Raw genomic sequence first — 144,179 nt, forward strand, 5'->3', positions numbered from 1 at the left:
TGGACAAGAGGAAGATGGATGCACTTTGACACAATTGAAATATCAAATGGGCTTCACTGTGGAGACTGTTCTCACCAAAATTCAATCAATTTAAATGTAATTTATGTAACTTTAAATCCCAACTGCAGTTATCTCATGACACTTTACATTTAGAGCTGGTCTAAACCTGACTCTTCATTCCTCTGAAGAACCAACTATAAATTCTTTGTAATGGTTTAACAGATTGATCTCAAGAAATCGCAGTGTACGTCACACCAGTTCTTATGACATTTGGCGTGCTATTCTCTTGCGTGTTGCTCAACGCTGTTTGATGTCGTGTCAATTTACACCCAGATTTCCAGTCCACATAACCCTAACCCTCAGTGCGTGGTATCTGACGCAGCATCAACATACACGCAGAAAGCCGAAATGCGTACGGATAACACGACATTCATTCATTCATTATCCTCCGCTTTATCCGGGGCCGGGTCGCAGGGGTAACAGTCTAAGCAGGGATGCCCAGACTTCCCTCTCCTCAGACTCCTCCTCCAGCTCTTCCAGGAGGACCCCGAGGCGTTCCCAGGCCAGCCGAGAGACATAGTCTCTCCAGCATGTCCTGGGTCTTCCCCGAGGTCTCCTCCCGGCGGGACATGCCCGGAACACCTCCCCAGGGAGGCGTCCAGGAAGCATCCGAAACAGATGCCCGAGCCACCTCAGCTGGCCCCTCTCAATGTGGAGATAACACAACAAATAATGCCAATTAAAAGTGTTGTGTATATTTACACGAGTCATAATGTCTAATGTCTAATGAAAGTTTAATTACATTCATTTTTTACAGTCACACTGTATTTCAAAAGTCCCAAAGTCTCAAAAACAGGTATAGATGAATAGGTATAATTTTATAGGTGTTTAGGATTAAAAACTTTATTTTCTGAAAATACATGAGTATTCCAGTCTGTGACCAGACGACCGCAGCCCAGTAGATTCACCATCGACTTCACATGGACCAACACACCTGCACAACTGTGGAAATCAAGAGGTCAAAGCATTTTCTGTTACCAGTTAACATGGGAACTGGATTGGAGCCACTGAACTGCTTTTTGATGTTCTTTTTTTTGACAGTAACCAAATAGAATCTAAATCCTTTCATGTGTCAATACCACCACCTACTGTTCATACAGTCATTGGAAAGTATATACGTCTCCTCATTTCCTGTCGTCATGTCCTCCCCCCAGAGCCGTGGGAGGAGTCACGTCGGTGGACACTGAAGACACTGAGACGTCCTCACATTGGACAGATCAATTTAAGAAAATGGTAGTGAAATATGAGATTGTCTTCTTGCTGTATTACATGTGTCAGTCAAGTACATCACTGATCATCACAAACATATAGATTAATGTTGAAGTCATAATAATGATGTAGGATCATAGAGAGTACATAACATTTACATTACAAAGAAATGAAAAGAAACAACCTTTGATATTAAACTGTGGCCACTTATTTAACTTTATATACTGTTTGATTTGTCCCAAACTTTTCTATCGTGTCCACACAGATGAAGAGTAGATATTATGTGTGGCGGTGGCTCAGGAGGTAGAACGGGTGGTCCAATAACTGAAAGGTTGGCGGTTCAAATCCCACTCTGACCTAGTCATGTGCTGTTGTGTCCTTGGTCTTGTGTAAGACACTTCACGCTCTGCTACTGTGGTATGTGTGAAGTGTGATGGGCAGCCCCACTTCAGTCAGCCTGCCCCAGGGCAGTAATAGTTTACCTCTACCAGAGTGTGAATGAATAATGGATCCACTGTATGTGCTTTGAGTATGCATTCATAGAAAAGCACGATATACTCCATGATTATGTATAATATATACACTGCTGCAGTGTGTATTGTTCATACAATTCCTCCCAAAATCAGTTTGATCCAGTTTGGTTTGTGAATGTGATAGAACTGGAAGTAAATTTGGACCCAGATAATGGTTCCTATCAGTCCATCAGGTACAAACAGTAAAACCTGGTGGAACCTGTTCTGTCTGTTCTGACTCCTCCTCCTCTCATCCACTTCATGTTGGTTTCATTTCTACTTACTCTTCAAACAGCAGCAGCTGTGAGTCTCTGTGTCTCTCCATGAAGGTAATGTTGGACCTGTTTGACTCTCACCTCCTTCACTGTGGGTTCTTTACTTCAGTAGAAACAGTAGAAACTGGATGAGCTTTAATCCATGTGTTGGAGTCCGTCTGAAGTGACTGTAATGAGACCAAGCCTCAGAGTAGATGCTGATGTGAAGCTCAGTGGTTAGATTTGACTGGACCATGTGTTGAACTGGTAACTTTACCATCAATAAGTTTCAGTTATAATAATAATAATAATAATAATAATAACAACAATAATAATAATAATGATAATAATAATAAATCACACTTATATAGCACTTTTTTGGACACTCAAAGATGCTTCACAAACAAAACAAAAAGAACAGAGAAAAAAAAAGAGGCTCAAGAAAATGCAAGTTTGAACAGGTGAGTTTTCAGTAGTGATTTGAAGTTTTGTTTTGAGTCTGAGTTCCTGATGTTTTGTTGGAGTGAGTTCCATTGGGAGGGGACGGCTGCAGCGAAGGCTCGGTCCCCAAGGTCCGGTGCTGTGTCCTAGTGGTGGGCGTAAGGAGGTTAGTGTTGGCTGATCTGAGGCAGCAGGTGGGGGGGGGCAGTGCTGCTGAAGGAGATCAGTGAGATAGGGAGGGGCCAGGTTATGGAGGGACTGGTAGGTGAGGAGGAGGAGCTTGTATTGGATACGGTATGATACGGGGAGCCAGTGAAGTTGTTTGAGAATGGGGATGATGTGGTCTCTGGAGCGGGTAACGATCAAAGCAACATGACATCACTGCTCATAAACATATACAAACCACTTTGAACTGGCATTAATTGGCGTGTTTTCTGTTCGCATTCTAAGCTTTCCACGTGTATGTTCACCCTGTGTCAAATACCATACACTGAGGGTTAGGGTTATGTGAACCGCAGATCTGGGTGTAAACTGACATTCGATCAAATGGTGTTGAATAACACGCAAAATGATGAAAATGCATATGTATAGCAGCCAAATGACATAAGAACTGGTGTGACATACAGTGTTGGGCAGTTGCGTCGCTACTTGTAGCGAAGCTAGTAACTTACTACAATTTTCAGTAGCTTGGCGGTCATGTCACTATTTCCTAAATGAAGTAACATTTCAGAAGCTTATCTCTTTTATTGATCAAGTACCGTGGTAACGACCACAGACACTATTTTTATATGGCTTAACAGAGTGGAGAAGCAGTTTGTAGACTATAAAATGTAATTATATAATGCACAACACAAGCACTCAAGATTGTTTGGAACGGGGCCCACACACTGTCTGCACAGGACTCACTATGAACCAAGCATTTTGGCTGGAGTGGGCATGTCTTACTGGAACGTCGTCGTACACATTCTTGGAAGCGCCATGCCCGCGCTTGTGGACAGCTTAGCAAACTCTGGGCAGTGATGGAGCTTTTCCCGTCTTCCTGTTCTCCAGCATCCTTCTGCGTTGTTGCTGGCGGTACCAGTGAACGGACAGCAGACAGGGTATGGAGCAGACCAAGCGCGTCATGCGGGGCTGAGTTATCATGGCGGAGTTGGAAATGAGACTCGTAATGCACACCTGTCAAATGACGGCGTTCACTTCAATGCTGAGGGAACCGGTGTTCTGCAGAACATCCGATGGTTGTTGGCTGAGGTGTGTGGACGATGATCACCACAAAGGCTCTTTTCAGAGACGCCAAACCCACTGTAAAGAGCATTACAGCCAGTTCCCCTCTTAAAAATAACTTAGATTTTTGCTAAATAAACTCAGCCAAACTGCTCACTGAGACAATATTTATTGAAATAAAAATAGGAAATGCGCAATTATCTTACAACTATGAAATAAGTTACTTTTTTAGAACAACAAACAAATTTTGGGATCAAAGATAAGCATGTGACCAATATCAGTGGGTCAGTGAGCCCGTTTCCATCGGACATCTGAGAACATTAAAGTCCAAACTGTTCAAACTGGTCCAAAACACAAACATGTCCCATGTGTCTTTTCCAGTCCAGTCCTTGTCCATTGTCCAAACCTAAACTCTGTCTAGTCTAGTGACAGATCACCATGGCAGTAGATTGGTTTGGTGTACATCCATAAAATGAGTCCTGGGTGCTCCAGTGCTAAACATTAGTTCCCCCTGATCAAAATCTTAAGACCATTTGAAAAATAGCTAGAATTTACCTTTTGTACATTTGGATCTTAATGAGGTTTTAAGTAGAGCTACAATATACAAAAGCAAGAAGGGGGAGTGAGACAAAAAGCACTATGAAAAAGTAATTTATTGAAAACAACAAGTAAACTGAAATAGGCTGTTTATCAGCTGATCAAAAGTTTAAGACCATCGCTCAAAAAATTACAAAAAACTCTCCAAACCAAAACAAAAAATTTTCTCAGTAGGACTCAGTAATGAGTAGCTCCACCGTTCTTGTTAATCACTTCAAAAATTCGTTTGGGCATGCTTGATGCGAGTGTTTCCAGGAGGCTGGTGGGAACATTGCTCCAAGTGGTGAAGATGGCTTCACGAAGGGCATCAACCGTCTGGAACTGATGGCCATTTTTATAAACTTCCCTTGCCATCCATCCCCAAATGTTCTTTATGGGATTTAAATCAGGGGAACATGTGGGATGGTCCAAAAGAGTGATGTTATTCTCCCTGAAGAAGTCCTTCGTCAAGCGAGCATTGTGAACTGCAGCGTTGTCCTGTTGAAAAACCCAGCTGTTACCACACAGACGAGGGCCCTCAGTCATGAGGGATGCCCGCTGCAACATCTGCACGTAACCAGCCGCCGTTTGACGACCCTGCACCACCTGAAGCTCCAGTGTTCCACTGAATGAAAAAGCACCCCAGATCACGATGGACCCCCCTCCACTGTGCCGGGTAGAAAACATCTCAGGTGGGATCTCCTTGTCATGCCAGTAACGTTGGAAGCCATCTGGACCGTCAAGATTAAATTTTTTATCAGAGAATAAAACTTTTTTCCACCTTTCAATGTCCCATGTTTGATGCTCCCTGGCAAAGTCTAAACGGGCAGTTTTGTGGCGTTGTAGGAGACGAGGTCTTTGAATTCGTTTTTTGTTTTTGAAACCCTTTTCCCGCAGATGCCGTCTGATGGTTATTGCGCTGCAGTCGGCACCAGTAAGGGCCTTAATTTGGGTCGAGGACCGCCCTGTGTCTTGACGGACAGTCAATCGGATCCTCCGGCTCAGCGCAGGTGTAATTTTTTTGGGTCTACCACTTGACTTTTTTGTTCCATAATGCTCAGGATCTGTCAAAAAATTTAGAATGACTGTCTTACTGCGTCCAACCTCAGCAGCAATGGCATGCTGCGAGAGGCCTCGCTTATGCAGCTTGACGATCCGACCACGTTCAAGAAGAGAAAGCTTCTTAGCTTTAGCCATCAGGAGGGCATGACCGTGTGAATGCCCGACAGAAAATGAGAATTTTGAGCAGATTTTGGCCTTTATAGCCTGCGGTCTTAAACTTTTGATCAGCTGATAAACAGCCTATTTCAGTTTACTTGTTGTTTTCAATAAATTACTTTTTCAAAGTGTTTTTTTGTCTCACTCCCCCTTCTTGCTTTTGTATATTGTAGCTCTACTTAAAACCTCATTAAGATCCAAAAGTGCAAAAGGTAAATTCTAGCTATTGCTCAACTGGTCTTAAGATTTTGATCAGGTCTGCACATGTTCTAACCTGATGAAAAAAAAAAAACATCCAGGACTGATCCCATGACCCCCCTGAAAGACTTCATAACCCCAGTTTGACAAACGCTGCACTAAAGGAACCAGTTTGTCAGTGGTGTAGTGATCCCTGGAGAAATGGGTATACTCTCAATTTTTGCTTTTTTTTTTTTTTTTTTTTTTTTAGTCCAGAAAAACACGTTTTAGAAACAGTGACATATCAGACTACTCTATTTAGTTTACCCAAGCATCCATCAGTAGTATTTCCTCACTATTATAAAATGATCCTGACTTAATCAGGAGTAGTTTGTAGGTTTTACTGGTCTCATAAACAGCTGCATGAATCTAAATCTATTCAACATGAGGCAAACATAGGGTTACAGTTATTTTTGAACATTTGTTTAAATAAAATTAAGTCTTAAGTTGACAATGCATCCTTGTTCATATTTCACCTGAAATAAATTATTCTCTTCCACACATCAAAGCTAATCAGATAAACTCAAAAGTATACTGTCCACGATGTACACAATGTGGGTGATGCAGGACGTAGAGCCCCACCCCTGGGTGAAAAGCCTGGTTTTGGTGAGTCCCCTGTCTGCACGCCCATCCAAAGTATTCTGTTTACTGCCCACGACTTCCACGTGACTTTGAACTCCAATGGACTCTATACACAGCCCCACTACTTCCTGAACTTAAGGCAGCTCCTTTATTTCCTGTCTTTCATTATTAGACACACTGATTAATCCAGGTGTGTCTGCTACTTCTTGTTGTGACTACTGTGGTCAGACACACCTGGATTAATCAGTGTGCCCAATGATGAAAGACAGGAAATAAACGAGCTACCTGAAGCTCAGGAAGTAGTGGGGCTGTGCATAGAGCCCATTGGATTGTAGGGAGCACTGTTAACTACATCCTGGTCTGCAGATGTCAGTATTTGGCCAGTAATTTTTGGTCTTTATAGTTTCTCTGGCATAGTGATAACCCAATGGAATTGATTTTGCATGTATTTGGTAATTTAAACATGTAGTTACCCATGTTTATCGCCATGTAAGTTGGTGCAACATAAAGTAGCTTCATATGTAGTGAGCTACTTCTGCAGGGTTTGTGTAACAGCTTGCTACATTCGACTGGGTGGTAGATTCAGTGTAGTCAAGCTTCATTCATGGCAGAGTAACTGGTAGCTTAGCTCCCTATATTTTCCAAGTAGCTTGCCCAACACTGGTGACATACAACAGGATTTCATGAGATCAGTGTGGACCAGATCCGCTTTGAATGAACCGCACAGACTCAACAGTTTGAGCATCAATGTGACCAAAACACCCCAAAATGTGGTATTTGACAGACACACTGTCCTGGTTTTGTGTTCCTCTGAACAGCTGAGTTATTTCACAGATATGAGGACTCCTGTTGGAGGATTAAACACACTGACCTTTGATCTCTGACATCATCCTCAGGCGTCAAATCTAAACCAATCAACTGTTGCATCCAAATAAACCACATGTTCATATTTGAGTCCAGACCCTTAAACCTACAGAACATTAGTGTCATTAAGGTTCTAGGCAGGTTTCCAGTGGAGAACATGAGCAGTGAACAGTTCAGAATCACAACCTGATGTTTATGTTTTGTAGGTGATTGAACGTCTCCTCTGGTCATGTGACCTCTGATCATGTGACTTCTGGTCTGGGCTGGTTTAGCCCTTCAGGTTTGAATGGAAATCTGAGAAACCATCATCACATGGTGCTGGTCAGACTGTAAACCAGTAGACTAAACCAGTTCACCTTCAACATTTCCTGATGGATTTTCTTCCTACACTTTGAGGATCAGCTGTTCTTCTCCTTCCCTTCAGGTCCCATCATTAGCTCCAGGAGGCCATCTAGTGATCTGACAGTACAACTACAGCAGAACCAACACACACACGCACGCACACACACACACATATATACATACACACACACACACACACACACACATATACATACACACACAGGTAAGCCATTACACTTCAACTCACACTCACCACAAACACCTTCATGAAGTCCCTTCTACATTAAACACACACCATATGAGATATGGGATACAGGTCTTGGTCCAAAACTCTGAGTCTGGTTTATCTCTGAACCGCTGGTCCACATCTGACTCTTCTCCATCATAGAACCACATCTCAAACTCTGCTGTTTTCAGGGTTTGTTGTGTGACTGATGTGGATTCAGAATGGATCAGTGTGAGGACAGAAAGGAGGAGAGCCCCACCCCCAAGACCACCGATAGGACCCCCTCAGGAACCTGGACCGCACAGACCCCTTAAACCTGAGAGGTGAGACCACCATCTGGACCTGTCTCACACTGTTCTCCATGTCAGAGCTCAGCACTAAAACCACTGACATCACTATCACAGACCTGGACAAGGACCCAGCTCTGTGTCCATGAAGAGTACTGACTCCAAGGACTTATTTCTTTTCTTCCACAGGATCGTTCATCAGAGTCAGTGTAGGTGGTCCTCATTCAGACCTTTAGAACCCCAGTGCGACATTAAACCACTTGTATGTAAATGTTGATCCGACCACAGACTCTATGGATGAACGGATCCTCCAGGACTCAGCAGGAAACTGGGTTTGGGCTCCCTCATGTGATGTAGAGTTGTGTGTGTTCCGCTTCAGTTTTCAGTGCCATGTTTCCACACAGTAGTAGGTCTATCCATCAGCTGGGTGGAAATCTGATGGTTGGCTGTGGACACACGGGTCCAAATAGTCTGTCATTAGATTCACCTGGTTGGACTGAAGAACATCTGACCAACAACTACAGGAACTACATTATTGATTTATACTTAATCATTATTCATCACCTGATTAACCTAGAATGAACTCAATGATCATGATCGAACAGATCTCTGATCTGTGAGTTTTCTGATCAGATTCAGACTTTATTTATCTTCAGTGTATTGATCACTTTCTTATTGTCACTGTTTTCCTGATGATCAGGATCCATCAGAGACCACAGGCCTCGGGACCTGATCCTGGACTGAGTTGTGTGTCCTTCAGGAGTGACCGGTCCAGGAACGAACCGCCAGCCTTTTCCACCGAGACGTAAGTTTGATGTAAATGTTCGATGTGTCGACTGTTTATTAAATCTATATTAAATATTGACTTAAGTTTGAAGGTTTATAACGGGTTCATTTTCAGATTCTTCACATCATTTATTGTCTAAAGGTTTCATGAGTAGAAAATAAATAGACGTTAGAACTGCTAACCAAACTGATGTTCCCTCCTGACACAGAGGCGTCTCCATGGTTACTGACCATTCTGCTTTCTGATTGGCTGACAGGTGTCCCTTTGTTTAGTCTTAATGTGACTGTTCAGTAAATGTTCTTCAGTGTCTGAAATGACATTTCTGTGACTAAACTCAGTTCAGTCCTGCTGCCAAGATGTGTCTGATGGGGATCCTGATCAACTGAACTCAACTAAACCTGTTGATCAACTCAAACAGTGAGTGTGAAGCTCTGGAACGACAAACCACCGTTAACATGTTCAGCATGGGGCTAATTGGATTGCATTGTTGAAGGACAAAGTAAGATGTTTAAAGACAACTGGTTTAGTCTGGACATAAGGGGGAAAGGAACAACACATGTTTCATTTAGGGACAACAATTTGCTAAAGTACTTCTAAAATGATTCAACTGTTGGTCGGTGTACGTCTATGATTAGGGATTTGTGCCCAGCCATGGGAGCCGGGTTTCTGCGCTGTCTCCGAGCTATAAAGAGAAGCCGTATATGAAGGAAATACTGAAAATAGCAGGAGTTTGGACATGTACCGACAGAAAAGGATTCATATAAAACTGATAAATGCACGGTAGACACAAACTGACCTGTGTGGTGTTCCTGGGGGAATGGTCTGTGGGCCCAAACAGTCCCCGGGGGCTTGATGGACCAGTTCTAGTTCCACCCAGGTGATGCACACACAGGTGAGTTTGAGCAAGGCTTTGAGCTGATGGTTCCATGGAAATATTCATTTCTATATTTGGGTCTGGTATTTTAGTGTTGGATAGTCGTGCTGTGTATGTATATATATTTATGTAGAGTATAGTCTGGGTTTTGGTCATGTATCATTCACTGTTTTATAGCTTGTGTGTAAATGGTTGTATAGTTGATCTATCTCCTTCCACTGGAGGCAGCACTGTGTACAAAAGCCTCAGTTATCTTCAGTTTTTCTTGGGTTGGTTGAGTATGGTGTGGAGTGGGTTTGAGTTGATGATGGATGGCCTGTTTTGGTTCATGTTTGCTGATGATTTATTGAAATTAAAGCTGAAGGGTAAAAACCTTCAAGTGCTTTGGACTGAATTCAGTTTTCCACTGTTTTTGACGCCTTGACCAGCTCCAAACTCACTCAGATGTTGATTCTCAGTGGGATCAGCAGGACCAGGACGCCTTTCCCACTACAGGGGGTCATGTGACTCATGTTGACATCCAGATGTGTCCACCTGTCATGGTCAGTGTGGTCAGACATAACGTGAGCTCATTGTTGATGTTTGATCCACAGAGTGGAGCAGCAGAACTCAGAGGTTCCCACTGGTCCACAGGATCAGACTCAGCTGGACTCCATATTTAAGGTGTGTACATGTCTAACATCTACTGATCCATCTGTTCTGTCCAGTCATCTCCTGCTGCTGGTTTCAGACCAGTGGATGTCACTGTGTCCAACATGGACCTGAGCTTTGGTCCATGGGTGGACTTTGGGTCTTTCCCCATGTTTTGTTTTCCAGCTGCTGGAGGAGAACATCTGCACTTTTGTCAAGAACGAACTGAAGAAGTTCCATCAGGTTCTGAGTACAGATTACCCAGAATGCTTAGAGAGTCTGAAGGATGAGGATGAAGAGCAGAGGAGGAGCTCAGAGGCTTTTCTGAAGATCACACTGAACTTCCTGAGGAGACTGAAGCAGGAGGAGCTGGCTGAGCGTCTGCACGGCAGTAAGACCATTCTGTACAGATTGAACAGATGAAAATACTTGGATTTACTGTGAGACTGATGGTTTTATCTGGGTCTACATTCAGGAAGTCGGTCTGGAGTTCAGCGGAAACTGAAACGTAACCTGCAGCAGAAGTTTGAGTGTGTGTGTGAGGGCATCGCTAAAGCAGGAAACCCCAAAACCCTCCTGAACCAGATCTACACAGAGCTCTACATCACAGAGGGAAGGGCTACAGAGGTCAACCAGGACCATGAGGTAAGACAGATTGAAACAGCATCCAGGAACCTGCACAGACCACTGACAACCATCTCATGTGAAGACATCTTTAAAACACCAGCTGACAGAGATCAACCAATCAGAACAGTGCTGACAAAGGGCGTGGCCGGCATCGGGAAAACAGTGTCCACACAGAAGTTCAGTCTGGACTGGGCTGAAGACAAAGCCAACCAGGACATCCACTTCATATTTCCATTCACCTTCAGAGAGCTGAATGTGCTGAAACAGAACAAGTTCAGCTTGGTGGAACTGGTTCATCACTTCTTCACTGAAACCAACCAAGCAGGAATCTGGATCTTTGCAGACCTCCAGGTGGTGTTCATCTTGGACGGTCTGGATGAGTGTCGACCTCCTCTGGACTTCAACAACACTCAGATCCTGACTGATGTGACAGAGTCCAGCTCAGTGGATGTGTTGTTGATGAACCTCATCAGGGGGAACCTGCTTCCCTCTGCTCGCCTCTGGATAACCACACGACCTGCAGCAGCCAATCAGATCCCTGCTCAGTGTGTTGACATGGTGACAGAGGTCAGAGGGTTCACTGACACACAGAAGGAGGAGTACTTCAGGAAGAGGTTCACCAATGAAGAACAGACCAACATAATCATCTCCCACATCAAGAGGTCACGAAGCCTCCACATCATGTGTCACATCCCAGTCTTCTGCTGGATCACTGCTACAGTTCTGGAGGACGTGTTGAAGACCACAGACAGAAGGCAACTGCCCAAGACCCTGACTGAGATGTACATCCACTTCCTGGTGGTTCAGGTCAAACTGAAGAACATTAAGTATGATGGAAGATCTGAGACAGATCCACACTGGAGTCCAGAAACCAGGAAGATGATTGAGTCTCTGGGAAAACTGGCCTTTGAGCAGCTGGAGAAAGGAAACCTGATCTTCTATGAATCTGACCTGACAGAGTGTGGTATCGATATCAGCTCAGCCTCAGTGTACTCAGGAGTGTTCACAGAGGTCTTCAAAGAGGAGAGAGGACTGTACCAGGACAAGAGGTTCTGCTTCATCCATCTGAGTGTCCAGGAGTTTCTGGCTGCTCTTCATGTCCATCAGACCTTCACCAACACTGGAGTTAATCTGCTGTCAGAAGAACAAACATCTGTTTGGTCTAAACTATACAAGGTCAAACCTGTCCAGTTGTACCAGACCGCTGTGGACCAGGCCTTACAGAGTCCAAATGGACACCTGGACCTGTTCCTCCGCTTCCTCCTGGGTCTATCACTGCAGACCAATCAGAGTCTCCTACAAAGTCTGGTGAAACCAACAGGAAGCAGCTCAAAGACCAACCAGAAAACTGCTGAGTACATCAAGGAGAAGATCAGTGAGAATGTGTCTGCAGAGAGAAGCATCAACCTGTTCCACTGTCTGAATGAACTGGAGGATGGATCTCTGGTGGATCAGATCCAACAGTACCTGAGATCAGGACGTCTGTCCACAGAACTGTCTCCTGCTCAGTGGTCAGCTCTGGCCTTCATCTTACTGTCATCAGAAAAAGACCTGGATGTGTTTGACCTGAAGGAATACTCTGGTTCAGAGGAGGTTCTTCTGAGGCTGCTGCCAGTGGTCAAAGCCTCCAACAAAGCTCTGTGAGAACAAACAGTTTGATCAAACATTTCAAATATGGATCTATCATTTCAACCAGATCAATACCTTTATACTCATCCCTTTTGTTTTGTCCAGACTCAGTGGCTGCAACCTCTCAGAGACAAGCTGTGAAGCTCTGTCCTCAGTTCTCAGATCCCAGTCTTCTAGTCTGACACATCTGGATCTAAGCAACAATGACCTGAAGGATTCAGGAGCAAAGTTCCTGTCAGATGGACTGAAGAGTCCAGGATGCAGATTGGACACTCTCAGGTCAGGGTTCAACAAAGAACACAACACATCATTTCAATGTTTGTCTCCAGTTGTTGGATGGATTGAACTTGTCAGTGGTTGTTTGTGTTGAACTCCAGACCAGTTCTACTGATCTTCAACTGTGTTCAGAGTCTGGAACTCATAGGCTTTACACATTGAAGTCATGTTGGTGAAGTCCCATGCATTCACAGACTCTGTTCAATGACTAACTCCACTCATCTCCATCCTCAGTTTATGGATGTGATGTTTTGTTTTGCAGATTGTCAGGATGTCTGATCACAGAGGAAGGATGTTCTTCTCTGGTCTCAGCCCTAAAGTCCAATCCGTCCCATCTCAGACTGCTAGATCTGAGCTACAACCATCCAGGAGCCTCAGGACAGGAGCTGTCTGCTCTAGTGGAGGATTCACACTGGAGACTGGACGCTGTCAGGTATGGACTGAGCTGATGCACACACAGATAATGGCAGATAGAACAGGTAGAGCTGACAGGAACCATCTGTCAGGGCTGGGATCCATCCTGTATGAAGGTCCAGCCCATGTTCAAAGACAAACAGACTCAGTCAGTGATTCAGAAGGAACCATTTAGTGGATGTGAACAGAAAAGCTTCAGTAGATCAGAGGATAGAATGTCCATGTTTCCAGCTGACCTCTGACCCTCCTCCTCCTTTCAGGTTGGATCCTGCTGGAGTCCGATGGTTGAAACCAGGTCCATGGAGACGTAAGTGTGATTTCATTAGATTGATTCAAACCAACTTGAACCCAAACTGGGACCTGGTTCCACATTATAAACATCTGAAGTGTTCATGAAAACAGTCGGTTTAGTGGAAGGATGAGCTGATAGCTGATTGGTCAGGACTGGCACCACATGGACCCACATACCCTGAGCAGTGAGTCCTGAGGTCCAGTCCCAGACTATTTAGTGCAGATCAGAGCTCTAGTGTCTTTATGAACATTTACAGTCTGTACTGTCACTGTGTGACAAAGAATTAAATGTACAAACAATAATTCAGGGGCCATTCTACATCTGAACATGGATGGGTTTCATTATGAACGTCTGTCTGACCCACTGCATCAACACAAAACCATTAAACCTACAAAAATAACAACAATTCAACCAAACACAAAATACTGCGACTCCTAAACCAAACTAATCAAAGTCCGTGGTTGGGTCCATGGTTCAGTCTGTGGTTGGGTCCAGTCTCTTCTATATGGATTCATCAACACAATCCAACATGTCACATCTGTGTTTTTAGTCAATTTCCACATTTCAGTCCTGTGGTGGATCCATTAAACCAGTTGGTTCCAGTGGGCCGTCCTTCACTGGACCATTTGTGTTTGTTGGTTTTTTTTCCTGCTGTCAACATGATTGTAAACACACACATTTGATCAGAGCCCTGAAGCTGCTGGGACATGTGAGCCCAGTCCAAACCATGACACAAACATTCAACCTTCATGTTGAACACTGGTCCATCCTCTGATTGTCTTCAATGCAGATTCATGGTCATAAACCTCAGAATGGTTTTGGCCGTCAGCTCCATCCAGCCTCTCTCTGGACTGTTTGGATGGTGCTCTGATCAAATCCATGCACACATTTGGACACTTCCACTCACTTGTTCTTTTCAACACTTCCTTTAATGGTTCACATATTGAATTGATCCAAACCTGGGGCTCAAATCCATCATTTGTCCCATTCTTTGTGTTTCTGTCAATAACTGAAAATATGTTCAATACCATTTAATTTTCTGTTTGACAAAGAAGGAAAATCCAGTCCTTTAGAAATGTTGAATCTGCTGTTTCTGATCAGGAAAATCCAACAGGAAAATCAAATCTATTCTGTTTTTATTGAACGTCTGTTGGTGAAAATGTGCTCAGAAACAACAGATCTGTCTATAAAACACTGGATTTATCTGTTATTGATCAGTATTGATCAGAGTCAGACTCACACATGATCCATCCATCAGTAACAGTTGAATTGATCCCAGTGATGTGATCAGACTGTCAGTCAATCAGCTGATCACTGATCAATAACTGCAGCTGGATTGTGTTTTCTTCTGTCCATCAGATTTCTGTGAACTCACCCTGGATCCAAACACAGCGAATGATTGGCTCAGACTGTCTGAGAACAACAAGAAGGTGGAACGAGTGAAGGAGCTTCAGTCATATCCTGATCATCAGGACAGATTTGAGGTCTTTCCTCAGGTGATGTGTTCAACTGGTCTGACTGGTCGCTGTTACTGGGAGGTCCAGTGGAGTGGATTGGTTTATATATCAGTGACTTACAGAGGAGTCAGAAGGAAAGGAGACGGTGATGATGGTGTGTTTGGAGGAAATCATCAGTCCTGGAGTCTGGTCTGTTGTGGAGATGAATACAGTGTCTGTCATGAAAACAAATGCACAGACCTCCCTCCGTCCTCCTCCTCTCTCTCCCTCCTCTTCTCCTCCTCCTCCTCCTCTGGTACAGTCTCAGTGTATGTGGACTGTCCTGCTGGATCTGTGTCCTTCTATAGAGTCTTCTCTGACAAACTGATCCACCTCCACACCTTCAAAACCACATTCACTGAACCACTGTTTGCTGGATTTGGACTCTATGGTCCTGGATCCTCAGTGTGTTTGTGTGATGTGTAGATCTGTTGTGTTGTTGTGTTCATGGACATGTGGTTGTGTAGATGTGAACACAAACATCTGGACTTTCTACTGCTCACATTTCATAAACAGCCTTTAGTTTTAATGTGTGAGAGGTGTTGGTCCATAAATGTGAATGTGAGCCTTACTGCCACCACCTGGTCTGGAGTGGGAACTACAACTGTACGTCCAAACTGACCAAACAACTCATTTATGTCATTATTCAATGATTTGAATCTAATTAAAGCCTCAACTTCACCATTAGTAAATATGTGTGTGACAGGATCTGATCCATAAACTATGAACATAAATATATGACCCATTAAATGATCATGTGTAAAGGCTGATCAATGTTTACATGCAGGATTTTTACCACAATGTGGAACTGTTCAACTACACAAACTGATGATACATTGGATTATTTCACTTTAGCCCTTGTTGTAATTATGCCTTTTATTTTAAGTCACTTTTAGGAACAGATTTCTTCTTCCAGGTCCAAGTGGTTTCTATGGTGATGTCACTTCATGGAACCAAGTGATATTAAACACAGGAATCAAAATCATGTGATCCAGAGACAACGACAGCAAAAGGTCATTTTATCAACAACATGTATAAAAACTTTATTAATTCAATTCTATGTCCATATATATAGATGTAGGTGTGAGTATCTGCCCTATCCATTCTGTGGCATGTTCAGCATGTGCACAGCTGGAAACAGTATTTATAGGTTTTGTTTTGTTTTTTTTTTTTATTTGTTGGCCACGTTTTTACATTTCCTCTTGTGTATATGTTCGTTGTACTAACTGAATGCTATTTTTTGCTCTCGAGTGCTTTGTTTGAGCTCCACTCTTGCTGTAAATCTGGAATTTCCTCTTGTGGGACTAATAAAGGAATATCTTATCTACCACAACAGTCAGTTCCAGGGTGTATTTACTGTCCATAATCAATACAAATTTAATCTGTGACACAGTTCACATTATTGGAACCAAAGAGGCCGGACTCTTTAATGCCATTTGTTCGGTTCATTGAATTAGTTCTACTCCTGGTTTTGATGCTTGTAGCTGCGATTGTGTCGTTACTATGGAGAAGGTGGTTCTCCACAGCTGATGCATTTGAAGACGTTACTGTGGAAGAAGGACACAGTGTGGTGTTTGAAACCCTGACACTAACCTGCTTGGACTGGTTGACACACAGTGGATTTGCCAGATGTGGACAGGATGGAGCTTCAACCCCTCGCTGAACGACAGTCCCATCTGAAGAGCATCAGAGGACAAGTCTGCACGTACCATCAGCTCCACAACACCATCATATATGCCTGGGGTTCCAGTCCCTGGATCAACACAAAACACCAACACAACTCTAAAACAGTTCTGGGATGATTCAGCAAACAGGAGTTCACAACCACACATACATTCTTCTGTAGGTTAGCTGTGGTAATTACCAATGCTGTTCATTTAGGGCAGCTGTGACATAAACCCTACATTGGATGGTGGTCTAATAAATGTATTCATCACTGTAAATAAATGTATATTTATCCATGTTTACTGTAGTAGATCATTTGGACTTGGTCATGTTAGTAGTAGTTGTCCAACTGTAAAGGTGTGTCCAGCCCTGCCCTGGTCCATCTAATCTAATATCAATATGGACTGAAATCCACAGGACGGAACCTTTACCTCAACAAACACTGTGGACACTCTCTCAATAATCCTCCTGTCAGTCTGCACTTCTGAGCCTCTGTCAGTGTGGGCTGATGGACCACCACCAACAGTTGGGTTTGGATCTGATCTGGGTTCCTGATGGTTCTGTGGACCTTCTGGATGCACTGTCTTTTGTTCATGTCCTGGATGAGGCAAGAAAAAAAACAACAACATTTGATGGAAACAAATGTAGAAAATCAGTCTATTCCTTCAACTACTACCTGGTGGATGGGTTTGTGGTTACCTGACTGTCTGTTAGCATGTTGTGTATTTGTGACAGAAGCTGTGGTCAGGTTCTTCACATGCACAGAAAACCACACATGTATTGCTTCAGGTGTGAATGGCATCAAGTCCATTCCTTTGTTCAGGGTGAGAGTACAAAATACATCTGCACACCAAACATTCACTGGACACGACAGCCCTAAAACCCTTTAGCCCAGTGTTTTTCAACCTTGGGGTCAGGACCCAATGTGGCGTCCCCTGGAATTCAAATGGGGTTGCCTGAAATTTCTAGTAATTGATTAAAAAAAAAAAAAAAAAAAAAAAAAAAAAAAAAAAAAAAACTTTCCAATAAAAAATATATGGTGAGTTGACAGAGACAATCACATACATAAAAGACATGATAAACTGTGAGTCTGAAACTGAAGCACTGTGGTTCTGTTCATCTGTCAAATGTTCATTATGGTCAGTTTCAGATGCTGCAGCTCTTTCATAATTCATAGTTTGAGTTCTTGTTTGTTCAGTATTAATTGTCAGCCTTGTAATTCCAAGCTGGACTGACTGTACATATCATGACCAAGGAAAATCAAACTCTCCCTTTGTGCAGTAATCTACACCTGGATTTACTGTCTCCGTCCAAAATAACATACATTATATAGACTAAATGTCCTCTAAAATTAACCTGTATTTGAAACATAGAATAGAAAACTACTACATGATCAAAAACACATTCATTTTAACAAAAAAAAAAAGTCTCAGTTTTGAATGTCTGGGGTCGCTGGAAATGTGTGATGTTAAAATGGGGTCACAAGACAAAAAAGGTTGGAAACCACTGCTTTAGCCCTTCCAGGTGAACACACATGATGTCATAGGTGACGCGACCTGCCTTTACACCCAGAGCCTCAACACAGAGCAGCAGTGACACCTAGAGGACAAACAGTTCAACCCTCTGATTTGGCTCCCATAATGTGCAGAGGCTTTCACATCCCAGTATCATACATCAACAGTTGGACTTCAACTGTGTCCAAGTGTGTTTTCACTCCAGCAGCCTTTGTTTGACCCTTGAGCAGCTTTATTTGGGCAGGTGTGAACACAGTCACTGCATTTGGGTGACGATCAAAACAACCACACCAAGAAAACTCTGGAAGGGTTGATTTATGATGAGAAAGTGATGCGACTCCACAAGTTAGAGCTCAATAACTCCTGTATCCTATATGTACGACCAACAATGAGCTGAGTTTAATATTCACCAACAGTGGACAAAGGTTTACCATCAACCTCAGTGAAATAGCTGACTGAGCTGCTGAGGATTGGACAACACACATAGAAACACCGTGACGGTGTTTCTATGTGTGTCAACAGTTTCTATGTTTCTATATGTTTCTATGTTTCTATGTGTGTCAACAGCATAAGGCGTGTGACACGCCTTATGCTGTTGACATGATGTTATGAGCTGATATTAGAAAACTGAATAGGTCACTTTCACATTATTTTACAATAGCATCAGTGACTGCACTATAAAAAACTAATGGATATTATTGGATAAAACAGGAACCAAAACTAAATAACACTGGTGAAAGGATTTGATGTGTGATTTTGTCCTGGTCAGGGTAAAGCCACTGTAAGAATGTCCAGGTGGGTTTAGTATCTGATACAGACTCTTAAAGCTCACAACTGAACAACTGGACCACATTGACCAAACCATTTTAACTTTGTTTTATCATTCCTTTATTGAATCTGTTTTATCTTGTTGCCTGGTGGCATGGTTCATTCAGACCTCAGTTGCAGAGAGGAAACTCACTGAATCAAATCGTTAGATGGTCCAGTCGCCTGATTGGTGAGTCCCAGTGTTGTCCCGCCTCCCTGTACACTAAACAGGTACAGAGGATGGTTTAATCAATTGTTAAAAATGACTTCCATCCTTTACGGGGGAATTTCAGCTCCTTTCCTCTGGATGGAGGTTTTTAGTCCCAACGTGCAGGACACAGCGTTATAAAAACAGCTTTGTTCCTGTCGCCATCACTGAGCTCAATAAGAAATAGTGACATTCCACTTTATTTACTTATTTTAATTATTTATCCTATTTCTTTGCTCTATTTATTATTGTGACTTCTAATTTTTAAATTTTATGTTCTTATCCTGGTTTTTATCCCAGAGACTATTTTTTTATCTCCTTGAAGTTTTTTATTATGTTTTATTGCATCTTGTTTTTATTTATTTGATCTTATTTATTTATTTATTTTATTCTTTTACTTATCCATGCTGCTATACTGTTGAATGGTGGAACACTGAGCACTTTTTGTCTTTACACACGATCAAGTACCTGCCAAACAGGTATGTATGTTTTGTTGTAATGCCAAAAGCCATCACTATGTCTGCAAAACAAATCTACCCACGGGCAGAAATAAAGTAACCTTGAACAGGTTTGATTTGTTTAAAGTATACATTCAGAGCATACTTATAATGGATGTATATTTCAAATGACTACATACTACAACTAAACTAAGTCAAGTTTCTACACTCACAACAGTCACATTCCCAACAGTACAGTGACTTTCCAGTGTGGATGACATGTCAGTGGAAACAAATGTCAAATGTGAGTCAAGTCAGTAGTATTAGTGGTGTCTAAACACTGAGGTACTGTAGATGAGCAGTTCCTCACATATCAGTCAGCTCCTCCCTGTGTCCTTTCTCTGGGTTTGTGTGTGTGCAGGTGAGGCTGACACACAGTCCAGTCTCCGTCCATTGGCCTGTTTCCACATTTGTGCTCAACAGGCTGTAAACACACAGCTTTAAAGCAGCTCAGACTGCAGCTCCAAGTGGCTTTTCTGTCAACAGCCTGCAGCGGTTGGCCTTCACACAATCCTGCTGGAAATGGGACTGAGTGGACTGGACACAGACTAGAGGACACCATACCTTCACTGGTCCGGTTCAGTCCGGCTCCACCGGCCCCTCTGCCTCCTCAGCTGGGTCTGTCAGCCGACTCCCCCCTCCCTCCTGGGACAAACGGGGAAGACAAGAAAAGAGACACAATGAATGACAGCTCCACAGTGCACACTTTTCTGTCCGTTTCATTGGATAAAGCTGTGAAAAACACAAAGGATTCAACTGATTGAACGGACCCAAAGCTCCCAAATGTTACCCAGACGGCAGCTAACAATAGATTAGCATTAGCGGACAAGCTAACCGCGCTAACGGAACCAGCGGTGAACAGTCAAATATCACTGACCTTGTCCTCATAAAAAATACTTGGAAAGTGTGGACAGTAAAATACAACACAAATAAAATACAAATCTGTCTCTCACCACTGTTGTGAATCCGTCTGTTTGTCCCCGCCGGTGATTCAGACAGGTACAAATCCCACAATGCATCTGTACATTTCGTTCATTTCCCGGGCTCCTAAATGTTACCAAGACGTCAGCTAACAATAGATTAGCATTAGCGGACAAGCTAACGGCGCTAACGTCCATTTTGTCAGTTTCCCGGGCTCTGCTGTACAGTAGTGACCCCATGTATCCCACAATGCATCAGTGTGAGTTGTGGTTGGTGCCACAGTGCTGTTGTGGGCTCAGTAACTGTGGTTTGAGCGTAAATCCAGTGGTCTGGAGCTAAATGTGTGTTGGATTAGTGGAGCTGGAGCCTGGTTGGAAATGTTGTGGTTTGTGTTGGAGGCAGAAACACTCACCCATCCATGGACACACACACACAGGAGCAGCTGTCAGCCCTCACAAACTGATCTGAGAACAGCCTGAAACTGATCTGAGAACAGCCATAAACTGAGCTGCGAACAGCCTGAAACTGATCTGAGAACAGCCGTAAACTGTGCTGAGAACAGCCTTAAACTGATCTGAGAACAGCCATAAACTGTGCTGAGAACAGCCTTAAACTGATCTGAGAACAGCCATAAACTGAGCTGAGAACAGCCTGAAACTGATCTGAGAACAGCCATAAACTGATCTGAGAACAGCCTTAAACTGAGCTGACAACAGCCTGAAACTGATCTGAGAACAGCCATAAACTGAGCTGAGAACAGCCTTAAACTGATCTGAGAACAGCCATAAACTGATCTGAGAACAGCCATAAACTGATCTGAGAACAGCCTTAAACTGATCTGAGAACAGCCTTAAACCCACTAACACCATGGGACACATCTGGACTCATTCTCTCGTACACAGACACTAGATCTGCTCTGAAGGCTCATTCTGTGGTCCACTTCACACTGATTCTCTGGACAGGGGTCATTGACAGATCAGTCTGGTTTAACTTCATCACTTTATACTCTTATTTCATTTACAAACAAAAAATTGAGGAAGAGAGCTTTACGCAAAAACCTAATAAAAATGAACCCCACTGCTCCAACAGTTCAAAAACACAAAATAAACGGTGTCCTCCTGAATATTAGATCTGTATCTTCTACAGCTGTATTAATCACTGACATTAGATCCGATTATAGATTTATTGTGTTTGAAATAAACCTGGCTTTGTGAGGAGTATGTCCTTAAATGAAGCTCCTCCTCCTCCTCCTCATCACTGTAGTAATCAGATTCCTCCAGACTCCAGTCACAGACAGTTTGAATTCATGTCGACAACTGAACCCTAAACCTAAGACTAATTTAACTCATTGTCAAATCTTAGTCTGAGCCTATCCAACCCAACCAATAAACTAGTCTGGCCTATGCTGTTTATGACAGTGGACGCTCCTCCTGGTCCATCCCATAATGAGTCCAGATCCAGTCTGCTCCTTCAGACAGATCCAGTCATGTTCCTATAGCAGATGTCAGTCAGCCTCATTCATGCACTTCTGTCATTATTCGACTCCACAGGCTTTAGTCAGTGTGGACTTAAACCCACTCATGGCTTTAATCCCAGCCTTGATTTAGTCCTGACTTATGGTCTGGAACTGTTCGACTTCAGAGTCTTTCCACTAAATCCTCTCCTCTCCAACCACTGCTCAATAACTGTTGAATTTGTGTTATCCAATGATTCCCTCCCTGCATGAAGTTGGCCCCCCACCCAACGAAAATCTCTGGATAAATAGTCTCATTCATTTGTGCTTCGTTTGTGCCGTTTAAAGTTTCGTTTGTGCTATTGTGGTTATTGAGTTATAACCAATTCTTTAATAGGCCATTCTGAGGTCAGCCAGCCCCCCACTTGCTCCAAATTTAACTGAAATAGTTGCATTCGTTTGTGGTTCGTTTGTGCTGGTTAGTGCCATTAAAATTTTCATTTGTGCTATTATGGTTTTATAGATATTACAAGATTTATTTTCAGCTGATGACATCACACACCCCCACTTCCTCTAAATTGAATGGAAATGGTTGCATTTGTTTGTGCTTTGTTTGTGCCGTTCAAAGTTTCATTTGTGCTGTTATGGTTTTATAGATGTTACATTTATTTTCAACCGATGACATTAGCCCCCCCACCCCCCACTACAAATTCACCTGAAATAGTCTTTAATGTATTTTTACAGGAGCTCCATTTGCACTGGTGCATATGCACTCGTTCTTCCTCTGTTCATCACAGCTGATGAACTGGTGGTGGTCTGACCTGACCAGAACTTCTTGATGCCTCTCCCTTGTTTACCTGGTAAAGTTGTCCTGTCAACAATGTTAGAAATGTCAATAAAAAAGCAATGCAAAGTAAGTGTTTTGTTCAGTAGTTTTGTTCCTGATTTATGTAAATGGAGCATCATGAGACTTCACAATTGTCCCACTAGTGGGGGGTGGACAGGTTTGAACATGAAGTACACCTGTGGAAAAAAAGTTAGAGCTGCAGGAAATTCACATCTAATATTGAACGTTTTTACAAGTTTGAGCTTCTCAGCAGAGGATTTACAAACTTCTGCAAAATCTGATTTCTGGCCAATGGAAATGAAATGTTTTCAAACTAAGTTAACAGAATATTGACTCAAAAATTGCTCATGTATTAAAGTAACCCTTTTGACAAATGGAGAGAATTTACTCCAGAAAAGGCTGAGAACGACAAATGTTCTAAAGCTAAAAAAAACAAAAAAAAAATAATATCCCATTTGAAGCCTGGCACCTGGACTCATGTCATAAATGAGCAGATTTGGAAAGCAGTCCAAAGTTCTGTCACATTTATTTCTAAAAGAGCCCAGGTCTGGTCATCAGTCACAATTCCACTGAAGTCAGGAGCTACTGGAAAGAGCACCATGGTCATGTGGACAGAACATGTGAGATAGAAGCAGCAGTTAACAGCCCAGTGGTGTTCAGATGGTGCATCAACAGCACTGGGGACTCCTGCACACTGGCTGTTCAAAGTGTTTCATGTCTGGAAACATGTGTGCAGATGAACACAGAACTATGTGAAGGCAGATGGAAGCCCACGGACGGCAGGCATCACAGGTGAAGAAGCTGATGGACTTTGGAGATCCCCAACCAAGACATCGACCTAATTTGGCCACGCTACACAAAGCAAAACAAGAGAGAAGTGATTAGGAATTAGGTGACAAAGATCTCATTTTGTCTTTGCTGTAGTTCAAATCCAGGTCAGCTCATAGTGGGAGCATTAAAGACACTGGACTGCAGTTCTTCTGTCACTACTGGAGTCAAACACAAATGCATGTGTACAGACCTGATCACAGAAAACGGACTCAACAGTCTGTTCTGATGATGGTTTAGAGCTGCAGACACAATTCCCTTTGAGTGAATTTCCCTCCACTCTGGTGCTCCAAGGAAACACATTGACTTGGGGGGGGGGGGCAGTCGTTTCTCTCCAGGGAGGTTTGACCCAGGATGCTCTTGGACATTCTGTATCTGTGAGATGTTTGAAGACCTAGGAAGTGGAGTGAAAACAGCACCAGAAAACACCAAAATATGTCCTCATGCTGTGTTCTATACAAAACACTGATCACTTCACTGCTTCATTTAATTCGTTTGCAGTATTATTTTGTCATTTCTTACTTTTTGGTCCAATTCATGCTTGTGAATATCCTCATAAAATCCTTACTTCAGTTCATAGTTGGTGTTCATAGTTTGTGTATTCCTGTTTCAAACACAGCTATTTTTATGTTTTATTTTGCACATAGTCAGTGCTCCAAACCTTGGTCATTTTTATTCATGCAGTCATCCACTTCAAATGCATGTCTGTATCCATCTATAGCCCTGCTCCTCCACATCTGCTATCCTGCATGTTTTAGATGGATCCCTCTTCCAGCACACCTGATTTGTGCAAAAGCTACTAAGGTGATGGGTGGAGAGTTGCATGTGGGCCTGTCTTCATCTATCCAGTGATTTGCAACATGATCACCAGCACCCTCCCTGTCCAAGGATCAGACCTGGTTGCTTTCTTTTGCTCTCAAATCTCTTTTTTAGTTGCAAATCCATTCTTTTAATTGATGAATAAAGAAACAAATGTCTCCCCATACTTCTGTAAAAAAAACCTGAAACATCATCAACATGTCTGATGTGTTTGAATACCGTTCTGTGGAAAACAACCAAAGACAAACAGCAACTTACAACATGTGTAAACTGGAGGAGGAGGAGGAGGAGGAGGAGGAGGAGGAAGAGGAGGAGGAAGAGGAGCAGGAGGAGGAGGAGGAGGAAGAGGAGGAAGAAGAGGAGGAGGAAAGAGAAGGAGGAGGAAGAGGAGCAGGAGGAAGAAGAGGAGGAGGAAGAGGAGCAGGAGGAGGAAGAAGAGGAGGAGCAGGAGGAAGAGGAGGAGGAGGAGGAGGAGGAGGAGCAGGAGGAGGAAGATGATCTGTTCTGACTTTCATCCAACAGACTGGATTGCTGCTCAGTTCTAAAAGTATCACATGACTGAGTTTGAGAACGACCACTCTGACCTTCATGCTGTTTTATTTTCACACCAGTTCTTCTGACAGTTGTCGTGCTGTTCGTACATATTGTTGAACTTTCCTGTGTCATTCAACGCCATTTAAACGTGTGTAAATTTAGCCAAACTCTCCTGTTCACATAAGCCGAACTCTCGGTCCGTGGTATTTGATGCATCTCTTAGTTTTGTGTATTTTTATGCAGGTCAGGATTTGACGTTGGAACTCCACAGTGAAGCTGAATGAGGAGCCCACAGAAACAGTTTCAGTTCTTACCTGATTTTTATGTGTAAAATCTAAGTTACCCAATTGCTAGATTATTTATTTTTTTATATTTAAAACCTTATTTACATTAAAAAAAACAAAAAAAAAACAGGTTTAATATACCACAAATCCTGGATCTGATTGGACCTGTTTCTTTATTTGATCTGACTGAAGCTCCGTTCACTGCAGGTCTACAGCACAAGTCAGATTTTTGGGTGAAATTTGATTTTTTTTTTTGGTATGTGTGTGCTTGTTCATATTCCACATTAAATGCGACTTCTATCAGTTTTGAGTCTGAACTCAAAGTGTCTGAACTGAATGTGACCCTGAAGTGACCCACATGCACTAAAGAGGTCCTGAAGTGACCCACATGCACTAAAGAGGTCCTGACGGAATACCAGACCACGCAGACACACACTGTTTACAGAAGGAAATATGGAGGACGAAGAAACTGTGAAAACCTATTATAGACTGATAATATAATATAATATAATATAATACAATATAAAATAATATAATATAATACAATATAAAATAATATAATATAATATAATAAATACTAAAAGTCCAGATGACCACAGGTACCAGGGTTTATGGGAGTTTATTTCCTCGGTCCACATTCACCACCAGTCTGAACACATGCGAGTCTATAAGTGTGAGGAGCTTTGATGTGATTAATGATCTATTTACAGTCCAATAAAAGTCACATGATACAAATTTATACATGCACTTTACATTTATATACAAAATCAAATCAGTTTTTCCCACAATGCATTACTCAGCAGATGTCATCCATCACTGACCACATGTCCCACATCCTAAACCCTGCTCATAGACCACCTTGGACCTCTATGGTGATAATTTAGTGCCAGAGTTCATGCACAGATTCCATCATCAGCTTCAATCCCACTCTGAACACTTGATTCCACCGTCTATGCGCTTGCTGTCCTTTTTTGCACGCTCGCTGTCAGTCCCTGTGCCTTCTAAACATTGGCTGAATTTTGTCGTCTGGGGGAGGGCACTGAATAGAACCTCTCTCCCTGTGATTGGTCAGTTTATAAACCTCCTGTCTCCAGGTCAGAACCAATCATTGGCCGTGCCACTGCTTCTAGGCCGTCACAGGTTTGTATTTGTGTGTGCTCCTCAAAAAACCGTCTGGTTAAAATGGCCGACTTCAGGGCAAAGCCACGTAGATTAACCTCAGTGTGCCCCGGATGACCCGCCCTGGTCTGCTTTGGATTGGTTCTGACCTGGAGACAGCAGGTTTCTAAACTGACCAATCAGAGGGAGAGATGTTCTATTCAATGCCCGCCTCCAGACGACAAAATTCAGCAACCGTGAGCATTTAGATGAAACAAGAGAATGACAGAGTATGCAAAAAAGGAGAGCGAGCGCCCAGACCAGGGGTGTCAAACTCATTTTCTTTCAGGGGCCACATTCAGCCCAGTTTTATCTGAAGTGGGCCGAACCAGTACAATAATAGCATGATAGCCAATAAATAATGACAACTCCAAATTGTTTTGGTGCAAAAAATAACATTCAATTATAACAATATTTACATTTACAAACCATCCAAACAAAAAGGATAATCTGAAAAAAATGAAATTTTCTAAGAAATATAAGTACAATTTTATCAGTATTCTGCCTCAACTTCTGATTTCTCCATGTGCATTCTGGATCAGATCTACAAAGACACTAAACACTGAGGAACAGGCAGAAAAGAGTTCAAAATGGGCTGAATTTTCTTTAGACATTTCAGGTTGTTCATATTTGTTCAGAATATTCATATTTTACTGTTAAAGGATAGTTTGTTGATGTAAATATTTTCATGATTTAATGTTATTTTTTGCACTAAAACAAAGAAAAATTTGATGTTGTCATTATTTATAGACATAATGTAATATTATTTTCACATCAAACCCAGAAGAAAATCTGCAGTCATTCTTTTTTGTGGGTTCTTCTGCTGTTACTATTTGACTGGAGATCACACTGGTCTGTATGTGGAACCGACACTAAAATGAGTTCCACAGCCTGGACTGTGGAATTTTTGCACTTTGTAAATTCATCCCACGGGTCAGATTGGAACCTTTGGCGGGATACATTTGGCCCCTGGCACACATGTTTGAGACCCCTGTCATAGACGGTGGCATCAAGTGTTCAGAGAGTGGGATTAATGTGCACTGATGATGTTTTCTATGCACACAAATTTTGGCACTAAAACTTCTTTAAACACACACACACACACACACACACACACAAACAAACAAACAAACACACACACACACACACACACACACACACACACACCCTTCAAGCAGAGCAGCTTTAGTTCATGTGGTCTAACAGTCCATCAGTCGGTGTCACAGACCTGTATGACGCTGCACAGAACCCAAACAGAAAAAGAAACAAAAGCATCTATTTAAACAGAGCAGCCGTTAAAAAAACGGTCCGAAAAACTCCATATGAGCTGGAACTGTTTACACCTGAGATCAGATTTCAGAGCAGAAATGAAACCAAACGGCACTTGGAGGCTTCGACAGGCTGAGTATCTGTACAGACACATGGACGGACGGACAACCAGCCCCTACATATGAACACTGGACCTGTTTACATGACAATAAAATCTGATAAGTAAGAGTAATTTGATAATTGTCGTAAACAGATGTGACACGTTAACATTCACTCCAGAAATACGATAATGGGAAAACCCTGGTTTACATGTTTACGTCCATTATTGGATTTCTTTCGGAGTACGTACGTACGTTATGATGTAAGACATACACTTCCTGTCATTTTCTAAACATCCAGCACCTGCGTCAGCTGTCCTAATGTGGGAGGAGCTAATAAGACGACAAAACAGGTCACATGTTGCTGCTATCCTTCATTTCATTGTTTGTTTACTTTTTCCTTCAGCTCACGGTGTCACTGTGTAACTTCAGTTCACATAGTTTTGTTTTGTTTTTTTTTTTACACATGCGCAGATGTAAAAAAAAAAATAATAAAAAAAATAAAATAAAAAAAAACTAAATCCGATGAACCTGTTTACATGTGTGAGGACATACAAGTATTGGGAACAAATCCAGGTGTGTTAATCTGATTTCTCTGAATCAGATTACTGCTGTTATCAGATAAAGCTGATCAGATGATCCTGTTTACATGATCAATAATAATCTGATACTGATGGAGTACTGGTGTGGATCTAAACAGGTTCACTGACTCGTTTCTCCAAAGAATCCACAAACTAATGTGATGTAAACGCTCTAATGTCCGACTGTGTCCAGTGGAAGGCAAATACCACAGACCACAGAATCTACCCGGTCCATCCAGGTCCAGGTCCAGGTCGTCAACACAAAAAGGCCACATTGTCATCGCAGGCAAAACAAAAAAACAAATCTCCAATAATCCATACGGAGCCCAGACTGTTCCAGGTGTCACTAGGGTTTGGACCGAACCAAAAAAGTTCAGATCATTTTTGTGTCAAACTAAAACCGCTGGTTTAAGGGACGTCGCAGAAAAGGCCAGAAATAAAAGCCTTTTATTTAGGCTTTAAGGCAAATTCCATTAGTGGAACACATACTGATTCTCCTGATAAAGCCTTTCTATCACAGTCATCTGTTCCACCTGCTCCATGTTTAAAGTAGAGATGCTCCAATCCGCATTTTTGGCCCCCCGATACAGAAACATGGGGTTCAGTTTGTGCCAATACCGATCCGATACAAACAATAACTATACCAGTGTTACCAGAATTACCAATTCAAAGAAAATGTGAAATGGATAGATTACGGAATTGAATTATTAATATGCTGGATAATCGAATAACCGAAAAAGTATTTGGCTGGAGGACAAGGTGGAGGTCAGAGCTGTCTGTGAAAGCACAACTTTAATATATGTTCCACAACAGCCTTTCATGTGGCTTTATGAGGATCAGAGCTAAGCTAAAGTCTGCTTCTGAAGACAAACGACTGAATGGGATCCTGGTTAAACTGAAGCTGCAGACAAACATTTGGTCTGGTTTATATTTTTGGAGTCTCATAAGCCCATGTAAGGGCTGGACATGTTCTTATGCAGGACGCAATAATAAAAATTCATTCATTCATTTCTTCATAATAAACTCTACGGCTCACTCTGACATCTTTTATTTCATTTATAATCTATTTGCAGACTTGCTGGTACTGTTTGGGTAGAGCCGTCTCAGATAAATCTTTTGGTTTGACCACATGGTATGGTGGCTCTAAGTGGTTCTAGGTGGTTCTAGGTGGTTTCAGGTGGTTCATAGGAGCCTGAAGCCCTTGTTCCCACAGACAGCTGTTGTTCATCCATGTTGATAAAATCCAGAACCATTTCAGTCGTTTGTGTTACCTTCATCCTGTTGTGTGGAAACTGTTTTGTTCCTTGGTCTCTGCCAAAGTTTGCTGTTTTCGTACCGTCTCCTTTTTGCTTTTTTAGTTTGATAAACTCTGTATGCTCTGCACCCTAAAATCGTTGGAGGTGTTTGATGAAGTTTGTCATTTTATAACTGGAGGCTTTCTCCCCACCCTGGGAACGTTGGCCTTGCAGATATTACAGTAGCTTTGGATTTTGTTGGTGACGTTCAGCTGTAATCCCGCCCCTCAGCTGTAATCCCGCCCCTCAGATGAACCTTCCTCTGGCTCCAGAGCTGATCTGTGTGTCGGGCACGTCGCTGCTGCAGGACGTCACATGCACCGCTCACAGAGCAGAATTAGATCCAATCAGAGCCGTTTACATAAACAGTTCTACGGCTCTGGATGGAATAATGGGCCACTGTGGATCTGTCCACTGTCACGATACTAGATCCAGCTTTGAATTCGGTATCGGGGCCAATCCCCGATGCAAATATTTGATCGGAGCATCTCTAGTTTAAAGACTAATGAAGCACATGGTGTTAACATTGAACAGCTGACGGCGTCGGTGCAAACACATGCTCTGGTTCAGTGGAGGTGGAACTGTGGAATAGTGTCTTGTACCAGGTCAACACGAGCACAGGAACGTGAACAATAATACCAGAACTATCAACACGTACAGAGTCGACCTGCAGCTCCAACTGGTCTGGGACGCAACAGATGAGCTTCAACTGTCGGCTGCCGAGTTTCCACTGGACGTGTTGAAGAAAACTGATCCATCATCAGGGTCAATTATATATCTACCTTCATACCAAGACCATGTTGATTAAATTCAATAAGTTAGTAAACTCAGATTAAATAATTCCGTTAGCAACATCTGTTCTCACTTTCTCTATAACGGAAATAAAACGGCACAATATGATATAAACACAAAACCGTATGTGTTACCAAACAATAAAACACTCGCAGTAAAAACAATGTGCAACTGTGCATGGACGCCTCCACCCGGCCCTGCAGAGTGGAGAACAAGGCATTCACACATTTATCTGAACATTTACACCAGTCAGCAGTCGCTTTTCCATTGAATATAACTTGTGCATAAAAATTTGTCCAATGGAAAAACAACAATTTTGCCAAAACTCTTGTTTTTCAATTAAAGGTTTTGGCGCTGGCAAGAGGTGGTTTTTCAGTTATAGCTAAATTGTTATAGTGTGCAAAACTGCAGCGGAAAGACGTTTTAGTCAGACTAGAGTCACATGAATAAAAAAAAAAAAAAAAAAAAAACAGATGTTGATGGATGTTAGAACAAGAGAAGAAGAGTTTAAACCAAACGTGTGTGTATGTGTGGACACACCAGGAAACCACATCATTTTGGAATTTAGTAGGAGACAGAGGGAGAACGAGCATTCTAGATTCAAAACACAGATTTATGTTCCTGTTTATGGAATGACTTCTACTGACTTCTACCAGAAGAAAGAAACTAATGAGCACATTTTGGATTGAATGGAAAAACTGACGCACTTCTGTTTTTATGACATTTAGTAAATATTGATAAAGTTTTGTGCAGATGTCCAACGGAAAAGCGACTAGTGAAAATGCAGATAAAAAAGCACAGGCAGAAGAAAGTCACATAACGGTGCAGGTGATAGATGTACACATGGGCAGATGGAATGAGGATGTGAAGATGAAGTCCAACACTAAGGCTCCGTTCAGATGCAGGTAAATGTGGCCCAAATCCGATTTTTTTGTCCATATGTGACCTGTATCAGATTTGTTACAGACAATTTGAACAGCACTAATCCAATTTTTTTCAAATCTGACCCAGACCACTTTCATATGTGGTCCTAAATCCGATACGTATCTGATATTTTTCAATTTTACTTCAGTCTGAACAGCCAGGTCGCATTTATCCGACCTTTACGTCATTGAAATGCAAACATCACAATTCTGCGTCCCAGGAGTGATACTTCTGTAAACACAGTGTGTGTCTACGTGGTCATGTATTCCATCAGGACCTCTTTAGTGCATGAGGGTCACTTCAGGGTCACATTCAGTTCAGACTCAAAACTGATAGAAGTCGCATTTAATGTGGAATATGAACCAATGCACAAAAAAATCGGATTTCACCCAAAAATCTGAAGGAGCCTCAATCAGTGTTCACAGGGACATGAACGCCCACAGACGATGCCACGCCCACCGATGTGGACCCCTGCGTTGTAACCGTTCCACCGTCCGCCTTCAGCACCAACACCGTCTGACTGAAAAAGGAGGGGGTTCGTTGAATTCTGCACAGGGGCGTGAACGGCCTGAGCAGCAGAAAGTAGAACTGAGGCAGGAAGTGGGCGTGTCCACAGAGGCATCCTGGGCACTCGTATTCCACCGTCCTCAGTTTCCTGTTCCTGGTAAAAGGTGCAATATGTCCACATGTGCTCAGGACTTTACATGACGTTGGTGTCAGAGCTACATTTACATGCACAAAATATTCCAGTATTTGGCCTTAAATTCTGCTATAAAACAGTTTCCACTATTTTCCTTAAAGCTGTGATTTTGTATTATTACAACGTTTGGAAACAAGAGCTTTAAGTTCAACCATTAACTATTAACTACAAACCAACTTGACTGTTTGTGCATCAGCAGCGTCTGAACTCAAACAAACCGAGTTTAGGAGAAGTTTACGTTGGTGAGGAAACTGATGAAATATAACCTGGGACAGAAACCAGACGGACAAACGTGGCTTTAAAAGGGGGATGAAAAATCTGATTATTGAAGAGGTTCAACATTCTGTCCTAGTTTTATAATTTATACATCTTATATTATTAAAGGGAAGTGGACTCTGTGTGTGTGTGTGTGTCTTGGGTATCACACTAAATCCATACAGAGCTGACTGCTGCAGTTTGTCATACTTCTGTAGTTTTGGTCATTGAACAGACTAGTGAAAACAGTAAGTTGATAGGACCAATATTTTGGAAGATATTAGTCATTTTACAATCACGTTGCTATACTCATGACAGATAACAGGAAACACAGTACCACACTGCATGATGGGAAATGAAGTTAAAAACAGGAACAACACATTTACTAACTCCAGTCCCTAGATATCGGTATTAATATATTAACTGTCCTTTAAATTTTAAAGATTGATTTACCAAACAGTTTTTATGTCAGTACTTATAAAATATAGACTTACATCTTGTCCCTAAAGTCAGCTCTGCATCATCCAGCTGTTGATCCAGTATATTCTTGCGTTTGTTCTGTGTAAAAACCCTTCAGTTCAGTGGTGGGTTCTAATCTCATGTCCACTCCATCCTTTCCTTTCACCTCCTTCTTAAGGAGCTCAGCCAGTGCAGTACTTGTTTCTATCCAAAAAACCTTGTCATATACTTTGTCATAATACTCAAAAATAACCGTGTCTGTCCTTCTGATGAGAAACATGTGACTGTGCATCACAACTGGTTATCCAAAGTCCGACTGGTCCACGTACTGGTCATGCATTAGAAACACTGAAAAAAACACCCAATAGTCCACATCCTACATGTCACAACAGTCCCTTCAGAGTAGGGATGCACAATAACTGTGGGTGCCGATAATTATCGGGCAGATATCTTAAAAATGATGTCATTCAGATAATTCAGATAATTAAACATTTCACTGATAAATACAGCCCATAATAATAATATAAATTACTTAAATTTGGTAAATTTCACCAATACAGTACAAGTTGTCGCCTTGGCAACTGCCATAAAAACTAAGAAGAGGAAGATCCAGTGGTTGTTTTGTCTGTTTTGTTCAGACAGCAGCAGAAGAAGAAGAGGGACATTCAAAAACGCTGAACGTCCAAACAGCTGATCGTAGCTTAATGGCCCAGAACAGTGATCACTCAGCACCTAAGCAGACGTGGACATCTGTAGCCACGCCCACTTTCACCTCTGCAAAAATCCCACCCACAACCCCAGTTTAATGGATGCTGTTCTCGTTCAGCCTTGTCCTCTCCATATGGATACATAATAGAGAAAAAGCTGAACGGAGCTGAATGTGGGAAAACAGCGGTCAATCATCACCAAATTCTGTCTGTGACATAAATAGTCTGAACTGAAAACCCTCAGTCTATTGTCCATTTCAAGCAGACAGAGGCTTGAGGTTCTGTAGAAGCCTTTACTGGACTATTAACGGAGTTTAACATTGACTGGAAAGAAGACGAAAAGAACTGGAAGAATGGGAACTATTGGGGTTTGGGATCAGTATCAGTTACGAGAAGTAGGAAGTTATTGGTTATCGGTATCGGTTGTAAAAATAATAATCATAATGGATTGGATTTATATAGCGCTTTTCTAGACACCCAAAGCGCTTTACATTATTGACCCATTATTCATTCGCTCTCACATTCACACTCCGGTGGTGGTAAACTACATTTACAATTATGGTGCATCCCTACTTCAGAGAAAGGCTGGATTTAAATATCCAAATGTTCTACACTGTTTGACGACCCCCATTCCATTCAGCTCAGTATCATATTCAGAATATTAGTGCATGTAAATGTAAATGCTCATTAGAACCCATTCACATAAAACAGGAGTTCATACATAGAACAGATTTGACATGTTACATGTTGCACCTTTTACTGTAGTGTCTCATCCTCAGTTTGTCTAAAGGTCAAACGTTGGGGTGAGAAGTGGGAGGTGCTTCCTGTTCTTTTTTTTTTTATTTGCAGAGTTTTATCCACTAGGTTGAGGCCACGGTTTCTGATCCTGTATTTCTGGAGGACTTCTTCTAAATAGTGCATTAAAAACCTCCATCACCAGGACTGAGCAGCGTCCATGTGGGTCCCTTTTGGACCGTCTCATGTCAGACCATACCGTGTGCAGCTGGTTCTGCTGGACAGTTCCTCAGGAGAAACGACTGAGAAAGACTCAGACTTTCATGTAACATCAGCCTGGTTTCACCTCACATCCAACCATCCAGAGTTCCATCATCTGTCCGTCCATGTCCTCCTTCCACCACGCCCATGTTCCTGTGGCGGTGCCTCGTGGTTGCGGTCAGCTGGGTGGTCTGGATGGTGTGGGTGGTCCATCAGCACCAGGGCTCCCTCTGGGCTCTGCCTCGGGCCAGACTGTCGGACCTCTGCCAGGCGCTCTTCATCAGGGCCAAGGCCTCGCCACAGCGCTTCTGCACCGACGGGTCCCACATGTCTCTGTGAGGAAGGTCCACCTATCAACAAACAGGGAGCACATGGATGAGGACTGACCAGGACCAGGACATGAGGACGGTCCAGATGCTAAACTGGGTCAAAATGACCCTGTCAGGTTATTTTATTGTAATATCTGTGTAATGAAAAGTTATTTCATATTCTTCTAAAACATGTTACTGACATAATACCATTTACATTTTAAAGTTATCTATTATGGATTTTATGAAATTGTAGTTTTTCTTTTACTACCCCAGGCTTCCATATTTGGGTCAAAATTACCCGCATTCATTTAGAATAGAATTACATCTGAACCTTTGATTCATTCAACAGTAAAACCAAAGGAAGGATTCACTCATTAAATGGATGTTGACATTGTTCTATTGCTGTTATATACTAAATATTATATAGTATACACTACCAGTCAAAACTTTTAGAACATCCCAATTTTTCCAGTTTTGTCTTGAAATTCAAGCAGTTCAAGTCCAATGAACAGCTTGAAATGGTACAAAGGTAGGTAAGCGGTGAATTGCAGAGGTAAAAAAAGGCAAGGTTAAACAAAACTGTAAAATAATGTACATTTCAGAATTATACAAAAAGGCGAACAAAAAATGGGTTAACAACTTAAAGCAGTTCTGCAGCAATGGAGGTTGATCAAGCTCGAAAGTTGGTGCTACCAATTCCTCCAGGTGTCTCAACGTTTGTGAATTCCTTCCAACCCCCTGTGTCTGCAGAAAAGTAGTGTTGGTACCATACCGTTGTGAGCATTATTTGAACAGTATTGTACTGCAAAAAGTAGTGTTACTATAAAAATGGAAAAGAGGAGAAGGCAATTAATGATAGAAGAGAGACAGACCACCATAACACTTAAAAATGTATGTCTGTCCTACAGAGAAATGTCCAAGAAAGTCCAGGTGTCAGTAAGTCCAGTTTCCTTCACCACCCAAAGGCACTCAGAAACTGGACTGGGAAATGCTGACAGAAAGAGGTCTGGCAGAGCCAAAGCCACAAACAGAATCAGAAGACAAGTTTCTGACAGTCAACAGCTAGAGCGAGAGGAGACTGACAGGACAACAGCTGAAAGCACAGTGAAGATAGTGGTCGTAGTAAGCAAGTGTCAGTTTACACTGTGAACAGAAGACTTCCAGTTGCAGGTTTGATCAGTCCATAACACCTTCTTCCAGTCTTCAGTAGTCCACTGGCAGTGTTTCATGGCCCAGCCAAACCTCTTTTTCTTATTCTGAAGTCTCAGCAATGGCTTTCTTTCTGCAACTCGACCCATCAAACCTGCACCTGGTAACACACTACTTTCTTCAGTCCAACACTGTTCAAATAATGCTCCCAACGGTATGGTACCAAAGTGTGTTCCAACACTACTTTTATGCAGACACAGGGGGTTGGAAGGAATTCACAAACGTTGGGACACCTGGAGGAATTGGTAGCACCAACTTTCGAGGCTTGATCAACCTCCATTGCTGCAGAACTGCTTTAAGTTGTTAACCCATTTCTTGTTCACCTTTTTGTATAATTCTGAAATGTACATTATTTTTCAGTTTTGTTTAACCTTACCTTTTTTTTTTAACGTCTGGCAGTTCACCGCTTACCTTTGTATGTACCTGTGTATGTACTTTGCTTTTCAAATTTTCAAAACATTAAAAAAATGATTTTAAAAATGTTAAAAATTTATATTTTCAAACATGAAATCATTCTTTTGTTGACCTAAATATAATACAAATGATTATTTGTAACATGACAAAATAACATGTGTCTTGAAAACCCACTGATTTGACCTGGGCTCACTTGGACCCGTTTATGTTGGAGTGGAGGGTCCAGACCCATTTGTGCCCCCTGTCATGTACCTGGTAAATGTCCTTCCAGGTGCGGTCTAAGGCCTGCAGCAGATGATCTCTGTCTTCACAGCCACTGAAATACAAAACCCAAGGAGGGAGGAACTGGGCCCGATCTGCTGCAAACTCCTACAGCAGAACCAGAACCACACAGTGATGCTTCAGAACAGGGGGTGTGATTAGCATGGACACACCTGAAGACACCACCTGAAACTTTCAACCACCTGAACCTTTAAACCACAGTCCATTTATTTTCCATCTGAATTATTTCAATGTAAGACAAAACCATAGATCAGAAAACAGCAAAGACAACATTCAGAATAACCACTTCAGATTTCCACCTTTATTTTTGCTCTTATTTGGTTTGTCCAGTCAGTTTTAGTGGTACAGAAATATGACCTGTACTATGGGATGTGCTTAGTTTGTCTCATTGGTCTTCTGTTTTATGAAATTATTCCTGACATACTCTGGTTTGTGTTGGTTTCTTTTACATATTTGCTCATTTATTTAAATGCTTGTTGTTTGTGCTGTGTTCTGTGTTCAGACAGTTGGTTTTTGAGCTTTTAGCTGATGTTCTTCTGGTTCCACGGATGTAAAGAATGTGTATATTGCTAAAAGCATCTCATAGCATTACCATGGCAACACAGATGGAACTGTGGTTTCCCCCAGTACCTGTTTATGCAATATGAACATTTCTACAGAAAAAAAAAAAAAACGACACAAATGAACTAAAAAGACTCATAGGCTTTGAAGAAACAACAGTTTTAACATCCAGTACTTAGCATGAGCTGAAAACATCTGTGATCAGCTGTGCATAGAACAACTGAAAGTCTTCAATCTGTAGTCTTCCCTTTTACTTTATTTGTAATTGATTATTATGTTTTATTGATTATGTTTTAATTGTAAATGTGTGTTTTTAACTTGTCTCTTCCGTTCCACTTCCAAGGTAAATCTGTTATTAAAAACTGTTTTCTTTTGCATTACGTGCATATATACATATATGCATCTTTCATCAGGTTTTCATAATTATTTTCTTTCAAACTGAATTTATTCTGTTTTAAAAACCATTAAGACAGAATTTTTAGGTGGTTTTTGGAGCTGGAACGAATTAATTATATTTCAATTCATTTCAATGGGGAAAATGTATTTGTAAAAGGATCAAATTGCAAAATGAACTCAGACATGTAATGAATTAAGCTCGTATTTTGAGGTTCTGCTGTATCCGTTCAACATAAACAGGTTGACTCACAATGACACAGTATTCCTTATCGGCCTCCAGACTGACGGCTGTGATGTCACAGATATCAGCGCTGCCCAGCGAGCGGAAAAAACTCGTCTGACAATCCTGATGGCAAGTCAGCAGCTTTTTGTCAGTCACCACAAGGCAGCATGGGATACATGGGGTGGGGGCCACACCCTGGGGGATAACCTGGAAGAAATGCAAAGGAAGGTCACAGTTGAGGCCAGTGTTAACCACACAGATCATATGGAGGATGAAGTGAGTGTAAGTCATTAAAAAAATCAGTGGGATTTTCCTTTTAGGGTTCCTACAGGTTTCTACAAGTTCAACCTAAGACTTTTTAAGACAAATTAGAACAGAATTTAATGCCTATTTCACAGCCATACTGGCAAAAATTCAGAACTCATAGAACTTTAAAAAATGTATTTATTTACTCCAACAACCTGATTCCCACTGTTCTGAGTCATTTCTCACCGAGGGCTGCAGAGTCAGAGATAACTGGATCTATTTTCCGTATAAATTGTCAGGTTGAAACTGAGTCAACTGGACATTTAACAGACACACTTAAACACAATACAGCAAATACGTTTATGGCCACAGAACTGAAGACCTATCAGATCAAATTTAATGTTTTAAACACTTTTTTAAAGGTATTAAAGGCAGATTTGTAAATTCAACACCCCACGGGAACCCGGTCCTTCTTTACCCCCTTGGACACAGACTGGCAGAGCAGCTGCATCCAGTCAGCCATGTCCTGCTCATTGTCGGCGCTGAGCTCCAGCGGGGGGCGCTCCGTCAGGATGACTTGGAAGGCATGAGGACGCTCGGTGCTGTTGGAGCGACGGCAGCCTCCACAGTGTTCTCCTCTGATAAACAAAGAGCATGGAAATACATACTGTAGCTCACAGGAAGGTCAGGGACGACATTAACGACAACTGCAGCCTGCTTTGGAGAGTCATTTGAACTAACACTACGTTCAGATGCAGGTAAATGTGTCCTAAATCTGATTTTGTGTCCATATGTGACCTGTATCTGATCTGTTAAAGACAGTCTGAACAGCACTAATCTGACCCAGACCACTTTCATATGTGGTCCTAAATCTGATACATATCTGATATTTTCCAATGTGACTTCAGTCTGAACGGCCAGGTCACATTTATCTGACCTTTATGTTATTGAAATGCAACAAACATCCCAGGAGAAGGAGCGGAGGGAAACCATATTTCCTTCCGTAAACAGTGTGTGTCTGCGTGGTCACGTATTCCATCAGAACCTCTTTTGTGCATGTGGGTCACTTCAGGGTCACATTCAGTTCAGACTCAAAACTGATAGAAGTCGCGTTTAATGTGGAATATGAACCAACACATAAAAAAAATCGGATTTCACCCAAAACTCTGAATTATGCATTAAGACCTGCTGTGTGAACGTAGTCTAATATAGACTGAAGACATTTACCCCATTGTGACTGACAGCAGAGGAGTCACATCAGTTCTCTCTGCGTACAGGTACAGAATCCCATTGCTGCAGTGAAACAAGAAAACCATTAGCATCAGCAACAGGCTTGTGCATCTGCAGTAACATACATACTCACTTACAGGGACAGAAGCCTGGGTATTAATGTTAAAATCACAACTATCACTGATTTCTGCCATGGATCTGACCACAAATTTCCTAGATAAATCCTTCTACACGTGCCTGAGGATGAGGTAGCAGCCCTTCCACAGCTCCTTTCCCAAATAGGTGGTACCGGCCCGGTACTGCAGAAGCCCCTCCTTGGTACTAGAAGACCCTCCAGAGCTTGGCGTGTCACCCTGTGGGGACAGAGTCATGTCCATGGGATCCTCCCAGTGGACCAGTGAGTACAGCTGGATACAAGCCTCAGACACCTGGAGGAAAGAAAAGCACTGGTGGTGACCCAGGCCCAGGAGGGCCCCAACATCTGCCCCGCCCTCTGCACTTCTGTACCTCACACTGACATTCCTGGGACACAAACTTGGTTAGAGCCAGTTTCTCCATGGTGGCATCGGTCAGGACAGACGGGTAGGGGGGCTCACGGCAGCCCTTCACCATGGCCGACTTGAGGACAGACAGGAACCAACTAAAAAAAAAAAAAAACAAATGAGATGAGAAACACAGTCTCAGACTGAAGCTACATGGACATACTGAGGTTAGAACCTGAGCCCAACTCCATGTGTGGGTTTGAGGTTTGTAACCTCTGTCTCAGCTCTTTTTGTTCTATGACCCTTTTTGCAGTTGCACTGATTATAAAGCCAACAGAGCAGAGTCACTGTCAAACAACACCATTAAAGACTCATTGATCTGTGTCTTTTCAACACGCGACATAAACAAGTTGGAAAATATATAGAAATAAATGATGAATGCATTAAAAAAACCAAAGTGGCCGAGTTCATCCCATGACTTTGGATTGTAATTGTAATTGTAAATCTAAAATTTAACAGCAAAGGGTCAGAAATTGTTTATGAGTGATAAATAAATTTGACCAAAACAGTTTGAAAATGAGCTGAAATTAGACCTTTTTTTTTTTTTACTAAACAAACTGATCATTTTCATTTGTATGTTCGTTAGTTCATGCTTATTACTGCCTGTGTGTCATGTAAATGTTCCTTTACCATTCCGTCCAGTCCAGAATGGCCACAGTCATCACATTATTGTACTTTTCCACTGCCAGCACCAGCTCAACTGGACTTTATTTATTCTATACCAGTGGATAAAAGTTGTGGATACCAGTACTTTTTTTGGTCATGATTTGAAGTGAGTTGAGATGATGCCAAAGGTGACATTTCACTGACACTGTGTGAAGACACTGAACAAACCTGCCCTTTTACAACAGTCCAGCTACTATTCTCTACCTTCGTGTTCTATATTACATTTATTTGTAAATTATTAACCATCTCATCAGACATAAAACCTCGTTGCTGTGACAAACAGCCACAAGCAGAGAATGAGCAGCAAGTTTTTAAAATCCTCCAGCGTGTGTCATGCTCAGATGGATATCACAGTAGTTTGACCGACAGCGTCTCCATCTGTTGTGGAAAACCAAGGACCTGCTCATCATTAGTTTTACAATCAACATACAAATAAAAACAGCTCACTGACATATGTTTCAGACTGTAAATTCTGCTAATAATGCTGCCTTCAGATGCTATCGGGAAGATGATCCTCTCCATTTGTGAATTCAAAATTATGTTTGAGTTGTGTTCAAGTGCTTTTGTTGACCTGATAAAATAAAATAAAAAATAGTTTTGGACGTGTTCATTCATCTGATACAACAGTTTTTTGCAAATTGTGTGTACTATAAATGTGCAAAAGAATGTTAATAAAAGCATTGTTTATCATTGACCATGAACCCCTTGCCACTCTCTGCCATGTTGAAAAGGTCAAAGGTTATTTTCATTTCGTGGATCTAATTTTTTTCCCAGTACTCCAGTGGAAAATACAATGTGAAGGGGCATTCATTTGCAATTTTTGAGTTTGTAACTAGTATTTACAATGATTTCCATAATATATGAAAACAGGATATGGCATCTGTTTGTAGAAAAGTAGCTTGTAAACCCATGAACCTGCTAACCTACATTTCACGATGACATCTGAGCTGAGTTTGAACTTGTGTGGTTTGTTGTGTTTTAGCTATTTGTTAAACCCAGAAACTGCAGGATATTCCATTTCAAATCTAACACATAATGTTATAAACCTGAGTTCCATGAACGTTTGCTTCACGTTCAGTGTTCTATGAAAAAGGTGAATATTTCTGGTTATTCATCTTCATGAAGCTGATTCTGAAACCTCTAACACTCACAGAGTCAGTGAGGAATCAGCCGTGTCCAACAGGAACTTCCTTCTCCTGTTGGTACAAACCACTGTCACCGTCTGCTGGTTGAGGCCCACCTGAAAGAAAACCGCATTAAAACAACCAGTGAGCATTGGAAAAGCAGGAGAATCAGATCATCTCTCTTGGCGGAGGTCTGCGCTCTCCGAGTGCTTTTCTTGTTAATATTGATGTTTCTGTGTCCGATCCTCATGAACAGGACATCTGACAGCTGGAGACATGATGTGTCCACATATTTATGTCCATATAGTATAGAAACATCAATATTTCACTATAGTTTAATGGTAGATTTTTCTCATGGATTAAAAAAAAATATATAAATTCAGTCCAAACCATCTGAGTCATTTTGGAAACGAAGATAATAATTTAAACCAAACAAACCAATGCAGTGATATTTATCCCATAATATAAAACTATATTCTGACATTAGTCCTTATTGTTTTGAATCCCAGACCCCTGTTAGAAAAGAAACACCTGGATTCAACGGGTCCACAGACTGTGGTCCATTTGTGTCTGAGTTAGACAGTTACAGTATGTGTTTGTTTGTTAGTTTTTGACAGGAGGTAATTTCCAAACAAAACTTTTAATTCATACGTGACTGTATATTATCAAAAAGTGACATGACAAATCCAAACTGGTCCATCTTACTGAAAGGTAGTCCAGTTCATTGTAAGAAACGGCGTCCTCTACGGTGTAGGGCTTCTCTGCTGCACCTTCAGAGGGAAGTAGAGCACATTTCAATATGACGATTAGTCAGTGATCAGTGGAGCAGGGGATCAAACCAGCCCCGTTCTACTGGTGACCCCCACTCCAACTCCATTCAATACATTTTCCTACAGAGCCTTGACTAGATCTGGTCCCACTAGAAAGCTGTGTTTATACATGAACAGGTACATGTGGTAGTTTATGTTCTTCAGCTCAAATCAAACCAATATGTACCAGTTTGGCAGATGTGTACCTTTTCTGAGCAGGTAGATGTAACAGTCAGTCAGCAGCAAGTAGAGGGGCTGCAGGTCCCCCTCCATATGACCTGTACTCATCCTCACCATCTGGAGACACCAGGAAAACATGGACAGGTAAATACAAAGTGATGACATAAGCACACAGTGATGACATAAACGCACAGTGATGACATAAACACACAGTGATGACATAAACATACAGTGATGACATAAACACACAGTGATGACATAAACACACAATGATGACATAAACACACAGTGATGACATAAACACACAGCTGAGGCCATTTTCATCAGCTGGTAGCCATAGTTTAGTTTAGTTTTAGCGATGCACCGTAATTGTTTTTTTTTTTTTTTTTTTTTTTTTTACAACCGATACCGATAACCAATAACTTCCTGCTTCTCATAACTGATACCGATCCCAAACCCCAATATTTCCCATTTTTCCAGTTCTTTTCTTCTTTCCAGTCAGTGTTAAACTCTGTTAATAGTCCAATAAAGGCTTCTACAGAACCTAAAGCCTCTGTCTGCTTCAAATGGACAATAGACCAAGGATTTTCAGTTCTATTTATGCCACAGACAGAATTTGGAGATGATCGACTGCTGTTTTCACACATTCAGCTCTGTTCTGCTTTTTCTCTATAATGTGTCCCTATGGAGAGGAAAAGGCTGAACGAGGACAACAGCCATTAAACTGGGATTGGGATTTAGCAGAGGTGAAAGTGGGCGTGGCTACAGATGTCCACACCTACTTTGGTGCTGATTGATCACTGTTCTGGGGCATTAAGCTACGATCAGCTGTTTGGACGTTCAGTGTTTTTGAATGTCCCTCTTCCTCTCCTGCTGTCAGACCAAAACAGACAAAACAACCACTGGATCTGGATCTGGGTCTGGATCTTCCTCTTGGTCTGGATCTTCCTCTTGGTCTGGATCTTCCTCTGGGTCTGGATCTTCCTCTTGGTCCTACAGCTGTACCAGAGTAAAGAACTGAAAACCCTTTGACTGACAAACAGTGGACTGATCCACACCTCTGCTTCTTCTTCTTCTTGGTTTTCATGGCAGTTGGCAAAGCAACAATGTGCACTGTGTACTGGTGAAATGCACCAAATCTAAGCAATTTAGTTTTATTATTATGGGCTGTATTTATCAGTGAAAACTTTAATTATCAACATTATCTGAATGACATCATTTTTTTACAATACTGGACTGATAATCATTAGTTATTATGTTATTATTAGTTATAGTGCATCCCTATTTAGTTTAGTTTTTTAAAAATCTGCATTTTATTCTTGTTCTTTACCTCCGCCAGCAGGTATTGTGATCACTTTGCTTTGTGTGTTTGTTTGTTAGCAAGATAACTCAAAAACTTATGGACAGATTTTCATAAAATTTTCAGGAAATGTTGATACTGGCACAAGGAACAAATGATTAAATTTTGGTGGTGATCGGGGGGATGGGGGTGGGCGGGTAACTGTCTTGGTGGAGGTCTGCGCTCTCCGAGTGCTTTTTTTTTTTGTTCTATTTGACATTAAACAACACTGCACCCTCATCTAACTTCTCTTTTCAGATGCTGACTGCTGCAGGCTGTGTAATAGCGTGGTTAAACTTACAACATTTGCCCTGTAACAGCCTCTGGATTGCTTGTTCGATGTCAAAACTAGCATTTGCCAAACAAAGTCAAACAGCTGGCTTTTGTGGCTTTGAGTCATGTGAAAACAGATCATTTATCAAGTCAACAAAGTGAAATGTTCAACTACAAAAGCCTGTTGAGAGACAAAATGAGACAGAGAGGGGTGAGACACTGGACCGTTTGTCCTGCCAAGTCACCAAAAGCTGGAATGTCTGGAAACATTTGCATAGTGATAGTGCAGAAAAAAAATACACAGACTATTGAAATTTTACAGTGAAATATTGGAGCCACACCAAGGTCTGAAGAAATCTGATATTTTTTAAAAAATTCATAAGAATAAGGACAAAATGTCTTGACAAAAGCGTTAAGTCATAAGAATATAATTGTAATTTTATGTCTATGAAATTTCTCAATAAAACAATGACCTTAATGGATCAAAGACCTGTTGTCTTGTCTTATCAAAGTCTAACTGCTGAACTCAGACTGATATGCTTGTTTCAACTTGAAATTTTGACAGCTCAGAAAAGAATATAACTTTAATCTCAGAAAATTACAAGTTTTGGCTTATTTTTCATGTTATATGTAATCTTTTTCTATAGTTTTTCATATGGGGCTAGGAAGCTGTCCAAATATTTGTGTGCATCATACAGATATGTGTGTATATAAGTCTATAGTTGTGCAAAAACAAAATAAGTGTAAACTTTTGAATGACTTCAGTCGTACATTAAATGTATTGTGTGTATTTTATCAGAATATGAATGAGTAAGTTTAGACCAGAATTACAAACAGGAAATACAACTGTACGATTGTTCTTTCTCCATCACAAATACGAATTCACCAACGTGACTCTACTGTCGTAAATCCATCCCCACTTCACAGACATTATTTCTGGAGCAGAGGATCCATGGATTCACAGACTGACCATGAGTTCAGGTTCCAGATCAGGTCCAGATCAGGCAGGATCACTGTCCAAGATGGATGACCAAGTCAGAGAATGAAACCAGGTCCAATCCAGCCATTAGTCCAATGTTCTGTTCAACTGTAGACGGAACCTGAACTCATGGTCAGTCTGTGAATCCATGGATCCTCTGCTCCAGAAATAATGTCTGTGAAGTGGGGATGGATTTACAACAGTAGTCACGTTGGTGAATTCGTATTCATGATGGAGAAAGAACAATTGTAAAGTTGTATTTCCTGTTTGTAATTCTGGTGCAAACTTATTCATTCATATTCTGATAAAATACACACAATACATTTAATGAACAACTGAACTCATTCAACAGTTTACACATATTTATTTTTTGTACAACTATAGACTAATATGAACACAGATCTGTTTTGTGCACATGAATATTTTGACACCTACCTAACCCCATAATTTTCTTCATTTTTAACAACTTTTTGGGGACTTAAGCAGCTGCTGCAGTGTGATGAATAAAGGAAGAACAGTGTGAGCCTTCACCTTATAGAGCTGTTCCTCATTTTCTCTGAACACATGAATCATGAGCAGAAGCAAGTGATTGTTGTCCACTCTGAAACATGAACAATAATAGAAGAAAACATCACACACACATTAGACAACTTTATAACGCCATCAGATTGAGGATTTACTAAGGTCTTACTTAAACTCTGCTGGATGAGAAACCTCTGACGGACTGAGGCTCTGCTGTGACGGTTGTGTTTCCTCCTCCTTCTCCGTGTCCTCTACTTCTTGTACATCCTCCTCCTTCTCCTCTTCTGTCATGTTGGGCTCTTGTCTTTCTGTTGTTTTTGCCTGTCCTTCATCTTCATGGCTACTTGAAAAAGTCTGTGACTGGCTATGCTCTGTAGAGTCATTGCTGCCACGACTGTAGGGAGCAGAGTCTGGACCGTTGGTGGCAGAGCAGCATGTGTCTTTAGACCCAGGACAGGTCTGTGGGTGGGCGGGGCTGGCGTCCAGAGGGCGGGGAGGCGTCTCTCTTGGTTCGGGGTCAGGTGGTTCCCCTGCTGAGTCCTCCCGAAAGGGCCGCTGTGACGGCGGCTCTGCTCCACGCTCGCAGCCTTCATCATTTGTATCCTCCTCCTCCTCCTCTTCCAGGTGCTCCCAGGTTTCGTCTTTATCCAGAGCCCCATTGAGGCGGTCCATGACATCACGGAGGGGCTGGCCCACGCCGTCCATGGAAGTGTCACTCATCTGTGGCAGACGCAGCACATCTCCTACACTCTCCTCATCTCCTTCATGTGCGATAGCGGGTCCTGCCGTGCTCCTCCTCCTCCTCCTCTGCTCCTCACCATCCAGCTGCAGTGAATGTGCCTCCTCCGACGCCTGGAGGCTCATGTCCAGCTCCATGTTCTCAGATGAGACTGAGTTATGGATGCTGCTGCTGGAGTCAGTGGAGCCTTTTCCTCGCCGCTTCTTGGCTGGCTTCCGTCTTCTGGCCATCCTGAAAAAGTGGTTAGAAAAATTATGGCTGTGTGATTTGCGTTTTTTTTTTCTAAGTGGCTATTGCCACAGTACTGTGGGACTAAAATTCTCATTTGATACTCATTTCATATTCCCACAGAGCCAGTCAGCGCCCTCGTTACATCATGTGTAGACTGGTAACCTGTCACCCTGCTTAATAAGTATCACACATGCCACCTATCCGGGTACAGGGAAAGGACAGGGGACCAGTTACCCAGGCTACGTCCACACCACAACGCTCCTGCTATTTTTCTTTTGTGGATTCTCAAAGTTTGTCATCCATACATGTATCTTTTCAAGAAATATCTGCATCCAGGTGGAAACTGGAAAACTAGGTTCAAATGGTATAATATGTATGCCGCACCTATATGTGGCGCTGTACACAAACACAGACAGAGCCTATGGCAGGATACACTCAAACCACAGAAGAATGCACTGAGCATGTGCAGGAGGTTCCGTCTGGGGTTTTCGTCTTCTGGTCACATGGTACTATGTCGTCATGGTTTCCATTCAGTGGTGTTGGTCCTATCCATACGCCAACACCAGGGGGGCGGAGCTGGGACATGTTTACACTCTGGGACCCATTCTACAAAAACACTGTTTCAGGGACCAACAACGCTGGAGTCATGTGACCAAAGGACCAAACCATAGGAAACTGTAGTGGATTGACATAATGTGGTTGTGATGTGTATGGGGGGATATACTCCATATATGAGCACAGTACTGTGGACACAAGAGGACAATGAGGGTTTTTTTTTTGCGAGGGAGACCTGGTCAGGGTAGCAGCCATACAAAGTCCAAACAAGATAAAACACATACATGATACACAATGAACAATAAATCACAATAACAACTATTCAACCATAATGGCATCAAGAAAAACAGTGACATTCCTCCTTCACTGTATTTATCCATGATAAAAGTGTCATGAATGCAGTGAAGGAGGAATATCCTGGAACAGTGTCCATGATTGGCTCTGGGGAAACAACATGTCCTTACTGCTGATTGGAACAGGACAAATGAGAACTTCAGATTGGCTCTGTGGAAACAGACACACCCATGTTTGGTGCCACAGTACTGTGGTAGTAGCCTTTTTTTTTTTTTTTTTAATAAATCAACATAAGTAACTTCCTATTAAGATACTGTGACATATCACACTATAGGTAAATAGGTCATCAACACTGTGAATACCCTCTATGTTTACATTTGTGAGGCACTTTTTATAAGTGAACCACAGAAGCCACATTTGAAAACCTTCAACCTACAGGTCACCCCAGAATTTCCTTATCATTGACTATCTGCCCCTGCCCCCCCCCCCCCCCCCCCCCCCCCCCCCCCCCCCCCCCAAAGTTGAGAACTATGGGTGTACGTCAAAGTTTTTGCACATACAGATGGACAGATGGACAGACAGACAGACAACAAACTGATGACAATACCCTGCGGCAAGGGCCGAGGGTAAAAATGGGAGAGTAGTAAACAAGGTATGTGATAGCGTCAATAAAAAAACATCCATAAACTATTAACAGTTTCTTAATTTAATTTTGGTGCATTTTTAGTGGATGGCATATTACATTATTTGATATCATCATTTGCACATTGTCATGGTCTTGTGTTGGTTTATGACCCAAAGGAGAGTAAATAAAAGTGCATCAAGCATCAGCCCAGGCTAAACTCTTTTAACTGGATGCTACAGGCACAGTTTGGTGAAAAAAATCATTGGTTTATATAAATATTATGGATCATTTCAAGATGTTAAAATACATTTATCCTAAAAATGGTCAATAATGTAAAGTGCTTTGAGTGACCAAAAAAGCACTATAGAAATCTAATCCATTATTATTATTACCTCCGCCAAGGAGGTTATGTTTTTGCCGGCATTGGTTTGTCTGTCTGTCTGTGTGCAAGATAACTCCAAAAAGTTATGGACGGATTTGGATGAAAATTTCAAGAAATGCTGATACTGGCACAAGGAACAAATTACTAAATTTTGGTGGTGATTGGGGGTGGGGGGGGTTACTGATCTGCCTTGGTGGAATTCTGCGCTTTACGAGTGCTTGTGTAGTTATTATTATCATTATTATTATTATCATTATTATTATTATTATTAAAAAAGACTATACTTCAATTTTCATTTCCAGTGGTTACACTGTACACCACTCTGCTCAAGGTCATTAAATAAAAATACCACCACACACGACCTTTAATATAGGTGGTTTTCTAGCCTGCGTCACACTTTTCATACTATAACCATATCTGTGTGATAAAAGTAGCTGTTCTTTTACATACAAACTCCTTTTGTCTTGTTGTTGTTGCTTGGTCTGTGTGATAAGCGTATACTCTGTACCTAATGACCTCCAGCTCGTTGCCGTTGGTCTCCGTCTCGTCTCCAGTGATGACGGCGTTGTGGCGGCCAGCAACATGAACCGGCGTGACGTCGGCTGAGGTGTTGGTGGTGTTGGTGTCCGAGTCCTCATTGAAGGGGTTGTGTCTGTGAGGGGAAAGGTGAGCTCCTGCTTTGACCGCTCCGGCAGACACCACCACTACATCGCTGATGACCGTCTGTGGGTCCGAACCGCTGGACCGGGGGCAGCTGGCCTGGTCAGTCAGGTCCCCCTCTAACCATGAACACACGGACCACAAGTTACACCGAGGCTCACGCCGCCACGGGGCTGAAGAAGTACACTATGTTTAATGAAATATGTCACCAGGAAGTTTTATTTTACTGGATACGTTTAAGAAAATGGCCTTTTGTTGTTTTGTTGTCCGTTTTAAGGTGTAAAACAGACCAGAAAGGACAATTTCATTACAACTTAGTGTAACTTCTTCATCAGTGTTGCACACAGATGCATGTTAGAGGCTGCAGGCTGTTCTTTGGAGTTCTCAGAAAGGGTCAGAAAAGCAAACAACACAGCGCATAAAACATCAAGTAAGTAGACAGGAAGCAGCTTTCTTCACAGTGGCACAGGCCTAAACTCAGAAACAAGTCAATGATTCAATTCTCTGAAATTAACACAGGCTTTTATCTTCAGGAAAAAACTTCTGCACTTGTTAAAGGGTTTGTTCAGATGATCTGAGACGGGCGACCATGGGAGGAAAGACATTTGGCCTCATTGTCCAGTTGTTTTGTTACAGTTTTCATCATAAGCAGACCTATTTATCTGATGGAAGCAGATCTGCACTCAGAAAAATGCACTGCTCTGTTCAACACTGAATCATTTGTGTGTCTGAGCCCTTATGCAAGCAAAGACAACAGCCTTGGAAGCAAAATGCACCATTTTACTTTTCATTAGCTTTTAAGTGGTATTAGGAAAATATTTATGTGGGTCACAAAATGAGCTGTCGACCAGGAGGAAACGCATCAGCAGCAGCTTCTATAAGCAGAGCAGTGGTGGATCTAGAAACTTTTCCATGGGGTGGCAGGAGGTCTAGGCAGGGTGCCATGGTGTACATGGAATCCACACATATGTATAAACGGAGTCAATAACAATTTTAATCTATGCATTGAATTGTTATGCAATAGAGTAACATTTGCTTCATCTTTAGTTTTATCATAATTGCAGATTAAATAAGATACATGTAAAGGTGTACATATGGAACCTCATAACAAAGGCTTTTAGTGAAAACATGTTATTTTATTGAGTAACATGTTCTGTCACTACACTGGAATCTATATGGAAAATAAAACTATACGGTGTGGTCCAGATGAAAGAAGGCTGGATCCTCTGCCTCCTTCCATCCCTCTGTCCATCCCTCTGTCCATCTGCCTCCCTCCATCCCTCTGTCCATCTGACAACTTCCATCCGTCTGTCCATCTGCCTCCTTCCATCCCTCTGTCTATCCCTCTTTCCATCTGCCTCCTTCCATCCCGCTTTCCATCCCTGTGTCAATCTGCCTCCTTCCATCCTTCTATCCATCTGTCTCCTTCCATCCCTCTGTCCATCCCTCTGTCCATCTGCCTCCTTCCGTCCCTCTGTCCTTCCCTCTGTCCATCTGCCTCCTTCCATCCCTCTTTCCATCCCTGTGTCCATCTGCCTCCTTCCATCCCTCTGTCCATCCCTGTGTCCATCTGCCTCCTTCCATCCCTCTGTCCATCCCTGTGTCCATCTGCCTCCTTCCATCCCTCTGTCCATCCCTGTGTCCATCTGCCTCCTTCCATCCCTCTGTCCATCCCTGTGTCCATCTGCCTCCTTCCATCCCTGTGTCCATCTGCCTCCTTCCATCCCTCTGTCCATCCCTGTGTCCATCTGCCTCCTTCCATCCCTCTGTCCATCCCTGTGTCATTCTGCCTCCTTCCGTCCCTCTGTCCATTACTCTGTCCATCTGCCTCCTCAGCATCTGCTTCTGTCCCTCTGTCAGACACCAACACTTCCTCTTGTTCATCCCTCCATCTGACATCATCTTTTACCTCTTCTTCACTTCCTTCCTGGTCTGTTCCTCTTCACCTCTGACCCTCCTGGTTTCTCTATCATTCTTTCTTCTCCTTCATTTCTATCTGTCTCTTCCTCCTCCTCATTCCTCAATTTTTTCCCAAAACTTACTTTGTGGCCCGCAAGTGTCAAAATATGAAAATTTCAGATTTCAAATCCTTTTCTTCTAATCTGTGAGTTTGATGCTGTTGCCCCCCCACCCCCCACCCCCCACCCATTGTAGAACCTTGACCCCCTGTAGATCTGCCCCTGAAAAGGAGGCTTCCTTGAATGTCATAAAGCATTGCACCTCATCTGAACCTAGACCAGTGCCACACATCACACAGAAAAGAGGATATACACACAACCCAGACACACACACACACACACACACACACACACACACACAGACACACAACACAGACAGACAGACAGACACAGACACACAGAGACAGACAGACAAACACAGAGACAGTGCACTGGAGACAGACTGGACAAGTATGACACATCAGAGATGGACAAGTACGACACATCAGAGATGGACTTCGCTGTGCGTTAGTGTCACTTCCCAGATCAGCAACACATGCAGAACAAAACACATAGTAGTTCCAGGTTTCCTCCCAACACTGATCTCACCAGTGGACCACACACCTATAGACACATGTGCATATGTCTCTTCATTTTTACAGTGAAGTTAGAAAATGAAAAATAAAGGAGGCACATCCGTTGTCATATAACTAATACAACTGATTATTCCAGGCTATTAATTGCCAGCACCTTATTGTAAATTTTCCTAGAAAATCATCAATCACTATCGCTGTAAGACAACTTAATGAACCTAGATTTCATCATTGAACTTGATATTTTAGTTCTTTGTAAAAATAAATAAATAAACAACGCTACATGGGCTGTAATTCAGTTTCATAAAACAGGATAAATGTAAACAGTTAATATGTTTTTGTGGTATTACAGAGAACTGTAACTGCAGACTTTACCAATATTATTATTATAAAAATGTTTAATTTACTTAAATTAAAATAAAAACCAATTTTTAAAACTACAGAAACTAAATAACTTACAATGAACCATAAAATGAACTAAAACCAAACAGAACTGCAGGAAAAATCAGCTTTGTTATCTTTTCCCAATTTGATTTAGACTGTGCTGTACCACATTAAATACAATGGCTTTTATTAAAAGATAGTGGAAGGTTTTAGAGGAGAATCATATGTCATGTCTAGTATCATTTCATCCTCCATTTTCACCTTCTACAAATCAAGGATTTCCTCGTAATAAAACCATTGGAAAATTAAATCTGAAACTATACAAAAACTAAATTAAAACTAGTTGGCTCCTTAAAATAGTAATTCTAATAACACCAATCAAATGGATTAAAGGAAGAAAAGAAAAAAGAAAAAAGAAAAACTGTAAGATGTTTATATTTTCTCTCCATCTAGAAGCTCTTTCCTCTCTGTCCTTTTCTAATCTCCCACAATCAGCAGTTTTTTGCAGAAGCTGGTGGCATTTGGCAAACACTACTGATATCTCTAAATATGGGGTGGAACACCCAGCATGCACTGAGCACAAAGAGTGGGATGGCCATGCGTGAAAGGAGGATGATAGAGCGGGAGGGAGGGGAGGGGAGGGCTTGACCAATGTCCCACCTTCCCAGTCTGCACTCGGCACTGACTGCAACACGGGGAAGATGTCACCAAAATCATAATCTAAAAAAGGAGGAATAACATCGGATATTACAGAGAGATGGAGAGGAGAGTGAGAGAAAGGCACAGACACAAAAAATAACAGGACATGTGGTATCAATGAAACAAAACTGATGGGAAAAACAGAACTAATGGAACTAAAACCAGGGGAACAGACGTGGTGGTGTGTGGACAGACCATGGACTGAGCGCTGGCGTCCCCCCAAGAGGAACCCTGTGGAACCAGTGGAATCAGTGCAGACCTTCTGAATTCTATCCATCTCATAAAAACACTAGTACGTGTCAGAATCTGACCTACCTCCAGTTCACCATGAAACTTGACATCATTAAATGAAGCTGTGAAAAGTATGTGACTGAGTATGTGCACTGCAGTGGAACCAAAACAACTCCTGTATAAATAATCACACTAGCATAAATAGGTGTCTACATTCATCACTTTTCAACACACATGAAACACAGAACTATGATAGTGTAAGTAGGGCCACTGTGCTTCCTGATGCACAAGGTCAGTTTTTTTTTTAGTACCGAGTTTTGTCACAGAATAAAACTCTCCTCCCCAGACCCTTAAGATATAAGAAGAATAAAATGATAATAAAATAATAATATAATAATCTTTTGGATAATTTGGATATGAATGACCCTGACTGAGGAAGTTATTAATCTTAGCCTAAAATTCTCAAAATTTGCACTGGAATACCATTTTATTTCAGATGATATTGATAATTATTGCTATTGTTTAATGAACTATTTTTCAGTAGAGACAGGAATAAAAACGGTTTAATTAAACCACTTTGTTACACAGGTTAAAAGCATGTGACACATATATATCATAACATAACATAATAGTTAGTTATCATTATTTATTATTACTACTACTTAGTGTTACTACTCTGTTATTTGTTGTTTTTACTAGTACTTTTCAATGTGCAGTTGCCTGTTTTTTTCACAACTGTTTTTTATAGTTTTGTTTTATAATTATTGTATTACTATTTTCATATAATATTTCTTCAGTACTTTCAGCATTGTGCTGCTATTGGAACCCTAATTTCACGAGAGCTCCGCCCGAGGGATAAGATAAGATAAGATAAGATAAGATAAGATAAGATAAGATAAGATAAGATAAGATAAGATAAGATAAGCTTTATTGATCCCTTAAGGGGGAAATCCAAATGTACAGCAGAACAAGACAATATGCATCACATACAATAGAAAAATAAAAAAGATTTTAAAAATGTGTTAAAGTGACTAAAAATGACAAAAAATAGCTATAATAATGATAAAGTAGCAAGTGAGCAGTAGGTGACTTTCAATAAAGTTCTATCTAATCTCATCTTATCTAAAAAACAGTCAATAATGTTCCAACATATTTTCTATGCATTTTTTTTTTCATTAAAATTTTTAATTAAAGGCTGAATAAAAAAAAAAAATGCTCAAAAAAGGTTTTCCTCACTTGAGCTGGTCTTTCAATTCTTATTTTCCCAGAGTTAATTCACTTCTGGCCCCTGGACACAGAAATACATCTATCAAAGGTATACATTTCCATCATATTGCCCTGAGTGTTGACTTTCCTAAATGAGCCAAAAACATGTCACAGAAGCGAAAAAAGCAGTTCCTACCTTCACTGGAAGGGGCGATGGCGCTGTCATCCCACTCCAGGTTGGTGGAGGTGAGCGAGGTGAAGGAGTGCAGGGATAAGCTGTCTGAACTGGGCAGCCTCTCCTCAAAGTCCAGGAGGTTCTGGGGCTTGTAGTACTCTGGCATGTAGGGGGCCACGTCCAGGTAGGGAACGTCCTGGAACATGAAGACCCGAAAGGAACATCATCGTGACACACTCTGACTGTTCAAACCCATGTTTGTATTAATGTGGGGGTGAGTCGTGCTGACCAGCTCCAGATCGAACCGGATGAACTCCAGGCCTGACACCAGCGTGAGGAACAGAGTCAGATGGTCATGACTGCAGACCAGGGCATTCCTAAACAAACAACAAATTCGCTTAGCGCATCAGATGACAAACTGCAGAGAAACCAGAGCAAATAAATTTTAAAGGTTCTGTTTTAACATTACTCAACAATAGAACATAAATGTTGTCACCACACACTCAGTCTCCTCATATCGTAACGGTCTAACTCAGACACAAATGGACTAAAGTCTCTGGACCTGTTGAATCCAGGTGTTTCTTTTCTAACAGGGTTGTGGGATACAAACAATAATGACTAATGTCAGAATATAGTTTTATATTATGGGATAGATATCCTATTGATTATTAATATTGATGTTTCTGTGTCTGATCCTCATGAACAGGACATCTGACAGCTGGAGACATGATGTGTCAACATATTTATGTCCATAGAGTTTAGAAACATCAACATTTCATTAAAGTTTAATGGTAGATTTTTCTTCCTCAGTCAGATGTGATGAAAGTTGATGGTTAGATGTAGAAGAATTATTATTTATAGTCAGAGCAGGAAAAATATTGGAGAAATCTAGAAGTAAAGACAAGGCAAATGTATTCGTACAACACCACTCATACACAAGGCAATTCAAAGTGCTTTACAAAGGCATAGAAAAACATACAATTACATACGACAATAGCAGAATAAAACATTAAACAAAAGGAAAGTGCAAAAAAGACGCTCCACTCCGGTGGAAACCACCACCCCTGGGGTTACCTGCCTCGTCATGAGCACAGTTCACTACTTACACCCCCGAGGACTCAAAGAATCCCAGAAACTCAACTAGTTGTTAACAGCTTCTCTGTGAACAGCGGGGTAACCCTGCTGTCCTGGGTCTGAAAAACTGAAATGAAGTCCAAACCATCTGTCAGTCATTTAGGAAACAAAGACAACAATTTAACTCAAACGAACCAATGCACTGATATTTATCCCATAATATAAAACTGTATTCTGACATTAGTCCTTATTGTTTTGGACGTGATCCCCTGTTAGAAAAGAAACACCTGGATTCAACGGGTCCACAGACTTTAGTCCATTTGTGTCTGAGTTAGACAGTTATGATATGAGGAGAATGATATAGTGCGGCTACGATTAGTCAACTTAGTCGACGTAATTGACCATGAAAATTAGTAAACGGCAATGTTTTTGACTTATCGAAAAATCAGTCGAAAGATTAATCCTTAGAAAATTAGTCATAAGTGGTAGGACTATAACAGTATGTTAAAAATTACACTTATATAAATAGATAATACTAATATAATTACATTTACTATAAAATGTCCAATAAGGCAATTTGGAAAAGAGAATCAAAAAATATATTTGAGCGTGTGCACGGATATGAAATGACTGTGTCCCTGTTGTGTCCTCATTACTGATTAGTCTTACGTAAGTGTCTTCATCTCTTATGGTCTTTGTATATCCTGTGATATGATTGTTCTTTGTATCAAGAGGATGATATTCTCATCAGAACCAGAATCCTTTATTGATCCCACAGGGAAATTATTCTGTGTTACAGTTGCTTCTGTGTGTGAAGTGTTATTGTGATCATGTGTCTGATGAAAGCAGACAGTGGAGGACATAGAACCTTTTGGGTTTAAAAGTTTCTGTGTGAACAGTCAGTACAGATCTGTGCTCACACCCTGACTGTCCTTTGTTACTGTGTGAGCTCTGATCTGTGTACAAATAAGGTCCTAAAATAAAAAACAAAAAATAGGACCAAGGCTCCTGTAGTCCAACAGCATATTTAAAGACATTAACTGACTTTCATTTGACCTTTCAAGGTCAAAGGTCATGGCACCAAATGAAAGCCCATATGTTCAACTGTTTTGAAGTTAAAGCACTTTGAAATATGTCCCATTATAAACCAATGGGGATCTGTCCAATTTCAAACATGCATAAAAAAAAAAAAAATTCAAAAATCAACATTTCTCACTTCTTTGTACAAACTCAGTAGACCTGACCCCAAGGAACCTCTGCTATGGATTTCAATTGATTGTGGCTGACAGTTTTGGAGAAGAAGTTTCTTGAAAAATTGTTTACAGACGGACGGATGACCACTGATACCAATAGTCCATCAGACCTTCGGGCTGTTGGACTAAAAAAGCATTTTTTTCTTCGAGCACCTCGTCTCAGAGTAGTGATTTCCAGTCTTAGAATCCCACAGCACTAAAGTAAACAAAGCAATACACAGTCAATAGAACTTTTTAACTTACTTGAAATAATACTTATGCAGTAATCCTTGGTTCTCCTGGAAGAGGCGCAGGTAACTTTCTAAAGAGCTTTCACTTAATGCCAGGTACAGCCATGCACGACCTGCACACAACAAACAAGTGTTTTCAGTTAGTTTTCATTTGAACTTTGCTGGAGAAATGTATGCTCTTCTTTATTTTGTCTCAGTTTATGTTTGCAAGCTAATATTGCAAAATAAGACTGTGCCTGAACTGACAACTTAATGTTTTGAGTTTTTTTCTCTGCAACATATATTATGAAATGAACTAAAATATTGACCCTTTGCACGTTATGTCATGCTCTGTTCTTGCTGCAAACGAGCGCCATGATGGACGGCGGAAGTGCCAGACTGCACACTGGACAGCAAACCGGCTAATACTGAGTTTGATCTGAACGTTCTCGTTTTTGTTCACTTTTTAACCCTGCTTTACACATCCAGTGGTCGCACACTACAGTTTCATCCTTCTTCACAGACACCCACGGCTTCAGCTGGGTTCCAGACAGAGCCTGGATATGATGGACCTGATATTACAGATAGAGCAGGCTCGGTTTGTGTCCATAGCACATTAGCACCACCAAATGCTAGCTAGGTGGTAGACTGGGTTAACTACTATGAGCCACTCTGTTCCAGTGGCTGTCATCAGTACCTTCAGTATTAGCTCTGTTGTTGTAGTGGCTGCCTTTTTTTTTTTTTTTTACCAGCTACACTATGTTATATGAAATACTGTTATTGTCCTTATGCTGTTCCATATGTTCTAGTGGTGGAACTGTACATATTACTGTGTGTAGATAGTAGAAAGGCAGACACTTCAACAACAGAGCTAATACTGTAGGCTAATGATGACAGCCACTAACATCATTACACAATGGTAGTTAATTAGAGCTGCTTTTGGTTCCAGTCTATTTGAGTTTTGATGGCATGCTGGGGGAAACATGTTAAAAATATACGCAGCTAGCTAGCTAACGTTAGCTGTATCTTTCCTTTGCCATTATGAGATGCATTCCTCTGCCGTGAGCGCAGTACAGCGACTCGGTAATCTAACCTAAGACTAAGAACTGGTATCATCCAGACTTTAGTCTGCTTTTAGATCAGCACCTGTGTATGGGGACATCCCATTTAGAACATAATGGGACAGATCGTGTGCTTTAAACTCCAGCAGACTGGAGGATTTTGCCAGATCCGTAAACACATCAGGAGGGAAAAGGTATGGGTCGGTAGCTAGCCCTGCTATTGCTAGCTTCTCCAAATAGCGTTCTTTGTGCTGTCCAGTAAGGTGAGTCACTTTGCAGGACAACTCCAAATCATTTTCAGCACTGGTATTCATCACTTAAAATCATCTGTCGCTCATTTGTTTGATTCCTGTGGCACTTCTGCCGTCAACCATGGCGCTGCACCCGTAGTCACATGATAACTGTGACGTCGGTGCAAAGGGTCAATAACTAGTTGGAAAGGGTAGTCCTTCTAGAATGATTAAGGTGATTCTGTAGGGATGTGCATCTGCAGACAAATTAAAAATAATAACACTGAAATGGAAGAAAGTTGAACATTTTTTTAATCAACCATCTTTTCTTAAAATCAAATATGATGATTGGCCTTTTATCCACATGAAACCACTGTTTTCAGTCACTGAAACAGCAACTTTTTGAAGCCAGGTCCCAGAGTGGATTAATTTGAAAACGCCAGTTTCACATCTTCGTCTGTATGACCAAACCGCAACTTTTCTAAAATGATGATGTCATAGCTCCACCTCTCTAACCTTTCACCACGGAAGCAAGATGCCTCTTCACAACAACAACAACAGCAGACTACAGAGTAGAGCTGGTGCTACAACAGCTACTAAGCTGATTGATAATACTGAATCCAAATCTTCGTCTACTGTTTCATTACAATGAGCAACAAACAACCACAGCAACAATATTCACCACATGCTCTTGGATCTACCACTGAGAGGGGCAACCAGATGGGCAACCAGGAGGAAATACTGGACCAGACCCAGTAGAACCATGTAAGCTTTATGCACATGCAAGAGCATTACAACGCCATCTACAAGCCTGGCATTTAGACTGCACTGTTTTCAGTGGTTTTGTGTGGACGCAAACATTTGCTGAAACAACTCTGTGTTTATGGAGCATTTTTTTGAAAATGACAAACAAAAAGATCAGATAGGAAAAGATGCAGCTTCATGTGGACATGGCCTGAACCTAAATGTGCCTGGTACAAGCATATTATGGTATAGAACTGTATCAGCCTGAAGGTGATATTCACTAATACAGCCTGTTTTTGTACAATTGCTCCATGTCTGATTAGCTACAACATCTGAGTTGAGTTTCACTTCATTCAGCTCAGTTTCAGTAGAGCTGAGTCCAGTCCACTTTGGTACCCAGTCGTTGTCATGTTGTTAACATGTTGCTTGAATCTCCAGTGGTTTGTATTGTGTGTGGATCTGTGTGTCTCTGATGGTAAGTAAGGACATTAAAAAAGAGTTTAAGTTCACTGGTATAAACTATAACTGCTTTTAATCTGCTAGTAGTTAGCCTGATACTGGCTACAGCAAAACCATATAAAAAATAAACAAATAAAAACATCAACGGTTGTAAATAATTTGACTTTTTCCCACAATGTTACTTTCCAGTGTATCTCTGATTAGCACACTAACTATTAGCATAGCTGTAGTTGACACAGTCTGCAACACAAGCTACAGCGTAGGCTGCAACCATAGTTTTAGAGGTTCTGACATAGGTTACACCATAGATGAGATACAGCACCTCCAAAACATGACCACACACCAGGACTAAAGTGTTGACAGAGATACCACATGGGTATGTCAGAGCTGTGGTTGGCTGCTGGAGTTTTCTTTTGCAACTTTGTAATTGTGAATGACAAACATGGAAGCTGAACTACTGTCTTTCTTTAAGTTACATATAAAAATCTACAGAGCTCTCTTTATTGTGATTACCAGTGTAAATGAAAGAACATAAAATGACGACAGAGTCGTTACAAAACACAGAGAAATAAGGTTAATTTATCTGATTATGAGTTTAGCCTAACCACTAAAACATACCAAAAAAACAGCAGATGAGACAAAGATAACTAGTAAAATATGGCCTGATGGTGCAATAGCGTATTCAACGTATGGTTGGGGGCAGGGTAATCTGATGCACAACTATAAAGTCAAACCTACCTCGTAGGCGGGGAGCAGCTGACAACCATATTCTCATATAAACTATTGGTATTGGGACTGACCCACTTTTTCAGATTTCATGTGTCCTTATACTAGAATTACAAATATGAGCATTGAGCTGATGAGGAATGTGGAGCCATGTGTGACTATGCATGTGACAGCGATGCCTTACTGCGCCCCAGGTTGGTTGCTATGTGCTGGAGTTCATCTATCTGGCGTACAGCCTCTCTCCTGGTGAAGTGAAGGACCAGGACCCAGTAGCCTGCGGAGATGTCCTGTAGTCTGCATTTAGAAAACAGGACACAAAACTCTGCCATTTACAAACAGGGTGATGGCTCTTTATCCAAATAAAAAATTCCAGACTTTTTCCAGACATTTTCAAAACTGCTATTTTTTTCCCACAAGACCTTGATTTTATGTACTTTTATACTTGTGTAGCTAGTTTTTTGGTTGAGATTGGACCTGTTGTGTAGCCTGTCCAGCCAGTCGCTGTGAAATATGCACGATCTATTCTATACCGAACCAATCACAAGTCTGGGGGGCGGGTGTTTTCGCAATGACTCTATGATTCACCGACTTCTTTTTTAAACTCAGTTCCAAGTCCACAAATCTCTTTACAACTGTTGTCAGTTATTTACTTGATTCAAAAATAAGGCTTCAATTGCAGATTACACCCTGTATTCTTAAGTTTCTCTGACATCCGTCTTTTCTGTGATTGGTTTACCCGGCATCAGTTAGTCCTGCCTTCATATTTGGATTCAAGCCCCACCATTCCAGACAGATTTGTCACTGAGAAAGACAGATGGCTGGCCAGCCTGCCTGCTGTGTGCAGTAGAATAAATTGTTCATTTTAATAAATGTATGAATGTATGAATGCATCATTTGAAGTAAGTTATCTTTTACTGACAGAAACATTTTCAAAAACATATGAAAATCAAAGAAGTGCATGGATATCACACAAGCAAGTTTCACTAGAATCATTCCAGTACCGACTGGTTAGTAAAATCAGATCCAGTTTTTTAAATGCTTTCCTCAGATATTTCTTATCTTACAAAATTATGTACATTTGAGTATAGTCTAAAATTTGACTATGAGAGAAACTTTGTTCCATACTTTATTAAGACTTTGAAACAAAATTCCAGACTTTTCAAGGTCTGGAAAACAGTGTTTCAAAATTCCATACTTTTTAAGACTTTCAAGACCTGCACAAGCCCCCTTTACAAAGATAAAAACATGGAGCACAGAGGGGCTTCCTACCTACTGAAAGAGACTTTGCATGTTGACATGTGCAAAAATCTAAGGTTAATAGCATTTATAGACGTAATCCTTGCCTGCATGACAGAAAGTGCACTCTGTGCTACAAATCAGATTAGTACTTGCAGAAGGAATTTCCCCTACTTTCTACATTTCCGTGTGCACCTAACAAAGATCAGTATTAAAAAAATCCAGGAAAGCCTCTTACCCGTACAGCAGAGCATGGTCAATGTGTTCACAGAGGCGCTGCAGGACCCGATCATGATTTCGGATGGCTGGAGTTTCATCTTCACAGGCCGCAAAGTAACTCTGTAACTTTAGAGACAGAGAGGCGCCATGTCAGAGCTGTTGGGTTTGTACTACAGACTTCAGTACCTAGTCTCCTAATGATCTATATTTTCTACCTGCAGGCCACCTGAGTAGAAACCCTGACAGAATCACTTATGAAACACTCCCTAAAACAGTGTTTCTCAACAGGGGTGTTACATGGGTGTTGGGTTAGGCAGGAGGCTCATGATGAAGCAAAGGGGTGATTGTTCAAAAAAAGCTGATTGAGGACCACTGCCCTACAACAACGTGATGAGTTTTACAGCACAAGCCCAGTGCTGCAGCTTACAAAGAATTCTAATTATAGATCTATTTCATTCACTTCTTTGGATTGCAGAATAACAAGCCAACATTGTCCATCTATGCACATTAGAACTGCACGAAATCCACTGTGACTCATAGTTTTAGCTGTTCCGACACACACAGTCATCATTGTTGGCCCTTACCAGCATCTTGCCAGTACATACAGCCTATTGAACATCTTAAAGGAAGCTCTCAGGAAAGCTTTCAAAACCACACAATCTCTTCTAATGTAATATTTCTTCGTTGCAAATAAAGCAATCAGTGGGGATCTTTCTAAACAGTAACAGAAGTCTAACCAGATAACCAGAACATGGAGGAAAATACAATCTCTAGATTATTAGTGAGAATATACTATCCTTGACTGGGCACTGATTGATGAAATAATGAAGTGCTCCTGAAACTACAAAGATTATTATTCTTGTTCTTTTTTGCCAAAGTAATCACATGTTGAGGAGACAATATGATTTAATAAGAGGCAAGAACCAGAGCGGTAGAGAAAACAGTGACAACACTTCCATAGACTCCCATTGTAAAAAATGGTAGACGAAATATGGACCTGCTTCCGGGTTATGGAGGTGCCAATAGTTCCAAACATTGTATATTTCCTGTATTAGCGCACATTTATGTTGCAAATTCTGTTTTCTTTGGTATGTGTCAGCATTTGTATAAATTTATATCTTATATAACCATTATGTTGGATTTCCAGCTGTAACCTGATTGTTAGCTAGCTTGACTTGTCCAACTGTTGAGATTCAACCACTAGGCCTATAACTACAAATGATCAAGTTTCTACGGTAAGGTACCATTAGTCCAAATGTGGTTCTCAGTGGGTTTTATTGGAGTTGATTTGCTGAACCTGGTGGTGTTGGGTTCAGTTTATTGCGCTGTATAGATGCGCTATAGCAGGGGTGGCAAACATATGGCCCACAGGCCAAAACTGGCCAACCAAAGGTTCTAATTTGCCCCACAGTATGAATTTGGAAAGTACAAAAATTATACTAAAGTTATTAAGAGTCAAAGGTGTCATAGTTGTTTTAGTTCAGGTTTCACATTCAGCCCAATTGTGATCTCAAGTAAAATAATAGCATAATAACCTATAAAGAATGACTCCAAATTTAAATCAAAATTTCATAGTAAACTGATAAGACTGATAAGACTGAAGGTTATGGACAGAGCGAACCCACTGGTGTCTCTTATCTTAGCACACACATTCAACAATTCTTACACAGCTCATGCATCTCCCATTCCCCAATCCCCCCCCCCACCCCCCACTTGATGTCTGCTGTCGGCCTAATTATTCACACTGTCCCCCAAATCCCTTTAAATCCATGAAAAAATACCAGCATGTGTCCACGTGTACTGTGTGTAAACTGTATGATGTCTTATACTTGTGCTTTGCATTATTCTGTCAAGATTTATGGCGCCGGGGATGCCGGCAGCCTGTTACGTCTTGTGCTGTTACTGTAACAAAGTAATTTCCCCATTGTGTGGATCAATAAAGTAAGTCTAAGTCTAAGTCTAAACGTATCGGTGTGGGATCGGTATGGGCAAAACTAATCATAAAAAAAAATCGGAAGCAAAAAAATCCACATCGGGACATCATTAGCGGTGATCTCTGCAAATTCAATAGTAAAAAAATTTGGTTTCCAAAACCACAAAGAATACATCTGTAAAATGACATGCAATACCAAACTGAACCAAAAACTGTGACAAAAAAATAAGGCATAAATATTCATGGGTTTGTTTTGGATGATGAAGACGTTTGAATGTTTTGTCATTGCATTTTATTCTGGCTTAGTATGTTCCCATCATTGTAATGCTGTAATTCTGTGAATGAAACAGCTGCTGTTCAGTTGATGAATGCTGGCTTTTCGACAGAAAAACAAACTAAGAATTGAGATTTCCTGTATTGTGTTGCTTTGAAAAAAGTGCAGAGACTGTTTGTCGCCATCAGTTTTACTATAAATTTTAAAATAGAGAATTTTTACTTTGTTCACTCTTCTAATAATTTTTCATCATATGTACGGTCTTGGTCTCGTCTTGGTCTCGAGCCTTAGAAGTCTTGGTCTTGGAACCTCTGGTCTCAGAAATGTCTTGGTCTCGGATGGTGCGGTCTTGACTACAACACTAGAAGAGCATGACAGCGCATGGGTTGTTTTGGAACTATTGAGGCTTAGTGGTGACATCAAAGCGTGTCTCAAATCTCTCTCTATGGCTCTGGAAGAACTAAAGACTTCTGTGTCCGCCATAAAACCCCTGAACTGTGAGAGTCCCATAATCACTGCTTGCAGCTTTAGTTTCTGCAGTCAAACACATTGAATTTGGGGAAAAGGACCATGAGGTTAAGGTACTGACTGTGCACACATAAGGGCCTATCCTCGTTATGTTAGCGGTGTAGAAGTAATCAAAACCCTTTTGCACATCCTTGGATTAGAACAGTTCAACAGTTAATGCAACCAAGGAATTTAAGGCCCAAGGGTGGAATGTTACGACCAACTGAGCCTCTGACCTCAGTGTGTTTTACCAGCTGGAGAATGACTGAACAACCCAGAAAACAGACAGCAAAGACGGCTGCACAGCCCAACAGAGCATCACCAGAGGAAAAACTGTGTGCCAACTTTTCTTACACCACCGCAGGTTTGTCAGTGATGATTCACCACCTTAAACAGGCCTGGTGAAGGATTTTAAAACCTTCAAGGGTAGATATGCCAAAGGTAGAATCACAGTCATATCTTGGCATCACAGTCATATCTTGGCATCAATTTCCACATGACGAAGCAGTGTTTCCTGACAGTAAGTACAGTATGTTTTAACAGAAGACTGAGGCAATACGGTAGGGCTGCAACAACTAGTCAACTAAATGACAAATAATCAATGGCAAAATAAATTGACAACTAATTTAATAGTCGACAGCTTGTTAGTGACGTCATGCACTTTTGTTTAACCCATAAAGACCCAAACGTCCTCCTTTAACCCAAACCATCTACTGATCTAAACTGTTTAATACCTGTTGATCTACTAATCCTACAAATCCATGTCAATAATTGGCGTAAAATACAGTTCTTCATCTTTTCATGGTCATCAGATATGACCCATTTGGACGTTCAGAGGCTCCGTAGTTACCATGGAAAAACCGTCATCTTCTCCAACATTGATTCACCAGTAAAACCCATGGAGTTGGATCAATGCCAGTGGATGGACACACTGGGTTTATGTTCGGTTAATAACAGATTGGACTGAAAAAGACACTGTTTATTTAGTGCTGTTTGTTTTTTATATAATAACCCTCAACTTTAATCTGACCTATTATGAACATCTACATGATGAGTACATTAAACATGGGAAAATACTTGATGTTCACTGAAAAATGCAAAATACAGAGGATAATATAATATTAAAAGGTGATAAATCACTTGGGACAGGTTAAATAGAGAAAAAAATTGGGAACTGCCATAAAGTAGCACTAGGTCTTTATAGGCTAAGGCAGTGGTTCCCAACCTTTTTTTTCTCCTGTCCCCATTTTATCATCACAAATTTCTGGCGACCCCAGACATTCAAAACGGAGACGTTTTTTTGCTAAAATTAATTTGTTTTTGATCATGTAATAGTTTACTATACTGTGTTGCAAATAAATGTTAATTTTAGAGGACATTAGTCTATATAATGTATATTATTATGATCGGAGGCAGTAAAGCCAGGTGTAGATTACTGCACAAAGGGAGACTTGGACTTTCCTTGGTCAGGATCTGTACAGTCAGTCCAGCTGTGATTTACAAGGCAGACAATTAATACTGAACAAACAAGAACTCAAACTATGAATTATGAAAGAGCTGCAGCATCTAAAACTGACCACAATGAACACTTGACAGATAAATAGAACCACAGTGCTGCAGTTTCAGACTCACAGTTTGTCATGTCTTTTATGGATTATGATTGTCTCTGTCAACTCACCATATATTTTTATTAACAAGTTTTCATTTTTTATTTTTATCAATTACTAGAAATTTCAGGCGACCCCATTTGAATTCCAGGTGACCACATGTCGGCTCCCGACCCCACGGTTGAAAAACACTGGGTTAAGGAAACATTTTTTTGTTTTATTGCTGATTGAAACTCTTGAGTGTTTAGTTGTTTGTTTAACAAACTTTGTTAGTAGGGCTGGGCAATATGAATCATAAATCGTATCTTGATATTTTTTTGCAGAACGGCAATACAAATATATATCTTGATATACTATTTTTCCATAAAGTAGGCCTAATACCAAAAAGACAGTTCTAGGTCAAATTCTCAGGTGCCAAATGCCATATAAGCACTTTTTATTGAATTTTTATTGACAATATAAATATGTACATTAAAAAGGTAATAAAAAAAATGCATAAATGAAATTAAATTCTTCCAAAACAAAATATATGCGGCTCAAGGAGTAGGCCTATAATTTAAACCCAAAATTATTTATTTCAACTCATTGCCTGTATTAATGGCACCTGTTTGAACTGGTTCTCTGTATAAAAGACACCTGTCCACAGCCTCAAACAGTCAGACTCCAAACTCAACCATGGCCAAGACCAAAGAGCTGTCCTCTTCTGGATCATCCACATGCTCTCTGGGAAACTTCAGATGGGCCTGGACATGTACTGGCTTAAGCAGGGGGACACGCCTGCCGCTGTAGGAGCAGGGGTCCCTCTGGGCGTAGTGTGTTACTGATAGTAGCCTTTGTTACTTTGGTCCCAGCTCTCTGCAGGTCATTCATCAGGTCCCTCCGTGTAGTTCTGGGATTTTTGTTCACTGTTCTCATGATCATTTTGACCCCACGGGATGAGATCTTGTGTGGGGCCCCAGATCGAGGGAGATTATCAATGGTCTTGTATGTCTTCCATTTTCTTACAATTGCTCCCACAGTTGACTTATTCACACCAACCTGCTTGCCTATTGTAGGTTCACTCCTCCCAGCCTGGTGCAGGTCCACAATTTTCTTCCTGGTGTCCTTGGACAGCTGTTTGGTCTTGGCCATGGTTGAGTTTGGAGTCTGACTGTTTGAGGCTGTGGACAGGTGTCTTTTATACAGAGAACCAGTTCAAACAGGTGCCATTAATACAGGCAATGAGTGGAGGACAGAAGAGCTTCTTAAAGAAGTTGTTACAGGTCTGTGAGAGCCAGAAATCTGGCTTGTTTGTGGGTGATCAAATACTTATTTTCCACCATAATTTACAAGTAAATTCTTTAAAAATCCTACAATGTGATTTCCTGGATTTTTTTTCTCATTTTGTCTCTCATAGTTGAAGTGTACCTCTGATGAAAATTACAGACCTTTCTCACCTTTCTAAGTAGGAGAACTTGCAGAATCAGTGGCTGACTAAATACTTTTTGCCCCACTGTACATACACATTTTCAACCTTTTACATGTTATTCAACGCCATTTGATCACATGTCAATTTACACCAAGATCTCCGGTTCCCGTAACCCTAACCATAACCCTAACTGTAACCTTAACCCTCAGTGCGTGGTATTTGATCGGGCATGAACGTACACATGGAAAGCTTATAGAAATTACACGCTAATTAAAAGCGGTGTGTATATTTACATGTCATTATATTATGTTGGCTGCTACAATACTGGCTGAATACTGAACTGAATATTTGTTTAACAAACTTTGTTATTCATTCTAAATGTATTTATTAAAGGAAAGAAAATGTATCTTATTGCTGCAATAAATATAAATATGAGCCAATTGTTTTTCTTTTTTTTTTTTTTTTGCTGTTCATAATGTGACTAGTTGACTGGTTGTTACAGTCATTGATGACCAGTCGGCTGTTGAAATAGTCGATAGTTGCAACCGTAGGTGGCAGAAGTATCTCCAACGATGGCCCATCAGTAATAGAGGCTGGACATGGGCATGGCCAAGCAGGATTTGTACTGAGAAAAACATGTCATTGAACCTTCAGGATGTGATATCTTTGCTGTCACTCAGCAAATACTCCAGAATTCTGTATGTTTTAGCATTTTACAATTCAAGTGATGTGAGAGGAAACAAGACCACTGCACCTCTTTTAGACTCTGGGTAGAAATCTCCCGCTGTTTACATAGGCCGGGGTGAAATAAACGATGACATGATGACTGACAGGTTTAATTACAGATCACCGTTAACATTCTGTCAGATGTGACTTTACTGCTGCACCCTGTGCTTCATCACAGACATGACACAGCACCTCAACTATGTGTTGTATTTTGGCTTCACTTTTCCACAGCAGCATGAAACAGCATCATATCATCTGTGTTGTATAGGGATGGGAAGATGAGCCGATACATACGGATACACCGACACACACATGCACGATCCGAGTGCGCCGGTAGAGAAGCTGCAAGTGAAAGAAAATGTTGGAATGATATGGAGATGCATCGGTTATTGAATGTTTGTATCACTAAAATTCAATCCATTCAATAGAATATATTTGTACTTGCATTTAAAAGTGTTACTATTCATTTGGATAAAATTTTTCGTTTCTTCAGACCCACGTTAATGTGTGCCACAGATCCATGGATGTGTACGCTGCACACGACAGTATGAGCTCCACCCATGCACTGGGCACGTGCACCGCCCATGAATACTATTCAGTGAATGAGCAAGAAGTTCGGATGCCCCCCTTTTACATCTGAGTTTACGTCACCATATTTAAATATCTGGGATTTTGATCTTTATTTGAACTAAAATGTGGAGAAAATATACCTACACAGATGAAACTAAAGAAATGCTTTTTAAAATGTGTTGGTAAATTCAAATTAATAATGTCTTTAAGAGGTAAAAGTCAGGACCCCCTTGTCATCATTACTTCACAGATATAATCCTGAAAAAGCCTCTGTACCTTCAGTCTTCTGCTGGTTTGGACCTGACCAGGTTCATTCATCTGCATTTGAGGCATTGGAGGGAATCATGAACAGAAGAGGGTCCACACTTTAACTTCAAATAGATAGAATTTACCAACATATTTTAAAAGCATGTCTTTAGTTTCATCTCTTTTGGTTTATGTGCTCCATATCTGAGTATCCTACTATAATGCATGTTCTGTGTCTGTTCGGCGTCCAGCACGGGGATGTTGCAGCACAGGAGGGCATTTGGGTACAATGCCACTGTTGCACCACAGGAGGGTGATATCGTACAATGGCACCACGGATACAATGCCGCTAGTTCTTATAAAATATCAGAATCTCTGGTAAAGAACACAAATTTAAAGGGGCCATCCTAACTTTGTCAGGTGACTGTATGTGAGGCACGTGTTCTGAAATTGAACAAAAGCCAGTTTGTGAAAAGTCATGGTTTTATTTGATAAATAAATAATCCAGCTCATTGAATGCCACTGCATATTCTTTTACAGAATGAATGTGTTGAATCAGACTGAGCTTCATCATCCTGGATTGGGATTTGGGTGTGAATCGTATTGTATGGCATCACGAGATGCCACATGCATATCTTTAATATATCGGATCAGAGATGCTGTATCCGGATGTGTATCATATTGTACTTACAACTAAGACTCCCAACCCTATTGTATAGGCCTTATAACCTAAATTAGGACATATATGTTTTCAAATTCAATTCAACCCTTTTCAATTGCAGTTGCTGAACAAAATATTGGTGATTACAAAGGTTTTCTTTCCAAAAATACTCTATTCAGTAAAATGATTATGCGTAGATTATAATTTGGCAGCAGTCAGTAGTGCTGCTGCTTAGGTTTTAAAATTAGAACATTCTAATCTTGAATCCACTTGTACTGAAGAACTTGTATTTGTAAAAGGACAAACTAAGTTGACTGTTAGCATCAGGTTTAGTCTCCTGGCTACATTTGTGACTTCTTTATTTTCTATTTGCTTGAAAAATACTCAAAAAGTATTCAAATTAAGTATGTAACTTTATTAAAAGAGGTGATTAAAATGTTTACATATTTAACAAAGCAACTAGAAGACAAATTCATAATTCTGTCCCTTTTCAAAAGTAACCCATAACTCAGGCTCCTCTAAGGCTCCATTCAGATGCAGGTAAATGTCGGCCAAATGTGATTTTTCTGTCCTTATGTGACCTGAATCCAATCTGTTAAAGACAGTTTGAACAGCGCTAATCCGACCCAGACCACTTTCATATGTGGTCCTAAATCTGGTACATATCTGATATTTTCCAATGTGACTTCAGTCTGAACGGCCAGGTCACACTTATCTGACCTTAACATCATTGAAATGCAACAAACGTCACAATTCTGCGTCCCAGGAGGAGGAGCAGCAGGAAAAACATCTTTACTAGCGTGGTCACGAATTACGTCAGGACCTCTTTTGTGCATGTGGGTCACTTCAGGGTCGCATTCAGTTAAGACTCAAAACTGACAGAAGTTGCATTTAATGTGTAATATGAACGAACACACACAAAAAATTGGATTTCACCAAAAAAATCGGAATTGTGAATTTAGACCTGCTGTGTGAACAGAGCCTTAGATCTGCTGCTATAGGGTTAGACTGGGACACTCCACAAGATACACTGAGCTCTTCTCTGCTCCTCCTCCTCCTGTCTGTCCTCCTCTCTGCTCCTCCTCCTGTCTGTCCTCATCTCTACTCCTCCTCCTCTCTTCTCCTCCATTATCATTATTCATTTATCCACATAGTTATGAAAGTGTTATTATATAGTTCCATAGATGGTACAGGTTTATAGTATTAGTACTAAGAGTTACAGTAGTAGTATATCCACTGTTAATACTTGTATTTGTAGTAGTAGTATGTCCACTGTTAATACTTGTATTTGTAGTAGTAGTATGTCCACTGTTAATACTTGTATTTGTAGTAGTAGTAGTATATTCACCTTTAATACTTGTATTTGTAGTAGTAGTAGTATATCCACTGTTAATACTTGTATTTGTAGTAGTAGTATATCCACTGTTAACACTTGTATTTGTAGTAGTAGTATATCCACTGTTAATACTTGCATTTGTAGTAGTAGTATATCCACTGTTAATCCTAATATTTGTAGTAGTAGTATTAACAGTTACGGATGTAGTTATTAGTAGTTATACTAGTAACAGATGTTATAGTTTTTACAGTTACAGCACAGTTTGCTGTGCGTCCATGTGTCTCCCCCCGATTGGGGACTCCTCCCCCCTCCCCAATCTCTCTCTCGCTCTCTCTTTAACCCTTTATCTGTTCATGTCACTGGTCCATCCTCCAGACTCTGGGTCTACTCCAGGTTTCTACCTGTTAAAGGTGTTTTTTCCTTCCTCTGTGTGTTTACTCCTGGAGGACTCTGTTGGCGTCTGTGAATCAGCTTAACAGTCTGGTTCAGACCAGCTCTGCATGCAAAGGGTCATGAGATAACTTTTGTTATGATGTGACACTAGATAAATACATGTGATTGATGTAAAAGAGTTTGCAGTGCAGGCAAATACAGATTAAATCAGCCTTAGATGAGTATGTTTGATGAAGTGCTATTTTTTCTGCACTGACATGAGATTTGCTTATCTACTCATCATCATTACTCATCCAATCTTATGGCATAAAATGGGGGTGAAAGTATGAGATAAATGGGAAAAGCCCAAATTAAACGAAGCCTAAATACATGTGGATAAGGAAAAGGAATGCATAAACATGCAATATGAAAGCAGAAAGGAGGAGGAAGGAGAGACAATGCAATGCTGTCCGTCAGGTTGTGAGACTGGAAGTTCCACAGTAGTGGTTTTAAGCTGTCCCGGAGCCAGGGAACCAGCAGACCTGACTGGGATAAAAGGGCAGATGTGTGGGCTGACTTCCACCGGGTTCAGCCTGGGTCTGCAGTGTGATGCAGGTGTGTTGGTGTGCCGCAGTGAGGGGCTTGGTGCCACTGTTGTTTACCGGTGTCTAAACACAAAGCACTGCATAACTGACAGATGACAGTTACTGAGATGAAATAAAGAATATGTAAGTAGTCAGTACTGGGATCAGGCCCTTCTGAAACTGCAGACTGCTTGGATCCCCTCGACTGGAAAGTTGTCCTTCTGAGACAAAAGATGACCTAATGTGACCTACACTTACTCAAGCACACGCAAACACTAACCAAACATAAGTTGCTGTTAGAGTGCGAAGACCAAGTGGATAAAACCTACCTTTTTGACGGAGAAGGAGATGTTTTCCAATATGCGGTCCTTCACTTTGAGTTGATCCATCACTGGTCCGTCTGTCAGCTGACTCTCCAAGGCACAGCTCCTGTTTTGCTAATGCTAACGCTACCTTAGCTAGCAAACATAATCTAGTCCACCAAAGCAAACATCCCCCTGACTAACAATACCATTTCTGTTGTCAGCTGTACGCACTGAAGCCGACAGCACCGCTTCACAGACCGTGACCGTGTTTATATCCGGCAGACGGTAGCATATGTCAACCCCGGTCAACTGACTCGGCGGCGGCGGCGTTGATACGGTTAACGTTAGCTTAGACTCACATTAGCATTAGCCGCTGTGTCTAGGCTGAGGCTAAGTTGTAGTCTGACCTAAGCTACGGTTTGAATCCCATTTTCCGTCTCGGCACTTCGGCTCACTATTGTCCGGTACTTTGGGCTGTCTTTACATGTTTTCTAAATAACCTACATTGAGTTAAAGGCTGCTAATATTACTTTTAAGCTAACTGCTGTCAACTCCCACAGTCATCGAGTGACGTCACCACCAGCGCGTGGGAGGACCTTCAGCGAACAGCACTAAAAAAACACACAATTTAATGTTCATTTACTCAGAACTGCGAAAAAAACAAACACAACTCTATTGCATACTCGACAATGAATCATCAAAATGTATTCTTGAATTCGGCTAGTGTTTAGCCCATAAAGACCCAGTGTTACCTTTGTGTCAGTTCCAAAATATTTTTTCCCTCTATGTTTAACTTTTCTTAAGTGAGTTATCATCGTTTATTATAATATTATCCTCTGTATTTTGCGTTTTTTCAGAGTAAATCATGTATTTTTCTGTATTTATTTCACCGATCATGTAGATGTTCATAAAAGCTCAGATTAAAGTTGAGGGTTATTATATCAGAAACAGAGAAAACTGAAGAAAAAGTGACTTTTTCTGTGAAGATATCATTAACTGAACATAAACCCAGTGTGTCCATCCACTGTCATTGATCCAACTCCATGGGTTTTTATTATTATTATTATTATTATTATTATTATTATTATTATTATTATTATTATTATTATTATTATTATAACCTTTATTTAACCAAGTGTGTCCTGGTCCAGACAGCAGCAGAAGTTACACAAAACAGAAATCACAGCCATACATCCACACTAAAAATATAAAAAGCATACATAAAACACAATAAAAGTCAGTACTATATCCATACATAAAACACTAGATAAGAACATACATATAAAACATCCCAATTATTAAAAAAGGTACTAAAATTATAACAACAATGTTCTTTAAAAGCAACTCAAAGCAGAACCCCATTCAGTCAATCAGAAAAACATCTACATGCAGTTTTACTGGTGAATCAGTGTTGTAGAAGATGGCGGTGTTTCCATTGTAACTATGGAACCTCCGAACGTCCAAATGGGTCATATCTGATTGATTGATTGATTGATTGATTGATTTTTGAAATGGGACAGTTCATATTCCCATCTCAAGTCCTATTGGCAGGTTGAAAAAAACAAAAAACAAAACAAAAACAAAACTTACAGATAACATAATGCTGTAACTGAACTAAGACATACAAAAAGAAAAACAAACAACAACACATGGTTCAGACAAACAGACAAAAGCAGTGGGACCAAGGCAGACACCAAGGATGAACTGATTAAGGTTTGCACATGAATCTTTTATAAATATGCATTTGTTGCTGTTACACACACCCCTCTGACACTATTGAACACTGTTCTACTGCACATACCCCCCCCCCCCCCCCCCGACACTTTTGCACAAGACTCCACTACATTTAAGCCTCTGACACTATTGCACACACTTGTATTGCACATTTCCCATGGTCACTGTTGCACATTTCTCTTAAACACTATTGCATATATTCCCGTCTTCATCACACATAATTACACTATACATGTCCCATTACACTAGTGCACATAACCCTTTAACACTGATACTATTATATATTATTATTATATCTGATGACCATGAAAAGACGACAAACAGCATTTTACCTGATTTATCTCACAGTGTTGATAGGTTTAGTGGTTCAGACGTTATTAAACATTTTAGATCAGTAGATGGCTTTGGTCGGTGGTGCATGTTTGGGTCTTTATGGGTTAAGACTGCATGTGCACCTGTAAACCTGGGAAGTAAATCCTGAGTTTGGACTTAGTTGATGTTCTGTGATTTCCTCATACTGGTGCAGAACACTGATGTTCAAATGCAGTTGTAATCTGGTACCAAAGCTGCATTTGTATTAGCGCAGGCTAAAAAGTATAGTGCTTTTTGTTTGTTTGTTTTTTTTCCCTAAAAAAAAAGGGAAAAAAATTAAAAAATAAAAAGTATAGCACAAGTTTTCAGGATTCTAGGCCATTACAGTCTATCGCTGATGATTACATTTAATCATAAACCTGTTAATACAGTGGAAATCAAAAAAGGGCGATGACACTGGTCTACAAGTCAAATGCTTCCAGAATAAAAGTAGTTAAACTTTACCAAATTTGAGTCACTAATAAAGAAAAATCCAGTCCTAAATGCTGGTTGGTTGTAGTTTCACAGATACAGTCTTGGGCTAAAATGTGAAATTGTAGAATTAATGATAGGTTTAATGATTAATGATAGGTTTAAGTCCAAAGGAATATTAGTGTCAGATCTACTTCAAACACTGTCTGCACATGACAATACATGGACTGGACAGGTTCTATCAGTGGAATATTTATACATCTGTTGTATAAATGAACATAAACCAACAAATATGTGTAGCCATAACATGCGGTGCACTTTTAACACCCCTCGGCTTCATATAGTGTAAGATTCTGTTCAAGATCAGAATCAGAAAAGCTTTATTGTCTGTCAGAAAATGGTCTTAGATGTCGCTCATACAACAAACACCAAAGAAACACACAATTCCTGAAACCTTAGTGAGATAAAATATACTGAAACAAATTATTTACACAGAGTTCAAGTAAAACTCTAAAATGTGCCACGTGGTAAAGAGCATGTGCTGGAGATCATTTATGAGCCACTGTTTGTTCAAAAGGATGTTAGTTCCTGCTCTATAATTTAGATTAGAGTGTCTTTGTGTCAAACTTATTCCATACATATTTATACGTGAAAGTACTCAGATATTAGAACTGCACAAGGACATGTGACCTGGAAACAGGAGGTCAAAGGTCACCTGTGTTCAATATTATTCTGCTCCATGACCAGATGCATCTACAGGAGAAATGTGGAGCAGATATCTGAATGCATTCTATAGATAATGGGATTATGTCATTGAATGGATAGACAGACGGACGGATGGACAGACAGACGACAAAATGATTAGAATACTCCTTCAGCCTGGAGTCGCCCGAGGAGTAAAAACACACCACATGAGCTAACCAGCACTTTGGTCATTTGTTTTCTGATTCATCTTAATAAAGTAAGATTTAGCTCACAGGTGTCAAACATGTGGCCCAGGGGCCAATCAGGTCCACCAAAGGGTCCAGTCTGGCCCTCTGGATGAATTTGTGAAATGCAAAAATTACACCGAAGATATTAACAATCCTTTTAGTTTAGGTTCCACATTCAGACCAATTCAATCTCAAGTGGGTGGGACCATAAAATACTATCATAATAACATATAAATAATGACAACTCCAAATCTTTCTGTTTGTAAATGTAAATATTTTCATGTATTTACACTAAAACAAAGTATAATTTCGCAAAAAAAATGTGAATAACCTGAACAAATATGAACCACCTAAAATGTCTTAAGTACAACTTTATTCTGTTACTAAATGTTTTGTGTTTGTAGATCCACTGAGATCCGTAAGTTATAATGTACATGAGTAAATGATAAACTGAGACTAAATATTGTTAAAATTACACTTATTTTTTCAGTTTGTTCATGTTATTCACATTGTTTGAAAGGATAGTTTGTAAATGTAAACCTTTTCATAATGTAAATTTACTTTTTTCACTCTAAAACATTGAGAAAAGTTTGGAGTTGACATTATTTATATATTATTGTTATATATGTTATATTATTTTACTGGTTCAGCCCACTTCAGATCAAATGTAGCTGAATGTGGCCACTGAACTAAAATGAGTTTGACACCCCTGATTTAGCTCATTTAATGTCTGAAGCACATATTTTCTAAAACTGTACAGCAGTGTTCCATCCCACCACAAAGGACAGGAAACTGTAAAGTGGAATGTCAGTATTTTATTGACACAAACTTCAGTGGTAACACATTAAAGTCAAAGCTCCATCAGCGTATTCAGTGCATCGTTACCACAATAACCCTTCACCTTCAAACTAGGGTCATTTACTTATGCTCCAAGTCCAATTCAAGTGCTTCACTCCTGACACGTTTGTCAAGTAAAACACATTTATTCACAAAAAAAAAAAAACAAAGACAACGACTGAATTCAGCTGAAAAACTGAATTCCTCTGTAATTTTAAAGTAGAAAAAAGTACACCTAACCACTCTAGGCAGAGAGTGCCCTGAAAACTCCACAACACCCTTGTTTATTTATTTTATTTTGGCCTTTTTGTTTGTTTTTTTTTGTACAAAGGACTGCAGTACAACTCCCCACTTGAGGACTCCACCTGTCAGGACATACAATTTTAGCTCCAACAGGTCAACTGTATGATGTCTTTTTCCTTCCCAACTGTTTCTCTGTGCTTTAGTCGGACTTTTCCTTCTCTTTCATGTGCAGGAAGACGACGCTGAAGATGAAAAGTCCCGTCATCATGGAGAACACGCTGGCGTAGTATGGGAAGGCGGAGGGGATGAAGCGCTCATACTGAGTGTGCTGTAGGGGACGGACAGACACCTGTGGGACGGACACAGCGCCACAATGCATGAGGACACGTATGACGACAGGACACAGATGTGGTAAGAGTGAACCCTGTGATGACTGTACCTGAGTGGAGGAGTACAGGTGTGTGTACCCCAGACGGTTATAGTCCACCTTGAACTGGAACACTCCGTACACGTCAGGCAGCTTGAACTGGACGCTGTATTTACCTCCTGTCATAAGGACACCACAGAATGTTTACTGATGAATACACACAGGGTTCATACATGTTTCAAAGTCAAATTCAAGCACTTTTAAGGGTCACTTTCTAATTTTTCCAGCACAGCCCCTTACCACTAGGGTCAAATACAGGAATACATCTACTCAGGATTATTTTATTCACTTTTTATCACAATGATGTATTGTATTATACTATAAACATCTAAAATTACATTTCATAACAGCAAAAAGTTTAGAAATTAAAGGAGAACGCAAAGTTTTATCCAAAAAACAGGGGAAGCCACTTTGTGTTTGTGTCTCTGTACAGACAGACTAGGAATACAGTGTACTTATGATTAGCTAGTTAGTCACATGTCCCCGTAAATTCCATATGAATAACAACGATTTCTACTCATATGGCACAAATTCTGTACAAAGGATGTGTTTTCTAAAATTATAGAATTGCCCTAAAGCAGGAGTGCCAAACTCATTTCAGTTCAGGGGCCACATACAGCCTAATATGATCTAAAGTGGGCCGGACCAGTAAAATAATATAAATAATAGGATAAGAACTTAGAAATAATGTCAACTCTAAAGTTTTCTCTACGTTTTTGAGTGAAAAATAAATAAAATTCTGTAATAAAAATGTTTACATCTACGAACTGTACTTGAACATAACGTGAACAAATATGAACAACCTGAAAAATAAGTGCTATTTTAATAATATTACCCCTTAGTTTATCATTTTTATCACAACTTACAGATCACAGTGGATCTACAAATACACAAAACATTCAGTAATAGGCAGAATATTGGTACAATTCCACATACTTCTCTTCAGACATTTTAGGTTGTTCACATTTTTGTAAAAGGCTAGTCTGTAAATGTAAACATTTTTGTGTAATTTTACTTTTTTTTTTTTTTTCCACTAAAAGAGAAAAATTAGCTTTGTTCATTATTTATAGGTTATTATGATAGTATCCCAGGCAGCATGTCCATATGGGCCCCAGAAGGGTTACATTTGGGCTGTATATAAGGGTCCCATGTGTGTTTGTCCGCAGTTTCCATGGTGGCCCACATGTGTTTGCTCATATCAGAATCAGAATCAGAATCAGAACCAGAGATCTGAATATCTCATATTTATTCTTCACACTATTTTATCCCACGATATTTATCTTTCATGTCATTTGCACTACTTCTCATGTTATTTGCACAACTTAAATTCCATGTTTTACAAATATCTTAGTTTACAATACTTTTTATTTTTTAATGTAAATAATGGTGCCTTTTACTGATATTTGTTGTTGTTTTACTGATATTTTTTGTCTGTCTATAAATTCTTGCACTGAAATGGAGAGCTTTACCTCAGTTTCACTGTACATGGTACAATGACAATAAAGAGATTCTGATTCTAATTTTGATTCTGATTCTGATATGGGCAAACACATGTGGGGCCACCATGGAAACTGCGGACAAACCCACATGGGACCCTTATATGCAGCCCAATTGTAACCCTTCTGGGGCCCACATGGACATGCTGGCTGGGATTCTACTAGTCTGACCCACTTTAGATTCAACTGACCTAAAATGATTTGAACATCCTTGATTGTTAATTTCTTCAGTGTAATTTTTGCATTTCACAAATTCATCCCAGGGGCCGGACTGAACCCTTTGGTGGGCCGGTTTTGGCCCCCGGGCCGCATGTTTGACACCTGTGCCCTAAAGGCTCATTTCTGCTCTTCGTTAAAGACGCAGACGGATACAGGCGCAGCGTTCTGTCCATCCTCTGTGTACATTATGTACGTAATTCTGTCCATTTTCAGGGAGCCTGCGGATGCAAACCCAGGTGGAGAATACGGAGCAGTGCCACAGGGAACCACAGGGGGCAGTGTTGAGATTTGAGTAGAATAATTTCCAGAAATAGCAGAACTTTTCAAAGAGTGACTGTGTGAGATAGTGAAAAACTACCAACATATTTATGACAAATACCTTCTGAATATTAATATCCACATTAAAAAAACGTCCTGTGATCACCATGTTTGTTGTTGACTTTCTTTTTATTCTCAAAAAACTTTACTCTTCTTCGTAGTATTTAGCCAGTATGGTTAATTAAGAGCGGCGCCTTCTAGTGGATTGATTGAGAAAACGGTCATTCCAATGTAGTAGATGCACTAAAGTATGAAGGCATGACGTTAGAAACGGATGAACCTATTTATGTATGTAAAGTGAACATAAATGCTCCCTAACGCTAACCCAATTAGATCCTCATAGCTGCAGATAACTGGTAATCACTTCTACCATGGTCTTGTGTTTCCTTACTTCTAGCCTTCAGGTATTTGCGTACAGTTCTGTATCCGTAGCCACTTTGTAGAAATTTACCTGGAGTCGACCTGAGAGCATGCGCCAATTTGCTTGTTTTTTTTTTTTTTAAATAGTTTTATTTTTCTAACTGTATCACCTCTCTGTAAGTTGCTTTAGGTCACCATCTAACCTGACAGAGTTAATATTAAAAATAAATACAAAAACCACATCCCAGAGTTAGAATTACAAGCACTTTCAAGCACTTGCACTAAAATTCAAGCACTTTTCAGACCTTGAAAACAACACTGAAATTCAAACATTTTCAAGGATTTCAAGCACCCGTATGAACGCTGAATACTGTTTAGGACAGTGTGCCCAGGTCCAATCCTCATCAGGTGAATATGAACCTCAGCTGTGTAAAGTGTGTACTAACCATTTTTCTTGAGGTAAGTCCTGACAAAGGGATCGATCCTCACAAACTCCAGCTGAATGTCGTCTCCATCAAAGGGAACCCAGTGGCCTTCAGAGAGCATCTCAATGACAATGCTGTACTCCTGCATGAGAACGAGCCACACCCATTAGGACACGGACACACACCACTGTCCAACATTCAAATCACGTTCACAGTGAACACGAACAGCTCCTGTTTGACCCTGAGGCTGATCACAGGTGACACATTATGAGCCTCAGTAAAAGAAAAAGCCTTCAGTGATCCTCATCAGCAGTGAGCACATCATTCTTTTCAAAACATAACTGTGTAACTCAGACACAAATGGACTAAAGTCTGTGGACCTGTTGAATCCAGGTGTTTCTGTTCTAACAGGGGTCTGGGATCCAAAACAATAATGACTAATGTCAGAATAGAGTTTTATATTATGGGATAGATATCCTATTGATTATTAATATTGATGTTTCTGTGTCCGATCCTCATGAACAGGACATCTGACTGGTGGAGACATGATGTGTCCACATATTTATGTCCATAGAGTTTAAAAACATCAATATTTCACTATACTTTAATGGTAGATTTTTCTTCCTCAGTCAGATGTGATGACAGTAGATGGTTAGATGAGGAAGAAAATTATCATTCACAGTCAGAGCAGGAAAAATATTAGAGACATTTAGAGGAAGAACATTTAAAATCAGTCATGGAGAAAAAAAATAAAAACAATGTTGATAGAAATTCAGTCCAAACCATCGGAGTCATTTTGGAAACAAAGATAATACTTTAAACCAAACAAACCAATGCACTTTTATTTATCCATTAATATAAAACTATATTCTGTAGGCCTGTAACGGTACACAAAATTTTCGGTTCGGTACGTTTTCGGTTTTCAAAGCCACGGTTCGGTTTTTTTCGGTTCGGTACAGGAAGAAAGAAAACCCCTCAAAATGTATTTCATACATTTGAATTTTTGAACATTTTTCCCCCAATTTTTGGACACAATAGAATATAGAAAAACAGGAGTAATATAATTCTGCTGCTATAAATCAAATAGAAAATAAAATAAATTATTAATATGACTAAATGTATTTTAAACATTAGTATAACACTTTTCCCTGAAAGGTAGTTTTGAACAAACAACAAAAATCTAATCACAGTTCTGTCAGTTCACAGTCTGCATAAAAATATCAACCAAAAAATTCTGCATGTAGTTCAACATTAACAGGAGGGTAAACTGGTATTCTGTTTTAACAAACTGAAGAGCAACACTGACAACAAACTTAACCAAATTATTTATTTTAGGACAGAGAACAAACTGTTTAGGACACTTTGTGTACTCGTGTGTGCGCACACGCAAGGTGCGATTTGTCTGGGGGATGGTTTGTTTGTTTGTTTGTTTTTGGTCGGAGCCGGGGGGGTGCGGTCCGGTCCATAACTAACGTAACTAACGCTGGCGTGAAACGAAAGTGAAACTTCATTTTTATATACTTTCAACGTCCAACTCTGAGTTCTATTCCTCTGGTATACAGCGTGCGTGAGAGACAGACAGACAGAGCTAGTGTGTTTTAGAACTACCGTAGCTCCCAGGGGCCACACAGCGTTCGTCTTATCTCCGTCTCTTTCCTCGTTGTTGTCTTTCACCGGGACCTGAAGTGATCCCAAACTGGACTGTACTGATGGTGGAGGGTCTTCAATCTCTTCCTTCCAGGTTCTCATCATATTTTTTTTTATTTTTATTTTTTACCTTATATCAGCTGCTATTTCGTATTTCAGGTCAATGTATGCGTCCTTAAATATGTCCGTGTGAAACTTGCGCGTATTTAAAGTTCCGCATCAAACAATGTCTTTCGTTCCTTTTTCTTCTTCTCAACAGACTGTGCCGTTTCGGTACAACTGTGTACCGAACCGAACAGGTGTGTACCGAAACGGTTCGGTTCGGTACGTGTACCGTTACAGGCCTAATATTCTGACATTAGTCCTTATTGTTTTGGATCCCAGACCCGTTAGAAAAGAAACACCTGGATTCAACGGGTCCACAGACTATTGGACATTTGGGTCTGAGTTAGACAGTTATGATCTGAGGATAATTATATGTTGGAAGGATGTGGTGTACAGTGTTGTGCAGTTTGTGACACCATTCTATACCCAAAGAGAATGAAGGCATAGAGCCTGTTGCATGTTGGGACACAGATACCAACTAATATATAAATAAATGTGCTAAATCCAACATACTTCAATAAAAGAAAATGGAGAACAAATGACATACATGCTGACAGGCTGATGTTTTCAAGATATGATAAAAAAAAAATGCTATTACATTTATAAAATAGTCTTATACATTTTGCACTACATGGAAAATGTAAAGTGAATGTATTATAATGTGCAGTGTTTTGAAGTAGAACTTGTAACTCAGAGAAATGTTCCTTTTGAGTAAAAGCTCATTAATTGGTGGAATTTCACATTTTGACCCAATACTGTATCTTGAAAACTGGAGCCAAATACTTACTTTTGACTTACATTTTCTATATTAATGACCCACACTTGGTATAGTTTGACCAGTGTTACTACTGTACATAAAATAAAAATCAATATGTACAGTGAAGGTGTTGTTCAACATAGTGTGCAGAGGTAGACAGATTACACTGACACTGTCATCTACTGGTATGGCACAAATCATAATGACAGACGGGACTATCAGCCTCTTCAGAAAAACGTGATTATTCAAATGGACCTAATTTATCGTTATAGGGAATATTTCCATATTTATCGTTGATCGTATCGTATAGGTTCTAAACACATCTGTTTATTAAATACATCTGAGGAGTTGAACTGTTCTTGATGTGGGTCTGGTCTGGTCACTGAGGGGTGATAGTGGGTCCAGAACCTGGACCAGTTCAGAACCACTGTTCTACTGCTAATTCACACTGGTTCGTCCAAGACACTGATATTTGAAACTTACCACGAGGTCAGTGATGGTGTATGCAGCAGGGGGCGTGGTCTCTCCCACAGGATGATGGGTAACGGCTCCCACTCTGAGGACTCCAGCCTCTTTGAACACCCAGCGAGACAGAGCCTCTGCCAGCTCCATGTTACCGGTCTGCTCGAACCTGACACGACAAAAGAGTTTCAGGTGTAGAAGACACAAAGGAAAACACCACTGATGAGCTGAGGACGTGGTTTGGATGGTTTAACATTTAACATGAGTGTACAGTGAAGGGTGGAATCAGATTATGTTACACACAAAGAGGGATTAAAATATGGTTTTACTTTTACTTTCGTCAGCTGTTTTCACACAGCTGGATGTAGACCATCATCAAAATTATGCAAAATAATTGCGGGTATCTTAAAGAATTGCACTACGGGGATTATGTCATAATAGTGACAGGCCCAGACACTACCTTTCAATAAATGCAAACAGACACAACTAAGTTTATGTTCTATTTGGTAATATGTATATAATCAGTACTAGTGTGAAAAAAACATGACCTGTTACCTCTTTGTGCAATGCTGGTTTAGATCAGGGGAGTCAAACTCATTTAAGTTCAGGGTCCATTTACAATCTAATAGGAGCTCAAGTGGGCCGGACCAGTAAAATAATAACATAAAAACCTATAAATAGTGTCACCGCAAAACCTTTATCTCTGTTTTAGAGTAAAAACAATAAAATTAAATTGTGGAAATGTTTACATTTACAAACTATCTTTTAAAAATTTAAATAACATGAACTTCAAATTTCATAAGAAAAATAAGTGGAATTTTAATATTATACCTCAGTTTATTATTGGCACAACTTATACATCACAGTGGATCTACTAAAGCAAAAACCATTAAGTAATTAAGTATTTTTCTTAAGAAATTTCAGGTTGTATGTGGTTATTCAGGTTCTTCACATTTTTCACAAAATAGTTTGTAAATGTAAACATTTTCATGTAATTTTACTTTTTTTACACTAAAAGAGAAACATTTGGAGTTGTCATCATTTATAGGTTATTATGACAGTATTTGACTTCAGATCACATTGGTCTGTATGTGGCCCTGGAACTAAAATGACTTGGACCCCCTTTACTGTTAAGATCATATGTGTCATTTTTTTGCAGTTCACATATTCATCCAACGGGTCAGACTGGACCCTTCGGTGGTCCGGACTGGACCCTTCGGTGGGCTGGTTTTGGCCCCCAGGCCGCATGTTTGAAAGCCCTGGTTTCGATTCATTGTGGTGCCACTGAACTTGACCCAATATTAAGATTCCTACAGCACAGCAGAACACTCCAGAGTCTGAGGGAGGGGACACTGACGTGCCTTTGAGCATGACTGTAACAGCCTTTCTGTCCATTCAGAGTAATGGAAAAATGTCACTGGTCCCACCTACAGACTGGTGTCACCACTGTTAGCCAACCCACCTCTGGGACCCTGGTCTGGCCTTCTGCACTGCAGAGTTGAAGTATGCATCACTGAAGAAGTCCAGGGAACCGCTGAAAACCACTCGAGCGTTGTTTCTGGCCTGAAGGCCAGCGATCAGCAGAGTGTTCTTCCCAACGGCGTGGGGGTACTGCAGAGACCACAGACAGTGGGTTATTAGTGTGGAGCAGAGGTACTGCAGAGACCACAGACAGTGGGTTATTAGTGTGGAGCAGAGGTACTGCAGAGACCACAGACAGTGGGTTATTAGTGTGGAGCAGAGGTACTGCAGAGACCACAGACAGTGGGTTATTAGTGTGGAGCAGAGGTACTGCAGAGACCACAGACAGTGGGTTATTAGTGTGGAGCAGAGGTACTGCAGAGATCACAGACAGTGGGTTATTAGTGTGGAACAGACACACATACTTCTATGGGACAAGTCTTTTGACATTCCCACGTCTTCAACAACTAGCCAATTGAGAAATATTTTCAATTTTAAACAATCCCCACCAGATTGCACTGCTGTTTTTGGGGGATCCCTGTGGACACAGAGGAGTTTAGGGGAGGGCTTGTAGAGAAAACCCAGGACACTGGAATTTTTATTCTTTTACAGAAGACAGAAGACCACAGTGTGTCCTGAACATACTTACCTATGTTGCCACCTTAGGATTAGAACCAAACAGAACTGTCATGTGCAGTGAGTTACCTGAGAGATGGGTCTGTCTGGGAAGAAGGAGTAGGATGTAGAGGAGCCAGTGAGGATGTCCAGGACCAGAGGGTTGTCTGGGTCTGCCACCATGCTGCAGGACAGGGACACATGCAAGTCACCGTAAGAAAGACCAGGAAAAGGACCAGAGGGAGGCAGACTAATGGCAGCAGAAACCTGCATCTGGACAGACAGGTAACAGTTCACAGACCATCTATTGGTCTAGGTTTATTTGTTCATGTGTGGAACTTTCCTTACTTATGAAAAGAAATGACACCCACATGCTTTCAATTAAACAGATGCATGAAGTAAACCTCAGGAAGAGTGGAGTAAACCTGGTTTTGGACAGGATATGGAGTGCAGTGAACCTGTTAAATGCTTCCTTGTTCTATTTCACAGATGCTCAAACAGGTCACTGAATGATGTGACTTTGGATGGTACTTAAACCAACCGAAACACGAGGCTTTCAGTTATTTGTGTTCAGTATCTTGCCTTCATTTTGTTCCTACCTGTGCTGCAGTGAAAATCATACTCACCCAACTCCCTTGAACAGGACAGGTTTGTTGGTGGGTTTGCCCACAATAGTGGGGGCTTTCAGGAGGTTCTCTGGATCAGCAACAATCAGTGTGTGCTAAAGACAACAGAGAAACCCATGACACAGGTTTAAAAGAACAGCCATGGAGAACATTCACATCACCAAACGCAGGGAGAGAGCCCCCTGCATCCATGAACCCACCCACCCGCATCCGCCGCAGGACAGGTGGGAACTGGGACAGGACAGCAGTTGGGACCTTTGTTCAGTATCACAATAAAAGACTGGAACTAAAACACTACAAATATGATCATAAACTTTTATTGAACAGACATATTATAAGTGAAGTGATATATACAGATAACAGTAGAGCATATTTAACTAATAACTGGATTGAACTGAACATTTGAATGTTCATGTACTGTTGAAGAATTAGTTCAACAGATTCACAGACTGAAAATATCACTGATACAAGAACAAATATTATTATTAAAGTTAATAGTGCATTTACATATATGAGTCTGAACAAATATTATTAAAGTTAATAGTGCATTTACATATATGAGTCTGAACAAATATTATTATTAAAGTTAATAGTGTATTTACATATTGTAGTCCTTTTTAGGTTTCATTTTATATTGATTATATCTTTATATCTTTTTTCTACACGTGATACTGAAATTTTCTAAACAGTTCCATAAAACACAGTCCTTAAGCTAAAAAAAATTAGCCTATTTGAGAAATGATAGGAGAAACTTTAATTTATGACACTGATGTTCACTGTGGCTGGATCTGACCCTTGTACATATTAAGAAGTTATTTTATTATTTTTTGCATATTTTAAGGTAGTTTTTATTCTATCCTATATATTTTATATATTTTATCCTTTTATCTTCTCATGCTACAAAACCCAAGACCTGGGTAAGTATATTTCATTCCATCATGTACCACTGAATGAATGACAGTAAAGCTGAGTCTGTGTAGATAACATTATATTCCAACACCCTGTCGTCTGTTCTGCTCACCTCTCCAGGGTCGGACACATCGTAGTTGTGATGGTCAATCACACCAGTCTTCTCTTCATCAAACTCAATGCCGCACTCACTGCCAAGCTCCCTCAGTGGATCACCTGTGGGATGATCAAAAAGAATCAACCTGCTCCATGGATCAACTCATTATGTCACAAATTTGCCACGGTTTCAATAAAAGTTAAAAATGAAACCATGAAACCAACTGACCGATATCTGAACTGGCAGCAACCAGGACATTTCCTCCACCATCGATGAAAGATGTAATTGTCTCCACATTAATGTTGCCTCCGAAGTCTGAAAACAACAAAAGGATGATTCACTCATTGTTTCTTTAACAAGGAGAACACATGCAGCCACATAACTGTTAAAGTGATTGTGAGCTTACAGAACCATGTTTTACCTTCAACTGATGGAGAAAAGATGACTAAGTGGTCGTATAGAAACTGTCCATATTTAATGAGAGACAGGGAGGGATCATCAGCTGTTTTGAATGTGAGATCAAAGCCACGATCTGAAAGACACAAGGCATAAATATTACAGTAGGAATTTACCCAAAATAACATACAGAAAATTTTACATAAACTTATAAAACTATTTAATTTCCATAATTAATGTTAATATCCCTTTTACCTCTTATTTATGCTTGTTCTACTTTTACCTCTTCTTAATTTCATGACAATGTGAGAAAAATGGCATCTCCATTCTCTGTATGTGCTGTACATCTAGTGAAATGACAATAAAAAAAAAACCTTTGAATTTTTAAATCTTGAATATTATAAAAGGTATTACCAGGGATGAACCAGCAGCAAGGTTCTTGGCTGATAGTGATATTTAAAATTATATTCTGTCTGACAGCTGATACTGACATGACTTCATTTGGGTCTTTTGTTAAATCACTCCTGCCTTTAGAAAGAAATGATTTCAATTCCAACTATAAAAACAGTTCCTATTTTAGAGTCTTTCAGTCCTTCATCACATTATCTTTGAACACAGATTGAAATATACAAACTTAGGGGAAAAAAGCCTGTAACAGAATATGACAGAAACTGTCATCAGTGAAAGACATCAGATACACTGATCCAGCCGATATACTGGCTCATCCTGAAGTCTTCTACTTTTAACAGTTTTTAAAAGTAATGTGATTTGAGTTGAAAATATTAGATGTACTTGGAATGTTTGATTTTGGCTTTGGCTCTCTGCACTCACTCTACCATTTGAATAGTATACTTTTATATTAGTACTATACTATTACTTTATTATAACAGGTACCTTTGATATTTAAGTTGATTTACTAATGAGGTTATTGTCGTAGTTGGTGTATTAACTATCCCATCAATGATGTACATATACCACAGTCCACGTGAACACATTCCTATTTATTACATGATTACTTAATAGTAAAAAATATACATCTAGTAAATGCTCATCACTGCACTGGCTGGTGTGAATTAATATACCCTTAATATGAAGTATTACCTAACTGCCTGCTAGATTAAATGACTGAGGTATTTCTAATGTAGGCTGGGGCACATAATACAAGTTGTGGGTTTTCGTGAGCATTTTTCTTTTACCTTTACTGGAGAGTTATCATGTTCCATTGTACACCAAGTATACCTTTCAGCTGTCCATATACAGTCATAATATGTCTGTATAAATACGTAACATGTTTGATATTCCCTATGTTTATGAGTGATTCAGTGTTCATCTTTGTCATCATAGAGTTTGAAGAAAAAGCACAGATGCATTGTTAAAAATGAATATATTTGACTAAAAAACTGAAGATAAAAAATAAAGGCCTCATATGTCAATAAACATCTACAACCCTTTGTTACTGTCATTTACATGGATGCATAATATGATTATTAATTAAGAGTTAACCATGTTAATTGCTATATTGTACATATACATACATTACTATCACTTCAAATTCCAAAATATAGAGTATAGGTAAGAGAAAAAATGCTCAGGAAAAAACATGAAAACCCATGACTTGTCGAATGTGTCGGAGGCTGAAGTGGATTCTCAGACTAAACCGAGAATTAATTCATTGTAAAAATGATTTGAGATCTGCATCTATTGTGGGGGAAGTAAGCCGAACTACAGAACAGACTTTAGTGGCTTTATTAAAGCGTGAGTTAATGTTGTAAAACTCGCCTGATATTAATGTACTTTAAAATTAAATTAAATCGGTGGAAAACCTAATGAAACTTGGTGAACAGACTCTAAGGAAACTAAGCTAATGCTAATAACCAGCTAGCATTCACCACCAGTGTCTACTGTACAAGCCCATGTTTCAGAGTCTAAAAGTATCATGTTAATTAAGGAAATAAAGCAAAGGTTTAACAGCAGAGAGGGGGTTAAGGTATAAAAACAGAAGCCTTTTCCTACTGACCTGCCAGACTGCGGAAGAAGATTGAATGGGTGTCTCTGATGTTGAGGTTGTCCAGCAGCACCAACGTCTTGCCGTCAGCGGAAACACAGTGCACCGCGGACAAAAAACATACAAATAAGAGGATACTTCTGTCCAAGAGTCCGAACCGCCTTTGGGTCTTCATTCCGGTCCGCTGTTTGGAATATGATACAGAATGGGACCGGTTCGCCTCCTGCACGACTGCTGTCAACGCCGCCATTTTGCTGCAGAAGTGGACGTCAGCGTTAGCGTCTGCTGAACTTTGACCCCGACATCCAGCCAATCACAGAGGAGAACGCGTCAGCCCTGACTGAACCTTTAGCCACGCCTCCTACTGGACCAACAAAGGTAGACGGAGACACATCTGCGGTAATCTGAGTACAGATATGTTTACATGAAGTTTATTATTGGATGTGTGTGTGTGTGTATATGGAAGTAAATCTGTCTCATCATATTTTGAATTATAAAAACTATTGAATTTCTAGCACTGAATTTTTTTTGCACTGAAATTAAGTATCTGAATTTTTTGTCTCTGAATTCAACTGTTCATAATTTAGAATTAAAAAATTCAGAAACAAAAAAATTCAGATGCAAAAAATTCAAAAGCAAAAAATTCAAACGCAAAAAAATCAGATGCAAAAAATTCAAAAGCAAAAAATTCAGATCACACATCTTCGCTGACCGTCTTCCTGCATCGGTGTCACATGACCAACCTAACGTAACTCGATTGGCTGGCTGTCGGTTCAACTTGCAAAAGAATCGATCGCTTATCCTTGGTGTCCCGGATGTGTTATCTGAATTTTTGCGTCTGAATTTATTTTTATTCTGAATTTATGAACATAGTTGAATTCAGTGACAAAAAAAAGTCAGATACTTAATTTCATTGCAAAAAAAATTGAGCGCAAGAAATTCAATGGCTTTTATAATTCAAAATCTGATGAGACAGATTTACTTCCACAGTGTGTGTATGTAAGTGTATATGTATGTGTGTATGTATAGATCTGTGTATGAATATGTATTTACATATATGTGTTATTGTATTATGTGTTTATGTAAATCATACTATATTTGTTCATAATAATATAAAGCCAGAAACCAAATTATTTAATAAGCATCAGTCCTATTATGGTATATAGTATAGATCTGCTTAGACTAGGAAGGTTATTATTGTTATTAATTATAAAAGAAGGGATGGGAGTTTATAAGTTGTACTTCTTCTCACTCCTTTTCGAATATGTATGTCTTATGTTTAAGTGTTTTGTTTATTTATTTTCTTCTGGTTTGACATTCATATTCGAAATAAATACATCAGTCAATCAATCAAATATCATATCCACTGTGCGAAATGGAGAAATAACAAGCCCTCCTTTTCTGAATTTACAAATTTAAAATGTTTGTCTTGTCCCTAAGAAAATTAAAAAAAAAACAAAAAAACAAACTGCAATGAAAATAAGCCAGAACAATGCTCGTTACTTATTATTTGAATATAAAAAGTTGTCTCTGTTGCATCTCTGCTCCTATACGTTAATTTAAAATGCCTAATGACAGGCACTGTATTGTATTTGAATGTGTTTTTGCTCTTGCCCTACATATCCCCATAATTTTTGTACTTTATTTTATTTATGTTCATTTGTATTATTATACTATTATCCTCATTGAGAGTTTGTAATTTTTCACAAGTTCAATTATAAAAAAAAAAAAAAAAAAAAAAAAAAAAAAAAAAAAAGAGTACAGATGTGTTTAGTTTTTTTTAGTTTACCTTAGCTTAGTTTAATTTGGCGCACATAGAATCATCAGATAACACAGAACCATACAACATGGTCAAACTAAATTTTTCGGCATTTGAAAAGGAGTGGGAAGAAGTATAACTTTTAAACTCACACCCCTTTTTACAAACTACTATTTAAATCAATTCCGCTTCCTTTGCTTTTTTTTCTCTGTATATTTTTCCAATAACACAAAGTATCCAGACAAACAATTGACATACTTTTTTAATCCTGACACACAATCAGATTTGCATAATAAACCATTTTTAATATAAACTATAGTATTTATTTGCACTTCAAATATTTACTACAAATACAATGATTAATAAATGTGATAATATCTCCTAATCATGATAGTCTGTATTAATTCATTACAATAATGTCTTATTTTTATGCATTCTTCTATAAAATAACTAGATATACACTTATTTGGATAAAGTTATATATTTTGTTATTATACTGGATTTTATACATCCTTTTAAATGCACAAACTGTGTGTAAACAGTGTGTAAGAAAGGCTCCGGCAGGGCTGTCAAACGCATTTTAGTTCAGGAGCCACATTCAACCCAATGTGATCTCAAAAAATAATACAATAATAACACATAAACAATCTATATATATTAAAAAATTATCTTCGTTTTAGTGTGACAAAATTACATTATGAAATTGTAAATAACCTGATCAACCATGTATTCCCTGAAATCTCTCAAGAAAAATAAGAGCAGTTTCAGCAATGTTATTATAAACACAACTTACAGTGGATATACAAATGCATAAAACATTTAGTAACAGACAGACTATTGATCATATTCAACTTAATTTCCTTCGGATATTTCAGGTTGTTCATATTTGTTCAAGTTATTCCCTTTTTATTGTGATAGTTTGCAAATGTAAATATTTTCATCATTTAATGTTATTTTTCACACTAAAACAAGGAGAAAAACTTGAAGTCATTATTTAAAGGTTATTATGTTAATACTTTAGTTGAGCTCGTATCGGTCTGTATGTGGAACCTGAACCTGAGCCACATGTTTGACACCCCTGGCCTGCAGTTAAAGTAGATGCTCTGATTTAACTTTTCTAAAATGCAAAACAGGCTGAGATTTACTCAAAAGTGTAAAAGTAAAAAATTAGATATTTGAAGGGGACCTCTGTGTTTTATGGGGTTTGGGTGGGATATCATATAATATAATATAATATAATATAATATAATATAATACAATATAATATAATAAAACCCTACATAGCTTGATGGCAATGATAGATTTTGTTTTAAATGCATTAAAACTAAAGTAAAAAGTTGGTTTTGAAAACATAATAATAATAATTGAATGATGTTTAGATGTGGAGTGTAAAACTTTGTCAAAAACTTGAATAATGAAACACAGATACCTGGAAACTCTACTGAGATTGGTCAGTGTGTTTATTATTCATATGATGACTTTAAGTTATAGAATCTAAGAATTTTTTCCAATTTCTTGTGGAGTATCTTGACATAATTACACAATTAATAACATAAAAGCACTGGTGCAGGGGAGTTGTCACATTATCTCCAAGGTATCCACAGCAGAAAAGAAACCACCTCAGTCTGAAACGGCCCCGTCAGCCCGTTTGTCATCAGCACACAGAAGCTTTTAGCTTTAACCACAGCTGTTAAGAACTTTTTAGACCACACAAAACCAATATACAAATTAATAGGATTATACATGCATGACCAGTTTTCTAGTACGTGAACACTTCATGTAAACCCACTTCAGGACAAGAGAAGAGGAAAAATATAGACTTTCTACTCAGGTCTTCAATGCCCATATACAGTAACCTCTGTAGAATGTGCTTTCCATCAACGTGATTCAACGAAGTACAATAAAATATTTGACTCTAGAAGGAAAATGTACATGTCCGTACGGGAAATGGAAAAATAACATTGCTTTTTAACATTACATTGGCTAAGACTGATCTGTACAAATAGTATAAGAATCTCTGAAAGGAATTCTCCACCATATTCACCAATTTACAAATTCAGTGTCAACACCTGGATCTGACCTGGCTGACTCGAATAAACACAAGAAAAAACAGAAACCACGACCCTCATAACACTGTTAGAAAGTGTAGTATGTCATAATATTTTCTTCATTTTCAAACATATTTGCTGTACCTTTCACTCACTACGGTAGCACATTTACACCACTCTAAAAAAGATCCAACAGGTATCTCAATTTAATATTCATATCTTAAAACCTCCACAACATAGTGAAGTACTGTCTCCAAATTATAACCAATTTGTTTCAAAATAGTGCCTTGGTATCTCAAAAATAAAGCTGATGCAAAAGAATGATTTAGTATCTTGATATAATTATGATTAATCTTTCTCAAAATAATGAGATACTTTCTAGAAGTAATTACATTACATTACATACTGTTCTCCTCAGATCATGACTGTCTATCTCAAACTCAGTCTGTGGACCCGTTGAATCCAGGTGTTTCTTTTCTAACAGGGGTCTGGGATCCAAAACAATAAGGACTAATGTCAGAATAGAGTTTTATATTATGGGATAGATATCACTGCATTGGTTCGTTTGGGTTCAATTATTATCTTTGTTTCTAAAATGACTCACAGATGGTTTGGACTGAATTTATATCAACACTGATTTTCTTTTTTTTCTCCATGACTGATTTTAAATGTTCTTCCTCTAACTGTCTCTAATATTTTTCCTGCTCTGACTGTAAATAATAATTTTATACCACAACTAAATATCTATTTTCTTCACATCTGACCGAGGAAGAAAAATCTACCATTAAACTTTAAGGAAACATCTATATTATAAAAGCCAAGTGGCCTCTGCGTGTGTGTGTGTGTGTGTGTGTGTATGTGTGTGTGGATTCACACTAACTCCATACAGATCTGACTGTTGCAGTTTGTCATTCTTATGTATTTTTGGTCAATGAACAGACTAGTGAAAACAGCAAGTTGATAGGATCAATAATTTTGGGAGATATTAGTAATTTTTAATACAATATCCGTACAATCTTGTTGCTATGCCCATGAAGCTTTGGTGGTGACTGCTGGACAAATGTGGTACAGCATGTACGAATACACAACAGCATAAAACTATCACATCTACAACCTGTAGATCCACACTGGTCAACGCACTAGTTGATGTTTCTGAACTCTATGGACATAAATATGTGGACACATCATGTCTCCAGCTGTCAGATGTCCTGTTCATGAGGATCGGACACAGAAACATTAATATTAATAATCAATAGAATATCTATCCCATAATACAAAACTATATTCTGACATTAGTCATTATTGTTTCGGATCCCAGAGCCCTGTTAGAAAACAGGTCCACAGACTTTAGTCCTTGTACTGTTTGACTTCTGCTCTGACCATATGAACTCCTTCTGTTTAGATCCTTTCGATCACAGTGGCAGAAATGTTCTTCCGTACATATTTGTTCCCTATGCCTGACTCCATAAATGTTCTTCCATACATATTTGTTCCCTATGCCTGACTCCATAAATGTTCTTCCGTACATATTTGTTCCCTATGCCTGACTCCATAAATGTTCTTCCGTACATATTTGTTCCCTATGCCTGACTCTCACACTCCATGTGTTGTCCTTCCTCCTCCCCGGCCTCGGCTCCATCCTTCTCCTCCATCTGGACTACTGTTTGGGTCTCCACCCCTCCTCCCGCCCCCCCCTCCTCTCCGTCGTCGGTGCGGAAGATCAGCTCTCCTTCCTGGATGACCTGTTCAGCCGTGGGTTGCCAGGTTGTGGCTGCGTCCCCCTCTGCGGCAGTGGCTGTGGTGTACTGGTAGAAGTCTGAATCTGCCTGGAACATGACCAGGGCCTGGGCCGTGTGGATGCGGACGTGCTGGGCTAACGAGCTGGCGTCCAAGAACTTATCCCCACACGAATCACAAGCGTATAAGATCTGGGTGTTGGGGTCTGGAAGCAGAAGCAGAGCTGACAGTGAGCTTTTCCTGGAAAACATTTAAAACTGAGGCATTTCCTTCTAGACCAGGGCTGGCACTATGATCTGAAATGGGAACCAGTAAAACAATAACCTATAAATAATGTCAACTCTAAACTTTTCTGTACGTTTTAGACCAGGGGTGTCAAACATGCGGCCCGTGGGCCAAAACCAACCCACCAAAGGGTCCAATCTAGCCTGTGGATTGAATGTGCAAAGTGCAAAAATGACGCTGATGGTATGAACAGTCAAGGGTGTTGAACTGGTTTTAGTTCTGGTTCCACAAACAGACCAATGGGATCTAGTCAAATAATAACATCATCTATAAATAATGACAACTACACAATTTATTCTTGATTTAATGTGAAACAAATAACATGACACTATGAAAATATTTAAATTCACAAACTATCCTAGAACAAAAAATGTGAATAACCTGAACAAATATGAACAACCTGAAATGTCATGCGTAATTGGACCAATATTCTGCCTGTTATTAAATGTTTTATGCATTTGTAGATCCACTGGATCTGTAAGTTGTTTCAAAATAAGCTGTAATGTAATATTGTAGAAATTGTTCTTATTTTGGTTCTAAACTCTAAACTTTTACCATATTCTGCCTATTACCGCATATTTGTGTAACACTGTGTCTAATGCAGATGTATGAATGATAAGTTGAGGCAGAATATTGTTAAAATTGCACTTATTTTTCTTACAAAATGTCAGCTTTTTCAGGTTATTCATATTTCTTTATGAATGTTTGTAAATTGAGATATTTTCATAATTTAAAGTTTTTTATTTAACTTAAACAAAGTGGAAAAGTTGTCATTATTTATTGATTATTCTGTTCTTATTTTACTGGTCCGGCCGACTGCAGATCAGACTGGGCTGGATGTGGAACCTGAACTGACATGAGTTTGACAGAACTGGTTTACAGTGTAAAAAAAGGAAAATTACATTATAAAAACATTTACATGTACAAACTGCCCTTTAAAAATGTAAATAACATAAACAACCTGATATTTCTTAATAACAGACAGAATATTGGTCCAATTACACTGATTTATATGAAGACAGTTCAGGTTGTTCATATTTGTTCAGGTTATTTGCATTTTCTTTTGAAATGAAAGTTTGTAAAAAACATTTTCATATCTTTTTCTTTTTTTACACCAAAACAGAGAAAAATTTGGAGTTGTGGTTATAGTTTATTAGTATTATTTTCCTGGTCTGATCCACTTGAGACCATACTGGTCTGAACATGGAACCTGAACTAACATGATTTTAACCTTCTAAGACCCAGGAAATGTCAGCAAAGTACAAGCTTTTTTTTGTTTTTTTATTAAAAAAGTGCCTGTATTGGAAACATCATGATGGAACAGTTTTTTCAGATGCAGTTTTTAAAATTTTTATGGAATGTCCTTTGTGGTAGACAGTTTTCTTTTCTTTTCTTTTCTTTTTTTGTATAAAGTTGCGAAAGTCTTGTCCACAAATGTGGACAGAAAACCCATAGCTGGGTCTGAGGAGGTTAAAGTCAGGAGGGACGGATTTAATTCACGTTACTAAGCAGTTGCCAGGGGGAGGGACAGGAAGCAGCCGTACATGTCAAGAGACAATGGATGTGATCATGTTAATTAACTTCAAAAAATTAATAATAAATATAAAAATAAATAAAAAGTGATATTATAAAAGGGAAGTGGACTCTATTGCCGCGTTGCCACTACGTGGAACCGGCTTGACTCGGCTCAGCTCAACTCGTGTACAAGGTCCTATTCCTGGAGACCGTTTCCATTACAGGATACTACTGACTTTACAGTACCTGGACGTCATAGTGATGCGGTGCATTACTTCCGTGTTGTCTGCTCATAGAGTCACTGATAAACTCACTCGCTGCGTGTTGTCTCGTCAAGCTCATGCTGAATTATTACGTCGGCCACCAAAAACTGAATCTCCTTGACCGACCATGGTGTAGTTTTATAGGCTGTCATCATGTGGATTAATCTACGACTACATTTACTGTCAACTTCTGCATCTGTTTTTTACAAAACAGCGGGTCACAGAGACAAGTCTGACCAATCAGTGGTCTGCAGTGTTTACACGTCACCTTTTAGTATCTGGTCCCCAGTCTGGGAACCTCAGTGGAGGTGATACCAAAAAACTAGTACCAGGTACCAGAGTCCAGGGGCCTCATGTACAAAGACTTGCGTGGATTTCATACTGAAACCTGCCGTACACCCAAATCCAGAAAAGTCCGAATGCACAAAAAAATCCAGATGTATAAAACTGTGCGTACGCCCGAATCCAAGTACACTTCCTTTATTCATCCCAATCTGCGTGGAATTGAGCGCATATGTTGGAGTACCTGACTCCTCCCTCTCCACGCCCACATTTAAATATGCAAATCAGTATAAACGGGGTCTGCAGGTGGGATTCCCTCTGGGATTCCCCTGTCTGCAGGATCAGACGATGACGTCAAGGTGGACGCGAAGCGGAGGCCGAAACAGGCAGAAGGAGAAAAGAGACGAACTGAGACCGTTTGAGCAGAGAGTCGACGATATTGTGACACTTTTCTCGCAGGGCTGATGCGGATCACCCCCAAGATAAATATATATTTAGTATTAGTGTCAGTCACACATTAGTTCATTCTACGGGTCATACACAGTCTGATCACAGCCAAACAGGATAAAGGTTCATGCGTAATCATGTCAGGATATCAAAGAGGAAATCAAAGACTTTGACTCATGTTTAATCACTCAAATTATTATTTTCCAACAATGAGGCAGAAGACGGTCAGACCCAGTATCATCCTCCTGTCACAGAGGCTTCTGTTGACTCCCCAGCGTTAGCTGGTCCTCCGGTCCGCCACAGCCCACTGCTGGTGCCCGTCCGACCGGCATGGGTCTGTACTGACCCGAGTCACCAGAGGACATCGTGAGGACGATCGGCGGAGTCAATGAGCAACTGGACCGACTAATAAATGTTCTCACAGACATGAACACTATATTTATCGACCAGTGAATTTTATGTCCTTGTCTCTTTATATGGTTGTTGCTGAATGTCCATCCGGACAGGATTGGCATTGATGGATACAGGGTCTAATTGGTTCTGGTTCTGGTTCTGGTGGTGGATGTGCTGCTCTGACAGTAGGATGACGTGCCGGTGTGTTTATTGTTCTTCTGTGTATCTCCGATGTGCACATCAATCAGAGGAATGACCTTTTTCACATTATTAACAGTTTCTCAGTGTCACCTCTAAGTGTCGCCAATGGTTCCAAACACTAGAAACGTGCGTATGCCAGCTATGGAGTTGGCGTGAAGGAGCGCACATTTCCACGGTCATTTCAGTCTTTATACATCTGAACGTGAGCGTGGAAAAGGGCGTACGCCAGGTTTTTGTGCGTACGCATGCTTTGTACATGAGGCCCCCGGTCTTTTTTCATAATGGAAACGCAAAAAGGCCAAGTCAAGACGAGTCGAGCCGAGCCGGTACCATGTAGTGGAAGCGTGGCATATGTGTGTGTGTGTGTCTTGGGCATCACACTAACTCCGTACAGAGCTAACTGCTACAGTTTGCCGTACTTATGTATTTTTGGTCAATGAACAGACTAGTGAAAATGGTAAGTGAATAGGACCAATATTTTGGGAGATATTAGTAATTTTGGAATACAATGTCTTATAATCATGTTGCTATGGCCACGACGATTGACAGGAAGTGCAGTACCACACTGCACGATGGAATGAAGTTAAAAACAGGAACGATGCATTTACTAACTTCAGTCCCGAGATATCAGTATTAATATATTGTCATTTAAATTTTAAAGAAGGATTTACCAAACAGTGTTTATGTCGGTGCTGATAAAATATAGACTCAGATCTTTTCCTTAAAGTCAGCTCTGCCCAGCATCAAAACAACCACATCTAGAACCCAGGGTTCCCCACAGGTCACACACTAGTATAATAATAAAGCCCTTTCTTGGGTTTCACTGATTACCAGGTTAGTTTTGAAACTGGCAGCATCATTAAATTACAGTACGATGAATGTCACTATTTCAAAATACTGAAACCACCCTGTGATCCCAGTTCCTCCCAGTCCTGTGTGTGAGGTGTGTTTGACCAGGGTCACCATTAGTTCCTTGAGTCTTACCTGCTTCTTGAACTTTCTCCACTGCTTTGGTGATTTCAGCTTTCAAAGCCTCAGTTTCATCTGCAGACACTGACGTACCCACTGGAACCACTGTAAACACACACACACACACACACACACACACAGGTCAGACTAACACACACCTGCGCTGCATACACAACCTCCTGTGTCACTAAAGTAAGACTCCGTCTGACCTGTCAGCTGAGCTACAGCGGAGGCTGCCAGGGCCTCTGTTGCCAGGGTAACGATGTCCTCAGTGGTGACAGTGACTATGTTGATCTCACTGTCTGAGGTAGATGCCCTGGTACAACCGTCGGTCCCCTCATCAGTGTTACCACCAGCGACCACCAGCCGCTTCATCCCTGCCTTGCCGTGGTGGACAGTCTTGACGTGGGAGCGCAGATTGTCCACGCGGTTGAACCCTCGGCCACATTTGTCACAAAGGAACGGTTTCTCCCCTGAGGGAGGATGACCACAACAAAAAGAGTAGCTTCATAACTTCATTTATGTTTCGATTTTCAAGACTACAGATTACAAAGTGCTTTACAAATGAATATAAAAACAAAAGCATACAAAAAAATACGATCAGTCATATGATGACTGGAGAGGTATTTGAAACAGCTGGAGGAAGTATTAAATCAGTGGTAATAAAACAAGTCAGAGATTTTAGAAAAAAATCCAATGCCAAAAAAAATGCCAGATTGTCAAAGGTAGTCTTCAGACATTATTTACAGGAGTGATTGAAATATTCATATTTTAAGATATATGCAAAAAAATTACCTCAAATAGTCACAAGATCATTAAAAAAGCAGCTTGAACCCATAAAGACCCAGAGATACTTCTGTCAGTTCCTAAATCATTTTCTCTTTCTAATGAACTTTTCTTAAATGATTTATCACCATTTATTCTGTATTTTACCATTTTTCAGTGAAAATCAGGTATTTTCCTATATATTTTTTTACTGACCATGTAGATGTTCATAAAAGCTCAGATTAAAGTTGATGGTTATTATATCAGAAACAGAGAAAACTGAATAAACAGTGTCTATTTCTGTCCGATCTGTCATTAACTGAACATAAACCCAGTGTGTCCATCCACTGTTATTGATCCAACTCCATGGGTTTGACTGGGGAATCAATGTTGTAGAAGATGATGGTGTTTCCATGGTAACTATGGAGCCCCTGAATGTCCAGATGGGTCATATCTGATGACCATGAAAAGATGAAGAACTGTATTTTACACCAATTACTTCAACGTATTGAGGTTTAGTGGTTCAGAAGGTACTGAACATTTCCTATCAGTAGATGGTTTTGGTTCAGTGTCTGTTTGGGTCTTTTTGAGTTCATGTTATATTAAAGATGTCAGTGTATTGTATTACGTACAGGGTTTGTACATATTTTTCAAATTTAAGCCCTTTTCCAGCACAGCACTTTATCATTGGGGTCAAACCCATATCTACAGGAATCCATCTACTCAGGATTATTTATTTCACTTTTTATCACAATGTTGTACATTGTATTATACTATAAACGTTTAACATTATGTTTCATAACAGCAAAAAGTTTAGAAAGTAAAGGAGAACACAAGGTTTTATTCAAAAAAAGGGAAGTCACTTGGTGTTCTTCAGACACACTGGCACCAAGACAAAGATTCAGATAAAAATGTACCTGGAGTCGACCTGAGAACACCTGGAATTGTCTTTTTTGACAGTGGAGGCTTAGGAGTTGAATGGTGTGTACTGGTATATACTGGTATGTACTGGTGTGTAGTGGTGTGTACTGTGTGTACTGGTGTGTACTAGTTGTATCGTTTGTACTGGTGTGTACTATGTGTAGTACTGGTGTGTACTGGTGTGTGTACTGGTGTATGTACTGGTGAGTACTGTGTGCACTGGTGTGTACTATGTGTACTGGTGAGTACTGGAGTGTGTACTGGTGTGTGTACTGGTGTGTACTGGTGTGTGCACTGGTGTATACTGGTGTATGTACTGGTGTATGTACTGGTGAGTACTGTGTGTACTGGTGTGTACTGTGTGTACTGGTGTGTACTAGTGTGTGTACTGGTGTGTAGTGTGTGTACTGGTGTGTACTGGTGTGTGTACTGGCATGTACTGGCGTGCACTTGTGTGTACTGGTGTGTGTACTGGTGTGTACTGGCATGTACTGGCGTGCACTTGTGTGTACTGGTGTGTGTACTGGTGTGTACTGTGTGTACTTGTGTGTACTGTGTGTACTTGTGTGTACTGGTGTGTACTGGCATGCACTTGTGTGTACTGGTGTGTGTACTGGTGTGTACTGTGTGTACTTGTGTGTACTGGTGTGTACTGGTGTGTGTACTGGTGTGTACTGGTCACCTGTGTGAATGATGATGTGCTTGGACAGGTCTCCAACGTTCACAAACGCTTTGTTGCACATGTGACACTTGTGCGGGCGGACGTTGTCATGATGTCGGATGTGATTGGCCAGTTGACTGGACTGGACGAATCTGTGAGGAGACAAAGCCGGTCAGGTGACACGTACGCTCAAGTACCATGGGTGACTCAGCTGGTCCACAGGACAAACAGACCTTTTTCCACATCGGTCACACACATAGGGCTTTTCACCGGTGTGTTGGCGGACGTGAGCGATGAGGGAACTGGCCTGGGTGAACGCCTTTCCACAAACCACACACACACATGGCTTCTCTCCTGCACAGAACACATACAGGGTTCAAACACATCTGTCAAGGTCACACTCAAGCATTTTTCAACCATTTTTAAGGGTCATTTTCATTTTTTTTCCCCAGCACAACATCTAAAAAAATACTATCTACAGGAATACATATACTTATGATTATTTTTTTCCCCACTTTTTATCATAATGATGCACAATGTATTACACAAGTACACAAAGTTTTAAGATAAAAATGTACCTGGAGTTGACCTTGTAATTTACTTTTTTGACATAAAGTTACATTTTTCTAAATGTATCAGCTCTCTGTATGTAGCTTTGGCTGAACCTCTAACCTGGCAGAGTTAATATGAAAAATGAATTAATTAATCACATCACAGAGTTATAATTCCAAGCACTTTCAAGCACTTTTCAGACCTTGAAAACACAACATTGAAATTGAAGCATTTTCAATAATTTCAAGCACCTGTACCAACCCTGTGACACTGTATTCTGGTGTTTCTGATGCAAAAGGAGAATCGGTTGTTTGTACCTGTGTGGATGCGTTCATGGCGCTGCAGAGCTCCGGGGTCACTGAATGCTCTCTGACAGTGCACACACACATATGGTTTCTCTCCACTGTGAACCCGCAGATGTCTCTTCAGGTTTCCTAAAGCAGAGACACAACGATCAGACTCAATACCTTAGAGAAAAGAACTAGGAAAGTACACTTTCAAAAATGTGCAGACTAACCGAAGAAATGTAGATAACAGCTAAAATAATGAGAACAAGTGAAAAAACACCTCGCCCCTCCAGCTCACTGATACTCCACCTACCCAGGGATGAAATTTGAGTCTTAACTTTCAATCTTTTTAAAAAAACTTTTCAAAAATTTGTAAAAAATGGACAAATTGACAGAAAAGCACAAGAACGTGTGAAATTTGAAAAGAATCGGGTGAATAGTGTCTGAGAAATCAGTTGGACAAAAATTGTAATTTGAAATTCATGGGGTTAGGTTGGTGTCAAAATACAGTCTACTCTCGTTATACCGCCAACTTCCGTTCACGGCCAAATTGGCGGTATAGCGAAAATGGCGTTACAACGGGTTGCGTCCATTATGTGCATGTCTTTACTATATGATGTCTATGCTGCCTCCGTTAACCCGTTCTAATTGCGTTTCTAAATAAATCTTGATTCTGTTATGTTGTAAGGGATCATTTAAAGTGGGGAAACATTTTAAGCATTATTATACCGTGTCGGGAAATGACACCCCATCATCTTGAGGCTTTGGCTTAATCCCACGTCCTCTTCCCGACATCCTGACCTACTGAGTGTTCTGCGATAAATGAACGGTGGCCGTTCCGTAGACCTACTCGTAGCTTGTCGCGATCAGCGTCTGGCGCGTTTGTTTCAGTGCATTGTTAAAATTTATGTGTACTTGATGGCAATCAGGCTGGCGGTATAACGGTCGGGAAATCAATGGTATAAGTGTTGTTTGTGCATGGAACTGGGCTGGCGGATGGCGATAGGCGGAAATGGCGGTATAACGGCAGGCGGTTTAACGAGAGTAGACTGTATTCATGTGTATTAGACAGATCTGTGTTCATATTGGTCTATAATTGTACAAAAAATAAATATGAGTAAACTGTTGAATGAGTTCAGTCGTTCATTAAATGTATTGTGTGTATTTTATCAGAATATGAATGAATAAGTTTGGACAAGAATTACAAACAGGAAATCCAACTGTACTAGTGTTCTTTCTCCATCACAAATACAAATTCACCAACGTGACTCTACTGTCCAAAATCCGTCCCCACTTTGCAGACATTATTTCTGGAGCAGAGGATCCATGGATTCACAGACTGACCATGAGTTCAGGTTCCTTCTACAGTTGGAACAGAACACTGGACTAATGGTTGGATTGGACCTGGTTTGGTTCTCTGACTTTGTCGTCCATCTTGGACAGTGATTCTGCCTGATCAGGACCTGATCTGGAACCTGAACTCATGGTCAGTCTGTGAATCCATGGATCCTCTGCTCCAGAAATAATGTCTGTGAAGTGGGGACGGATTTACAACAGTAGAGTCACGTTGGTGAATTTGTATTCGTGATGGAGAGAGAACAATTGTACAGTTGGATTTCCTGTTTGTAATTCTTGTCCAAACTTATTCATTCATATTCCGATAAAACACACACAATACATTTAATGAACGACTAAACTCATTCAACAGTTTACACATATTTATTTTTTGCATAACTACAGACTAATATTTACACATTTCTGTCTTATGCACATGAATATTTTGACAGCTTTCTAACCCCATTAGAAACACGCTGTGTTCACTTACAGGGTATAAAATATGACAGAGTAATGAAAAAAAAAAGTGTTTTTAAAGAACATTATAATGTGACAGTAGAGCTTCACTAGTATAGCACAGATGGATGGACAGCTGTGCAACACCATGCTATCAGGACACAAAGGCTTGTGTTGTCCATCAGATGCTGGTACCTGAAGTGGTGAACTGTTTCCCACATTCCTTGCACTTGAGAGGTCCGTCTGTGATGTGGATCTTTAAGTGAGCCTTAAGATTTCCCACCTACACAAACACACGACATTCATGTAAGGAGCAAAAAACAATGAGCGCATTCTGATCAATACTGACAGAACAGATGAATTACAGCAAAGTCAAAACAGAAAGGAGTTAAAAGAAATATATAAAATACAAGTTTTAAATAAACATAAGGATGAGGAGATGCAGTTGAATCAAGGACAGTAATGGAAGAGTTTAAAGACTGGAATCTACATTTATTGTTTTGTTCTCATCTTGAATTAAACGTAAAATTTATACATTTTTTTCATTCAGTTATGTGTTGATTTGTGAAAACTTAGTCTGTTCATGTGTATATTTGCAGGTTTAAAATGATCTCCTTATTTAAGCTTTTTTGCTCATTTTTTTTCTGTTAAGGTTAAAGAAAATGACAAATTCAATAATAAACTGTGTGATTGTTTTTCCTGTTTTTGCAAATGATGAACTGCAGCAGTAGGTGAAGGCAGACGTTGCATTAAAAGGTCAATTTCACAATTATGATAGAAATTACTACTGTAAACACCTAACTATTTTGTTAAAGGAGGGCATAAAATATAAGGTAGTTCTTTATATTCTATTTTCTTATTTTACTTTTTAGTTTTCTTTTGTAATTTTCTTTTCTGACGTATTGGCTTTTATTCACATTGTTGCAATGACTGGAGTAGCACTCACAAAGACAATAAAGGCTATTTTATTCTATTCTATTGTATTCTATTCTACTAATGAAAGGTACATTTTCTTATTTTACGAATGAAATAAATACATATATAAACTAGAAGCACTCGGAGAGCACATACCTCCGCCAAGGCTGATCAGTGCCCCCCCCCCGTGGGCCCCCCCACCCCCGATCACCACCAAAATTTAATAATTTCTTCCTTATCCCATTTCCAACAAACCCTGAAAATTTCATCCAAATCTGTCCATAACTTTTTGAGTTATGTTGCACACTAACGATCAGTGCCCCCCCCCCCCCCCCCCCCCCCCCCCGATCACCACCAAAATTTAATAATTTCTTCCTCATCCCATTTCCAACAAACCCTGAAAATTTCATCCAAATCTGTCCATAACTTTTTGAGTTATGTTGCACACTAACGATCAGTGCCCCCCCCCCCCCGTGGGCCCCCCCACCCCCGATCACCACCAAAATTTAATAATTTCTTCCTCATCCCATTTCCAACAAACCCTGAAAATTTCATCCAAATCTGTCCATAACTTTTTGAGTTATGTTGCACACTAACGATCAGTGCCCCCCCCCCCCACCCCCCGTGGGCCCCCCCACCCCCGATCACCACCAAAATTTAATAATTTCTTCCTCATCCCATTTCCAACAAACCCTGAAAATTTCATCCAAATCTGTCCATAACTTTTTGAGTTATGTTGCACACTAACGGACAGACAAACAAACAAACAGACAGACAGACAAACAAACAAACCCTAGCAAAAACATAACCTCTTTGGCGGAGGTAACAAAACAAAACAATCATAAACTAATCTAAACTAACCTAAACTAAATTAACCTAACCCAGACTGTGGTACCTGGTTGAAGCGTTTGTCACAGTGTGGACATTTGTTGCCCTTCTCCGTGTCGTGTGTTTCTAGATGTCTCATCTTGGCCGTGGGATCGGAGAAGGCTTTCTCGCAGAAGTCGCAGTGGTATGGTTTCTCGCCGCTGTGCACCAGCTGGTGGCGCTTCAAGTTGCCAGATGTGGTGAAGAGTTTGCCGCACATCTCGCAGCTGTAGCGCGCCTCGCCGGTGTGACGCTTACGGTGTAGGTTGAGCAGACTGATCTGACGGTAGCTCTTCCCACATGTGGAGCAGCAGTATGGCTTCAAAGGACTGAGATGGACGGAAAGAACAGGTAAGAAAACACACAACAGAGAGATAAAAGAAAAGACCAGGTCAGAAAACACACAACAGAGAGATAAAAGAAAAGAACAGATCAGAAAACACACAACAAACAGAGATAAAAGAAAAGAACAGATCAGAAAACACACAACAGACAGAAATAAAAGAAAAGAACAGGGTAGAAAACACACAGACAGATATAAAAGAATAGAACAGATCAGAAAACATTAACCTATTAAATATATTTATTTACATAGTAATAGTAGTTTATAATTTTATATTTTATTTCTTGAATACCACTTGGTTTTGTTTGTTTTCCAGTACTCGTACCAACCCTGTACAAAGCGTGTGCCTTAAATAACATGGGTCACCTGTGGGTTTTCTCGTGTGCTTTACAGGCTGCTGGGTCAGAGAAGGCTTTGTTGCAGTCCCGACAGCTGAATGGTTTCTCTCCTGTGTGAATGCGCATATGCCTCTTGAAATTCCCGGTGTGGGTGAATTTCTTCCCGCAGTCCTAGATAGAAAACGAGTCCATGAGAACAAGCATTTTTTCCTAAACATACACAAATCTATCAAACATATTGTTAGCTTCATATGATAACTGTCTAAGTCATGGGTGTCAAGCATGTGGACCGCCAAAAGGTCCGATCCAGCCCATGGAAGTGCAACAGTTATACTGAAGATATTAATAGTCAAGGGTGTTGAAGTGGTTTTAGTTCAGAGTCCACATACAGACTAATGTGATCTAAAGTAAAATAACATCATAATAACCAAGAAATAATGACTCCAACTTTTCTTGGTTCAATGTGAACAAAATTACATTATGCCTATAAATAATGGCAACTCCAAATTTTTCTGTTTTAAGTGCAAAATTATGAAAATATTAACATTGACAAACTATCCGTTAACAATAAAATGTGAATAACCTGAATACGAACAACCTGAAATATCCAGGGTTCATACACATTTTTCAAGGTCAAATTCAAGCAGATCACAGTGATGTACGTTGTATTATGTATAAACATCTAAAATTATATTTCATAACAGCAAAGAGTTTAGAAATTAAAGGAGAACATAAAGTTTTATCCAAAAAAAAAGGAAAGCCACTTGGTGTTCTTCAGACACACACTGAGACAAAGGTTAAGACAGAACTGTATGGAAAGACTAGGAATCCGGCATGCTTCTGATTGGCTTCTGATTGAGTCACATGTCCCCGTAAATTCCATATAATGATGATTTCTACTGATACGGCACAAATTCCGTACAGAGGATGTGTTTTCTAAAAATACACTTGCCTCAACTCTAACCCAGTTAGATCCTCATAGCTGTTTATCACTTCTGCCGTAGTCTTGTGGTTCAGTACTCGTAGCCTTTGAGTATTTGTGTACAGTTCCGTATCCGTAGCCACTTCGTAGAAATTTACCTGGAGTCAACCGGAGAGCACGCACTAATTTACTTTGTTTTGACAAAGTTTTATTTTTCTGAATGTATGACCTCTGTGTAAGTAGCTTTGGGTTGCCATCTAACCTGGCAGTTAAGATTAAAAATAAATAAATAAATCACATCCCAGAGTTAGAATTACAAGCACTTTCAAGCACTTCAACTAAAATTCAAGCACTTTTCAGACTTTGAAAACACAACATTGAAATTCAAGCATTTTCAAGGATTTCAAGCACCTGTAAGAAAATTAAGTGCAATTTTAACAAAATTCTGCCTTGCTAATAAATCTTTTGTGCCTTTGTAGATCCGATCCATAATGTACATGTATAAATAAGTTGAAGCATAATATTTTTAAATTGCACTTTTTTTTCTTAGGAAATTTCAGTTTTTTTCAGGTTATTCAAATTGTTTTTGTTCGGATAGTTTGTAAATGTAAATAGTTTCATAATTCAATGTTATATGCACTAAAACACAGAGAAAAATGAGTTGTAATTATTTACAGGCTGTTATGTTATTATTTAACTGGTCCAGCCCACTTCAGATCAAATTGGACTGAATGTGGCCCCTACAATTTTAGGTGGGGTAGGAGATCTTGGAAAAACGGTTCGAGCAGCTAAATTTTGAAAATACACAATTCAAAAGTCCTAACCCCTGTATTCAGAATATCCCCCCAAAGCCATGCCTCCAGAGTACTGGCACATGCAATGCTTGTTCTCGAGGGTTCACGAGCGCTGCACAGCAACAATTCACCCAGCTCCAATTCATGCATACCTCATTCGGTCTCCTCCAACACCCCCGCTCTTACAGAACAGACCTATCTGGCTAATGTTACATTTACTACTGATTTATTTTAGTGACAAAACAGTTTACCGGTGTACTCTCCATCATAATATAACTAATATAGCAAAGCTCTGGCTCATCCTGTACAAATGCTCCAAACCTCTGAGAACGCACGATTCATGCACAAAGAGGGGTACGAGCAGAGGGGGGAGGGACAAATAGCAGTTGAGTTTGATACATATCACCATTCAATCATTTTGATGGGTTGGTTAAAATGATTGAATGGTGTTTTTTTCAGTCCTGTCCATTCCACAGGTGACAAAATTTTTGTATTTTTGTGTTAGAGCATTTAATTAATTGGTTGTAATCGGGGTGTGAAGGGGATTTTAAGCAATATAGTAAAAAATGCTCCAGGAAAAGCTCTCCTACCACACCTTTAAATGAGTGTGACAGCCCTGACCTAAGTCCTGTTTTATTCAGTCACAGCCAATGATGCCAAATGAATCTGCAGTGTTGATAAAGTACAGTTACACAGGTATCATTGATCCTATGAGGCTAATGATCTGCACAAAAACCCCAGGGCTCCTAAGAATACAACAACACTATGAACACATTAAAGGTGCATGTGTGGTCATTCCTCACTTCACACTTGTGCGTGACTGAGCTGTACGGCTTCGACTCTGATCGGCTGCTCATCGACGCAGACTGACTTTGTCGCCCGTCTCTGTCGCTGCTTGACTCGCTTCCTTCCGCCTGCTGGACGCCCTCGGCGTCTTCCTCCGTAACCCCCTCTTCATCATCAGCCTCCACGCCGCAGGTCTCCTCAGAGCCATCGGCGTTGTCATCGTCCTGTCCTTCAGTCAGCTCCACCACTTTAGAACCTGCTGTGTATGAACTGACTTCATCCTCTGAGTCATTGTCTAAAACACAAATAAAACGAATGAACAAACAGCCATTAGACTGTAAAACAACACAGGATATAGAGATAGTACAAAAGAACTATAAAATGTCCAGATTTGATTCAGTTTAAAACAGCACAACTAATATTTAAAGCAAGACATAACTTCCGTCTAATAAAATGATGTGATATAATTTAAGAAGGAAAGTGAATTACATGGAGTCAGAATAACAGTAAAAGGATGAGTTTCAATCACAGAGGTTCAATTATGGAGCAGTCCAACAGATGAATTAAAGCAAATAAAAATATAAAACAGTTTGAAGGAATATATCAAATATGTGTTTTAAATAAATATAAGGACGAGGAGAAGCAGTTGAATCCAGGGCGGTAATGGAAGGGTTTAAAGACGATAGTTTTGTTCTGTTCTTTAATTCCACAGGTTCATTTAAGCTGTGTGTACATTTATCCTTCTGTCTATTCCAGTAAAACACATGTAAAAGTACTATGGAAGTACTGAGAATGTTGAACATGTTTGAAATAAAATAAACAAACAAACAAACAAACAAACAAACAAACAAACAAACAATTAAATAAATGCATACATACATAAATACATAAAACAAGGAGGTTCTGAATGTGTTCATGAATGTATTATAATTGAAATGTGCTCAGTAATTACATGAGGTTCCTCCAGAAGGTATGGCTTAGTTCCACTGACAAACAGAACATGAGTAGAACTGAGCTCCAGTTCTATCAGAGAACTCACGCCTCAGAATGAGTTCAAAATGCATCTAAAACACTGGTACATTAAAAACTGGAGCTGCACATTAGACAGTTTTTAGTCCTGTCTCTGTTGTACTTTTGAATATTTCTAACTTCAATGTGTATTTTAACAAATTTTAATTATATATAACCTATATATATATACACACACACACACACACATATATAACATGTTTATAACCTAGTGCTACCCTTAAATAAATAAATGAATGAATATATAAATGAATGAATAAATATATAAATGAATGAATGAATGAATAAATACATATATAAATGAATGAATGAATGAGTGAATGAATGAATATATACATTAATGAATAAATAAATAATTAAATGAATAAATATATACATAAATAAGTAAATGAGCGAGTGAATGAATGAGTGAATGAATGGTCTGTATGCCACTAGAGGAGCATCTCACCAGGTGGGAAGTTCCGTTGAGGAGGTTTTCGGATTCTTCTTCCTCTGGAGCTCATGTAGGAGGAGCCTCCAGCAGATTTAACGGGTGATTCTGTGAATGAGTCCAAATGTGTCACAGATTATAGGTCTATAGATACAACATGATGACAACCACCTGCTCTGAAACACTTCTTTGAAGTCACGTGATTCCACTGTGCACGAAATTTATACGGACAGGAAATGAAAAGGAAAGAGATGGACACAAGCCCATAATGATGACGACTAAGACGACATTACAAGAGAAAGGCAGAGAAAGAAGATCCACATATTTAGGATGTGATTGTTCTGTTCTGAAAAGGACCCATATGTCCACTAGAACTGACACACAGGCCTAATACAACAGACACAAACATAAGCCACTACCCTCTGGTCCTTTACCATCTGTCTACACCAGCCAACCAATGAGAGCTGTCCATTCATCAATAAGGACTGGTCCATGCATATGAGGAACTGTGACGTATTGTGCTGGGAGTTGACTGATTATAACGGTAGCTACTGTAGTTCACTGGTGGGAAATGTTCTACATCACAACTGTCAAAGTCATCTTAGTTCAGGGTCCACATTCAGCCCAATATCATCCCAACAGAAATGTTTCCAAAATGCCTCACAGATGGTTTGGACTTCATTTCTCTCAACATTGTTCTGTTTTTTTTTCTCCATGACTCTTTTAAATGTTCTTCCTCTAAATGTCTCTAATATTTTTCCTGCTCTGACTATAAATAATAATTTTCTTCCTCATCTAACCATCTACTGTCATCACATCTGACTGAGGAAGAAAAATCTACCACTAAACTAGAGTGAAATATTGATGTTTATCAACTATATGGACATAAATATGTGGACACATCATGTCTCCAGCTGTCAGATCAGTTCATGAGGATCGGACACAGAAACATCAATATTAATAATCTATAAGATATTTATCCCATAATATAAAACTACATTATGTCATTTGTCATTATCCATTATTCCACATTTTATTATTCATACATATTATACATTGTATTATTACTATTTATTATTATTCCACAGTTTTTAAATAGACTGTAGATGAGCCTGTTGGAAACAATGCACCGTTAACTATAATGACTTATTTATTTATTTACTGTGTTTATTGTATCTATTGAACTATGTGAGATTGATTGTTTTGGTGATATGTGAAATATGTACACTTCTGTTGCAAATCAAATTGCCCTTGGGGAACATTACAGATTTTTCAATTCAATTCAATTCACATTTATCTCGGTAATTAAGCCCATTTTCAACAGCAGTGCTTCTTCAAACATGCCGAACTGTGACGACTTCATAAGTCACTCCAAATCCAGTCTATTAGGTCAGACCTGCAGCAGCTACAGCCAGGACATGTTTGTACCTCAGATCTGCTGATTTTATCTGCTACTTTGGAGAATTTTGCCCTGGTTGATGCTGAGAGTCTTAACAAAGTCATTTTACAGCTAAAAACAACTACTTGCTTTTTAGACTCTATTCCCACTTCTCTTTTTAAATCGGTGTTTACATTTTCAATATTAATAATTAATAGGATATTTATCCCATAATATAAAACTATATTCTGACATTAGTCATTATTGTTTTGGATCCCAGACTCCTGTTAGAAAAGAAACACTTAGATTCAACATGTCTACAGACTTTCATCCATTTGTGTACAGGTGTTATGTTTTGAGGCTAACAACATGCTTTCTGGGTGTAAACCCCCCCCCCCCCCATTTGCAGTTAACGCCACAGAAACACAGTGAATGTAAGAAACTAACTGGGTGTGTAGTCTGCGTCTGCGGGACTGTCTTGAAAATCCTGTGCAGGCTTTTCTGCCTCCTTCTTCATTGTGGTCTTCTTCTGAGCAGTTGTGCTGTTGCTTTTAGGAGGTCGTCCTCGGCCTGGGGGGGTTTTGGACGGAGGAACAGTCTGTTGTATGTCAGCAGAGGCTTCTTCCTTCAGGTTTTCTGCATCAGTAGGGGAGCTCTTCTCCTCTGTGGTGGACTGTGGTGAACTCTCCTCTGCTTGTGATGCTACCTCCATCAGGGTGGACTCCACTTCCTGCCTCTGCTCTTCTTTATCTGCTTTATCATCTATTAGACACAAAAAACAAAACAAAAACTGAGCTTTTATTTTACACATATATAGTGACTTTACTCCATAAAGACCCAGTGCTACTTTTGTGTCAGTTCTAAAATATTTTATTCTCTATACTTAACTTTTCTTAAGTGATTTTTATCTCATTTTTTATGACATAATCCTCTGTATTTTGTGTTTTTTCAGTGACCATCAGGTATTTTCTTATATTTAATTTACTGACCATGTAGATCAGGGGTGTCCAATCCTGGTCCTCGAGGGCTGTTATCCTGCATGTTTTAGATGTTTCCCTCTTCCAGCACACTTGACGGTCATTATCAGGCTTCTGCAGAGTTGGATGATAGGCTTATCATTTGAATCGGGCACGTTGGAAGAGGGAAACACCTAAAATATGCAGGATACCTGCCCTCGAGGACCAGGATTGGACACCCCCAATGTAGCTGTTCATTAACTCTTTAAGTGCCAGACAGTTAAGGGGCTAATAAGCCTTACAAGTGCCACAGAATTTGGCCGTTTTTCAGTATTTCGCGTCGTTTTTATAATATTTGAAGAATCCTGCAGGAAACCGCTCTGTAACATCCGACCGATTGCTGATTAGATCCAAAACGCACCGGACGCAGCCGATTCATTATTGATCGTAATTTGCATAATTTATTATAATAATAATAATAATAATAATAATCTTTATTTATATAGCACTTTTCATACATTAAAAACTGTAGCACAAAGTGCTTTACATATCAGTTTAAAAATCAGTACCGCCCCCCACCCACACTCACCCGCGCACACACACACATACACATGCAAACCCACATATACATGCAAACCCACAAGCTCACACATACTTAAGAAGACTGACTGAGCACAGGTAGACCAGAACAAAAATGTACAAGTAAAAGTAAAACATCAATTTAGGAGGCGCTGTCTCAGGGAGCCGTCCGCACCAGGATGCAGCCGCCGACCCCGGCAACCAGGCACCAGCAACACAGCCCCGCATCCCAACTAGTGGGAGAGGGCCAACTGGGACCCCCACCCACCAGAAAGGAGCGGACCCCAGTGAGAGAAGGCACCACAGCCCCCGGAGTCCACAGCCGCCCCCCGGCATGGAGGGCTCCCTCTGATGAAACACCGGAGAATAAGAAACATTAAAAAGATATAAAAATATTATTCGGTCGCGTGACCTCAAATTCCCATCTGCTTGGTCTCAAAAGGGGGACACAGAAAGAACGTCATCGAAATGTGAGAAAGAAATGGGGGTGGATGGTTTGTTTGTACACAAATATGGCGTGTTCTCCAAAGCCGATCTGATCGGCCCGTGGCACTTTAAAGGTTGTTTTCGTAAAGCCGATTTAATCGGCCCATGGCACTGAAAGTGTTAAAGCTCAGATTAAAGTTGTGTTTGATTATATCAGAGACAGAGAAAACTGAAGAAAAAGTGTCTTTTTCAACAAAATCTGTCATTAACTGAACATAAACCCAGTGTGTCCATCCACTGTCACTGATCCAACTCCATGGGTTTTACTGGTGAATCAATGTTGTAGAAGATGCCGGTGTTTCCATGGTAACTACGGAGCCTCTGAACGTCCAAATGGGTCATATCTGATGACCATGTAAAGATGAAGAACTGCATTTTACACCAATTACTGACATGGATTGATAGGATTAGTGGTTCAGAAGGTACTGAACATTTTCTATCAGTAGATGGTTTTGGTCGTTGGTGGCTGTTTGGGTCTTTAAGGGTTAAAATGACTCACTTTTCTGTTGAATTTCACGTCGGATAATCAGTTCTGATAAACTGTCCGCTCCTCTCTACACCAGGATGACTCACCTGCTTCTGTAAAGTGAGCCATCTAACAGATTATGCTGCCTTCAGGTGGTGGAAGGTAAACCTTTCCACTAGTCAATTCCAAATTAAGAGTGTGTTGTGTTCAAGTGCTTTTGTTGTCGTAGCGAAATGAAAAATGTCTGAAACACAATTTAGCATGATCTGCTAGTTGGGGGAACACAGTTTGGACATGTTCATTCATCTGATACAGCAGGTTTTTTAGTAGGGATGCACGATAATTGTTTTTTTACAACCGATACTGATAACTGATAACTTCCTGCTTCTCGTAACCGATACTGATCCCAAACCCCAATAATTCCCATTCTTCCAGTTGTTTTCTTGTTCTTTCTTCTTTCTTTTTCAGTGTTAAACTCCGTTAATAGTCCATTAAAGGCTTCTCCAGAACCTAAAGCCTCTGTCTGCTTCAAATGGACAATAGACCAAGGGTTTTCAGTTCAGACTATTTATGTCACAGACAGAATCTGGTGATGATCGACTGTCGCTGTTTTCACACATTTAGCTCCGTTCAGCTTTTTCTCTTTATGTGTTCATATGGAGAGGACAAGGCTGAACGAGGACAACAGCCATTAAACTGGGGTTGTGGGTGGGATTTTTGCAGAGGTGAAAGTGGGCGTGGCTACAAATGTCTACATCTACTTTAGTGCTGATTAGTCACTGTTCTGGGGCATTAAGTTACGTTCAGCTGTTTGGACGATCAGTGTTTTTGAATGTCCCTGTTCTTCTGCTGCTGTCGGAACAAAACAGACAAAACAACCACTGGATCTGGATCTGGGTCTGGATCTTCCTCTTGGTCTGGATCTTCTTCTTGGTCTTGATCTTCCTCTGGGTTGGGCTCTTCCTCTGGGTCTGGATCTTCCTCTTGGTCTGGATCTTCTTCTTTGTCTGGATCTTCCTCTTTGTCTTACAGCTGTACCCGACTAAGGAACTGAAAACCCTTTGACTGACAAACAATGGACTGATCCACACCTCTGCTTCTTCTTGGTTTTTAAGGCGGTTGCCAAGGCAACAATGTGCGCTGTGTACTGGTGAAATGCGCAAAATCTAAGCAATTTACATTTATTATTATGGGTTGTATTTATCAGTGAAAACTTTAATTATCAAAATTATCTGTATTAAGTCATTTTTTTTAAATATTGGACTGATAATTATCGGTGCCAATAGTTACTGTGTATCCCTATTTTTTTTTGCAAATTGTATATACTATGAAAGTGCAAAATCATCAGCTAACAACAGAAAAACATTAATAAAAGAGCTGCTCTCCACTATGTTGAAAAGGTCAAAGGTTATTTTCATCTTGTAGATCAACATTTTTTCCCAGTTCTTCAGTGGAAAATACAAGTTCGTACCTAGTATTTACCATAATTCCCATATTACGTAAAGGCAGGGTTATTCACTTATGAGTAATTACTTGGTAAAAACTGAGTGAATACTGTACTCACCGACTGTGATATCCAGTGTTACAACAGATGGAGCTGGGTTTGCCATTGACTGGTAAGCAGAGCAGGCGTTTATAATCTCTTGCATCTGCAGAAAGGTTGCAACAGCCAGGACATCCTCTATATTCTGAGGGTTTAAACTCAGTTTGGCTGTGTACATAAACTCCAGGATCTGACCCAAACCTGTAATCATCAAGAGCAACGGAATACAGCATGTGACAGCAGGAATGAATAAAAGGACCACGATGAAGGGGGAAAAAAGATAACCCAATGAGATATAAAGAATAATACAAAAGTCAAATAAAATGAGAAAAAAATTGTAATATTACAAAAATAAAGTTGTTACAGATAGAGAGTACCATCTAGGTATTTAAAAATAAGGATGCAATTCTATCTGTGTTTAATTTCTTAATAAACCGTACAGTAGCATGACATGAAACAGGAAGTCTGTTGCTCAGTATCTTTATTTAACAAATATAAAATGGTGCTGCTGGACGCAAAGTGCTGCATTTGAGTCTGCTGGGACTTTTGACAGTTCTCACTATGTTAAGCCACTTTTTACAAAAATTATGGAATTTTCTTGTAATCTCACAACTTTTTCTGGAACTAGGGCTGGGTACTGAACTTTTATGGCACTGACTGAATTGCTTAGGTACTAATGAATACAGAAAAATACCTGATATTATTTGATACAAAAGTAAATCTCATCAGTGCGAGTACATGCAGTATTTATAAACAGATTTTACATGTTTTTTTAATGATATTGTATTTACAATTTTTTTCATTCATTATCCTCCGCTTTATTTGGGGCCGTGTCGCAGGGGTAACAGTCTAAGCAGGGACGCCCAGACTTCCCTCTCCCCAGACACCTCCTCCAGATCTTCTGGTTCTTTAAAAGGGGGACCACCACTCCGGTCTGCTAATCCAGAGGTACTGTCCCCGACTGCCACACGATGTTACAGAGACGTGTCAGCCAAGACAGTCCCTGCACATCCAGAGACTTAAGGTACTCAGGGCGAACCTCACCCACCCCCGGTGCCCTGCCACCGAGGAGCTTTAGTTACAATTTTTTTTTACAATTTTTTAAAAAGAATTTTGGTAAATACGGGTACATTTTAAGTGTACAATGATATAAAGGAGATGACATATAAAATTAAGACAGAAGTTCCTTTTATGCCTCAACATGATCCTAATAGTTCTTTGATGGAATGTAATATTTAAGCAGTTCCTATTTCACTATGAAGAAATAGGAACTGTACACAGTACCTTTGGGGAAGTATGTAACTGAATCAAACTCCAAATCCACGCAGTAGTTCACAACCAGACTCATGCTCACCTGCTGCATTACTAATGTCCAGATGCACAACATCCTTTTGGTCCAAGAACAGGGTGCGGAAGTAGATGCTGCAGGCGGCCAGCACAGCCTTGTGGGCCTTAAAATCCACCCCATCCACAACAAAGGTGCAGTCACACAGCAGGCCCTGTTTGCGTTGGCGGTTCAGCTGCTCCAGAACCTTCCCACTATGCCACGGGAACTCCATGGTCCAGAAGGCCTCTGGGCATCTGGACCAAGGCGTGGACTACAGCTGTGAACCATGAAGAAGAAGAAGTCACAGCTGGAATAGAACTGACTCATAAACATGTAAACAGATACATAAATGTTCAGTAATGACAAATTAGTGAATGCTAAACCTATTTTGTTTGATCTTTAGATATAACTCCAGCCTGTCACTTATTAAAAAGCTTAGGTCATTCTTAACACCTGCATTGTTCTGCCCTTGGTCAAATGGTATTATGTTTTACACTGCTGTGTTATGAAGAAGCTCAGTTAAAGCATGATTTGTTTCTATGTGTTATAAAGATAGATAGATAGATAGATAGATAGATAGATAGATAGATAGATAGATAGATAGATAGATAGATAGATAGATAGATAGATAGATAGATAGACAGATAGATAGATAGATAGATAGGCTTTATTTCAGACTCATGGTCCACATTATAAAGCAAACAGATAAATACAAACACAACAAAAAACAGAAAAAAAACCTCTATACTTTCAAGAGCCAGTCATACCAGTGTTTCCAGAACAGACAGGTGTAACTTACAGCTCTAAATGCCAAGATTTGTCAGCAATAAAATTACAGTGTTTTCTGAGTGATTCAGGCAACACATAAATTTAAACATCAGATTTCTCAACACAGCACGCAATGAATTTACATAAAGTAATTATTACAGGTCTATTTATCATTGAGAGCTGCATGTTTGTTTAGATAGATAGATAGATAGATAGATAGATAGATAGATAGATAGATAGATAGATAGGATTTGTATTGAACATGGGTGTCTGTTTTTACTTCTACAAGAAACACAAGCAAAATGTTTTATTTGAATTAAACATAACACAATATCTTGCTGACTAAATGACATTTAAACACACTTATGTTTACCCGAACTGCAATGAAGCGTCAGTCCAATTTATGACGTTGAAAAAAATTAACAAATATCACATTGGTAAAAATGTGTATGTATAGTAATAACATTTATGTTCCTCTAAGTTTTCCCATCTTGGTTTGACAGTGCCTTGTATCGATTAGCCTTCCTCCATCCTTGTGGCTTCGGTATCAGGGATTAATTGATCGTGCCTTGACATGCATGTAGTACAGAGACAAGATGGCGGACCTCGGAGTCGGGCCTGTCTGCCTCCCTTGTTGTTTTCACCGCCAGTCTTGGCGGAAGCGCCATTTTATAAGTAACCAAGTCGTGAATTACCTGCTTGCTGTCGCTTTCTGTCTCCGCTGCCAAAGTGTCGGAGCGGCCGGTGTTGTATACTGTTTGACTCAGTTAGGGAAAACAAACCCAATCGAGGTTTTCGGCGATCGATCCTGCCCCGTTAACTCCGTCCACCGCCATCTTCCACTCTCTGATCGATTGATAGGGACCGGCCGGATGTGTCATCGGAGCATGCGCAGAGTGAACAGGCGCTGTGCGGAAGTAGACCACATGGGGGCAGAATAGGTTCAGTGATAAAATAGTCCGGAATATTTATAATAATACTTCTTACATTTGCTTCGTCCCCCTAAGAAAAAGAAGAGAAAAAAAACACTTCTTACCCCCTAATATTTTACAGGAACTCAATTTCACAAGTATTCTCAAAGCGTACTATACACTCAATACGACTCAAATATCTAAAATACCTCATTAATCCAAAAGCCAAAGAAATTCTTTTTAAAATATTAGATAGCGTATCCGTCTGGGGAACTGTTGCATCACCGATTTGGTTTTGAAAACAACCAATGTGTGTTTGTGATGATATTGAGACTTCTGATCATTTATTTTTTCATTGTAAATTTTCTGAAACTATGGTTTGATCTACATGACTGGCTTCATTCGAACATTCACCAGGAACCCTTCTACAATAAGGAAAAGGACTTTCTGAAACTATATTCTCATTCCTGCTAAATTCCACACAAATGCAAATATTTAAACACAAAACCCAGATTTTACATTTTTCATACTGAGCTTCTTCATTTCTTAAAAGCCTTGAATCTCTTAAAAGAGAAAAATGCCAGCAAACGTTTTAATATTATTGAAAAATACGACCCACAAAAAAAGCCCTAGCCTCTGTTTAACTTTATTTCTGTTATCAAATAGTTTTTTTGTTTTTATCCCTCCTATGCCCTTTGCACCTCTTCCTGTTTTGATTTATAAAATAATTTACACCATGAATGTTTTGTACAATAAACTTGATGAATAAAAAAACAAACAAAAAAGAATGGGTACAGTGAGTGAAGTGACAAGTGAAAGACAACTGTAAACATCGTCACTGAGGAGAACCCCCTATTTATTTTGTCTCAGTGCACATCACTGCCTGTGGTTTAATGCAGTGCCATGCATTCTGAAGAGGAAAACGCTGCTGATCGTTCATTTCTTTTCAGTTGACATCAGTTTCATTGCTTTTTAAATTGTCTGATCTTTTTCCTTTGGCAGTTCTTTAGTTCTGTCTTTTTAAAGTCTCTGTTTTTAGCTTACCGGCCAACAGCTATTGTCGTCATGCGGCGGCGGCGTCTGTCGTCTGTTACAAAAATTTCAATCATCTTCTTCTCCGAAACTACAATTCCGATTGACTTCAAACTTGGTATTCAGCTTCTTTATGATGATGTCAACAAAAGTTAGTGAAATTATTTGGATCCGGATCTGATTCTGGATTTGGTGCGACTTTGAAAAATTTCCCCATTATAACAGATAGGAAGTGGATGGATGCAATAACTCAGTAAATATAAATGATATCCAGTGTAAATTTCTACAGTCCAGCCCTGATGGGGAGATGACCAAAATGTAATGGCCACATGCTGATCAGGATCTTCTTCTGGATCTGGAACTGATGCAAAATTTAACATGGGCTCTTATGGGGAAAAAAATTCAATCATCTTCTTCTCCCAAACTCCAGTTCTGATTGACTTCAAACTTGGTATACAGCTTCTGTATGATGATGTCAACACAAGGTATTGAAATTATTTTGATCCGGATCTGATTCCGGATTTGATGCAACTTTGAAAAATTTCCCCATTACAATAGATAGGAAGTGGATTGATCCAATAAATCAGTATCAATGATATCAAGTTGGAATTTGAATTTTTTATAGATCTGATTGGAATATGACCAAAACATGGACTATTTCTGTAATATAGTAAATACACAGAACTGGGTGATAATAAATGTCATCTGGATACATTTTCCAAAGCTTTTCATTTGGCCGGTAAGCTACAGGGGTATTGGTCCTATTTTTAAGTGTTACTGGTGTTTCTCTGTGAGACTGTCATTTGTTAGATGATTCATCCTGATGTTATATAATAGTCAAAACAGACACAGCTACCTCATCCGAATATTTGCTCTTGTCTCCTAGGAAATAAAAGCAATTTTGTTGGCAGACGTCATTGTTTTCAGTGGCTACATTACCGTTATTGATGACAACTTTTCCTTAAGTGTACATGGACCTGCCTAACATCTCTGCTAATACTAAGAGGGATACGGTCTGTACGTTAACCCTTTATAGTTCACTCATAGAAATACTCCAAAATTCACAATTTCAGCCTTAGTGTGTTCTTGGAGAACATAAAACTTTATTACGTTTGTAAAATTTTTCAAAGATTTTCATTATTATGTTGAAAATCAAAGTCAGTGAAGTTACCATATTTGGTTCCTTCCTAAGTGGCCAAAAAAAAAAAAAAATCAAATAAGTAAATATAAAAATACAGGAAAAACACAAGTAAGGTGAAAGGAACATGTATTTGACCCTATCCCAGCCAGTATGTCCATGTGGGCCCCAGAAGGGTTCCATTTGCGCTGCATATAAGGGTCCCATTTGGGTTTGTCTGCAGTTTCCATGGTGACCCCACGTGTTTGCCCATATCAGAATTAGAGACCTGAATAAATCATATTATTTATTCTTCACACTATTTATTCCACAATATTTATCTTTCATGTCATTAGCGCTACTCCTCATGTTATTGGCACTACTTAAATTCTATGTTTTCCAAATATCTTAGTTTGCAATACTTTTTATTTTTTATAATTGTGCCTTTTACTGATATTTGTTGTCTGTCTGTAAATTCTTGCACTGAACCTGGGAGCTTTGCCTCAATTTCATTGTTCTTGGTACAATGACAATAAAGAGATTCTGATTCTGATTCTGATTCTGATATGGGCAAATACATGTGAGGCCACCATGGAAACTGCAGACAAACCCACATGGGACCCTTATATGCAGCCCAAATGTAACCCTGCTGGGGCCCACATGGACATGCTGGCTGGGATTAGACCCCCCATGCGTGCTGGTCCAGACCCCTGTCCACATCCACATGACCCCTTTGAACATCATTCCTTACATTAGTTCCATTACTGCATGGAACAGAACAAAGCACAGGTGGATCTGACAGACCCTGGAGACCACACTGGACCTGACAGACCCTGGAGACCACACTGGACCTGACAGACCCTGGAGACCACATTGGACCTCAGATTGGGGACTCACTGTTCTCACTGGAACTGTTACTGTCACTGTCTTGTAATGTATGTGGAAATGAACAAAAATAGTCACTTGCCCAATAAAGGGTCAATAAGTTATTAAGATAATGTAAAGCTTGCCAATATTTATCTTTATGCGCGTACTTTACTTTATTGTTCATTTGACAGGGACCCAGAGTTAGCTAAGAGCTAATTAGCATCTGCAGTCCGTGGGCAGGTGAACAGACAACAATAAATACAGAAGATAAAAACAAGGCATTGCATAAAAGAGTTGACAAACAATTTAAAAATGAAACACAAATACAGATACGATAATATAATATAAAGTTAACAATGCTATAATAACAGTATAATCTAAATAACACAGGATAAAAAATATGCCCTAGTTCAAATGCGGACATATTTTGTTGGAGGTTCAGTGGAATTAATAAGACTCATCACCTTCATGTTTTTTGGAGCTGTTCTAAATGATCCTTTTCCGCCTCAGCACCATGGGAGGCCGAGCCTTCAGCCGCTCTGCTCCTCAGCTCTGGAACTCCCTCCCACCATCCATCCATAACGGTGATTCTCTCCCCACATTCAAATCCAGACTGAAAACTCACATTTTTAAAACAGCCTACCCCCCATAAATTCTACTCTCCATTTTACATCTTCATTTCTATGTATAGTAATTATTCTTTTTTCTGTTTATTTGTTTGTATTTTATGGATTGTTTGTTTTAGCTTGTTGTACAGTGTCCTTCGGTGTCTTGAAAGGTGCTTATAAATAAAACCAATTATTATTATTATTATTATTATTATTATTATTATTATTATTATTATTATTATTGTTGGGAGAAAATAAACCGAAGCATTGATTAAGTGATCGGAGCAAGGTTTCCTTTACATTTTGAAACTATGTTCTTAGGCAGACAACCGGAGTGTAGAAAAGGATTTTGTGAAAAATATACAGTATGTTGAATATTTTGTTGGTTGCTAGCAAGAAAGTAATCACTAGAAAATGGATAAATGACAAACTACCCACATTAGAAGATTGGACAGAACTTATTAAAGAAATTTCCCTGATGGGGAAACTCACCTGTGCTTTGAGACTAGAACACGACAAATTTGAGGAATGCTGGAAACTATGGACGAACTTCATAAACACTCAAAAGGAACAAATGGTGACACCCACTGTTGTTTAGCTACTTTATTACTGTTGTTTGTATTATTACCTCCGCCGGGAGGTACTGTGATTGCTTTGCTTTGTGTGTTTGTGTGCGTGCATGCTTGCTTGTTTGTTTGTTTGTTAGCAGGATAACTCAAAAAGTTATGGACGGATTTTCATGAAATTTTCAGGAAATGTTGATACTGGCACAAGGAAGAAATGATTCAATATTGGTGGTGATTGGGAGGGGGTGGGGTGGGCAGGCCATGGGGGCCCACTGATCTGCCTTGGCGGAGGTCTGCACTCTCTGAGTGCTTTTCTTGTTATTTATTTTTTTCATTAATGTTTCATTGTTTAAAAAAAAAAGGGGGGGGGGGTCAAGAAGCAAAACACTGGAGATACACACAGAAAAACAATTGCACAGACAGATTGTTTTGTTCTTTTCTGAAAAGAAAAGAAAAGAAAAGAAAAGAAAAGATATATAGAAAAACAACACTGTAAAATGTTGTATGTGCATGTGAATGTAAAACATGTACATTCTCCATTAAAAATCAAATAAAAACTTGAATTATAAAAAGTATATCCTGTACAAAGCATAAATAGTAAATAAATAGTATTCAGGCCAAATCCCATTAAAAGGTTCTACTTTAGTTACAGCAGCATCTTTAAAGATCAGCCCTGAGTCACATTCAATAGTGCAAAAAATAAGTGGGTTAAGGCACTTCATGATGGTTATGGTTTTGTGTGGATTTTAGCCAAAGTTTAAGTTGTTTTTTAAACAGTGCAAAGGTGACAGACCTTCTGATACCGGTGGGAAGGGAATTCCACTTCCACCTCTTCTACAGAAAGTACATGTAAGGTGTGATCCAAGACTGTAGGAGTCCAGCTGAAAGCAGGAGGTCCAGAAGGACAGAAGCATCTTCAGTCAACCAGACCATGGCCTCAAATCCACATGGACTTGAATGGGACGTTATGGTGGACCTCAGAGGAGAACCCACACATACTCAGACACATGTACTCCCTCTGCTTCTATAGGCTGTTAAATGTACGGTAATCTGTTTTTGGGTAACCTCTGTGTGTCTGAGGACTTACTGTGTGGGTTTTTTGGTGATGTTTAATGTGAATTTGCCTGTATGTGCCTCTGCCTGAAAAGCCACATTCAGCTGCTGTCATTAGTCCCCTTTCCATTGACCCTCAAACTGCGTGAATATAACTTGTGCATAAAAATTTTTCTAATGGAAAAACAACTGTAGCGGCTATTTGTCATCAAAATTAAATCAAAACTCAAAAGTGACTGAACTTAAGACTTTAACATAACTCAAATAACCACTAGATGCACCATGGGTTTGTGGTTTACGCAGTCAAAAACACAATGTCCATACCATAGATGACATATTTCAAGTGGTTTATTTTCAGGATTTTGCAGGCAAACAATAACCACGGCCTTTTGTGCTGTCTCTCCTGCTCATCCTATCTGTCTGTGAATGACTGGTTATCTGGTAAAAAACCATAGGCCCACCCAGGTGCGTGCTGGTCTGACTTGGTGCTTCCTATTTGTACCCAGGTGCCCACGGTCTAAACCAATAAGAAAACACAAAACAACAGGTGCTAAATACTAAAGAATGAAAGCAGTAACCATGAAAAAAAAAAGAAAAAGGTCTAAATATTAAACAAACAAAAAGTAAGCAAAAAATAAACAATTAGCCAAAAAAATAAAAAATAAAAAATTTGTAAACAAAAAAGGTAAATTAACTTTGAACAAAAAATTAACCAGACAAATAGCTCCTACAACGACAATTTTGCCAAAACTCTTGTTTTTTGATGAATAGTTTCTGTGCTTGTAAGAGGTGGTTTTTCAGTTGTAGTGAAGTTGGTTTATAATGTGAAACTGCAACGGAAAGACATTTTAGCACAACTAGAGTCACATGAACAAGAACAAAAAAAAGGACGTTGACGGATGTTAGAATAAGATTCAAAACAACAGTTAAATGTGTACAGCATCGAGTATTCACACCATAAAAAAATCAACAACAACAAAAACAAGTCTCCATCTCAATTCAATATTCCTAAATGATTTTAAATTCAAGGTTTTTCTTTTGAAGAGAAATATTTGAAGTTGTGAATATTTCTAGGTTATTATGATATTTTGCTGATCTGATCCATTTGACATTAAATTGGTCTGAATGTGGAACCTGAACTAAAATGATTGTTACTATCTTAGTTCAGGGGTTCCCACAGTGGGGCAACGTGTACCCCCAGGGGTACTTGGAAGAAGCCCAGGGGGTACTTGAAATTTTTTTGTAAAAATACATTAAATAAGTCATCATGTACTGAATACAAAATAAATAATGAGAATTAATGCTGAAATATAAAACACAATAAATACACTCATATAATAATTTTATTGTCAGTTATCTTGCTTAAACTTTGGTCACATTTGAAGAAAACTTATATTTTATTTGATTCAAAATGAGTTTATTTGTGTAGATAAGGAATAATTTTTTGTTGATGAAAGGTTCGTTTATTAATTAATGACCAATTTATTTATTTTTCTTATCAGTGAAAAAGGGCACTTTTCAGTGTATATTTTGCACAGAATTTACTTTAAAAAATGTGTTGTTTTTTTATATATTACAGTTAAATATATGTTGTTTGTTTTGACAGTTTTGTAAATATAAACAGATACCTTTGACACAGGAACTAATTTGGCCTAATTTTTATCAATCAAAAATGCTGAAGTGAAAGTTGGGGGTACTTGGAAAAAAAAAAAAAATTCAGGGGGTACTCCACTGTAAAAAGTCAGAGAACCACTGTCCTAGTGTAATTTTTGCATTTCACACATTCATCCCATTGATCGGATTTGGCCCCTGGGTCACATGTTTGACACCTGTGATTAGAATAAAAGAAAACCACTTAATTGAGACAAAAACCGAACCTGTGTGTCTTTACGGCTACATTTGAGTTTCCACCTCTATACAGAGGCCCAGTAAGTGTCACATGTATTTCTGTAAACATTGTGTATATGTGTCATTGTGAACATTGTGTATATGTGTCATTGTAAACATTGTGTATATGTGTCATTGTAAACACTGTGTATATGTGTCATTGTAAACACTGTGTATATGTGTCATTGTAAACATTGTGTATATGTGTCATTGTAAACATTGTGTACATGTGTCATTGTAAACATTGTGTATATGTGTCATTGTAAACATTGTGTATATGTGTCATTGTAAACACTGTGTATATGTGTCATTGTAAACACTGTGTATATGTGTCATTGTAAACACTGTGTATATGTGTCATTGTAAACACTGTGTACATGTGTCATTGTAAACATTGTGTATATGTGTCATTGTAAACATTGTGTACATGTGTCATTGTAAACATTGTGTATATGTGTCATTGTAAACATTGTGTACATGTGTCATTGTAAACACTGTGTATATGTGTCATTGTAAACACTGTGTATATGTGTCATTGTAAACATTGTGTACATGTGTCATTGTAAACATTGTGTATATGTGTCATTGTTAACACTTTGTATATGTGTCATTGTAAACATTGTGTATATGTGTCATTGTAAACATTGTGTACATGTGTCATTGTAAACATTGTGTATATGTGTCATTGTTAACACTGTGTATATGTGTCATTGTAAACATTGTGTACATGTGTCATTGTAAACATTGTGTACATGTGTCATTGTAAACATTGTGTATATGTGTCATTGTAAACATTGTGTATATGTGTCATTGTAAACATTGTGTACATGTGTCATTGTAAACATTGTGTATATGTGTCATTGTAAACATTGTGTACATGTGTCATTGTAAACATTGTGTATATGTGTCATTGTAAACATTGTGTATATGTGTCATTGTAAACACTGTGTATATGTGTCATTGTAAACATTGTGTACATGTGTCATTGTAAACATTGTGTACATGTGTCATTGTAAACATTGTGTACATGTGTCATTGTAAACATTGTGTACATGTGTCATTGTAAACATTGTGTACATGTGTCATTGTAAACATTGCTGTCCTCCAGGATGTGCACAAACATTCAGGAGTCATGTGCATATATCCATCGTTGTGCTTGAATGGTGTGTTTTAAAAGCTTGTCTTTCTTTTCAGGTGTGCTCTGTCCTCATTCCCTCTTTAATGTACGCTCATGTGCACTGACCCCATGTGACTGTGGCTGTTTCTCATTGATTTAGAGGACACTTTTCTTTTGCTGTGCAGGGCACATCTACATTTATACATTCAATATGTGGTTTTACCTAGATGGGTGGTGAAGAAGAAGAATAACAGTGGTTTCAGCCAGTTGTACTCTGAAAACATGGAGAGCTGAAGTAATTAGAAAAACCATAAAAGGGGCTCATGGATGGGAGTTAGTGTCTGTGAAAAAGAACAGCTTTTAGTGAGGCTGTGGTCAGGCTCGAATACTGAGGTCAGGGGTCATGTGATCACACTGAGGGAAGTATAAAAGGAAGAACACACTGGACAGACTGTCCCCAAAAAGAACACACTGAACAGACTGTCCCCAAAAAGAACACACTGAACAGACTGTCCCCAAAAAGAACACACTGGACAGACTGTCCCCAAAAAGAACACACTGGACAGACTGTCCCCAAAAAGAACACACTGAACAGACTGTCCCCAAAAAGAACACACTGGACAGACTGTCCCCAAAAAGAACACACTGGACAGACTGTCCCCAAAAAGAACACACTGAACAGACTGTCCCCAAAAAGAACACACTGGACAGACTGTCCCCAAAAAGAACATACTGGACAGGCTGTCCCCAAAAAGAACACACTGGACAGACTGTCCCCAAAAAGAACACACTGGACCGACTGTCCCCAAAAAGAACACACTGAACAGACTGTCCCCAAAAAGAACACACTGGACAGACTGTCCCCAAAAAGAACATACTGGACAGACTGTCCCCAAAAAGAACACACTGAACAGATTGTCCCCAAAAAGAACACACTGGACAGACTGTCCCCAAAAAGAACACACTGGACAGATTGTCCCCATAAAGAACACACTGGACCGACTGTCCCCAAAAAGAACACACTGGACAGACTGTCCCCAAAAAGAACACACTGGACGGACTGTCCCCAAAAAGAACACACTGGACAGACAGTCCCCAAAAAGAACACACTGAACAGATTGTCCCCAAAAAGAACACACTGGACAGATTGTCCCCAAAAAGAACACACTGGACGGACTGTCCCCAAAAAGAACACACTGAACAGATTGTCCCCAAAAAGAACACACTGGACAGACTGTCCCCAAAAAGAACACACTGGACAGATTGTCCCAAAAAGAACACACACACACTCACACACACACACACACACACACACACACACACACATACATATATAACACAAATACACTGACACTATGCTTTGTTCTAATAGTTCGACTTAAAAATAATAAATAATAAGAAAAATATCCTTTTTGGTGTGGTGTTGTAAAACTCCTGTAATCCCATAGATATGAATCTGCAGCGTTTGTCTGTGTCATTACTCAAATGTTTGGATCTTGGTTTGATTTTTAATCTGAACTAAGTTTTTTTTTTTTTCTTTTTGTTTGTTTTTTGTTTGTTTTTTTTACATTTTGAACCTTTCAATGATTTAATGAACCTGAGTCCATCAAAAACACAGACAGAGACATTATTATTGTCAAAGAAAGAAAAGTTTATTCACACAAACAATAATATACAATAAATTATTATTAATGGGAAATCATCCATGTCAAAGTGGGTTTTAAGTTTAGAAAGATGTTAGATGTTAGTAGACATGAGTGAAATAGGGGAACAGGGACTGTATGTCTATGCATATGTCTGTCTGTCTGTCTGTCTGTCTGTCTGTCTGTATGTCTGTCTGTATGTATGTGAACTCCAAATGTAAATTAGCATAGCGGCATGTTGTTGCAGTTGTACAGGGGGGTTGTGGTGTGTTTCATAGTTCACAGAGCCAACTCTGAGTATGGAAGGATGACACTGAAGACAGGAAATACAGGACAGAGAAATGAAAAACCACAGGGGAAGGATTAGGATGACAAAACCAGCGTCCCACTAGATCTTAATCTCTGTGCGGAAGGTCTGTATGTGCTCATGTTTGGCTGGGTGGCGACGTGCCCGGACCGTTAAGGTCCCCTCTGCCCCCAGGGATGACGTCACAGAGGTGGGGTCCACATCCTCCGGTAGTTGGCATTTGTGAGTGAATGTGTTCATCACCGAACCATCTTGAGCCAGCTGTTATAAAAAGAAAAAGCAATAGTTACATCAGATCCACAGATTTGTGTTTAGGTAGTCCAGAGCTGTGCGACTGTCTGCTTTAATATGATAACCTTTACCTGCAGTCAGGACTCAGGGGTTAAAGGGTTAATATATTCAGGTACTGTCTGCTGACCTTTTCTGCACGAACTTCAATCTGATTGTTGGATGTGGTGACAATGACGTCTTCAGGGGAGAAGTCTCTGACATCCACGGTGAACTGGTAGGAATCACCGAGGGCCTTGATATTTCCAGCTCCACCTGAAAGCACCACGAGAAAAGAAAAGAACAGCCGGGGGGTTTACACTTGTGTCTTCTACCTGTGGTTTTCATTGTTCATTCATGAAATTAACACACTTACTTCTGCTATGATAAAAAATACTGACCTGTGTGTGTGTGTGTGTGTGTGTGTGTGTGTGCGCTCATTTGGGTTCATTTGTTTTGGTGTTAATTTCAGCACTAATTAAAATGTATATAATACATTTTAATTAATCCTAGGTGTAGTTTCATGTAATGAACAAAAGAGGGCGCAATTCCACAACACTTAGACAACTATCTCTAAAATTACTAATATTTGCTAATATTTACTGACATCTCCAACAAAATAAGTTTGTTATGAATAAAATGAAACATAATTCCCACAGTGCAGATGGCTGTTGTCAGTGGATATATCACTAGTATTGATCACATCTTTTCCATAAGTGTACTTTAACCTAGCTTTGATCAATGACAGTGGATGAACACACGGTTTATGTTCAGTAAATGATATATTTGACTGAAAAAGTCTTTTTTTGTTGTTCAGTTTTCTCTGTTTCTAATATAATAACCCTCAACTTTAATCTGAGTTTTTATGAACATCTACATGATCAGTGAATTAAATATGGGAAAATACCTGATTTATACTGATAAAATGCAAAATATAAAGGATAATATAATAATTGGTGATAAATCACTTAAGGGAGGTTGGAAATAGAGATAATTTCATTTGGGAACTGACACTGACATGTTTGTACCTCAGATTCACTGATTTTATCTGCTACTTTGGAGAATTCTGCCCTGGTTGGTGCTGAGAGTCTTAACAAAGTCATTTTACAGTTACAAACAACTACCTGCTTTTTAGTCTCTATTCCCACTTCTCTTTTTAAATCAGTGTTTACATTTTTAATTCAAGATGTTCTTAATATTGTAAATTATTCATTGCATACGGGGGTCTTTCCAACAGCTCTTAAAACCGCTACAGTCAGACCCCTTCTCAAGAATAACAAACTGGACCCCTCCTTTGCCAGTAACTACAGACCTGTATCCAACCTACTGTTTTTAAGTAAAATTTTAGAGAAAATCATTTTTAACCAGATCAATGATTTTATTATTTCACACAACATTTTAGAATTTGATCAATCTGGTTTTAGAGCGCACCATAGCACAGAGACGGCACTGGGTCAGCTTTCAAACCACATTAGATCCAATGTGGACAACAAAAAGCTTTCCGTCTTGGTCCTATTGGATCTTACTGCAGCGTTTGACTCTGTGGACCACTGCATTCTATTAGACAGAGTGAATAACACAGTTGGTCTGTCTGGGTCTGTTTTAACTGGTCTGAATCATTTTTAACAAACAGGGATTTTTATGTTTTATGTTCAAAAAGGTGTGAAATGGAATGTGGTGTTCCCCAAGGGTCAATTTTAGGTCCAACCCTTGTAAAACCTTTACATGCTGCCTCTAGGACAGGTCATCAGGAGACACAGCATTAACTTTCATAGTTATGCTGATGACACTCAGCTTTATATTTGTGTGTCTCCTGATGACCTCAGCCCAGTTGACACCCTTTTTAAGTGCATTTTAGATGTTAAGTCCTGGATTGCAGCAAACTTCCTCCAGCTCAACCAGGACAAAACCCAGGTTTTAATGGTTGGTCCTGAGGCTCAGAGAGAGAGGCTCAAAGCTAAGCTCCAGACCTTTTCACTGGACCCTTCTGAAAGGATTAAAAGTCTGGGTGTTTTATTTGATTGTGAGCTTAGCTTTGAGCCACACATCAGGTCTGTCACCAAAACTGGTTCTTATCATTTAAAAATATGTCCAGACTAAGACCCTTTCTCAGTGGACCCAGTGCACAGACTCTGATACATGCATTTGTCACTGATCACATTAATTATTGTAACGTTCTCCTCTCTGGTCTTCCTAATAAAACCAGTGCACCTCTGCAGCTGCTCCAAAACTCCACAGCCCAGACCAGAAGGACAGACCACATCAGCCCAGTGCTCAGGTCTGTACACTGGCTCCATGTCAACTTCAGGATCCATTTTATTTTGTTTTAAAACTCTTAATGGTCCTAGCCCTATTTATTTATCTGACTTGCTTTAACATATGAGGCCTCTTGGACCCTCAGGTCCTCATCTTTGACCTGTTCCCAGAGTCCACACTAAAACTCATGGTGAGGCCTCATTCAGTTTTTAAGGCCCCAAACCGTGGAACAGTCGACCTGAGGACCTGAGGTCCACTGTGACTGTTCATATTTATTAAAGTAAACTTAAAACCTGCTTTTTTAGTTTTGCTTTTAATTAAACTCTCACTTTTTAACATTGTTTTACTCTGTTGCTTTTATTTTTATTTCTATTTGCAATGCAGGACAGTGGGGGGGGGGGGGGGGGGGGGGGGGTAAAGTACTTTGTGCTACATATGTGCTATATAAATAAAGTTTGATTGATTAATTGATCGATTATCGTTTTGCTTTAACAGCTTACTGTGGTCCTTTTGTAAATGATTCTTCTGTTAATAAGATTTTTAGGCCCTTATTTCTGCTGGTAGGGCTTCTATTTAATGAATAAAGTTGTTTTTTTTCCCAACAGACAATCTTGACTGTAATTGTGGTGAGTAAATGATACGTTGCGCTACCAAAAACATCAAATGAGTTATGTTTAACCCATAAAGAGCTACTTTTGTGTCAGTTCCCAAATGATTTTTCCTCTGTATTTAACATTTTTAAGTGATTTATTACCATTTATTATAATAACATCCTCTGTATTTGCATTTTTTGTGTGAAAATCATGTATTTTCTTATATTTAATTCACTGATCATGTAGATGTTCTTTAAAGTTCAGATTAAAGTTGAGGGTTATTATATCAGATAAAGAGAAAACTGAAGAAACAGTGTCTTTTTCAGTCCAATCTGTCACTAACTGAACATAAACCCAGTGTGTCCATCCACTGGCATTGATCCAACTCCATGGGTTTGACTGGGGAATCAGTGTTGTGGAAGATGATGGTGTTTCCAACTACGGAGCCTCTGAACGTCCAAATGGGTCATATCTGATGACCACGAAAAGATGAAGAACTGTATTTCACACCAATTATTGACATGGATTGATAGGATTAATGGATCAACAGGAATTAAACAGTTTACATCAGTAGATGGTTTAGGTTAAAGGTGGACGTTTGAGTCTGTAAGGGTTAAAGGTGGACGTTTGGGTTTATGAGGGTTAAAAGTGGACGTTTGGGTTTATGAGGGTTAAAGGTGGACGTTAGGGTCTGTAAGGGTTAAAGGTGGACGTTTGGGTCTGTAAGGGTTAAAGGTGGACGTTTGGGTCTGTAAGGGTTAAAAGTGGACGTTTGGGTTTATGAGGGTTAAAGGTGGACGTTTGGGTCTATGAGGGTTAAAGGTGGACGTTTGGGTCTGTAAGGGTTAAAGGTGGATGTTTGGGTCTGTAAGGGTTAAAGGTGGACGTTTGGGTCTGTAAGGGTTAAAGGTGGACGTTTGTGTCTGTAAGGGTTAAAGGTGGATGTTTGGGTATGTAAAGGTTAAAGGTGGACGTTTGGGTCTGTAAGGGTTAAAGGTGGACGTTTGGGTCTGTAAGGGTTAAAAGTGGACGTTTGGGTCTGTAAGGGTTAAAGGTGGACGTTTGGGTCTGTAAGGATTAAAGGTGGACGTTTGAGTCTGTAAGGGTTAAAGGTGGACGTTTGGGTCTGTAAGGGTTAAAGGTGGACGTTTGGGTCTGTAAGGGTTAAAGGTGGACGTTTGGGTCTTTAAGGGTTAAAGGTGGATGTTTGGGTCTTTAAGGGTTAAGGTGGACGTTTGAGTCTGTAAGGGTTAAAGGTGGACGTTTGGGTCTTTAAGGGTTAAAGGTGGATGTTTGGGTCTTTAAGGGTTAAAGGTGGACGTTTGGGTCTTTAAGGATTAAAGGTGGACGTTTGGGTCTTTAAGGGTTAAAGGTGGATGTTTGGGTCTTTAAGGGTTAAAGGTGGACGTTTGAGTCTGTAAGGGTTAAAGGTGGACGTTTGGGTCTTTAAGGGTTAAAGGTGGACGTTTGGGTCTTTAAGGGTTAAAGGTGGACGTTTGGGTCTATGAGGGTTAAAGGTGGACATTTGGGTCTTTAAGGGTTAAAGGTGGACGTTTGAGTCTGTAAGGGTTAAAGGTGGACGTTTGGGTCTATGAGGGTTAAAGGTGGACATTTGGGTCTTTAAGGGTTAAAGGTGGACGTTTGGGTCTTTATGTTGAAGTTTTACTGTGTCAGTTGGTGTTACCACTCCTTACTCTTCCATTGGTCCACCCTTTTGTCCAAATATGGTCACAGCTGGCTCCAAAACTGAAAATGACCAGCCGTTCAGAACCTGTGGCTGATGTCACTGCTCATGTAGACTTCTTCTCTGCAGTCTGAATAACTCTGACCCTGATGTGTGGAAGTCCTCTGTGACTGTGAGCTCAGCCCAGAACCACACAGGCCATCACACTGGAAATATGTCTGTGATACCAAGACTGGCCCAACAAATGTCAGCTGTGTGTGTGTGTGTGTGTGTGTGTGTGTGTGTGTGTGTGTGTGTGTGTGTGTGTCACCAAGCAACCATCTGGTCATTCCTTATGCAGGCGTCATCTCAGATATTCAGTGTGTGAAGTCACACTGCTGGCAGTAGGACCCACATTCCCTGGCTTCTGTGTGTGTGTGAGTGTCTGTCTGTCTGTGTTTGTCTGTCTGTCTGACTGTCTGTCTCTCTGTGTCTCTGTGTGTGTGTCCATTTTGCTGTCCCGTTAGCATCCACTACCCCAGGGCCCCTGTTCTCCCTCTGGGTCTCCTCCACCCCGGGGCCCCTGTTCTCCCTCTGGGTCTCCTCCACCTCGGGGCCCCTGTTCTCCCTCTGGGTCTCCTCCACCTCGGGGCCCCTGTTCTCCCTCTGGGTCTCCTCCACCCCGGGGCCCCTGTTCTCCCTCTGGGTCTCCTCCACCTCGGGGCCCCTGTTCTCCCTCTGGGTCTCCTCCACCCCGGGGCCCCTGTTCTCCCTCTGGGTCTCCTCCACCTCGGGGCCCCTGTTCTCCCTCTGGGTCTCCCCCATGGTTCCAGAACGGTCCTGCTCTGTCCCTGACACATGGAGCCAACGTTCACTGAGTCCATTTAAAGTTCACGTGTCACACATTCACATGTCAGTGTCCAGCAGCGGTGAGGACACTTCACACCAGCTCCACACTTCACTGAGCCACAGACAGATGAAGCACTGCTGGAGAGTTGGTTTTGGACACAGACCCAAATCAAACAGACATGTCTGCAGTGTCTTAGAACCAAGAGGTCTGAGGGTTTATCCACTGAAACTGAACTGATAAAGTCCAGGCTTGGAAATGTCCTCAAAGTATAACATTATTTTATTGTATTTTATTTTACCAGGAAGTCCTAATGAGTTTAGAAATCCCTTTTGCATGTCCTCTTTAGACCAGGGCTCTCAAACCCATTTCAGTTCAGTTCCACATTCAGCCTATTATTTTATTGTATTTCATTTCATTTTATTGTATTGTATTGTATTTTATTTTATTGTATTTTATAGTATGTTATTTTATTTTATTGTGTTGTATTTTTTATTGTATTTTATTGTATTTTATTGTATTTCATTTTGTTTCATTTTGTTTCATTTTATTGTATTTTATATTATTTTATTTTATTTTGTTGTATTTTATTTTATTTTATTTTATTTACCAGGAAGTCCCATTGAGTTTAGAAATCCCTTTTGCATGTCCCCTTTAGACCAGGGCTCTCAAACCCATTTCAGTTCAGGTTCCACATTCAGCATTTTATGATCTGTGGTAGGCTGGACCACTCACATAAAAAAGTAGAATTACAACATGTAAACGTCTACATCTACAAAGTTTCCTTAAAAATGTGAAAAACCAGAACAACCTGAATTTTTTTTAGAAAACCCAGTGCATTTCCTGCCCATATTCAGGTTCAGTTTATCATTTCTACATGTTCATTCTAACGTACAGATACAGTGGATCTACAAATACACAACAAACTTTTTTTTTTCACAAACATACTTTTCTTAAGACATTTCAGGCTGTTTCTATTTTTTCAAGTTGGTCACTTTTTGTGTGAAAGGACAGTTCGCAAATATAAACATTTTCATGTCATTTGTACTTTTTTTTTTTTTTTTACTTTAAAGAAGATTGGAGTTGTCATTATTTGTAGGTTATTATGTTATTATTTCACTGGTTCCATTCACTTCAGATCACACTGCTCTGTATGTGGAACCTGGACTAAAATGATTTGAACATCATTCATTGTTCTTATGTTCAGTGTCATTTTTGCATTTAACAAATTCATCCCACAGGTTGAACTGGACCCCTTGGTGGGCCGGTTTTGGCCCACGGGCCATATGTTGGACACCTGTGCTTTAGAAGGACTGTGGCTGTTTGTGTGCAACCTGAACTGAACCTCACATCTTATTAATAAAATCTGAAAATATTAAACCATTCTAACTTCAAAAATAAATAAATAAAATACAGAAAATAATCAGCTTCCCTCTAATGTGCTCATTAGTGTTCAGTGTGGGCAGAATTCAAACCTTTATGACCCTTTTCTACTGTTTCATCCTTGTTCAGAGAGAATTCAAATGGCACTTTGGACATATTCCATTTATTATTTCCTGGCTTTTGCAATATTATGTCAATAAAACTGAAATGAAATCTGAGAAGAGGCATCTTTCATCTTATTGCATCTTTTTCTTTTTTTTTTTTTCTTCGTCTTTTTCATCATCTTGATCTTGTTAGTTTGGTTTTCTTCTTGTAACATTTTAATTTCTATATAATTGATGTGTGTTATAGGACCAGTGGGTGCACCAAGGGCTTGTCTTTTCTATGTGTTACTGTTCGTCCTTTTACATTGAAATCAGCCTGAATGATGCAAATCCACACAATAGTTCCCCTCAAATGGATTCAAACTAAACAAGAGCCTGTTTTGACAAAAACATGTATTTGTATTAAAATGTAGGCAGTAAATATAAAAACTCAGAAAAATCTATTCTGAAAATAACTCCAAACATAAGTTTCAAACTTACGGCCCATTTGCCACAACCAGCTTGCCCAAGGGTCCAGTCAGGCCCATGGATGAATATGAAAATTTAAAAAAATTACCCTGAAGAAGTTAACAGTCATTTTAGTTCAGGAGCCAAATTCAATCTAAAGTGGATCAGATCAGTAAAATACTGTCATAAAACCTAGAAATAATGACAACTGCAATTTATTCTTTTTATTTTAGTGTAAAAAACTAATTATGAACATGAAAATTCTTAACAGTATAATTGTATCCATATTCTGCTGTTAACCACTGAGATCTGTCAGTTGTAATGAACATGTATAAATGATAAACAGACATAATAGGGTTCAAATCACACTCATGTTTTTTAAGTAGAAATTCCAGGTTCATGTTATTCCCATTTTTTAAAGGGTTGTTTGTAGAGGTAAACACGTTATATCATGTAATTGTACTTTTTTCACTGTAAAACATTGAAGTTAGATATAAAAAGTTTGGATTTGCTTTATTTATATATTATTGTGTTATTATTTTGATGGTCCGGTCCATTTCAGATCACATGTGGCTGAATGTGACCCCTGAACTTTACCCCATTCCTGAAACTCACAGGAAGGATCTGTAATTAGTCACTTCCCTCCACTGGTTTGTACACTTGTCCTACCGTCTCAGTTCAGTATGCATTCACTAAACACATGTGACCCACACAGGTATGGGGTTACGAAGAGGTCCAAATATTCATGTGCATTAGATAGAAATGTGCGTATATTAGTCTGTAGATGTGCAAAAATAAATCTGTGTAAACTGTTGAATGAGTTCAGTCAGAATATGAATGAATAAGTTTAGACCAGAATTACAAACAGGAAATACAACTGTGCAACTGTTCTTTCTCCATCACAAATACGAATTCACCAACGTGAAACTACTGTCCAAAATCTGTCCCCACTTCACAGACATTATTTCTGGAGCAGAGGATCCATGGATTCACAGACTGACCATGAGTTCAGGTTCCAGATCAGGTCCAGATCAGGTCCAGATCAGGCAGGATCACTGTCCAAGATGAGCGAGCAAGACAGAGAACAAAACCGGGTCCAATCCAACCATCAGTCCACTGTTGGAACCACAGAGAGGGAACCTGAACTCATGGGAAGTGTCTAATTACAGATCCTTCCTGTGAGTTTTCAGGAATGGGGTAAAGTTCAGGGGTCACATTCAGCCACATGTGATCTGAAATGGACCGGACCATTAAAATAATAACATAATAATACATAAATAAGGTCAAATTCAAACTTTTTATATCCAACTTCAATGTTTTACAGTGAAAAAAGTACAATTACATGATATAATGTGTTTACATCTGCAAACCACCCTTTAAAAAATGGGAATAACATGAACCTGGAATTTCTACTTAAAAAACATGAGTGTGATTTGAACCCTATTATGTCTGTTTATCATTTATACATGTTCATTACAACTGACAGATCTCAGTGGTTAACAGCAGAATATGGATACAATTATACTGTTAAGAATTTTCATGTTCATAATTATTTTTTTACACTAAAATAAAAGAATAAATTGCAGTTGTCATTATTTCTAGGTTTTTATGACAGTATTTTACTGATCTGATCCACTTTAGATTGAACTGGGCTGAATTTGGCTCCTGAACTAAAATGACTGTTAATTTCTTCAGTGTAATTTTTTTCATTTTCATATTCATCCATGGGCCTGACTGGACCCTTGGGAAGGCCAGCTGTGGCCCACAGCCTGTATGTTTGAAACCTGTGTTTGAAGGTATTTTCAGAATAGATTTTTCTGAGTTTTTATATTTACTGCCTACATTTTAACTCAAATACATGTTTTGTCAAAACAGGCTCTTGTTTCGTTTGAATCCATCTGGTCCTATAACACATAAATTATACAGAAATTAAAATGTAACTAGAACTAACAGGACCAGCATCCCCCCTTAGCCCAAATCCCAGCTCTAAAGTGTACAGTCAGAGCCGTCCCTTCAGCTGGACCACTGCTCCTACTGTTCTCGCTGCTCTCTGCACAAAAATGACCAACACTGATTTTAAATTTCCTCCAACTTACTGGAAAAGCCCAGGGCGTCGGTCCCAGGCCTCATGAAGGAGCCAAAGTCCTCGGTGAACAGTCCCCGGTTCTTCTCCATGTATGGGCTCCCAGAGGATGTGGACGAGGAAGACGTCTGGTGGAAACTACGCTCCGATCGATAGGCAGAGGAGTTAGTTCCACTCATGGATGGCAGCTGGGGAAGTCAAAGGAGGAGAGAGGAGAGGGAGGAGGAGGAGGAGGAGTGGTGGGGGGGGGTTAAGGTGTTTGACACAGGCTGAGACACACAAACACTACACACTGGAGCTCTGTCCTCTGTTGGGTTTTGCCTTTAGTGTTTGTGGATCTATGGGGTGCAGATCTATCCCTGTTATTTTCCCACCCCCCCACAGCCTTTATATACCATAGAGTCCACGCGTGATTGGGAGACGCTCACGTGTGTCACAGCTCATCGGGAAAAGCTAATAGTGTTCTATAAATATCATTGGACGCACAAAGCAACGGTGAGAAGGATCTGTGGATGGAAAAGTTCTGAGCATTAGAATTAGAAGGCCTGAGGTTCAGGGAGTGAGGGAGTGTGTGTGTGTGTGTGTGTGTGTGTGTGTGTGGGGGGGGGGGGGGGCAACAGTTGTCATTCCAAACACACCATCCTTGAAATAGCTTCACTCTTCTCTGTAATATCCCGCTGCACTCAGTCGTTCCATCTGCTTCTTTCCTCTCCTTTCTTCATTTTGTATGTACGGTGGCCCTGAAGGGCAAAACACACCGACAAATCACAAAACACACGAGAAAAAGAAAGGCACACAAGAAGAAAAAACACAAACAAGAAGAAAAAAACACACACAAAAGAAAAACACATGCAAGAAAAAAAAAAACACACAAGAAAAAAAAAACACAAACAAGAAAAAAAACACACAAGAAAAAAAACACACACACAAGAAAAAAATTCACACGCAAGATAAAAAAAACACAAGAAAAAAACACACACACAAGAAAAAAAATACACACACAAGAAAAAAAAAAAACAAACAAGAAAAAAAGCACACAAACAAGAAAAAAAAACACACAGTAAGAAAAAAACACACAAGAGAAAAAGAGGAGCACGAGAAAAAAAAACACAAAAAAGAAAAAAAACACACACAAGAAAAAGAGGGACACAAGAAAATCACATGCAAGAAATAAAACACAAAAGAAAAAAACAGACACACAAGAAAAAAACACACAAAAAAACACAAAAGAAAAAAACACACAAAAGACAAAAACATACACACACAAGAAAAAAAACACACACGTAAGAAAAAAACACACACACGAGAAAAGAGGAGCACGAGAAAAAAAAACACAAACAAGAAAACACACACACACACACACACACTAGAAAAAGAGGGACACAAGAAAAAAACACACACACACAAGAAAAAAAACAAACACAAACACAAGAAAAAAAAAAAAAAAGCACACAACCCCCCCCACACACTCACAAGAAAAAATATCACAAACACAAGAAAAAAACACACATGCAGGAAAAAGAAAATCACACAAATAAGAAAAAGGTCCGGCTGTAAAAGGCAGGCACCTGCTGAGACCTGGATCTGGACGCTGATTGGATCGTCTTTCTGACAGGTGGGAAAACCGTAAGTTTATATTTCAATATGACTACCGTACAAAAACTGGTATAAGTGTGTCCTGCATCAAAATAATCTCTGATCATTTCTTCGGTGGTAGTCATATTTAAATATAAACCTCCAGTTTTTCCACCTGTTACACACACAGTCCAGTCAGCATCCAGATCCTGGACACCGCAGGTACTGTAGCTTCCTTTTATGGAAGGACACTTTTCTTGTTTGTGTGATTTTCTTTTTCTTGTGTTTTTTTTGTGTGCCTTTCTTTTTCTTGTGTGTGTGTGTTTTTGTGTGCCTTTCTTTTTCTTGTGTGTGTGTGTTTTTGTGTGCCTTTCTTTTTCTTGTGTGTGTTTTTTTTGTGTGCCTTTCTTTTTCTTGTGTGTGTGTGTTTTTGTGTGCCTTTCTTTTTCTTGTGTGTGTGTGTTTTTGTGTGCCTTTCTTTTTCTTGAGTGTGTGTGTTTTTGTGTGCCTTTCTTTTTCTTGTGTGCTTTGTGGTTTGCCCTTCAGGGCCACCGTACATTTGCCCTGAAAGTGGGTCCTCCCCTGGTCTGAGAGAGACGCTCCATTTATGTCCCAGCAGGAGCATCTGGATTCATCATGTTCAACTCATCTGTTCATGGATAAATCATAACATACACACATGCATCGAATTATCATATCTACTCCTGAACACAGAACCATATGTACTGCCTGGAGAAAAACAAACCCATCATCGTTCATCAGATCTGTGTCTACGGTCCACAGGTACATTCACTTTTTACCACCATCTTGTACTGATGATGAGAAGTCGAACCACTGAGGAGCAGGTCCCACAGATTCACAAAGAGGTTCAGGTCTGGACTCTGTGGTTCAGGTACAGACTCTGTGGTTCAGGTCTGGACTCTGTGGGTCAGGTCTGGACTCTGTGGTTCAGGTCTGGACTCTGTGGTTCAGGTCTGGACGCTGTGGTTCAGGTCTGGACTCTGTGGTTCAGGTCTGGACTCTGTGGTTCAGGTCTGGACGCTGTGGTTCAGGTCTGGACTCTGTGGTTCAGGTCTGGACCCTGTGGTTCAGGTCTGGACTCTGTGGTTCAGGCCTGGACTCTGTGGTTCAGGTCTGGACTCTGTGGTTCAGGTACACACTCTGTGGTTCAGGTCTGGACTCTGTGGTTGTGGTCTGGACCCTGTGGTTCAGGTCTGGACTCTGTGGTTCAGGTCTGGACCCTGTGGTTCAGGTCTGGACTCTGTGGTTCAGGCACAGACTCTGTGGTTGTGGTCTGGACTCTGTGGTTCAGGTCTGGACCCTGTGGTTCAGGTCTGGACTCTGTGGTTCAGGTCTGGACTCTGTGGTTCAGGCCTGGACTCTGTGGTTCAGGTCTGGACTCTGTGGTTCAGGTACACACTCTGTGGTTCAGGTACAGACTCTGTGGTTCAGGTCTGGACTCTGTGGTTGTGGTCTGGACCCTGTGGTTCAGGTACAGACTCTGTGGTTCAGGTACAGACTGTGTGGTTCAGGTCTGGACTCTGTGGTTCAGGTACAGACTCTGTGGTTGTGGTCTGGACCCTGTGGGTCAGGTCTGGACTCTGTGGTTCAGGTCTGGACTCTGTGGTTCAGGTACAGACTCTGTGGTTGTGGTCTGGACCCTGTGGGTCAGGTCTGGACTCTGTGGTTCAGGCACAGACTCTGTGGTTCAGGTCTGGACTCTGTGGTTCAGGTCTGGACTCTGTGGTTCAGGTCTGGACTCTGTGGTACAGGGGTTGGACAAAATAATGGAAACACCTTCACCTCAAGATGATAATGCCCCAGTCCATACAGCTAGAATTGTTCAAGAATGGCATGAGGAACATTCTAATGAAGTTGAGCATCTCGTATGGCCGGCACAGTCCCCAGACCTCAACATTATTGAGCATTTATGGTCAGTTTTAGAGATTCAAGTAAGACGTCGATTTCCACCGCCATCGTCTCTAAAAGAGTTGGAGGGTATTCTAACTGAAGAATGGCTTCAAATTCCTTTGGAAACAATTCACAAGTTGTATGAATCAATACCTCGGAGAATTGAGGCTGTAATTGCCACAAAAGGCGGACCTACACCATATTAAATTATATTTTGTTGATTTTTTTAAGGTGTTTCCATTATTTTGTCCAACCCCTGTATGTGTTGTGTCTTCAGGGCAGACAGATCCTCTAATGTTAAACATGACCTTCATTCAGTAAATTACTCATATTGACGTTATTTTTGAACACATAAGAATGGTGAACCCAGACCTGATCCACTGAACCAACCCCAGACCATAACACTGCTCCCCAGGCTGGTACTGTAGGCACTAGGCATGATGGGTAATCCATCCATCCCTCTGGACCAGGGTCATTGTGGACTCATCAGACCACATGACCTTTATCCATTAAACTCAGTCCAGTCTTTATGTTCTGTATCAAACTGATGGTTGTTTATAAATGTGAAAATATGCATCACTAGTCGCTTTTCCATTGATCCTCAAATTGCGCAAACATAACTTCCACATAAAAATGTACCTAAGGGAAAAATGACAATTTCGCCAAAAGTCTCATTTTTCAATTATAAGTTTTTGCACTGGCAAGAGGTGTTTTTTTGGCCGTAGCGCAAATGGTATATCACGCAAAACTACAATGGAAAGACCTTTTTCACAACTAGAGTCAGGTGAATTAAAAAAACGGATGTTGACGTACGTTACGACAAGTGAAGAAGAAGAATATGTATGGGTATGTGTGGACCAAGGTTATCATCGAAAACTAACGAAATGACGAAAACTAGAATTGAAAAAACATTTTCGTTAACTGAAATAAATAAAAACTATAATTAAACAAAAAAAAACGATAACTAACTGAAACTGTATTGTGTGTTTACAAAACTAACTAAAATGTATAAAAATTATGGATAAAATTCCCTTCGTTTTCGTCTTTTGTCAATGGCGGATTGATACGAAAGCGATTTATTTCGCTCTAGCAATTTTAGCTGCTGGCACCGCATGATATTTAAGGGTCCATCACTTGTGTTCACTTGTGGTTTCCAGTCGTCTTCTGGTCCCCACTCTACCTGGAAACATGGAGACTAAAGTTGGGAGAAAGCAGCAGAGTCCTGTCTGGGATTTATTTGAATACGACGACAGAGAAGAAGAGAAAAGAGACCACTAAACTAAATTAATACTAAAACTGAACTAAAACTAAGCATTTAGAAAAAAATGAAAACTAATAAAAACTAGCAAACCTGCTCTAAAAACAAATTAAAACGAACTGAATTAGAGAAAAAAAGTCAAAACTAAATAAAACTAAACTATAATGAAAAATCCCAAACTATTAGAGCCTTGGTGTGGACACACCAGGAAACCCAGTCATTTTTTAAATTTAGTAAGAGATAGAGGGGTAATATATAATAATAATAAATATATCTGTAAACCAACACCATATTTATGTTCGTCTCCATTTTTATGGAATGACTTGTCATGTCATCTCATGATAACAAATAAACAAATCATTGCATTTGTGATTTAATGGAAAAACCGACATTACGCACTTCTGCTTTTTCGACATTTAATAAATATCGATAAAGTTTTGCACAGATGTTTTATGGAAAAGCAACTATTTAGAATTAAGAACTTCATAAACTCATTAATCACTGCAGTAATCATCCAGTAGAAGACGTTTACATATTTATTTAGATAAATTTAGTGTGATGACACTTTTTATGACCAGACTCTGTAAATGTGTAAACTTTAC

General features: G+C 39.8%; 4 protein-coding genes and 2 long non-coding RNA genes across 11 annotated transcripts in view; 1 reads left to right on the top strand and 5 right to left on the bottom strand.

Moving 5' to 3' along the window:
• The first annotated feature begins 13,238 nt into the window (after positions 1 to 13,238).
• Positions 13,239 to 15,743, top strand: LOC115423149 (uncharacterized). The gene is made up of 3 exons (XR_003935917.1): positions 13,239 to 13,288; positions 13,530 to 13,576; positions 14,921 to 15,743. It is a non-coding gene; the product is annotated as an uncharacterized LOC115423149 (long non-coding RNA).
• A 19,066-nt stretch (positions 15,744 to 34,809) lies between these two features.
• Positions 34,810 to 72,992, bottom strand: plekhm2 (pleckstrin homology domain containing, family M (with RUN domain) member 2). 2 transcript variants are annotated; one of them, XM_030138293.1, is made up of 20 exons: positions 72,450 to 72,992; positions 61,916 to 62,022; positions 60,626 to 60,735; positions 57,256 to 57,355; positions 54,975 to 55,062; positions 54,707 to 54,881; positions 53,035 to 53,094; positions 49,309 to 49,579; positions 46,144 to 46,944; positions 45,984 to 46,053; positions 42,888 to 42,978; positions 42,578 to 42,642; positions 41,900 to 41,988; positions 40,048 to 40,180; positions 39,778 to 39,968; positions 39,538 to 39,603; positions 38,789 to 38,948; positions 38,092 to 38,271; positions 36,855 to 36,971; positions 34,810 to 35,018 (listed from the first exon to the last, which is right to left on the bottom strand). In XM_030138293.1, the coding sequence occupies exons 1-20, from the start codon at positions 72,507 to 72,509 to the stop codon at positions 34,881 to 34,883; spliced, it is 3,072 nt and encodes a 1,023-aa protein (XP_029994153.1). In that variant the 5' UTR covers positions 72,510 to 72,992; the 3' UTR covers positions 34,810 to 34,880. The 2 variants fall into 2 exon arrangements, with proteins under 2 accessions (XP_029994153.1, XP_029994154.1); XM_030138294.1 differs by lacking the exon at positions 53,035 to 53,094.
• Positions 72,993 to 76,674: 3,682 nt separating this feature from the next.
• On the bottom strand, positions 76,675 to 89,558 carry ddost (dolichyl-diphosphooligosaccharide--protein glycosyltransferase subunit (non-catalytic)). Its single transcript, XM_030138300.1, has 11 exons — positions 89,292 to 89,558; positions 87,300 to 87,410; positions 87,107 to 87,193; positions 86,894 to 86,997; positions 85,873 to 85,967; positions 85,337 to 85,430; positions 84,633 to 84,781; positions 83,192 to 83,339; positions 80,221 to 80,341; positions 77,394 to 77,500; positions 76,675 to 77,303 (listed from the first exon to the last, which is right to left on the bottom strand). The coding sequence occupies exons 1-11, from the start codon at positions 89,527 to 89,529 to the stop codon at positions 77,154 to 77,156; spliced, it is 1,404 nt and encodes a 467-aa protein (XP_029994160.1). The 5' UTR covers positions 89,530 to 89,558; the 3' UTR covers positions 76,675 to 77,153.
• A 4,274-nt stretch (positions 89,559 to 93,832) lies between these two features.
• zbtb17 (zinc finger and BTB domain containing 17) lies at positions 93,833 to 118,938 on the bottom strand. 5 transcript variants are annotated; one of them, XM_030138297.1, is made up of 16 exons: positions 118,778 to 118,938; positions 117,342 to 117,591; positions 116,009 to 116,188; positions 112,405 to 112,719; positions 110,598 to 110,687; positions 109,138 to 109,415; positions 106,647 to 106,789; positions 105,966 to 106,266; positions 104,351 to 104,438; positions 102,395 to 102,511; positions 101,759 to 101,879; positions 101,547 to 101,677; positions 99,388 to 99,651; positions 99,194 to 99,283; positions 94,673 to 95,028; positions 93,833 to 94,543 (listed from the first exon to the last, which is right to left on the bottom strand). In XM_030138297.1, the coding sequence occupies exons 2-16, from the start codon at positions 117,544 to 117,546 to the stop codon at positions 94,538 to 94,540; spliced, it is 2,685 nt and encodes an 894-aa protein (XP_029994157.1). In that variant the 5' UTR covers positions 117,547 to 117,591; positions 118,778 to 118,938; the 3' UTR covers positions 93,833 to 94,537. The 5 variants fall into 5 exon arrangements, with proteins under 5 accessions (XP_029994157.1, XP_029994156.1, XP_029994158.1 ...); XM_030138296.1 differs by having other exon boundaries at positions 93,833 to 94,629; XM_030138298.1 differs by having other exon boundaries at positions 93,833 to 94,530; positions 94,662 to 95,028.
• Positions 118,939 to 124,352: 5,414 nt separating this feature from the next.
• Positions 124,353 to 144,179, bottom strand: part of LOC115421908 (uncharacterized) — a 26,424-nt gene continuing 6,597 nt past the window's right edge. The window contains exon 3 of the long non-coding RNA XR_003935759.1: positions 124,353 to 124,425. This is a non-coding gene — a long non-coding RNA (uncharacterized LOC115421908). The remainder of the gene's footprint in view (positions 124,426 to 144,179) is intronic.
• hspb7 (heat shock protein family, member 7 (cardiovascular)) lies at positions 128,874 to 139,204 on the bottom strand. The gene is made up of 3 exons (XM_030137910.1): positions 138,847 to 139,204; positions 129,609 to 129,733; positions 128,874 to 129,451 (listed from the first exon to the last, which is right to left on the bottom strand). Exons 1-3 carry the CDS (start codon positions 139,010 to 139,012, stop codon positions 129,272 to 129,274), a joined length of 471 nt encoding a protein of 156 aa, XP_029993770.1. The 5' UTR covers positions 139,013 to 139,204; the 3' UTR covers positions 128,874 to 129,271.

Source organism: Sphaeramia orbicularis, chromosome 7 (genome assembly GCF_902148855.1).
Source record: "Sphaeramia orbicularis chromosome 7, fSphaOr1.1, whole genome shotgun sequence".
In the NCBI taxonomy this organism is placed as follows: domain Eukaryota; kingdom Metazoa; phylum Chordata; class Actinopteri; order Kurtiformes; family Apogonidae; genus Sphaeramia; species Sphaeramia orbicularis.

Coding starts and splice junctions, on each gene's coding strand:
- plekhm2 (XM_030138293.1), bottom strand. CDS start 72,509: ATGGATCAACTCAAAGTGAAGGACCGCATATTGGAAAACATCTCCTTC. Junction 46,945..49,308: donor AACGAGCTGGAGGTCATTAG/GTACAGAGTATA, acceptor CCACTTTTTCAG/GATGGCCAGAAGACGGAAGC. Junction 38,949..39,537: donor CTGCTGTCAGTCACAATGGG/GTAAATGTCTTC, acceptor TTTGTTTATCAG/AGGAGAACACTGTGGAGGCT.
- ddost (XM_030138300.1), bottom strand. CDS start 89,529: ATGGCGGCGTTGACAGCAGTCGTGCAGGAGGCGAACCGGTCCCATTCT. Junction 80,342..83,191: donor ACACCATCACTGACCTCGTG/GTAAGTTTCAAA, acceptor GTTCTCATGCAG/GAGTACAGCATTGTCATTGA. Junction 77,501..80,220: donor GACTTACCTCAAGAAAAATG/GTTAGTACACAC, acceptor TCCTTATGACAG/GAGGTAAATACAGCGTCCAG.
- zbtb17 (XM_030138297.1), bottom strand. CDS start 117,546: ATGGAGTTCCCGTGGCATAGTGGGAAGGTTCTGGAGCAGCTGAACCGC. Junction 101,880..102,394: donor CCATGAACGCATCCACACAG/GTACAAACAACC, acceptor TGTTCTGTGCAG/GAGAGAAGCCATGTGTGTGT. Junction 99,284..99,387: donor CGCTGTAGCTCAGCTGACAG/GTCAGACGGAGT, acceptor GTGTGTTTACAG/TGGTTCCAGTGGGTACGTCA.
- hspb7 (XM_030137910.1), bottom strand. CDS start 139,012: ATGAGTGGAACTAACTCCTCTGCCTATCGATCGGAGCGTAGTTTCCAC. Junction 129,734..138,846: donor CGACGCCCTGGGCTTTTCCA/GTAAGTTGGAGG, acceptor TGGTGCTTTCAG/GTGGAGCTGGAAATATCAAG. Junction 129,452..129,608: donor TTGAAGTTCGTGCAGAAAAG/GTCAGCAGACAG, acceptor TTTTTATAACAG/CTGGCTCAAGATGGTTCGGT.